Source organism: Salvelinus fontinalis, chromosome 7 (assembly GCF_029448725.1).
Source record: "Salvelinus fontinalis isolate EN_2023a chromosome 7, ASM2944872v1, whole genome shotgun sequence".
Classification (NCBI taxonomy): domain Eukaryota; kingdom Metazoa; phylum Chordata; class Actinopteri; order Salmoniformes; family Salmonidae; genus Salvelinus; species Salvelinus fontinalis.
In genome coordinates, this window is record NC_074671.1 from 9055889 (window position 1) to 9200067 (window position 144179).

General features: G+C 45.3%; 1 protein-coding gene across 1 annotated transcript; it reads right to left on the bottom strand.

The window, feature by feature from the left end:
• Nucleotides 1-7713: 7713 nt before the first annotated feature.
• On the bottom strand, nt 7714-113783 carry LOC129858890 (netrin-G1-like). Its single transcript, XM_055928127.1, has 5 exons — nt 113660-113783; nt 108234-108464; nt 59635-59661; nt 50460-50504; nt 7714-10928 (listed from the first exon to the last, which is right to left on the bottom strand). The coding sequence occupies exons 1-5, from the start codon at nt 113781-113783 to the stop codon at nt 10669-10671; spliced, it is 687 nt and encodes a 228-aa protein (XP_055784102.1). The 3' UTR covers nt 7714-10668.
• Nucleotides 113784-144179: the final 30396 nt, after the last annotated feature.

Consider the following 144179-nt stretch of genomic DNA (forward strand, 5'->3'; position numbering starts at 1 on the left):
TCTATACCCAGCCTAGTTACTCTATACCCTGTTACTCTATAACCAGCCCAGTTACTCTACACCATGTTACCATATACCCAGCCCAGTTACTCTATACCCAGCCCAGTTACTATATACCCAGCCCAGTTACTCTATACCCAGCCCATTTACTCTATACCCAGCCCATTTACTATATACCCAGCCTAGTTGCTCTATACCCAGCCCTGTTACTCTATACCCAGCCAAGTTACTCTACACCCTGTTACTCTATACCCAGCCCAGTTACTCTATACCCAGCCCAGTTACTCTATACCCAGCCCAGTTACTCTATACCCAGCCCAGTTACTCTATACCCAGCCCAGTTACTATATACCCAGCCCAGTTACTCTGTACCCAGCCCATTTACTCTATACCCAGCCCAGTTACTCTACTATATACCCAGCCCATTTACTCTATACCCAGCCCAGTTACTCTATACCCAGCACTGTTACTATATACCCAGCCCAGTTACTCTATACCCAGCCCAGTTACTCTACACCCAGCCCAGTTACTATATACCCAGCCCAGTTACTCTATACCCAGCCCGTTTTACTCTATACCCAGCCCATTTACTATATACCCAGCCTAGTTACTCTATACCCAGCCCTGTTACTCTATACCCATTCCATTTACTCTACACCCAGCCCAGTTAGTCTATACCCAGCCCATTTGCTCTATACCCAGCCCAGTTAGTCTATACCCAGCCCAGGTAGTCTATACCCAGCCCAGTTAGTCTATACCCAGCCCAGTTACTCTATACCAAGCCCAGTTACTCTATACCCAGCCCAGTTACTATATAGCCAGCCCAGTTACTCTATACCCAGCCCAGATACTCTATACCCAGCCCAGTTAGTCTATACCCAGCCCAATTACTCTATACCCAGCCGAGTTAGTCTATACCCAGCCCAGTTACTCTATACCCAGCCCAGTTACTCTACACCCAGCCCAGTTACTCTATACCCAGCCCAGTTACTCTATACCCAGCCTAGTTACTCTATACCCTGTTACTCTATACCCAGCCCAGTTACTCTATACCCATCCCAGTTAGTCTATACCCAGCCCAGTTACTCTATACCCAGCCCAGTTACTCTACACCCAGCCCAGTTACTCTTTACCCAGCCCAGTTACTCTATACCCAGCCTAGTTACTCTATACCCAGCCCATTTACTCTATACCCAGCCTAGTTACTCTATACCCTGTTACTCTATACCCAGCCCAGTTAGTCTATACCCAGCCCATTTACTCTATACCCAGCCTAGTTACTCTATACCCTGTTACTCTATACCTAGCCCAGTTACTCTATACCCAGCCCAGTTAGTCTATACCCAGCCCATTTACTATATACCCAGCCTAGTTACTCTATACCCAGCCCTGTTACTCTATACCCAGCCCATTTACTCTATACCCAGCCCAGTTAGTCTATACCCAGCCCATTTACTCTATACCCAGCCCAGTTAGTCTATACCCAGCCCAGTTAGTCTATACCCAGCCCAGTTACTCTATACCCAGCCCAGTTACTCTATACCCAGCCCAGTTACTCTATACCCAGCCCAGTTACTATATACCCAGCCCAGTTACTCTGTACCCAGCCCATTTACTCTATACCCAGCCCAGTTACTCTACTATATACCCAGCACATTTACTCTATACCCAGCCCAGTTACTCTATACCCAGCACTGTTACTATATACCCAGCCCAGTTACTCTATACCCAGCCCAGTTACTCTACACCCAGCCCAGTTACTATATACCCAGCCCAGTTACTCTATACCCAGCCCATTTACTCTATACCCAGCCCATTTACTATATACCCAGCCTAGTTACTCTATACCCAGCCCTGTTACTCTATACCCATTCCATTTACTCTACACCCAGCCCAGTTAGTCTATACCCAGCCCATTTGCTCTATACCCAGCCCAGTTAGTCTATACCCAGCCCAGGTAGTCTATACCCAGCCCAGTTAGTCTATACCCAGCCCAGTTACTCTATACCAAGCCCAGTTACTCTATACCCAGCCCAGTTACTATATAGCCAGCCCAGTTACTCTATACCCAGCCCAGATACTCTATACCCAGCCCAGTTAGTCTATACCCAGCCCAATTACTCTATACCCAGCCGAGTTAGTCTATACCCAGCCCAGTTACTCTATACCCAGCCCAGTTACTCTACACCCAGCCCAGTTACTCTATACCCAGCCCAGTTACTCTATACCCAGCCTAGTTACTCTATACCCTGTTACTCTATACCCAGCCCAGTTACTCTATACCCATCCCAGTTAGTCTATACCCAGCCCAGTTACTCTATACCCAGCCCAGTTACTCTACACCCAGCCCAGTTACTCTTTACCCAGCCCAGTTACTCTATACCCAGCCTAGTTACTCTATACCCTGTTACTCTATACCCAGCCCAGTTACTCTATACCCAGCCCATTTACTCTATACCCAGCCTAGTTACTCTATACCCTGTTACTCTATACCCAGCCCAGTTAGTCTATACCCAGCCCATTTACTCTATACCCAGCCTAGTTACTCTATACCCTGTTACTCTATACCTAGCCCAGTTACTCTATACCCAGCCCAGTTAGTCTATACCCAGCCCATTTACTATATACCCAGCCTAGTTACTCTATACCCAGCCCTGTTACTCTATACCCAGCCCATTTACTCTATACCCAGCCCAGTTAGTCTATACCCAGCCCATTTACTCTATACCCAGCCCAGTTAGTCTATACCCAGCCCAGTTAGTCTATACCCAGCCCAGTTACTCTATACCCAGCCCAGTTAGTCTATACCCAGCCCAGTTACTCTATACCCAGCCCAGTTACTCTACACCCAGCCCAGTTACTCTATACCCAGCCCAGTTACTCTATACCCAGCCCAGTTACTCTACACCCAGCCTAGTTACTCTATACCCAGCCCAGTTACTCTATACCCAGCCCAGTTAGTCTATACCCAGCCCAGTTACTCTATACCCAGCCCAGTTAGTCTATACCCAGCCTAGTTACTCTATACCCAGCCCAGTTAGTCTATACCCAGCCCAGTTACTCTATACCCAGCCCAGTTACTCTACACCCAGCCCAGTTACTCTATACCCAGCCCAGTTACTCTATACCCAGCATAGTTACTCTATACCCAGCCCAGTTACTCTACACCCAGCCTAGTTACTCTATACCCAGCCCAGTTACTCTATACCCAGCCCAGTTACTCTATACCCAGCCTAGTTACTATATACCCAGCCCAGTTACTCTATACCCAGCCCAGTTTCTCTACACCCAGCCCTGTTACTCTTTACCCAGCATAGTTACTCTATACCCAGCCCAGTTACTCTACACCCAGCCTAGTTACTCTATACCCAGCCCAGTTACTCTACACCCAGCCCAGTTACTCTATACCCAGCCCAGTTACTCTATACCCAGCCCAGTTACTCTATACCCAGCCCAGTTACTCTACACCAAGCCCAGTTACTCTACACCCAGCCCAGTTACTCTATACCCAGCCTAGTTACTCCATACCCAGCCTAGTTACTCTATACCCTGTTAGTCTATACCCAGCCCAGTTACTCTATACTCAGCCTAGTTACTCTATACCCAGACCAGTTACTCTATACCCAGCCCAGTTACTCTATACCCAGCCCAGTTACTCTACACCCAGCCCAGTTACTCTACACCCAGCCTAGTTACTCTATACCCAGCCCAGTTACTCTACACCCAGCCCAGTTACTCTATACCCAGCCCAGTTACTCTATACCCAGCCCAGTTACTCTATACCCAGCCCAGTTACTCTATACCCAGCCCAGTTACTCTACACCCAGCCCAGTTACTCTATACCCAGCCCAGTTACTCTATACCCAGCCCAGTTACTCTATACCCAGCCCAGTGACTCTATACCCAGCCCAGTTACTATATACCCAGCCCAGTTACTCTATACCCAGCCCAGTTAGTCTATACCCAGCCCAGTTACTATATACCCAGCCCAGTTACTATATACCCAGCCCAGTTACTCTATACCCAGCCCAGTTACTATATACCCAGCCCAGTTAGTCTACACCCAGCCCAGTTAGTCTATACCCAGCCCAGTTACTATATACCCAGCCCAGTTACTCTATACCCAGCCCAGTTACTCTATACCCAGCCCAGTTACTCTATACCCCGCCCAGTTACTATATACCCAGCCTAGTTACTCTACACCCCGTTACTCTACACCCAGCCCAGTTACTCAATACCCAGCCCAGTTACTCTATACCCAGCCCAGTTACTCTATACCCAGCCCAGTTACTCTATACCCAGCCCATTTACTCTATACCCCGCCCAGTTACTATATACCCAGCCCAGTTACTCTACACCCAGCCCAGTTACTATATACCCAGCCCATTTACTCTATACCCAGCCCAGTTACTCTACACCCAGCCCAGTTAGTCTACACCCAGCCCAGTAATTTTACACCCAGCCCAGTCCACGGTACTGCAGCTTAAACTCAGCCCAGCCTAGTTACTTTACCCTCAGCCCTGGAACCCAAAGGGTTCTACCTGGAACCATAAAGGGTTCTACCTGGAACCAAAAAGGGTTCTACCTGGAATCAAAAAGGGTTCTACCTGGAAACCTCAAAGTGTTCTTCAACGTGTCCCCCAATAGGAACAGCCGTAGAACCCTTTGAGTTCTAGATAGCACCTTTTTTTAAAGAGTATAGTGATGCGGAACCCAGCCAGTACAGCTCAGCATGGTTGGTCTCAGCTCAGCATGGTTGGTCTCCGCTCAGCTCAGCATGGTTGGTCACAGCTCAGCTCAGCATGGTTGGTCTCAGCTCAGCATGGTTGGTCTCAGTACAGCTCAGCATGGTTGGTCTCCGCTCAGCTCAGCATGGTTGGTCTCAGTTCAGCTCAGCATGGTTGGTCTCAGCTCAGCATGGTTGGTCTCAGCTCAGCTCAGCATGGTTGGTCACAGCTCAGCTCAGCTCAGCATGGTTGGTCTCAGCTCAGCATGATTGGTCTCAGTACAGCTCAGCATGGTTGGTCTCAGCTCAGCTCAGCATGGTTGGTCACAGCTCAGCTCAGCATGGTTGGTCTCAGCTCAGCATGGTTGGTCTCAGTTCAGCTCAGCTCAGCATGGTTGGTCACAGTTCAGCTCAGCATGGTTGGTCTCAGCTCAGCATGGTTGGTCTCAGTTCAGCATGGTTGGTCTCAGCTCAGCATGGTTGGTCTCAGCTCAGCATGGTTGGTCTCAGTTCAGCTCAGCATGGTTGGTCTCAGCTCAGCTCAGCATGGTTGGTCTCAGTTCAGCATAGTTGGTCTCAGCTCAGTTCAGCATGGTTGGTCTCAGTTCAGCTCAGCATGGTTGGTCACAGTTCAGCTCAGCATGGTTGGTCTCAGTTCAGCTCAGCATGGTTGGTCTCAGTTCAGCTCAGCATGGTTGGTCTCAGTTCAGCTCAACATGGTTGGTCTCAGCTCAACATGGTTGGTCTCAGTTCAGCTCAGCATGGTTGGTCTCAGCTCAGCATGGTTGGTCTCAGTTCAGCTCAGCATGGTTGGTCTCAGTTCAGCTCAGCATGGTTGGTCTCAGTTCAGCTCAACATGGTTGGTCTCAGCTCAACATGGTTGGTCTCAGTTCAGCTCAGCATGGTTGGTCTCAGCTCAGCATGGTTGGTCTCAGTTCAGCTCAGCATGGTTGGTCTCAGCTCAGTTCAGCATGGTTGGTCTCAGCTCAGCTCAGCATGGTTGGGGTCAGCTCAGCTCAGTAGTGTGAAAGGGTACCAGGCTACTGTAGCCCATAGGACAGGAACTCTCTTCAGGGTGTGTTTCCACTGCCTCCCATAACTTTCTGATGGCATCTCTTGACTCATTTGTCCTTCATGTATTTTTTGTTCAAGAGGCATCTCTTTATTCCTCATCCTTCCTTTAACCTTGGTATGGTCATTATTAAAGACATGTTGGTGAACTAACTACAACACGGTAGGGATGGTCATTATTAAAGACATGTTGGTGAACTAAACTACAACACAGTAGGGGTGGTCATTATTAAATACATGTTGGTGAACTAAACTACAACACGGTAGGGATGGTCATTATTAAAGACATGTTGGTGAACTAAACTACAACACGGTAGGGATGGTCATTATTAAAGACATGTTGGTGAACTAAACTACAACACGGTAGGGATGGTCATTATTAAATACATGTTGGTGAACTAAACTACAACACAGTAGGGGTGGTCATTATTAAAGACATGTTGGTGAACTAAACTACAACACAGTAGAGGTGGTCATCATTAAAGAAATGTTGGTGAACTAATCTACAACACAGTAGAGGTCTACATAACAAGTAAACAAGAAAATGGACAAGGATTATAGACAAGTATATGGTCAACTAACAGAAATACTCCTCTCCATCCATTCTGTGAGACAGTATGACTTTTAAAACGACTCTTTACAAAGTTTACGGCTAAGTGGACCAGGGACACAGCCCAGCCGCTAGCTAGGCACTAGCATTGTTTACTGACAGAGCCGGGTTGTGTTTAGTGATTGTGTGTGTTTAGGTCAGTGAGCAGATAGCAGAGAAATCTGTTGAAGGTGAGCTATCTAGGATGAAGTCTTCTCCCGGAACACATGTAGTCTATTTTCATTCTCTACACAGCATGCACACTGACACCTGGGCGGAACGGTACAATTAGTGCCCGTGTAGGGGGACCTTGACAAAACCATGACTTTCACTGGCTTCATCAGCACGTCTCTGGGGTGTGAATGTTGGGAGGCAGTGAGGCAGTGACACCCCGGAGCTACCTATATGATAGTGATAGCTACTGTAATGATACAACAACAAAAAACATAAGTGAAGAAATAGTGATTGATGTTAAATGTTTCCACAATTGTGTCTCTTTTTTAAGTGAACAAATCTTTGTTTAAATGCAGATACTGTCCAAATACCAAAAAAAAAATGGAAATTGGAATTACATCTATTTCTAGGCCCTCTCTTACAGTCCTCCATCAACAAAGTATATAGCATGGTTATGGATAAACTGTCTAGTATCTGACGATACCCACTACCCACTGTATAAACATTGAACACAGTCTCTCAGGGAGATGTCGATAGCTGTTCATGTTTTAATTCACCCTCCCTCCGCCACAATGCATTCCACTGAAACCAAACTTTTCCGGATTGAATTCAATATAAATAACACACACACACATATCACTGAGGCTCATAGTATTATCCACCCCCATTTTGTCATTATTAGGACCTCCCAAGATATTTAAAGGTCTTTGCATCAGCTTATCTTTGTGCTTAAAAAAACAATATACTTGTAACGTGTATGCTGGGAGTCGGGAAGCACGTACAGGGAGTGTAAATTTAATAACAAATATAACATAGTACAAAACGCAAGTAGCAAACAGACATGAAACAGAAACAGAGTCAATAACACCTGAGGAAAGAACCAAAGGGAGTGACAGATATAGGGGAGGTAATCAGGAAGATGATGGAGTCCAGGTGAGTGTCATGAGGCACAGGTGCGCGTAACGATGGTGGCAGGTGTGCGTAATGATGAGACAACTGGCAATTTCGAGTTCCGCAGAGGGGGAGAGCTAGTAAACATGGCAATACTACTGTTTGTGTATTAAAGTACATACACATTTTTCAATTATTGCATCTTATTTAGTGTTGAATTTTCAACTGAGGAACAAGCAATGATCAACACAGCTATCTCAACTTATTTCTTTAAACTTTTATTCACTTAAATTGTTCCAGTATTAAAGCAACAAGTAAAACATTTAGAATGTCCTTTGGTGGGATCTCATTACACTGTAGTATACTGTAGATATAAACCGATATAATTTGATGTCAACACGTTGCCAATACTGAGGAAACTCTGCCCCACCAAAAGGAAATAACAAAAATTGAAACATTTTACAGTAGTTTTCATCTGGAGTAGACACAGTAACAAGTTGCCTTTTTAACACTGCTTGGTCAATAGTACAAAATAAGTTATTACATGTTGTTTTTGCTCTGAAAATAACTGATGATTCCTTTAGCACTGTCAGCTCAAGTGAACACACACTTTGACCAAAGGTATCAGGTAAAATAAGTATACAGATGGTCAGATTTCTTTTGGAAGGTATTACACATGTGCGTCACTAACATTGGACAAAATATCTTTCAACTGACAAAATATCTTTCAACCGACAAAATATCTTTCAACCGACAAAATATCTTTCAACCGACAAGGGTTACAGAGTAACGTTCACAAAAGCACAGGTCAGTGGATGGAGGGGCTGGGTAGGACTGGAGGGAGGGGCTGGGTAGGACTGGAGGGAGGGGCTGGGTAGGACTGGAGGGAGGGGCTGGGTAGGACTGGAGGGAGGGGCTGGGTAGGACTGGAGGGAGGGGCTGGGTAGGACTGGAGGGAGGGGCTGGGTAGGACTGGAGGGAGGGGCTGGGTAGGACTGGATGGAGGGGCTGGGTAGGACTGGAGGGAGGGGCTGGGTAGGACTGGAGGGAGGGGCTGGGTAGGACTGGAGGGAGGGGCGGGGTAGGACTGGAGGGAGGGGCTGGGTAGGACTGGATGGAGGGGCCGGGTAGGACTGGAGGGAGGGGCTGGGTAGGACTGGAGGGAGGGGCTGGGTAGGACTGGAGGGAGGGGCTGGGTAGGACTGGAGGGAGGGGCTGGGTAGGACTGGAGGGAGGGGCTGGGTAGGACTGGAGGGAGGGGCTGGGTAGGACTGGGGGGAGGGGCTGGGTAGAGCTGGAGGGAGGTGAGGGGGACAGCTGAGGAATATAGGGAGAGAGATAGAGAAGTAGGAACAGGAAGACAGAAAGATAAATAGAGAGAGAGAGACAGAGAGACAGAGAGAGGGACAGAATAAGAAAAGGAGAGAGAGAGAGAGGGACAGAAAAAGAAAAGGAGAGAGAGAGAGACAGAGAGAGGGACCGAATAAGAAAAGGAGAGAGAGAGAGAGACAGAGAGAGGGACATAATAAGAAAAGGAGAGAGAGAGAGAGACAGAGAGAGGGACATAATAAGAAAAGGAGAGAGAGAGAGAGACAGAGAGAGGGACAGAATAAGAAAATGAAAGAGAGAGAGAGAGAGAGAGAGACAGAGAGAGGGACAGAATAAGAAAAGGAGAGAGAGAGAGAGGGACAGAATAAGAAAAGGAGAGAGAGAGAGAGGGACAGAATAAGAAAAGGAGAGAGAGAGAGAGACATAATAAGAAAAGGAGAGAGAGAGAGAGACATAATAAGAAAAGGAGAGAGAGAGAGACATAATAAGAAAAGGAGAGAGAGAGAGAGAGAGAGAGAGAGAGAGAGAGAGAGAGAGAGAGAGAGAGAGAGAGAGAGAGAGAGAGGGGGACAGAATAAGAAAAGGAGAGAGAGAGACAGAGAGAGGGACAGAATAAGAAAAGGAGAGAGAGAGACACAGAGATAAATAGAGAGAGAGAGGGACAGAATAAGAAAAGGAGAGAGAGAGAGAGAGAGAGAGAGAGAGAGAGAGAGAGAGAGAGAGAGAGAGAGAGAGAGAGAGAGAGAGAGAGAGACAGAATAAGAAAAGGAGAGAGAGAGACAGAGAGAGATAGACAGAGAGAGGGACAGAATAAGAAAGGCGAGAGAGAGAGAGACAGAATAAGAAAAGGAGAGAGAGAGAGAGAGGGACAGAATAAGAAAGGAGAGAGAGAGAGACAGAGATAAATAGAGAGAGAGGGACAGAATAAGAAAAGGAGATAGAGAGAGAGAGAGAGAGAGAGAGAGAGAGAAAGAGAGAGAGACAGAATAAGAAAAGGAGAGAGAGAGAGAGAGAGAGAGAGAGAGAGAGAGAGAGAGAGAGAGAGAGAGAGAGAGAGAGAGAGAGAGGGGGACAGAATAAGAAAATGAGAGAGAGAGAGAGACAGAGAGACAGACTTGGGTAAGATTTGTGGCAGTCTGGATGGATTACCTTATATCCACAATATACTGACAGCAAAGAATGCTTACATTTCCTTTTTTATTTTATTATTTTTCCTCCGGCTCGATTTCTCTTTTTTATTTATTTTTCAAATCAGCACGGATAGGGACAGTTTTATGTAGTCAGCCAGTCAGTCAGCCAGTCAGTTAGCCAGTCAGTTAGCCAGTCAGTTAGCCAGTCAGTTCAGCCCAGAAGCAGTTCAGTGCAGCCAGCATCAAACCCCTGGGAACAGGGGCAGCTAGCAGCTGCTGGCCTTGCTATCTAGAGCGTGCTGCCGCTGATTGGTTCACAGCTGCTGTTGCCGTGGCGATAAGAGAGGAAGTGAGTAAAGTGTCTGTCATCCCCAGTCCCACCTTTTGACAGTAAGGGGGAAAAGTCTCTGGTATGGCTTAGGTCACTGGTCTCCGTGGTCGGACTGGTTTGACTTTTTATGAAGCAAATGCTCAAGTTAAACTCTTTTTTTAAATATCTGGTATTTACTCTAATTTCTATATATACTTTTATTTTATTTCCTTAAATTAAAGTTTTCCGTTCTTTCTGGCACATTTCCTTACAGACAGTGTGTGTCCTTGCTGTGTCTGGTGGACAGCTCGTACAGTACATTACAGTACAGTAGAATAAACTCATGGGTGTTGTAGTTCTGGTTGTAGTTGTAGTTCTGGTTGTTGTTGTAGTTGATTATTGGGCAGTACGCTCCACCAGTTCATAATAGAGAGTAGGTCTATGGTTCTCAGAGCAGAGTAGGCCAGGGCCAGTAGGAGGCCCCTCTAAGCAGCATCCAGCCCAGCAGGAGCAGCAGCAGGGTGGGGAGCGATGTAGGCGAGAGGGCGGCTTGACCCGAGTTGGGCCCACCACAGCTCCCCAGCTCCGACTCACAGCGGGGCTTCTCACACAGCAGGCCCGTGTAGACCGGGGTACACTGGCACCGCAGGTTGTTCAGACAAACACCACCGTTCTGACAGCGCAGCAGCTCGTTGTCACACACTCGGGCTGGGAGTGAGAAGGAGAGAAATGTTTGACACACATTTATATATATATATATATATATATACACACAAACACACCTGGAGAAGCAGACGGTGCACTACTCACTAGTCTGACTGTTATGTTGATATACAAAAAGTCATGTGATCTGAGCTGATTTTCATCTCATGGTCTAGTCAGTGCAAAAACTCAAGCTAACAGCATTAAGTTAAATTAAGCATTTTCAGGACTTTGCAGATCAATCATCAATAACATGTATGTATTACATTCAGAATTTCCAGTGATACAATTCATAGATGTCAGTCATTTATACTGGTTAGTAAAAAATACTAAAAAACAACATCAACGTGTCATTTTAACTGTAGAAAGACTGAACTGAAATACAGCAAACTAAAAACGGAATTAGAGAATGTAAAATGTTTATTTTAACAAAATTTAAAACCATCTGATTCCCACAGTTCAGAGGACAGGCAGGATAAGGATGGGAGAAGACCACAGTTCAGAGGACAGGCGGGATAAGGATGGGCGAAGACCACAGTTCAGAGGACAGGCGGGATAAGGATGGGAGAAGACCACAGTTCAGAGGACAGGCGGGATAAGGATGGGAGAAGACCACAGTTCAGAGGACAGGCGGGATAAGGATGGGAGAAGACCACAGTTCAGAGGACAGGCAGGATAAGGATGGGAGAAGACCACAGTTCAGAGGACAGGCAGGATAAGGATGGGAGAAGACCAAAGTTCAGAGGACAGGCAGGATAAGGATGGGAGAAGACCACAGTTCAGAGGACAGGCAGGATAAGGATAGGAGAAGACCACAGTTCAGAGGACAGGCAGGATAAGGATAGGAGAAGACCACAGTTCAGAGGACAGGCAGGATAAGGATGGGAGAAGACCACAGTTCAGAGGACAGGCAGGATAAGGATAGGAGAAGACCACAGTTCAGAGGACAGGCAGGATAAGGATGGGAGAAGACCACAGTTCAGAGGACAGGCAGGATAAGAATAGGAGAAGACCACAGTTCAGAGGACAGGCAGGATAAGTATGGGAGAAGACCACAGTTCAGAGGACAGGCAGGATAAGGATAGGAGAAGACCACAGTTCAGAGGACAGGCAGGATAAGGATAGGAGAAGACCACAGTTCAGAGGACAGGCGGGATAAGGATGGGAGAAGACCACAGTTCAGAGGACAGGCGGGATAAGGATGGGAGAAGACCACAGTTCAGAGGACAGGCGGGATAAGGATGGGAGAAGACCACAGTTCAGAGGACAGGCAGGATAAGGATGGGAGAAGACCACAGTTCAGAGGACAGGCAGGATAAGGATGGGAGAAGACCACAGTTCAGAGGACAGGCAGGATAAGGATGGGAGAAGACAACAGTTCAGAGGACAGGCGGGATAAGGATGGGAGAAGACCACAGTTCAGAGGACAGGCAGGATAAGGATAGGAGAAGACCACAGTTCAGAGGACAGGCAGGGTAAGGATGGGAGAAGACCACAGTTCAGAGGACAGGCAGGATAAGGATAGGAGAAGACCACAGTTCAGAGGACAGGCAGGATAAAGATAGAAGAAGACCACAGTTCAGAGGACAGGCAGGATAAGGATGGGAGAAGACCACAGTTCAGAGGACAGGCAGGAGAAAGATGGGAGAAGACCACAGTTCAGAGGACAGGCAGGAGAAAGATGGGAGACGACCACAGTTCAGAGGACAGGCAGGAGAAAGATGGGAGAAGACCACAGTTCAGAGGACAGGCAGGATAAGGATAGGAGAAGACCACAGTTCAGAGGACAGGCAGGGTACGGATGGGAGAAGACCACAGTTCAGAGGACAGGCAGGATAAGGATAGGAGAAGACCACAGTTCAGAGGACAGGCAGGATAAGGATAGGAGAAGACCACAGTTCAGAGGACAGGCAGGATAAGGATGGGAGAAGACCACAGTTCAGAGGACAGGCAGGATAAGGATGGGAGAAGACCACAGTTCAGAGGACAGGCAGGAGAAAGATGGGAGAAGACCACAGTTCAGAGGACAGGCAGGAGAAAGATGGGAGAAGACCACAGTTCAGAGGACAGGCAGGAGAAAGATGGGAGAAGACCACAGTTCAGAGGACAGGCAGGAGAAAGATGGGAGAAGACCACAGTTCAGAGGACAGGCAGGAGAAAGATGGGAGAAGACCACAGTTCAGAGGACAGGCAGGAGAAAGATGGGAGAAGACCACAGTTCAGAGGACAGGCAGGAGAAAGATGGGAGAAGACCACAGTTCAGATGACAGGCAGGAGAAAGATGGGAGAAGACCACAGTTCAGAGGACAGGCAGGAGAAAGATGGGAGAAGACCACAGTTCAGAGGACAGGCAGGAGAAAGATGGGAGAAGACCACAGTTCAGAGGACAGGCAGGATAAGGATGGGAGAAGACCACAGTTCAGAGGACAGGCAGGATAAGGATGGGAGAAGACCACAGTTCAGAGGACAGGCAGGAGAAAGATGGGAGAAGACCACAGTTCAGAGGACAGGCAGGAGAAAGATGGGAGAAGACCACAGTTCAGAAGACAGGCAGGATAAGGATGGGAGAAGACCACAGTTCAGAGGAAAGGCAGGAGAAAGATGGGAGAAGACCACAGTTCAGAGGACAGGCAGGAGAAAGATGGGAGAAGACCACAGTTCAGAAGACAGGCAGGAGAAAGATGGGAGAAGACCACAGTTCAGAAGACAGGCAGGATAAGGATGGGAGAAGACCACAGTTCAGAGGACAGGTAGGATAAGGATGGGAGAAGACCAAAGTTCAGAGGACAGGCAGGATAAGGATGGGAGAAGACCACAGTTCAGAGGACAGGCAGGAGAAAGATGGGAGAAGACCATTCAGAGGACAGGCAGGAGAAAGATGGGAGAAGACCACAGTTCAGAGGACAGGCAGGAGAAAGATGGGAGAAGACCACAGTTAAGAGGACAGGCAGGAGAAAGATGGGAGAAGACCACAGTTCAGAGGACAGGCAGGAGAAAGATGGGAGAAGACCACAGTTCAGAGGACAGGCAGGATAAGGATAGGAGAAGACCACAGTTCAGAGGACAGGCAGGGTAAGGATGGGAGAAGACCACAGTTCAGAGGACAGGCAGGATAAGGATAGGAGAAGACCACAGTTCAGAGGACAGGCAGGATAAGGATAGGAGAAGACCACAGTTCAGAGGACAGGCAGGATAAGGATGGGAGAAGACCACAGTTCAGAGGACAGGCAGGAGAAAGATGGGAGAAGACCACAGTTCAGAGGACAGGCAGGAGAAAGATGGGAGAAGACCACAGTTCAGAGGACAGGCAGGAGAAAGATGGGAGAAGACCACAGTTCAGAGGACAGGCAGGAGAAAGATGGGAGAAGACCACAGTTCAGAGGACAGGCAGGAGAAAGATGGGAGAAGACCACAGTTCAGAGGACAGGCAGGAGAAAGATGGGAGAAGACCACAGTTCAGAGGACAGGCAGGAGAAAGATGGGAGAAGACCACAGTTCAGAGGACAGGCAGGATAAGGATGGGAGAAGACCACAGTTCAGAGGACAGGCAGGAGAAAGATGGGAGCAGACCACAGTTCAGAGGACAGGCAGGAGAAAGATGGGAGAAGGCCACAGTTCAGAGGACAGGCAGGATAAGGATGGGAGAAGGCCACAGTTCAGAGGACAGGCAGGATAAGGATGGGAGAAGACCACAGTTCAGAGGACAGGCAGGATAAGGATGGGAGAAGACCACAGTTCAGAGGACAGGCAGGATAAGGATGGGAGAAGACCACAGTTCAGAGGACAGGTAGGGTAAGGATGGGAGAAGACCACAGTTCAGAGGACAGGCAGGATAAGGATGGGAGAAGACCACAGTTCAGAGGACAGGCGGGATAAGGATGGGAGAAGACCACAGTTCAGAGGACAGGCAGGATAAGGATGGGAGAAGACCACAGTTCAGAGGACAGGCAGGATAAGGATGGGAGAAGACCACAGTTCAGAGGACAGGCAGGATAAGGATGGGAGAAGACCACAGTTCAGAGGACAGGCAGGATAAGGATGGGAGAAGACCACAGTTCAGAGGACAGGCGGGATAAGGATGGGAGAAGACCACAGTTCAGAGGACAGGCGGGATAAGGATGGGAGAAGACCACAGTTCAGAGGACAGGCGGGATAAGGATGGGAGAAGACCACAGTTCAGAGGACAGGCGGGATAAGGATGGGAGAAGACCACAGTTCAGAGGACAGGCGGGATAAGGATGGGAGAAGACCACAGTTCAGAGGACAGGCAGGATAAGGATGGGAGAAGACCACAGTTCAGAGGACAGGCAGGGTAAGGATGGGAGAAGACCACAGTTCAGAGGACAGACAGGATAAGGATGGGAGAAGACCACAGTTCAGAGGACAGGCAGGATAAGGATGGGAGAAGGCCACAGTTCAGAGGACAGGCAGGAAAAGGATGGGAGAAGACCACAGTTCAGAGGACAGGCAGGATAAGGATGGGAGAAGACCACAGTTCAGAGGACAGGCAGGATAAGGATGGGAGAAGACCACAGTTCAGAGGACAGGCAGGATAAGGATGGGAGAAGACCACAGTTCAGAGGACAGGCAGGATAAGGATGGGAGAAGACCACAGTTCAGAGGACAGGCGGGATAAGGATGGGAGAAGACCACAGTTCAGAGGACAGGCGGGGTAAGGATGGGAGAAGGACACAGTTCAGAGGACAGGCAGGATAAGGATGGGAGAAGACCATAATCTATAAAACCAGACATGTATTAAGAGCATGCTGTTTTCACAATTGTCACAATGCCAGACCATGATGCATTGCAGTATGTTAGCAGTTTTATTTCCAACATGATTTTGTCAAACATGTTCTCTTGCCCATTTCTCTTCCTGCTGTAGTGAATGAAACTTTTCTTGTTGTGCCGGTCAAAATGGACACCTGGTCTTTCAGCACTATCTGGAAGATATACAACTAGCAAGAATAATGTTCTTATTCCCATTCCAAAACAGTAATTCCATTCTGTAATAGATAGAGCATGGACTGGCAAATTTGATGGTGTGGGGGCCACAACATGAGGGGCCGCAGTGGCTCACAGGTCTGCATACCCACACATGCAGTCAACTGACTTCTGCAATCAATCCATTTGTGCAGTTAAACTACATAGATCTCTTAACTAAATACATTATACCAGTAGCCAGAGCCGGCCCTAGCATTTTGGGGCCCTAAGCGAGATTTGGTCGGGGGTCTCCCCACATTGCGGTCAAAACATTTTTTTGAACCCGTCTTGACTGCAGAGGAAAAAAATAAAAATAAATGTAAAGTTAATTTCCTACAATTTCCACACATTTTACTATGGGGCGTAGAGAACATTTTGGAATTTTATAAAACATTTCATACAATTATACTAACTTCTACTTCTACTAACTTTTATTTTCAGTTTTCCAGCATGGGGCAGAGAGAATATTTTCTGTTTTAAAGCTAATTTCCAGGATTTGTACACATTTTGCCATGATGATATGATATCGGTGTAAAGGTTGTCGTAGTCGTTCTCCTCCTCAGATGAGGAGGAGCATGGATCGGACCAAGATGCGGATTGGTAAGTATTCATGATTTAATGGCAAACCAACAAAACACTACAAATTAACAAAACAACAAACGTGACTAACCTGCAACAGTCCTGTGTGTCCCAAACGCTGACACAAGAACAAACACCCACAAAACACCAGTGAAACCCTGGCTGCCTTAGTATGACTCCCAATCAGAGACAAACGATACACACCTGTCTCTGATTGAGAATCATACCAGGCCGAACACAAAAAGCCAACATAGAAATAGAAACCTAGACCAACCCACCCAACTCACGCCCTGACCAACTAAAACAAATACATAACAAAGGAAAACAGGTCAGGAACGTGACAATCGGAGTGAGAGTGACCAACCAAATCAATTGTGGCCCCTAGAGGGTAGGGCTCCTTGGCACATGCACTGTTTTTCCGATCGGTATTCGGCCATGATCATTTAAAGCTTAGATTGCTGGCTAGACTTAACTTACCAATTGAAAAAATGGTTAACTGACATGGGCTGATTAAGTGACTGTCAGAGACTGACATAACAAGAGAAAAACTACTAATGTAACAACCATATTTGGAAATGCCACCTTGTGTATTCTACTATTCTAACTGTCAACAGGAAGTTGAGACCAGTAAGGCCACCTTGTGTATTCTACTATTCTAACTGTCAACAGGAAGTTGAGACCAGTAAGGCCACCTTGTGTATTCTACTATTCTAACTGTCAACAGCAAGTTGAGACCAGTAAGGCCACCTTGTGTATTCTACTATTCTAACTGTCAACAGGAAGTTGAGACCAGTAAGGCCACCTTGTGTATTCTACTATTCTAACTGTCAACAGGAAGTTGAGACCAGTAATGCCACCTTGTGTATTATACTATTCTAACTGTCAACAGGAAGTTGAGACCAGTAAGGTCACCTTGTGTATTCTACTATTCTAACTGTCAACAGGAAGTTGAGACCAGTAAGGTCACCTTGTGTATTCTACTATTCTAACTGTCAACAGGAAGTTGAGACCAGTAATGCCACCTTGTGTATTATACTATTCTAACTGTCAACAGGAAGTTGAGACCAGTAAGGTCACCTTGTGTATTCTACTATTCTAACTGTCAACAGGAAGTTTAGACCAGTAAGGTCACCTTGTGTATTCTACTATTCTAACTGTCAACAGGAAGTTGAGACCAGTAAGGTCACCTTGTGTATTATACTATTCTAACTGTCAACAGGAAGTTGAGACCAGTAAGGCCACCTTGTGTATTCTACTATTCTAACTGTCAACAGGAAGTTGAGACCAGTAAGGCCACCTTGTGTATTCTACTATTCTAACTGTCAACAGGAAGTTGAGACCAGTAAGGCCACCTTGTGTATTCTACTATTCTAACTGTCAACAGGAAGTTGAGACCAGTAATGCCATCTTGTGTATTATACTATTCTAACTGTCAACAGGAAGTTGAGACCAGTAAGGTCACCTTGTGTATTCTACTATTCTAACTGTCAACAGGAAGTTGAGACCAGTAAGGTCACCTTGTGTATTCTACTATTCTAACTGTCAACAGGAAGTTGACACCCCGACTGAGTTGTTTTGTGTTGTTCTGTAACTGGCCATTCCAATCGGAAACACGTTCCTTTTATCATTGCCACTACATTCATTAGCAAAATGGTGAAGGAGACATTCGCCGTGCGCCATTTTGCGGCGCTAGACTCGGAACCCACGGATGGGTGTACACCATGTAATGAATCGCAGCTCTGCATAAAGTTTCCCCACAGCCCGTGGCCGTTTCCAAAACACTGAAGTGGCTTTAGATGAGATGAGAGTTAGGTGGGAAGTAGTGTATTTAGAGCCGGGGACACCGAGGCTAGTCTATTCCCAACAGAGCCAAGCTGTCAAGCAAGCTGCAGGCAAACAAATCAACAAACTCAGCCCAGCACATAACAAAAACAACTGATGGAGTGAGACAAATAAACAGTGTTATACAAGCAGGGCCAAACCAGCTCACCGTCGCGCAACAAGAGATAGTCGGAGCTCATTCAGCTCTCCATGAAAGTGGAATACAAGAGATAGCCGGGGCTCATTCAGCTCTCCATGAAAGTGGAATACAAGAGATAGTCGGAGCTCATTCAGCTCTCCATGAAAGTGGAATACAATGTGAAAAAGTAAATATCACAAGAATGACTGACATCAACCAGTCCTCGCTCACATCATCTCCACAGCTGCAGGTAAGACCTTCTGATTTTATGACAACATCTTTAAAGGCTATATGTGATACAGTAATAACACTGTATGTAATAGTCTATGCAACTCAACAGAGTTTTTATGGACACCCTGTCAAAAGACTACAAGTTCCAGAATCCAACCATCAGTGTGCGTTCGTCATCCATTATGTCCGAGAATGGTTTCTCCTTTACAATGCAAAATGAGACTATTAATGCAACGTTACCAAGGAAATCATCATATGGAAGGCTTGCTATTAACAGCCAATATGACACGTGACAATGACGGCACAGATGAATGGATGCTTTATCATCTGCTCTGTCTGTATCAGAGAGCGCTATCAGGGAAATGTGCAGGAAGACCAACCTGGTAATGAGATGCGTGCGTTCCCTGTTGAGGGGTCAATCAAGTGAATTAATTAAAAATACATGTTTTACCCCTAGAGCCTCTGATGTTATCATGACATGAACACGACTCTATTAATTAAACATCAACCTTTTGTTTTATCCATACATTTTAATCTCCCATTGCCCTTTGCAAAAAAATTGGATTATTTAGCAAACGGGGGCCTTATTAGTTTTGCCGTGACAAGAGGATGGTGTGCGCATATTCATTCTCTATCTACAAGCAAAGCATTTTGGTGAGACCTAGGCCCTGGACAGATGCAATTCCTACCACATAGATGCTTCTTACTGATACTCGAATAATACAAGCAGGTTTGAACTAAGGACCAGAAACGCAGTGGAAACGGAGGGGAGACACTAACTACTTAAACCACTTAACATTGACAGATCGATTCAATACCAACGTGTTACCAGAGTTGGCAAAGAAGGGTGAGGAGAGCAGGAAAAGGTGCCACTTAAATGAAATGATGGTAAACTGAGACAGAGTCTCCCCCCCAAGCTGAAAAAAAAGTATATTTTAATATATGTCATGACTGTCCTGATCAGGTCAGGTTACAGGAGACCACAACCCTACAGATTATCTCTCAACCCCAACAGATGAGGAGAGATCTAGGGGTCTGAAGATGTGGGGGTTTTATGACCCCTCACACCCATGGTAATTCTGAGGCCACAGACAACATTCCTTTGTCCCTCTCACTATGGAGAACCAGCCTCAGAACTGTAAACATGCAATAAAGGGACTTTGGAACAATGGTTTCCGTCAACTACAATGGTGGTCATGACGATAGATGGAATATCAAAATGTATGTCATTTTTGTTTTGTTATTAAAGGTTAATAGATGACGTTATTATGAAAACATTGTAACGTTAAGAGTTTTCCTTGTATATGCTTGATGTTTATACATTGTACGTTGTGTGGAAAATGTCCAAATCAAAGAGAATGTTTCGGTAGAGATGAAATGTGAAGTTAGTTGTCTAAAATTGGATTTGAGTAAAATCTATACCTTGCCCCTCAAACTTGGTACGCCCAGAGAATTGTCCTGCGCCCACTTCTGACCCGAGGGTATAAAACCTGTGAGTGCAGAATTAACAGAGTAGACTAAGTGACACGAGCTGCAGCCAAAGGTCTAAAAGGTCAACGAACCCAAAACGCAACAAGTTTGAAGACAAAGAAATCTTTTTCTACCCAAGCTACAGATGAGTAGCGGGGTCTAAGCGGGTGAATTCAAGCCGAACCACCTAGCCTCCACTCCCCATCGAATCGTGGTATCTACACTCTTTCATCTTTACGATGTGAGCTCTGAGCTACCGAGCTACCTGTCCTCCGAAGACCCCTTCCAGAGCGAGGACAAAGGAACAGGCCAGTAAGCCAAAGGACACGGACATCACGAGGACACCTAGAGAGGTGCGCAGGAGAAGTGCGTCATTGAGCAGCTTGAACGGTCCTCGCGGGAAAATCCACGGAGACCTTCCACAAGTAATTACATCATTATATTCTGACTCATAACAGCAGCAGTTTGGGGCAAGGCTCAGGTTAGAATGAGCATAGCTGACAATTTCACCCAAATGTATATTCCTCTTGTGTACTTTCTCTCTTTCTCTCTCTTTTAAATCCCCATTTTGGGTAACACGCGCCCTAGTGTGTTGGCCCGTTATACTAAGTTCTAATCAATAGCCTAGAATGTGTTTTGTGTATGTGTATCTTTTATCATCATTTTAGCTTTTTAGTAAATAAACATTCAACTAAAATTGGTGTGGTACGAATTCATTAGTGAGACCCGGGTCCTTGCAGAATCCCGGGCTATACGAAGTTCAGAACGAGCTTGTTAGAGGCAATTAATTAGCGGCTGTGGTAAAATCGATATTCTGATATTCTTTGAGTTAATTTGGGAAATAGAAACTCAATAAAAACTAGTTTTCCCATGGTGCCCCAGGTTAATGAGTTAATAATTGCTTGATTCAGTTAATCACTTAATAAGAAACTTGTAATCATTCGATGAGCAACAGTCGTCACATTAACTAATACAACGTCACGACATATACTACAAGAATACTTAAGTATACTTAAATATACTATCGTCAACCTTCAATACACGTATTAAAAGTGTACTTTAAAATGAATTGTTTTTCAGTCTTTTAGTATACTATATGTTCACTGTCATTGAACTTAAACACTCATTAAATCTGTGCTTCAATTTGAAACGCTTTAATTGTAATTTAGTATATTCATTCAAAATACACTTGGAGATGTTTTTTGGAGTTGAAGCATTGATGTTTTTCATGAAACTCTGCTTGTATTCTTACCCCTTGGATTTCTTCAGATTTTATTGTGTTAAAAAGTGGTATTAAAATAGATTTATTTGTCATTTGTTATCAACAATTAACTCAAAATACACTAATTCCAAAGTGAAAATAAAATAAGATTAATACAATAAGTATTCAGCCCCTTTGTTCAGGCAAGCCTAAATTGGTTCAGGAGTAAAATTTGGCTTAACAAATCACAGAATATTTTACATGGATAATTTTGTATATATTTTTTCATGACTAACCCTTATTTTATCCCCCATACATACAACATCTGTAAGGTCCCTCAGTCAAGTAATGAATTTCAAGCACAGATTCAACTTCAAAGACCAGAATGCCTTTCGAAAGCCTCATAAAAGGGCAGTGATTGGTAGATCGGTAACAATATCAAAGGAGACATTGAATATCTCTTTAAGCATGGTCAAGTTAATAATTATGCTGTGGATGATGTATTAAACCACCCAGACACATGAAAGATACAGTCATCCTTCTGAACTGAGCTGCAGGAAAGGAAGGAAACTGCTCAGGGATGTCACCATGAGGCCATTGGGTGATTGTAAAACAGTTACAGAATTCAATGGCTGTGATGGAAGAAAACTGAGGATGGATCAACAACATTGTAGTGATTCCACAGTAATGATTTAAATGACATATGCAAAACATCCATATTGTACGCAACGATGCACTAAAGTAATACTGCAAAAAAACTACATTTTGTTCTAAATTCAAAGCTGTATGTTTGGGGTAAATCCAACACAACACCTCACTGAGTAACTACCACCTTATTTTCAAGCATGGTGGTGGCTGCATCATGGTATGGGTATGCATGACATCGGCAAATAATGGTGAGTTTTTCCGGATAAAAATAAACGGTATGGAGCTAAGCACAGACAAAATCCTAGAGTAAAACCTTCTTCAGTCTGATTTATAACAGACACTGGGAGAGGAATTCACTTTTCATCAGGACAATAACACAAAGTTCAGATATAACTGGAGTGTCTTACCAAGAAGACAGTGAATGTTCCTGAGTGGCCAAGTTACAGTTTTGACTTAAATCTGTTTGAAAATCTATGGAATGATTTTAAAACTGCTGTGTAGCCATCAGCACCAACATCTTTTCAGCGCTTGAAGAATTATGGGCTGAAAGGGCTAGATAAAATTACACAATCCAGGTGTGGAAAAGAGACTTACCCAAGAGGACTCACTGCTGTAATCTCTGCCAACGCTGTTTCTAGCATGTATTGATTCAAGGAGCTGAATACTTACGCAATGACTATATTTTAGTTATTTAATTTCTATCAAATCTTAAAATTAAAATAATAGTAATAAAATAAAATCTTTCACTTTGACATTAGAGTATTTTATGTAGATTGTTGAGGAATAAAACAACAACAATTAAATACATTTTAATTCCGCTTTGTAACAACAAAATGTGAATAAATGCAAGGGGTATGAAAACTTGTAAAAAATCCCCTTCTGTCTAAAGACTGCATTAGTCAGACCAAAAAAGGCTGGAATGATTCTCAGTCTTCACCGTCTTGTGTTGAGAGATTTAGAAAATCATTTATTCCACTTGTAGGAGAGTTACTGTTCCCTGATGCTCTAGCCATGTTGCAGAGCCCAGGATATGTGGCCTTCCACACACACACCACACACACACGACACACACCACCTCTCGCTGTGCCTGTGTTACCTTTAAATTTGGCCCGCTGCTCACAGCCTAACTTTAGCGGTTGGACCTGAGGTAGGCTGCTGTAAGTGAAGGGTATAGTTCTTACAATACCTCTACATTCGTCTAAGGCCTTTTTTTCCCCAGCATACTACAATCTAGGGCCCTTTTTCATCTTGAGGATTAGTATGACAAAATCATTCAAGCATATTGTGGCCAAGGACAAGGCATGGTTGAAAATAGTCCATGTCAGACTATATAAGGCGTTCTAAAGTGAAGATAGTAAACCGCTGGGGAACAGGGGAGGCAATCGACACGCCATGTTCCTCCCAATCTCTCACGTTCACCATCCCATATGTGTAAACAGACACTGTGCAGAGAATAAACTGTGAGATGTATTGGTTTTGTCTTCAATATGAGGGATAATATTTAGAGAAGGAAACCAATGAGTTAGGTGTGCCTCTGTGAGAACAGGCTCTATTTGACCAGAGATTGGAGTTTTAATTGCGTTCTCCAGTCTGCCAACAGACTGAGATGATCCTATTCATGTAGAATTGAGTGAAATCTGAGGGGAACCAGATATAGGTCTACTTTAGTTAATGTAGGTAAGGACTAATTTATAATGGGCCATATCGATTGGTGATGTAGGTTTATATATAGCTTTTACAGCTTTTTGAAATTGTATAGCTTCGTGACACATAGTCATCAACCAAAATGATAAGCCTCTCCATTGTTTGTTCATTGCCAATCTACATAATCACTGTACACAGCCCATCTGTAAATAGCCCATCCAAATACCTCATCCCCAAATATATGTATATATTTTTTCTGCTCTTTTGCACAACAGTATTTGTATTTGCACATCCTCATCTGCACATCTATCACTCCAGTGTTAATTGCTAAATTGTAATTACTTCGCCACTATGGCCTATTTATTGCCTTACCTCCTTACTCCATTTACACACACTGTATACAGATTTTCTATTGTGTTATTGACTGTACGTTTGTTTATCCCATGTGTAACTCTGTGTTGTTGTTTTTGTCGCACTGCTTTGCTTTATCTTGGCCAGGTCGCAGTTGTAAATGAGAACTTGTTCTCAACTGGCTTACCCGGTTAAATAAAGGTGAAATAAAATGTTTAAAAAAATGCATGATTGCACATGTACAGTGTCGAAGACCGTTTTTCTGAAAACCTTACTTCCCTCCAGCTATGTATATTTATTGTGCTTGAACCGTTGACGTGTGTCTAGCTAGTGTGGATAGACTGGTTTCACTGAGTAGTTACAAAGAGCATTCTCATTAAGACAGTCTCCTAGCTAGTGTGGATAGACTGGTTTCACTGAGCAGTTACAAAGAGCATTGTCATTAAGACAGTCTCCTAGCTAGTGTGGATAGACTGGTTTCACTGAGCAGATACAAATAACATTCTCATTAAGACAGTCTCCTAGCTAGTCTGGATAGACTGGTTTCACTGAGCAGTTACAAAGAGCATTCTCATTAAGACAGTCTCCTAGCTAGTGTGGATAGACTGGTTTCACTGAGCAGATACAAAGAGCATTCTCATTAAGTCAGTCTCCTAGCTAGTGTGGATAGACTGGTTTCACTGAGCAGATACAAAGAGCATTCTCATTAAGTCAGTCTCCTAGCTAGTGTGGATAGACTGGTTTCACTAAGTAGTTACAAAGAGCATTGTCATTAAGACAGTCTCGAATCAAATCAAATGTTGTTTGTCACGTGCACCGAATACAACAGGTGTAGACCTTACAGTGAAATGCTTATTTACAAGTCCTTAACCAATAATGCAGTTTTAAGAAAATACCCACCAAAAAAGTAAGAGATAAGAATAACAAATAATTGAAGAGCAGCAGTAAATAACAATAGCGGGGCTATATATAGGGGGTACCGGTACAGAGTTAATGTGCGGGGGAACCGGTGTCGAGGTAATCGAGGTAATATGTACATGTAGGTAGAGTTATTCAAGTGACTATGCATAGACACTAAACGAGAGTAGCAGCAGCGTAGAAGAGGAGGGGGGGGGGGCAATGCAAATAGTCTGTGTAGCCACTTGATTAGCTGTTCAGGAGTCTTATGGCTTGGGGGTAGAAGCTGTTTAGAAGCTTATTGGACCTAGACTTGGCGCTCCGGTACTGCTTGCCGTGCGGTAGCAGAGAGTAAAGTCTATGACTAGGGTGGCTGGAGTCTTTGACAGTTTTTAGGGCCTTCCTCTGACACCGCCTTGTATAGAGGTCCTGGATGGCAGGAAGCTTGGTCCCAGTAATGTACTGGGCCCTTCGCACTACCCCCTGTAGTGCCTTGCGGTCGGAGGCAGAGCATTTTCCATACCAGTCAGTGATGCAACCAGTCAGGATGCTCTCGATGGTGCAGCTGTAAAACTTTTTGAGGATCTGAGGACTCATGCCAAATCTTTTCAGTCTCCTGAGGTTTTGTCGTGCCCTCTTCACGACTGTCTTGGTGTGTTTGGACGATGTTAGTTTGTTGGTGATGTGGACGCCAAACAACTTGAAGCTCTCAACCTGCTCCAATACAGCCCCGTCGATGAGAATGGGGGTGTGCTCGGTCCTCCTTTTCCTGTAGTCCACAATCATCTTTGTCTTGATCACGTTGAGGGAGAGGTTGTCTTTGCAACAGAAGGTCAGGTCTCTGACCTGCTCCTTATAGGCTGTTTGGTCGTTATCGGTGATCAGGCCTACCACTGTTGTGTAATCAGCTAACTTAATGATGGTGTTGGAGTCATGCCTGGCCGTGCAGTCATGAGTGAACAGGGAGTACAGGAGGGGACTGAGAACACACGCCTGAGGGGCCCTTGTGTTGAGAATCAGCGTGGCGGATGTGCTGTTACCTACCCTCACCACCTGGGGGTGGCCCGACAGGAAGTCCAGGATCCAGTTGCAGAGGGAGGTGTTCAGCCCCAGCGTCCTTAGCTTAGTGATGAGCTTTGAGGGCACTATGGTGTTGAACGCTGAGCTGTAGTCAATGAATAGCATTCTCACATAGTTGTTCCTTTTGTCCAGGTGAGAAAGGGCAGTGTGGAGTGAAATAGAGATTGCATCATCAATGGATCTGTTGGTGTGGTATGGAAATTGGAGTGTGTCTAGGGTTTCTGGGATAATGGTGTTGATGTGAACCATGACCAGCCTTTCAAAGCATTTAATGGTTATTTAGGCAGGTTACCTTAGTGTTTCTTGGGCATAGGGACTATGGTGGTCTGCATGAAACATGTTGGTATTACAGACTCAGACAGGGAGAGGTTGAAATGTCAGTGAAGACACTTGTCAGTTGGTCAAAGCATGCTCAGAGTACACGTCCTGGTAACCCGTCTGGCCCTGCGACCTTGTGACTGTTGACCTGTTTAAAGGTCTTACTCACATCGACTGCAGCGTGATCACACAGTTGTCCGGAACAGCAGGCTCTTGCATGGTTCAGTGTTACTTGCCTCGAAGTGAGCAAGAAGTGATTTAGCTTGTCTGGTAGGCTCGTGCCACTGGGCAGCACTCGGCTGTGCTTCCTTTGTAGTCTGTAATAGTTTGCAAGCCCTGCCACATCCAACGAGCGTCAGAGCCGGTGTAGTATTATTCGATCTTAGTCCTGTATTGACTCTTTCCCTGTTTAATGGTTCATCGGAGGGCATAGCGGGATTTCTTATAAGCTTCCGAGGTTAGAGTCCCGCTCCTTGAAAGCACAGCTCTAGCCTTTAGCTCAGTGCGAATGTTGCCTGTAATCCATGGCTTCTGGTTAGGGTATGTACGTACGGTCACTGTGGAGACGACGTCCTTGATGCACTTATTGATAAAGCCAATGACTGATGTGGTTTACTCATCAATGCCATCGGAGGAATCCCGGAACATATTCCAGTCTGTGCTAGAAAAACAGTCCTGTAGCTTAGCATCTGCTTCATCTGACCACTTTTTTTATTGATTTAGTCACTGGTGCTTCCTGCTTTAATTTTGGCTTGTAAGCAGGAATCAGGAGGATATAATTATGGTCAGATTTGCCAAATGGAGGGTGAGGGAGAGCTTTGTACGCATCTCTATGTGTGGAGTAAAGGTAGTCTCTGTTTTCCTCTGGTTGCACATTTAACATGCTGATAGAAATTTGGTATAACTAAGTTTCTCTGCATTAGAATCCCCGGCCACTAGGAGCACTGCCTCTGGATGTGCGTTTTCCTGTTTGCTTATGGCGGTATACAGCTCATTGAGTGCGGTTTTAGTGCCAGATTCGGTCTGTGGTGGTATGTAGACAGCTAGGAAAAATACAGATGAAAACTCTCTAGGTAGATAGTGTGGTCTTCAGCTTATCAGGCGAGCAAAACCTCGAGACTTCCTTAGATATCGTGTACCAGCTGTTGTTTACATATATGCAGAGGCCCCCGCCCCGTGTCTTACCAGATGCTGCTGTTCTGTCCTGCCGATAGAGTGTATAACCCACCAGCTGTATGTTCCTGATGTCGTTGTTCAGTCACAACTCGGTGAAACATAAGATATTACAGTTTTTAATGTCCCGTCAGTAGGATATATGTGTTTTCAGTTTGTCCCATTTATTTTCCAACGATTGAACGGACGAAAGGCAGATTAGCCACTCGCCACCTGATCCTCACAAGGCACCCTGGTCTTTTTCCGCAAAATCTCAGTTTTCTTCTCCCGCGAATGCCGGGGATCTGGGCCTGGTCGGGTGTCTGTAGTATCTCCCTCCCATCCGACTCATTGTAGGAATAATCTTTGTCCAATTTGAGGTGAGTAACCACAGCTATGATGTCCAGAAGCTCTTTTCCGCCACTAGAGATGGTAGCAGTAACATTACATACAAAACAAAACTAACAAATTAGCATGGTTGGTTAAGAGCCGATAAGACGGCAGCCCATCCCTACAGCACCATCATTCTGCTACCCACAATGCATGTGTGATTGTGATGGTGCGAATGCTGCCAGTCACACGGATAAACTGTCTTAATTAACCCTGTAAGAGGGATAAACTGTCTTCATTAACCCTGTAAGAGTGATACAGGCTCTCCATTGTCAGTTTAGTGCCAAGCAAGCGCTGCTGAAAAGGTAGCCTGTTGGTTATGGTGAAAAAGTTAAAACATCCAGTGAGAGGTTGACCTGTTTGATGAAGCCTGTGGATCAGCAAACCCACATTGATTGTATCAGGCACTCTACATAAGTAGAATAATTCAGTGACCTATGCAATCCCTTCTCTACTTTGCCTGTAAATAGAAACTGCTGGGACACACACTGGCACTTAAGCAGTGGAGTAGCTAAATGTTGGCATTGGCAAGCATTATCTGGACATGAGGGTAAAGCAGACAGTGATGGTGGAGAGAGGGAGAGGGCTGCTCCTCAGCAGTCCCTGTCATGCTACAGCCAGTCAATTTTAGCTCATCTGTTGGGTTCTAGGTTTCAACTGAATAACTGAATTCAAAGCATCGAACAGTGGAAAGCGAGAGAAAATGTTTTAGGTCTAAATCTCTGCATTTAAAGAGGCACAACCTTGAGTCTTAAATTCAGGGTGAATAATTGAAAAGCAGCTAATTTCTGGTTAGTCAATGTTAGTCAGGGTTAAATCTATAGGTCTACTCCCCGCATTAGAGGGGACAGTTCAGGCTGAACATGCCTACAAGTCCAAGCGGTGGCAGCAAAAAGGAGAAAGTAGGTAATGATAGAGAAAGAGATAGTGATAGAGGTAGAGATACAGTAGAGAGACAGCGATAGAGGTAGAGATGCAGTAGAGAGATAGTGATAGAGGTAGAGATACAGAAAATAGATAGTGATAGAGGTAGAGATACAGAAAATAGATAGTGATAGAGGTAGAGATACAGTAGAGAGACAGCGATAGAGGATGAGATGCAGTAAAGAGATAGCGATAGAGGTAGAGATAGAGATAGAGTAGAGAGACAGCGGCAGAGGTAAAGATACAGTAAAGATAGAGTAGAGATAGCGATAGAGGAATACATACAGCGATAAAAGTAGAGATACAGTAGAGAGATAGCAATAGAGGTAGAGATACAGAAGAGAGACAGCGATAGAGGTAGAGATACAGTAGAGAGAGCGACAGAGGAAGACAGACAGCGATAAAGGTAGAGATACAGTAGAGAGATAGCAATAGAGGTAGAGATAAAGTAGCGAGACAGCAACAGAGGTAGAGATACAGTAGAGAGACAGCGATAGAGTTAGAGATACAGTAAAGAGACAGCAATAGAGGTAGAGATACAGTAGAGAGACGGCGATAGAGGTAGATACAGAGGTAGAGAGACGGCGATAGAGGTAGAGATACAGTAAAGAGACAGCAATAGAGGTAGAGATACGGCGATAGAGGTAGAGATACAGTAAAGAGACAGCAATAGAGGTAGAGATACAGTAGAGAGACGGCGATAGAGGTAGATACAGAGGTAGAGAGACGGCGATAGAGGTAGAGATACAGTAAAGAGACAGCAATAGAGGTAGAGATACGGCGATAGAGGTAGAGATACAGTAGAGAGACGGCGATAGAGGTAGATACAGAGGTAGAGAGACGGCGATAGAGGTAGAGATACAGTAAAGAGACAGCAATAGAGGTAGAGATACGGCGATAGAGGTATACATACAGTAGAGAGACAGCAATAGAGGTAAAGATACAGTAGAGATAGAGTAGAGAGATAGTGACAGAGGAAGACAGACAGCGATAAAGGTAGTGATACAGTAGAGAGACAGTGATAGATGACGAGATACAGTAGAGAGACGGCGATAGAGGTAGATACAGAGGTAGAGAGACGGCGATAGAGGTAGAGATACAGCAGAGAGACAGCGATAGAGGAAAAGGTAGAGTAGAGATAGTAATAGAGGTATAGATACAGTAGAGATAGGGATAGATGTGGAGATACAGTAGAGAGAAAGCGATAGAGGTAGAGGAAGAGAGATAGCGATAGAGGTAGAGACACAGTAGAGAGATAACTATACAGGTGGCGACACAGTAGAGCGATAGCGACAGAGGTAGAGATACAGTAGAAATACAGTAGAGAGACAACGATAGAAGTAGAGATAAGCTAGAGAGACAGCGATAGAAGTAAAGATACAGTAGAGATAACGATAGAGGTAGAGATACAGTAGAGAGATAGTGATAGAGGTAGAGGTACAGTAGAGTGATAGAGGTTGAAAGATAGCGATAGAGGTAGAGATACAGTAGATAGACAGAGATAGAGGTGGAGATACAGTAGAGATAGCGATAGAGGTAGGGATACAGTAGAGAGATAGAGGTAGAGATACAGTAGATAGACAGAGATAGAGGTAGAGATACAGTAGAGAGATAGCGAGAGGTACTGGTTGGGGTCCGAGCAGAGTTACAAGAGGGGTGTGGTTCTACTTACATTTGCAGCCATTGTCCCACAAATATCCCGGCAGACAATCTCGACATTTAGCCCCTGTAGTTCCCGACTTACATTTACAAAATCCTGTGCCATTACAGCGAACACTGTCTGAGCCAGAGGGATTACAACTACAGCCTGTAGAAACAAGGCACAAACATGCTGGAGAACAGGGTGGTGATTTGGCTTCTTACAGCAGAGGATCTTACCTTACACTATCACTGCGTAACAGACATCTCTTTCTAAGCAACATATCACTTAGAGAATGAATACTATCACTGCGTAACAGACATCTCTTTCTAAGCAAGATATCACTTAGAGAATAAATACTATCACTTACAGAAGAAATGTTACCATTTCAAAAGTAGTGAGGAGATATTAAGAAAAGGAGTGATTGAAGAACATGAGACATGTATGGATAATTTACACATTTTTGGCATTTTAACAAGTTACATTTACAATGATATAAGCAAAACCTTATTTTCTTAAATATGGTAGCCACATTTGAAAAAAGGACATGACATTAAGTCTACACATTTTCTCTCTGACAAGTTTTTTCTGATGTGAAAGTTAGAGGGAAACCATGACGACAGAGAAGGTGGGACAGAGATAGTAGATAGAGATGTCATAGGGATGAGGGATTACAAAGCCTGGACTTGTCAAGTATGATTCAGAGAAAGTTTGAAATGTGTCTAAAGCGGCACGGGAACATTGAAATGGGCATTGTTGTACTGTAATATGCAGTACCAGTCAAAAGTTTAGACACACCCACTCATTCAAGGGCTTTTCTTTATTTTTAGCCACCCTTTTCCTTGATGACAGCTTTGCACCCTCTTGGCATTCTCTCAACCAGCTTCATGAGGAATGCTTTTCCAACAGTCTTGAAGGAGTTCCCACATATGCTGAGCCCTTGTTGGCTGCTTTTCCTTCACTCTGCAGTCCAACTAATCTAAAACCATCTCAATTGGGTTGAGGTCGGGTGATTGCGGAGGCCAGGTCATCTGATGCAGCACTCCATCACTCTCCATATTGGTCAAATAGCCCTTACACAGCCTGGAGGTGTGTTGGGTCATTGTCCTGTTGAAAAACAAATTATAGTCCCACTAAGCACAAACCAGATGGGATGGTGCATCATTGCAGAATGCTGTGGTAGCCATGCTGGTTAAGTGTGCCTTGAATTCTAAATAAATCACTGACAGTGTCACCAGCAAAGCACCCCCACACCATCACGCCTCCTCCTCCATGTTTCACAGTGGGAACCACACATGCGGGATCATCCGTTCACCTACTCTGCGTCTCAAAAAGACACGGCAGTTGGAACCAAAAATCTCCAATTTGCACTCATCAAACCAAAAGACAGATTCCACCGGTCTAATGTCCATTGCTCGTGTTTCTTGGCACAAGCAAGTCTCTTCTTCTTATTGGTGTCCTTTAGTAGTGTTTGCAGCAATTCGACCATGAAGGCTTGATTCACGCAGTCTCCTCTGAACAGTTGATGTTGAGATGTGTCTGTTACTTGAACTATGTGAAGAAATTATTTGGGCTGCAATTTCTGAGGGTGGTAACTCTAATGAACTTATCCTCTGCAGCAGAGAGAACTCTGGGTCTTCCTTTCCTGTGGCCGTCCTCATGAGAGCCAGTTTCATCATAGTGCTTGATGGTTTTCGAAATTTCCGAATTGAGTGACCTTCATGTCTTAAAGTAATGACGGTGTCACGCCCTGACCATAGAGAGCCTTTGTATTCTCTTTGTTGGTTAGGTTGGGGTGTGACTAGGGTGGGTAATCTAGGTTGTTTCATTTCTACGTTGGCCTGGTATGGTTCCCAATCAGAGGCAGCTGTTTAGCGTTGTCTCTGATTGGGGATCATATTTAGGCAGCCATTTCCCCAATGGTTTTTGTGGGATCTTGTTTATGTGTAGTTGCCGGTGAGCACTCCATAGCTTCACGTGTCGTTTATTCTTTATTGTTTTGTTGTGCAGTTCACTTATAATAAAAATGTTGAACCGATTTCAAGCTGCGCTTTGGTCCGAATGTTCTTACGACGATCGTGACAGACGGACTATCATTTCTCTTCGCTTATTTGAGCTGTTCTTGCCATAATATGGCCTTGGTCTTTTACTGAAGAGGACTATCTTCTGTATACTACCACTACCTTGTCACAACACAACTGATTGGCTCAAACGCTTTAAGAAGGAAAGAAATTCCACAAATAAACTTTTAACAAGGCACACCTGTTAATTGAAATGCATTCCAGGTGACTACCACATGAAGCTGGTTGAGAGAATGCCAAGAGTTTGCAAAGCTGTCATCAAGGCAAAGGGTGGCTACTTTGAAGAATCTATTCTATTTTGATTTGTTTAACACTTTTTTGGTTACTACATGATTCCATATGTGTGGTGCCCCACTTATATTACATGGGAATATAACCCTGCTGAAAACCCATAGGTTGACTTGATAAAACTACAGGGCAAATGTGTTTTTTTGTATACTGCTTATTTGACTAATACCTCAACTGGACATTATCTGGGTAAAATAATGTGTTGACAAAATGAAGCAACCATCATCAGCCACACCTAAAATGGCCTTTAACATTTAAAGGTCTTTCCAAATCCTGTTTGTGAGCATATAAGCCTTACAAAACTCTTCTTTCCCTATCTGCATGTTTTCTGCATAGCTATTGAAGCTTTTTGTAAGATATATCTGGGTTCGAAATGTCACTCTATTGCCTATAGGGATGAGGTCAAAAGTAGTGCACTATATAGGGAATAAGATGTCATTTCAGATGGCGTCTATAAAGGTTTCTGATGGGATTTCACTGCTATTCCTGGACAGCATTGGGCCTAGCACGTGACATATGCACCAAGTGCCACCTTCGTCACCTCAGGGCTGACGTGTGGAGTGTGTGAGCTCATTAGACTCCCCTTTCGAGCAGGAAGAAACACCTGGATATGGGGTGGAAGGTCGGTTTACTATTTTCCATTTTCCAGAGGTGTATTCTAGGTTGTATTCAACATGATCGGGGTCAATTCCGGTAAATTTCATAAAGTAAACCAAATTCCAATTCTAAATTGTCCTATTTGAAAAGCATTGAAGAGAATTTGAATTTCAGTGTATTTCCTGAATGGACTGGAATTGAAATGGAATTGACACCAACTCTGGTAATACAAGGGTGTATTGTATCAACGTGTTTATTCTACAGTAGGGCGCTCTGGGCAGGGTGTTGCAGGGTCCCGAAACACTAACACAGATGGAAAGAAATGTTGGAAAGTATACGGTAAAGCCTACAGTATCGATACATAACGTTGAGGCAACTCTCATGCTGACATGTCTTATAGGACCCTGTGTTTTGCGCAGTCATGTAACATGCCTGGATATATTCACATGTTTTCATCAAACCGCCTCTTCTTTCCTTTTATGTCAGATGTCCTCAGACATTTTGAGACGTTGTTTTTTGGTGTAATTCTCATTTTGGGAAAAAGGCTTAAAATATAGGATAAAATGTTGCCATGTCACATGATGGTACACAACACAGGGGCCTACCATAGAATATGCATGGAGTTAAACATGTGAAGAACAGCTTCCTGTTTGAGGTTATAGGATATGCATGGAGTTAAACGTGAAGAACAGCTTCCTGTTTGTGGTTATAGAATATGCATGGAGATAAACGTGTGAAGAACAACTTCCTGTTTGAGGTTATAGAATATGCATGGAGTTAAACGTGTGAAGAACAACTTCCTGTTTGAGGATATAGAATATGCATGGAGTTAAACGTGTGAAGAACAACTTCCTGTTTGTGGTTATAGAATATGCATGGAGTTAAACGTGAAGAACAGCTTCCGGTTTGTGGTTATATAATATGCATGGAGTTAAACGTGTGAAGAACAACTTCCTGTTTGAGGTTATAGAATAGATATGGAGTTAAACGTGTGAAGAACAACTTCCTGTTTGAGGATATAGAATATGCATGGAGTTACACGTGTGAAGAACAACTATCTGTTTGTGGTTATAGAATATGCATGGAGTTAAACGTGTGAAGAACAACTTCCTGTTTGTAGTTATAGAATATGCACGGAGTTAAACATGTGAAGAACAGCTTCCTGTTTGAGGATATAGAATATGCATGGAGTTAAACGTGTGAAGAACAACTTCCTGTTTGAGGATATAGAATATGCATGGAGTTAAACGTGTGAAGAACAACTTCCTGTTTGAGGATATAGAATATGCATGGAGTTAAACGTGAAGAACAGCTTCCTGTTTGTGGTTATAGAATAGGCATGGAGTTAAACGTGAAGGACAGCTTCCTGCTTGTGGTTATAGAATATGCATTGAGTTAAACGTGAAGAACAGCTTCCGGTTTGTGGTTATATAATATGCATGGAGTTAAACGTGTGAAGAACAACTTCCTGTTTGAGGTTATAGAATATGCATGGAGTTAAACGTGTGAAGAACAACTTCCTGTTTGAGGATATAGAATATGCATGGAGATAAACGTGTGAAGAACAACTTCCTGTTTGAGGTTATGGAATATGCATGGAGTTAAACGTGTGAAGAACAACTTCCTGTTTGAGGATATAGAATATGCATGGAGTTAAACGTGTGAAGAACAACTTCCTGTTTGTGGTTATAGAATATGCATGGAGTTAAACGTGAAGAACAGCTTCCGGTTTGTGGTTATATAATATGCATGGAGTTAAACGTGTGAAGAACAACTTCCTGTTTGAGGTTATAGAATAGGTATGGAGTTAAACGTGTGAAGAACAACTTCCTGTTTGTAGTTATAGAATATGCACGGAGTTAAACATGTGAAGAACAGCTTCCTGTTTGAGGATATAGAATATGCATGGAGTTACACGTGTGAAGAACAACTTCCTGTTTGTGGTTATAGAATATGCATGGAGTTAAACGTGTGAAGAACAACTTCCTGTTTGTAGTTATAGAATATGCACGGAGTTAAACATGTGAAGAACAGCTTCCTGTTTGAGGATATAGAATATGCATGGAGTTAAACGTGTGAAGAACAACTTCCTGTTTGAGGATATAGAATATGCATGGAGTTAAACGTGTGAAGAACAACTTCCTGTTTGAGGATATAGAATATGCATGGAGTTAAACGTGAAGAACAGCTTCCTGTTTGTGGTTATAGAATATGCATGGAGTTAAACGTGAAGGACAGCTTCCTGTTTGTGGTTATAGAATATGCATTGAGTTAAACGTGAAGAACAGCTTCCGGTTTGTGGTTATATAATATGCATGGAGTTAAACGTGTGAAGAACAACTTCCTGTTTGAGGTTATAGAATATGCATGGAATTAAACGTGTGAAGAACAACTTCCTGTTTGAGGATATAGAATATGCATGGAGTTAAACGTGAAGAACAGCTTCCGGTTTGTGGTTATATAATATGCATGGAGTTAAACGTGTGAAGAACAACTTCCTGTTTGTGGTTATAGAATATGCATGGAGTTAAACGTGTGAAGAACAACTTCCTGTTTGTGGTTATAGAATATGCATGGAGTTAAACGTGTGAAGAAAAACTTCCTGTTTGTGGTTATAGAATATGCATGGAGTTAAACGTGTGAAGAACAACTTCCTGTTTGAGGATATAGAATATGCATGGAGTTAAACGTGTGAAGAACAACTTCCTGTTTGTGGTTATAGAATATGCATGGAGTTAAACGTGTGAAGAACAGCTTCCTGTTTGAGGTTATAAGATATGCATGGAGTTAAACGTGAAGAACAGCTTCCTGTTTGTGGTTATAGAATATGCATGGAGTTAAACGTGAAGAACAGCTTCCGGTTTGTGGTTATATAATATGCATGGAGTTAAACGTGTGAAGATCAACTTCCTGTTTGAGGATATAGAATATGCATGGAGTTAAACGTGTGAAGAACAACTTCCTGTTTGTGGTTATAGAATATGCATGGAGTTAAATGTGTGAAGAACAACTTCCTGTTTGTGGTTATAGAATATGCATGGAGTTAAACGTGTGAAGAACAGCTTCCTGTTTGAGGATATATAATATGCATGGAGTTAAACGTGTGAAGAACAGCTTCCTTTTTGCAGTTATTTATGAAAAATACATTATCAGTATGTGGAATGATCCATTGCATCTAAAAGAAGGGAAATAAAACGCCTGCCATTACATAGACAGCTTCAATACCATCCTGACGCCATAATATAATCTGTAAATAGTCAAGCCAGTTTGAAAAAAGAGGGTAACGGTACAGATTTCTGGGTAATACTCTTTAAAATGGTATAATGATTGTGATGACTAACAGCTGGTTTAAAACATAGGCCCTGTGGAGAAGGAAGTGAGTGATGTCACAATCACATGGACAGAAGAAAGTGAGGAAGACGAGTGAAGAACAGCTTCCTGTTTGATGTTACAGAATACGCATGGAGTTAAACATGTGAAGAACAGCTTCCTGTTTGTGTTTATAGAATATGCATGGAGTTAAACATGTGAAGAACAACTTCCTGTTTGAGGATATAGAATATGCATGGAGTTAAACGTGAAGAACAGCTTCCTGTTTGTGGTTATAGAATATGCATGGAGTTAAACGTGTGAAGAACAACTTCCTGTTTGAGGATATAGAATATTTATGTAGTTAAACGTGTGAAGAACAACTTCCTGTTTGAGGATATAGAATATATATGGAGTTAAACATGTGAAGAACAGCTTCCTGTTTGTGGTTATAGAATATGCATGGAGTTAAACATGTGAAGAACAACTTCCTGTTTGAGGATATAGAATATATATGGAGTTAAACGTGTGAAGAACAACTTCCTGTTTGTGGTTATAGAATATGCATGGAGTTAAACGTGTGAAGAACAGCTTCCTGTTTGAGGATATAGAATACATATGGAGTTAAACGTGTGAAGAACAGCTTCCTGTTTGTGGTTATAGAATATGCATGGAGTTAAAGGTGAAGAACAGCTTCCTGTTTGAGGATATATAATATGCATGGAGTTAAACGTGTGAAGAACAGCTTCCTGTTTGTGGTTATTTGTGAAAAATACATTATCAGCATGTGGAATGATCCGTTGCTTCTAAAAGAAGGGAAATAAAACGCCTGCCATTACATAGACAGCTTCAATACCATCCTGACGCCATAATATAATCTGTAAATAGTCAAGTCAGTTTGAAAAAAGAGGGTAACGGTACAGATTTCTGGGTAATACTCTTTAAAATGGTCAAGTATAATGATTGTGATGACTAACAGCTGATTTAAAACATAGGCCCTGTGGAGAAGGAAGTGAGTGATGTCACAATCACATGGACAGAAGAAAGTGAGGAAGACGGGACCAAGACAGCAACAAGAAAAGAGATGTTGAAAAACACGAGACATGAAGGTTTGAAGGTTTGAAGTTTTGAGGCACTATGGTAAACGTTTGAAAGGTGAACGGTGAGGGTCATAGGGTGGTGTAAACGTGGTGGGGTCATGTGGAAGATTAGCTGGTATGAGCAGTGCTGATGATGACAGTGGTGAGGGAACTGACCTAGACACACATTCTCATCTTCCAGCTCTGCAGAGTTATTTCGGTAGAAGCCCTGCTTGCAATCCTGGCAGTGCTGGCCCCTTGTGTTGTGTTTACAACTCACGCAAATGACAGAGTTTAGCAGCTCGATGTAGCTGCAGCGCTTGGAGTGGCCGAAGCATTCGCAGTCTTGCAAAGAAGGAAAGGTGGAGTGAGACAAAGGCGTCATTTTTGAGGTGGGGTTGGGTTAGGTTGTGTGCTACGACGAGTGGCGCTGGTGGTAGTAGCAAGGTAGAGCGAGGAGACACCGTCACATGCCAGGTTAGGATGGAGAGATGGGGGTTGAGGTTGAGGCGATTGTTAGGTGATGAGGAGTAGAGAGCATTAGACATCAGTCCACCCCGGGGCTATGGAAAAGCTTGTTGTTAAGAGGGAGAGAGTACGAGACGTTCGCTTCAAGCTTCAAGCACACCACAATGGAAGGATTCTGACTTAGAAACTGGGTTTCCACGGGGGAGGGGGGGGGGGGGGGGGCTGGAACACACAGTACGACACAGGACCAAAAAAAAACTGACGAGTCGAGCCGGGGGATGTAATTCTCAACATGGGCAAGGTGTAAGTGTGTATCTCCACACTCTGAAATGTACATCTAGACGAGTTGATTTGATCTACTGTGTGTTGTATCTACTGACTAGTCACACAACGTCAGGCAGGTATGCCAATCACAGAAGGACCCGTTCCAGATCAACCTTGTGTGTGACACCTAGTCTGCCCAGATTAGCCATAGAGTCAGACAGGTAGTTTAACAGACAGACAGTCCTCTCTGATCAACAGGCAGTTAGACAGACAGACAGTCCTCTCTGAACAACAGGCAGTTAGACAGACAGACAGTCCTCTCTGAACAACAGGCAGTTAGACAGACAGTCCTCTGTGAGCTACATGCAGTTTAACAGACAGACAGTCCTCTCTGATCAACAGGCAGTTAGACAGACAGACAGTCCTCTCTGAACAACAGGCAGTTAGACAGACAGACAGTCCTCTCTGAACAACAGGCAGTTAGACAGACAGACAGTCCTCTCTGAACAACAGGCAGTTAGACAGACAGACAGTCCTCTCTGAACAACAGGCAGTTAAACAGACAGACAGTCCTCTGTGAGCTACAGGCAGTTAGACAGACAGACAGTCCTCTCTGAACAACAGGTAGTTAGACAGACAGACAGTCCTCTCTGAACAACAGGCAGTTTGACAGACAGACAGTCCTCTCTGAGCTACAGGCAGTTTGACAGATAGACAGTCCTCTCTGAACAACAGGCAGTTTGACAGACAGACAGTCTCTCTGAGCTACAGGCAGTTAAACAGACAGACAGTCCTCTCTGATCAACAGGCAGTTAAACAGACAGACAGTCCTCTCTGAGCTACAGGCAGTTTGACAGACAGTCCGCTCTGAGCTACAGGCAGTTAGACAGACAGACAGTCTTCTCTGAGCTACAGGCAGTTTGACAGACAGTCCGCTCTGAGCTACAGGACGTTTGACAAACAGTCTTCTCTGAGCTACAGGCAGTTTGACAGACAGTCCGCTCTGAGCTACAGGCAGTTAGACAGACAGTCCGCTCTGAGCTACAGGCAGTTAGACAGACAGTCTTCTCTGAGCTACAGGCAGTTTGACAGACAGTCCGCTCTGAGCTACAGGCAGTTAGACAGACAGTCTTCTCTGAGCTACAGGCAGTTTGACAGACAGTCCGCTCTGAGCTACAGGCAGTTAGACAGACAGACAGTCTTCTCTGAGCTACAGGCAGTTTGACAGACAGTCCGCTCTGAGCTACAGGACGTTTGACAAACAGTCTCTCTGAGCTACAGGCAGTTAGACAGACAGAGGCAGTTTGACAGACAGACAGTCTTCTCTGAGCTACAGGCAGTTAGACAGACAGACAGATGACAGATGACCTCTCTGAGCTACAGGCAGTTAGACAGACATACAGTCCTCTCTGAACAACAGGCAGTTAGACAGACAGAGGCAGTTTGACAGACAGACAGTCTTCTCTGAGCTACAGGCAGTTAGACAGACAGACAGACAGATGACAGATGACCTCTCTGAGCTACAGGCAGTTAGACAGACAGACAGACCTCTCTGAGCTACAAGCAGTTAGACAGATAGAGGCAGTTTGACAGACAGATAGTTCTCTCTGAGCTACAGGGGCTTTTAGGAGGGATTGTGCTTATTAAGGTCTGGATTGAGGTAAGGTCTCTCAGTCGGTCACCACAAGAGGCATAGAGCTTTGAAAACGGAAGACAGTAGCCTAGCTAGCCTACTCAACTCTATCCACGGTAGAGAATCCTGTGCTGGTCTAGTTGTTGCCAAGTTGCATAGTTCATTTAAGTGTTCAGAATGTCTCTGCTATCTGCTTTAAAACCCTGCTCTTAGAACATCAAAACTCTTCCTGATTGAAAAATACGGTTACATGATTTATCATGACTAAAGTAACATTTATGAAACATATTCTAGAATATTTGTAACGTGAGCCATTACATATGTTACAGAGCTTCCCTATTATTTTGCACTGTGAATAAGTGTATTCAATATCACTTGTAACAATTAAACTAGCTCCAGATAGACATACGATTACACAACCTACACCTTTATGGAAAGTGTGTACCACATGTCCATACCGCAAAGCAAACTCCATTCTTTCTATATACAGGAGATTCTTTTCAGGGGGATAGTTGTGTATTAGTACTGTGAAGGTACTACAGGGTTGGGGCCAGGTACCTACAGTGTCCAATGTAGATTCATACAGTGGGGGTTTGGACAACAGCTGACACAGGGAGAACTGTATGAATCTGAGGACCTCATACCTCGCTTGCTGTTTGTAACTTGATCTGAAGGGACAGTTGACAAATCAACTTGATGAGCTACTAGACAAATAAAACAAAAAGAAGAAAAACAAATAAACACATAAATAAACAAAAGCATGATATTTTTTGTTAAACATTAAATAATATAAAGTTTTAAGGGCTTAAAGCACTAAGCATCATACACATTCCTATTGTACTAAAAAGGTTCAAACAAACAGCCAGAAAAATGGTCTGATATGAATTATTAAATAAAGAGTGAGATAGGTGATGCTATATATATAGATATATAAATATATCTATATATAGATTATATATTTCATGTTATATTCTGAGACTTCAAATATTAGAGGAATTAATACCCACAATGTTTTCACTTTCATTGCATTGTAGGAACATCTTACTAATGTGGCATACAGTGTGGTTACCCTGACTGTTACAGATGCAGTCTGTCATATCATGTTGCCTGGAATCTACTCAGGTTTACCATTTGGAAGAAAAAAGAGGTAAAACAAAATGATATTGTCTTCACAATGTAGATGACCAGTAGTGTTGTGTTGTTACATTCTCCTGATAGATGACCAGTAGTGTTGTGTTGTTACATTCTCCTGACAGATGACCAGTAGTGTTGTGTTGTTACATTCTCCTGACAGATGACCAGTAGTGTTGTGTTGTTACATTCTCCTGACAGATGACCAGTAGTGTTGTGTTGTTACATTCTCCTGATAGATGACCAGTAGTGTTGTGTTGTTACATTCTCCTGACAGATGACCAGTAGTGTTGTGTTGTTACATTCTCCTAACAGATGACCAGTAGTGTTGTGTTGTTACATTCTCCTGACAGATGACCAGTAGTGTTGTGTTGTTACATTCTCCTGACAGATGACCAGTAGTGTTGTGTTGTTACATTCTCCTGACAGATGACCAGTAGTGTTGTGTTGTTACATTCTCCTGACAGATGACCAGTAGTGTTGTGTTGTTACATTCTCCTGACAGATGACCAGTAGTGTTGTGTTGTTACATTCTCCTGACAGATGACCAGTAGTGTTGTGTTGTTACATTCTCCTGACAGATGACCAGTAGTGTTGTGTTGTTACATTCTCCTGACAGATGACCAGTAGTGTTGTGTTGTTACATTCTCCTGACAGATGACCAGTAGTGTTGTGTTGTGTTGTTACATTCTCCTGACAGATGACCAGTAGTGTTGTGTTGTTACATTCTCCTGGCAGATGACCAGTAGTGTTGTGTTGTGTTGTTATATTCTCCTGACAGATGACCAGTAGTGTTGTGTTGTTACATTCTCCTGGCAGATGACCAGTAGTGGTGTGTTGTGTTGTTACATTCTCCTGACAGATGACCAGTAGTGTTGTGTTGTTACATTCTTCTGACAGATGACCAGTAGTGTTGTGTTGTGTTGTTATATTCTCCTGACAGATGACCAGAAGTGTTGTGTTGTTACATTCTCCTGGCAGATGACCAGTAGTGTTGTGTTGTGTTGTTACATTCTCCTGACAGATGACCAGTAGTGTTGTGTTGTTACATTCTCCTGACAGATGACCAGTAGTGTTGTGTTGTTACATTCTCCTGACAGATGACCAGTAGTGTTGTGTTGTTACATTCTCCTGACAGATGACCAGTAGTGTTGTGTTCTTACATTCTCCTGGCAGATGACCAGTAGTGTTGTGTTGTGTTGTTACATTCTCCTGACAGATGACCAGTAGTGTTGTGTTGTTACATTCTCCTGGCAGATGACCAGTAGTGTTGTGTTGTTACATTCTCCTGACAGATGACCAGTAGTGTTGTGTTGTTACATTCTCCTGACAGATGACCAGTAGTGTTGTGTTGTTACATTCTCCTGACAGATGACCAGTAGTGTTGTGTTGTTACATTCTCCTGGCAGATGACCAGTAGTGTTGTGTTGTTACATTCTCCTGGCAGATGACCAGTAGTGTTGTGTTGTTACATTCTCCTGACAGATGACCAGTAGTGTTGTGTTGTTACATTCTCCTGACAGATGACCAGTAGTGTTGTGTTGTTACATTCTCCTGACAGATGACCAGTAGTGTTGTGTTGTTACATTCTCCTGACAGATGACCAGTAGTGTTGTGTTGTGTTGTTACATTCTCCTGACAGATGACCAGTAGTGTTGTGTTGTTACATTCTCCTGACAGATGACCAGTAGTGTTGTGTTGTTACATTCTCCTGACAGATAACCAGTAGTGTTGTGTTGTTACATTCTCCTGACAGATGACCAGTAGTGTTGTGTTGTTACATTCTCCTGACAGATGACCAGTAGTGTTGTGTTGTTACATTCTCCTGGCAGATGACCAGTAGTGTTGTGTTGTTACATTCTCCTGGCAGATGACCAGTAGTGTTGTGTTGTTACATTCTCCTGACAGATGACCAGTAGTGTTGTGTTGTTACATTCTCCTGACAGATGACCAGTAGTGTTGTGTTGTTACATTCTCCTGACAGATGACCAGTAGTGTTGTGTTGTGTTGTTATATTCTCCTGACAGATGGCCAGTAGTGTTGTGTTGTGTTGTTATATTCTCCTGACAGATGACCAGTAGTGTTGTGTTGTTACATTCTCCTGACAGATGACCAGTAGTGTTGTGTTGTGTTGTTATATTCTCCTGACAGATGACCAGTAGTGTTGTGTTATTACATTCTCCTGACAGATGACCAGTAGTGTTGTGTTGTTACATTCTCCTGACAGATGACCAGTAGTGTTGTGTTGTTACATTCTCCTGACAGATGACCAGTAGTGTTGTGTTGTGTTGTTACATTCTTCTGACAGATGACCAGTAGTGTTGTGTTGTTACATTCTCCTGACAGATGACCAGTAGTGTTGTGTTGCTACATTCTCCTGACAGATGACCAGTAGTGTTGTGTTGTTACATTCTCCTGACAGATGACCAGTAGTGTTGTGTTGTGTTGTTACATTCTCCTGACAGATGACCAGTAGTGTTGTGTTGTTACATTCTCCTGACAGATGACCAGTAGTGATGTGTTGTGTTGTTAGATTCTCCTGACAGATGACCAGTAGTGTTGTGTTGTGTTGTTACATTCTCCTGACAGATGACCAGTAGTGTTGTGTTGTTACATTCTCCTGACAGATGACCAGTAGTGTTGTGTTGTTACATTCTCCTGACAGATGACCAGTAGTGTTGTGTTGTGTTGTTACATTCTCCTGACAGATGACCAGTAGTGTTGTGTGGTTACATTCTCCTGACAGATGACCAGTAGTGTTGTGTTGTTACATTCTCCTGACAGATGACCAGTAGTGTTGTGTTGTTACATTCTCCTGACAGATGACCAGTAGTGTTGTGTTGTTACATTCTCCTGACAGATGACCAGTAGTGTTGTGTTGTTACATTCTCCTGGCAGATGACCAGTAGTGTTGTGTTGTTACATTCTCCTGACAGATGACCAGTAGTGTTGTGTTGTTACATTCTCCTGACAGATGACCAGTAGTGTTGTGTTGTTACATTCTCCTGACAGATGACCAGTAGTGTTGTGTTGTGTTGTTACATTCTCCTGACAGATGACCAGTAGTGTTGTGTTGTTATATTCTCCTGACAGATGACCAGTAGTGTTGTGTTGTTACATTCTCCTGACAGATGACCAGTAGTGTTGTGTTGTTACATTCTCCTGACAGATGACCAGTAGTGTTGTGTTGTTACATTCTCCTGACAGATGACCAGTAGTGTTGTGTTGTTACATTCTCCTGACAGATGACCAGTAGTGTTGTGTTGTTACATTCTCCTGACAGATGACCAGTAGTGTTGTGGTGTTACATTCTCCTGACAGATGACCAGTAGTGTTGTGTTGTGTTGTTACATTCTCCTGACAGATGACCAGTAGTGTTGTGTTGTGTTGTTACATTCTCCTGACAGGTGACCAGTAGTGTTGTGTTGTTACATTCTCCTGGCAGATGACCAGTAGTGTTGTGTTGTTACATTCTCCTGGCAGATGACCAGTAGTGTTGTGTTGTGTTGTTACATTCTCCTGACAGATGACCAGTAGTGTTGTGCTGTTACATTCTCCTGACAGATGACCAGTAGTGTTGTGTTGTTACATTCTCCTGACAGATGACCAGTAGTGTTGTGTTGTTACATTCTCCTGACAGATGACCAGTAGTGTTGTGTTGTGTTGTTACATTCTCCTGGCAGATGACCAGTAGTGTTGTGTTGTTACATTCTCCTGGCAGATGACCAGTAGTGTTGTGTTGTTACATTCTCCTGACAGATGACCAGTAGTGTTGTGTTGTTACATTCTCCTGACAGATGACCAGTAGTGTTGTGTTGTTACATTCTCCTGGCAGATGACCAGTAGTGTTGTGTTGTGTTGTTACATTCTCCTGGCAGATGACCAGTAGTGTTGTGGTGTTACATTCTCCTGGCAGATGACCAGTAGTGTTGTGTTGTTACATTCTCCTGACAGATGACCAGTAGTGTTGTGTTGTGTTGTTACATTCTCCTGGCAGATGACCAGTAGTGTTGTGTTGTTACATTCTCCTGACAGATGACCAGTAGTGTTGTGTTGTTACATTCTCCTGGCAGATGACCAGTAGTGTTGTGTTGTTACATTCTCCTGACAGATGACCAGTAGTGTTGTGTTGTTACATTCTCCTGACAGATGACCAGTAGTGTTGTGTTGTTACATTCTCCTGGCAGATGACCAGTAGTGTTGTGTTGTTACATTCTCCTGACAGATGACCAGTAGTGTTGTGTTGTTACATTCTCCTGACAGATGACCAGTAGTGTTGTGTTGTTACATTCTCCTGACAGATGACCAGTAGTGATGTGTTGTGTTGTTAGATTCTCCTGACAGATGACCAGTAGTGTTGTGTTGTGTTGTTACATTCTCCTGACAGATGACCAGTAGTGTTGTGTTGTTACATTCTCCTGACAGATGACCAGTAGTGTTGTGTTGTTACATTCTCCTGACAGATGACCAGTAGTGTTGTGTTGTTACATTCTCCTGACAGATGACCAGTAGTGTTGTGTTGTGTTGTTACATTCTCCTGACAGATGACCAGTAGTGTTGTGTTGTGTTGTTACATTCTCCTGACAGATGACCAGTAGTGTTGTGTTGTTACATTCTCCTGACAGATGACCAGTAGTGTTGTGTTGTTACATTCTCCTGACAGATGACCAGTAGTGTTGTGTTGTTACATTCTCCTGACAGATGACCAGTAGTGTTGTGTTGTTACATTCTCCTGACAGATGACCAGTAGTGTTGTGTTGTTACATTCTCCTGACAGATGACCAGTAGTGTTGTGTTGTTACATTCTCCTGACAGATGACCAGTAGTGTTGTGTTGTTACATTCTCCTGACAGATGACCAGTAGTGTTGTGTTGTTACATTCTCCTGACAGATGACCAGTAGTGTTGTGTTGTTACATTCTCCTGACAGATGACCAGTAGTGTTGTGTTGTGTTGTTACATTCTCCTGACAGATGACCAGTAGTGTTGTGTTGTTACATTCTCCTGACAGATGACCAGTAGTGTTGTGTTGTTACATTCTCCTGGCAGATGACCAGTAGTGTTGTGTTGTTACATTCTCCTGACAGATCACCAGTAGTGTTGTGTTGTTACATTCTCCTGACAGATGACCAGTAGTGTTGTGTTGTTACATTCTCCTGACAGATGACCAGTAGTGTTGTGTTGTGTTGTTACATTCTCCTGACAGATGACCAGTAGTGTTGTGTGGTTACATTCTCCTGACAGATGACCAGTAGTGTTGTGTTGTTACATTCTCCTGACAGATGACCAGTAGTGTTGTGTTGTTACATTCTCCTGACAGATGACCAGTAGTGTTGTGTTGTTACATTCTCCTGACAGATGACCAGTAGTGTTGTGTTGTTACATTCTCCTGGCAGATGACCAGTAGTGTTGTGTTGTTACATTCTCCTGACAGATGACCAGTAGTGTTGTGTTGTTACATTCTCCTGACAGATGACCAGTAGTGTTGTGTTGTTACATTCTCCTGACAGATGACCAGTAGTGTTGTGTTGTGTTGTTACATTCTCCTGACAGATGACCAGTAGTGTTGTGTTGTTATATTCTCCTGACAGATGACCAGTAGTGTTGTGTTGTTACATTCTCCTGACAGATGACCAGTAGTGTTGTGTTGTTACATTCTCCTGACAGATGACCAGTAGTGTTGTGTTGTTACATTCTCCTGACAGATGACCAGTAGTGTTGTGTTGTTACATTCTCCTGACAGATGACCAGTAGTGTTGTGTTGTTACATTCTCCTGACAGATGACCAGTAGTGTTGTGGTGTTACATTCTCCTGACAGATGACCAGTAGTGTTGTGTTGTGTTGTTACATTCTCCTGACAGATGACCAGTAGTGTTGTGTTGTGTTGTTACATTCTCCTGACAGGTGACCAGTAGTGTTGTGTTGTTACATTCTCCTGGCAGATGACCAGTAGTGTTGTGTTGTTACATTCTCCTGGCAGATGACCAGTAGTGTTGTGTTGTGTTGTTACATTCTCCTGACAGATGACCAGTAGTGTTGTGTTGTTACATTCTCCTGACAGATGACCAGTAGTGTTGTGTTGTTACATTCTCCTGACAGATGACCAGTAGTGTTGTGTTGTTACATTCTCCTGACAGATGACCAGTAGTGTTGTGTTGTGTTGTTACATTCTCCTGGCAGATGACCAGTAGTGTTGTGTTGTTACATTCTCCTGGCAGATGACCAGTAGTGTTGTGTTGTTACATTCTCCTGACAGATGACCAGTAGTGTTGTGTTGTTACATTCTCCTGACAGATGACCAGTAGTGTTGTGTTGTTACATTCTCCTGGCAGATGACTAGTAGTGTTGTGTTGTGTTGTTACATTCTCCTGGCAGATGACCAGTAGTGTTGTGGTGTTACATTCTCCTGGCAGATGACCAGTAGTGTTGTGTTGTTACATTCTCCTGACAGATGACCAGTAGTGTTGTGTTGTGTTGTTACATTCTCCTGGCAGATGACCAGTAGTGTTGTGTTGTTACATTCTCCTGACAGATGACCAGTAGTGTTGTGTTGTTACATTCTCCTGGCAGATGACCAGTAGTGTTGTGTTGTTACATTCTCCTGACAGATGACCAGTAGTGTTGTGTTGTTACATTCTCCTGACAGATGACCAGTAGTGTTGTGTTGTTACATTCTCCTGGCAGATGACCAGTAGTGTTGTGTTGTTACATTCTCCTGACAGATGACCAGTAGTGTTGTGTTGTTACATTCTCCTGACAGATGACCAGTAGTGTTGTGTTGTTACATTCTCCTGACAGATGACCAGTAGTGATGTGTTGTGTTGTTAGATTCTCCTGACAGATGACCAGTAGTGTTGTGTTGTGTTGTTACATTCTCCTGACAGATGACCAGTAGTGTTGTGTTGTTACATTCTCCTGACAGATGACCAGTAGTGTTGTGTTGTTACATTCTCCTGACAGATGACCAGTAGTGTTGTGTTGTTACATTCTCCTGACAGATGACCAGTAGTGTTGTGTTGTGTTGTTACATTCTCCTGACAGATGACCAGTAGTGTTGTGTTGTGTTGTTACATTCTCCTGACAGATGACCAGTAGTGTTGTGTTGTTACATTCTCCTGACAGATGACCAGTAGTGTTGTGTTGTTACATTCTCCTGACAGATGACCAGTAGTGTTGTGTTGTTACATTCTCCTGACAGATGACCAGTAGTGTTGTGTTGTTACATTCTCCTGACAGATGACCAGTAGTGTTGTGTTGTTACATTCTCCTGACAGATGACCAGTAGTGTTGTGTTGTTACATTCTCCTGACAGATGACCAGTAGTGTTGTGTTGTTACATTCTCCTGACAGATGACCAGTAGTGTTGTGTTGTTACATTCTCCTGACAGATGACCAGTAGTGTTGTGTTGTTACATTCTCCTGACAGATGACCAGTAGTGTTGTGTTGTGTTGTTACATTCTCCTGACAGATGACCAGTAGTGTTGTGTTGTTACATTCTCCTGACAGATGACCAGTAGTGTTGTGTTGTTACATTCTCCTGGCAGATGACCAGTAGTGTTGTGTTGTTACATTCTCCTGACAGATGACCAGTAGTGTTGTGTTGTTACATTCTCCTGACAGATGACCAGTAGTGTTGTGTTGTTACATTCTCCTGACAGATGACCAGTAGTGTTGTGTTGTTACATTCTCCTGACAGATGACCAGTAGTGTTGTGTTGTTACATTCTCCTGACAGATGACCAGTAGTGTTGTGTTGTTACATTCTCCTGACAGATGACCAGTAGTGTTGTGTTGTTACATTCTCCTGACAGATGACCAGTAGTGTTGTGTTGTTACATTCTCCTGACAGATGACCAGTAGTGTTGTGTTGTTACATTCTCCTGACAGATGACCAGTAGTGTTGTGTTGTTACATTCTCCTGACAGATGACCAGTAGTGTAGTGTTGTGTTGTTACATTCTCCTGACAGATGACCAGTAGTGTTGTGTTGTTACATTCTCCTGACAGATGACCAGTAGTGTTGTGTTGTTACATTCTCCTGACAGATGACCAGTAGTGTTGTGTTGTTACATTCTCCTGACAGATGACCAGTAGTGTAGTGTTGTGTTGTTACATTCTCCTGACAGATGACCAGTAGTGTTGTGTTGTTACATTCTCCTGACAGATGACCAGTAGTGTTGTGTTGTTATATTCTCCTGACAGATGACCAGTAGTGTTGTGGTGTTACATTCTCCTGACAGATGACCAGTAGTGTTGTGTTGTTACATTCTCCTGACAGATGACCAGTAGTGTTGTGTTGTGTTGTTACATTCTCCTGACAGATGACCAGTAGTGTTGTGGTGTTACATTCTCCTGACGTACCGGCACCACCAGTACCAGCACCACACAACCATACCACTGCTCCATGCATCTCTCCGCCATCCGATAACAAACAAAGAAACTGCCTTAGTCCCTCTCACAATGTTCTCGCCAGATATAAATCCAAGACACATACCGTATAGCACACTCTGGCTTCTATACCTCTACATCTGCTTGGCTAGAGCTCTCCATGGAAATACAGGGGCAGATTTTTTCCAAGACGGTCGCCACATCCACAGCACATCTGCACACTGGATTAACTTGAGTTTGCCAGAAATCAATCTACATAAACCGCTCCGTGAACCCTCCCTCTTTTCTTCCACCAAGCCCAGATAGAATTTTTGAATCCCTAGAAGCGCCACGCATAATTAAAATGGAGAGGATAAGCAAAGGTATATTGAAACGGGATAGAAGAAAGAGAGGGAGAGGGAGAGAAAGAGAGATAGAGCCTATCTTTATACTGCTCTCGTGGAGAGATTCAGCATCTGTGGGGCTCAAGTGGGGGGGGGGGGGGGGGGGAGAGGGGGATATTGTAATGGAGTCACAGAGTGTTGCAGCACATCCATGTCTGCCGACTACGCCAGAAAATCTAATTCCCTGTTTTGAAGGTGTCCTCTTTTCACTCTTTCACAAAAAAAAGAGAGAGTGAATAAAGAAAAAAAAATATATATACTGTATATATTTGTGTTTCTTTAAAAACAAATCTGTATCATTAAAGGTTTTAACACAGATGAACTGTAGGCAGGAAAAGCTCCATCCTGGTGGATCTGGCCTCAACTGTCACAGCTAGTCACTGTATGACTACTATATATTTGAGGAATATCTGTAAAGAGATATGTTTAATCTTAGTGGGAGGTATAGCCTACCTTGGTTTCGGTTAGCAACACCTAGGGATGAGACATTCGGCCGAACTGCATGCAATCGGGAGAAACCATACGTTATTAGGTGCAATGGCTATAGTGGACATCAGATTCATTAACAGTACTAGAAGTTAAAATACAGGTTGACTGGTGGGGCATATGTAGACAACTAGACACATCGGCTTTACTCAGAACAACTCAGAACAACAGAATGACTGACAAGCCTGTACAGGGACAAGCATTAGATGCATCCCAACACCAGTCCCAGACCATGTCACAGATGACGTCCCAGGGACATTGGATTTAATTGTGTAGTTTCATGGCTCACTTGAGTGTGTGCATCGATGGCAATGATGGATAAACATAAACAAAGAAACAAATATTTAACAAACAACAGTCTCTACTTGAGATTCTGTCTGATATGTAGTGGGATAATAACTGATGCAAACATGGCGGGTTGGTTTAAGTGTCACAGGCATTTTGTTGAGTTTATCAAATGAATGCAATCAATATCTAATTACAGGAATCACGAGGAATAAATCATGTGGTGTGTTAGGAATTGGAATGACTGAGAATTGTGATGTAACGTCATTACATACAATTCTGTATTTCTGTGATGGGGAAATGACTGGTGGTGTTTGTTGGTTGTGGTCGGTTGGGTGAAGGAGCAGGGTTGAGTCAAGCCGAGACAGAAGGAAGGTCTTGTTACTTGTTCTACTATTGTAATCGTTCGTTTAAAACAGCAATAAGTCTCCGTGTTGCAGTATCCATGATGTCAGTGTGGTCATGTGTAGTCATGTGATCATTAGTGTCCAGTGGTGTCACAGCAAGCAATTTAACTACCGTGTGATTGGATAGTGAGCCATACTGTGTGGCGTGACTAATCATTTGAAATACATTCAGGTTTGGTTAAAGATAAGGGTTATGCGTTTAGGATAAAGTTTTTGGGTATGCATGCACTCAGGCACATAGACTATCCATATGACTATACATATGACTATCCAAACCCTCTCCAAGACAATTCCACAACTGATCAACTACATAGAATGTCATGTCAGTTCTAAATAAGTTGCACATTAATAATGGCCACGTGTTTGAATTCAGTTAAGACGCTCTAAATGTGACATCTTATACTCAATGCTCTCATAATGAAATGAAATCTTGCAGAGCTCAGATAAAAACATATATATATATATATATATATATATATATGCATATATATGTATGTATATATATATGTATATATATATATATATGCGCATATTTTGCTTTAATGGCTGCATTAGGGCGATTCTGGCTGGCTTAATAAACCTGAAATAAAGTTGAAGAAAGGTCAATAAAGAATTCATGTACTTTCAAACAACAATATGAAACAGTGTTTTCTGTTCTGATGGTAGATCCGAGGGTAGATCCGAGGGTAGATCCGGGGGTAGATCCGAGGGTAGATCCGATGGTAGATCTGGGGGTAGATCTGGGGGTAGATCCGGGGGTAGATCCGAGGGTGGATCCGGGGGTAGGTCCGAGGGTAGATCCGGGGGTAGATCCGAGGGTAGATCCGGGGGTAGATCCGGGGGTAGAACCGGGGGTAGATCCGAGGGTAGATCCGAGGGTAGATCCGGGGGTAGAACCGAGGGTAGATCCGATGGTAGATCCGGGGGTAGATCCGTGGGTAGATCCGGGGGTAGATACGAGGGTAGATCCGAGGGTAGATCCGGGGGTAGAACCGGGGGTAGAACCGAGGGTAGATCCGAGGGTAGATCCGGGGGTAGATCTAAGGGTAGATCCGGGGGTAGATCCGGGGGTAGAACCGAGGGTAGATCCGATGGTAGGTCCGGGGGTAGGTCCGGGGGTAGATCCGGGGGTAGATCCGGGGGTAGAGCCGAGGGTAGATCCGGGGGTAGAACCGAGGGTAGATCCGAGGGTAGATCCGGGGGTAGATCTAAGGGTAGATCCGGGGGTAGATCCGGGGGTAGAACCGAGGGTAGATCCGATGGTAGGTCCGGGGGTAGGTCCGGGGGCAGATCCGGGGGTAGATCCGGGGGTAGATCCGGGGGTAGATCCGGGGGTAGAACCGGGGATAGCTCCGGGGGTAGATCCGGGGGTAGAACCGGGGATAGATCCGAGGGTAGCTCCGGGGGTAGATCCGAGGGTAGACCCGGGGGTAGATCCGGGGGTAAATCCGATGGTAGATCCGGGGGTAGAACCGGGGGTAGAACCGAGGGTAGATCCGGGGGTAGATCCGGGGGTAGGTCCGGGGGTAGATCCGATTGTAGATCCGGGGGTAGATCTAAGGGTAGATCCGGGGGTAGAGTAGATCCGGGGGTAGATCCGGGGGTAGAACCGGGGATAGATCCGAGGGTAGATTCGAGGGTAGATCCGAGGGTAGATACGAGGGTAGATCCGATGGTAGATCCGGGAGTAGGTCCGGGGGTAGATCCGGGGGTAGAACCGAGGGTAGGTCCGGGGGTAGGTCCGGGGGTAGGTCCGGGGGTAGAACCGGGGATAGATCCGAGGGTAGATCCGGGGGTTGAACCGAGGGTAGATCCGATGGTAGGTCCGGGGGTAGGTCCGGGGGTAGATCCGGGGGTAGCTCCGGGGGTAGATCCGAGGGTAGGTCCGGGGGTAGATCCGAGGGTAGCTCCGGGGGTAGATCCGAGGGTAGGTCCGGGGGTAGATCCGGGGGTAGATCCGGGGGTTGATCCGGGGGTAGCTCTATTCCAGGACATTTAGCCGTGTTCTGTTTGGTTCCTTCTTTTTTTTTAGAGAACGTAGCTACATATCCACGATTTCAGTTTGTTATCCCTCAACTTCATCCCTGGTGTGGCTACAGAACCAAAACTGGGTCGTGTTTTGTGTTGTGGCTACAGGACCAAAACTGGGCAGTGTTTCCCTGGTGTGGCTACAGAACCACAACATAGTAACGTTGTAGTTTTGTGGCTACAGAACCAAAACTGGGTAGTGTTTCCCTGGTCTGGCTACAGAACCAAAACTGGGTAGTGGTTCCCTGGTCTGGCTACAGAACCAAAACTGGGTAGTGTTTCCCTGGTCTGGCTACAGAACCAAAACTGGGTAGTGTTTCCCTGGTCTGGCTACAGAACCAAAACTGGGTAGTGTTTCCCTGGTGTGGCTACAGAACCACAACTGGGTAGTGTTTCCCTGGTCTGGCTACAGAACCAAAACTGGGTAGTGTTTCCCTGGTATGGATACAGAACCACAACTGGGTAGTGTTTCCCTGGTCTGGCTACAGAACCACAACTGGGTAGTGTTTCCCTGGTCTGGCTACAGAACAAAAACGTTGTAGTGTTTCCCTGGTCTGGCTACAAAACCAAAACTGGGTAGTGTTTCCCTGGTCTGGCTACAGAACCAAAACTGCGTAGTGTTTCCCTGGTCTGGCTACAGAACCACAACTGGGTAGTGTTTCCCTGGTCTGGCTACAGAACCAAAACTGGGTAGTGTTTCCCTGGTGTGGCTACAGAACCAAAACTGCGTAGTGTTTCCCTGGTCTGGCTACAGAACCACAACTGGGTAGTGTTTCCCTGGTGTGGCTACAGAACCAAAACTGGGTAGTGTTTCCCTGGTGTGGCTACAGAACCAAAACTGGGTAGTGTTTCCCTGGTGTGGCTACAGAACTAAAACTGGGTAGTGTTTCCCTGGTGTGGCTACAGAACCAAAACTGGGTAGTGTTTCCCTGGTGTGGCTACAGAACCAAAACTGCGTAGTGTTACCCTGGTCTGGCTACAGAACCAAAACTGGGTCTTGTTTTGTGTTGTGGCTACAGAACCACAACTGGGTAGTGTTTTGTGTTGTGGCTACAGAACCAAAACTGGGTAGTGTTTCCCTGGTCTGGCTACAGAACCAAAACTGGGTAGTGTTACCCTGGTCTGGCTACAGAACCAAAACTGGGTCTTGTTTTGTGTTGTGGCTACAGAACCACAACTGGGTAGTGTTTTGTGTTGTGGCTACAGAACCAAAACTGGGTAGTGTTTCCCTGGTGTGGCTACAGAACCAAAACGTTGTAGTGTTTCCCTGGTCTGGCTACAGAACCACAACTGGGTAGTGTTTCCCTGGTCTGGCTACAGAACCACAACTGGGTAGTGTTTCCCTGGTCTGGCTATAGAACCAAAACTGGGTAGTGTTTCCCTGGTCTGGCTACAGAACCAAAACGTTGTAGTGTTTCCCTGGTCTGGCTACAGAACCACAACTGGGTAGTGTTTCCCTGGTCTGGCTACAGAACCACAACTGGGTAGTGTTTCCCTGGTCTGGCTACAGAACCACAACTGGGTAGTGTTTCCCTGGTCTGGCTACAGAACCAAAACTGGGTAGTGTTTCCCTGGTGTGGCTATAGAACCAAAACTGCGTAGTATTTTGTGTTGTGGCTCCAGAACCCAACCTGGGTAGTGTTTTATGTTGTGGTGGTTAGGGAGGGGAGGATGCTTCTGCAGGTATAGAGACAGACAGTCAGCATCTCATGAGAGCTTCAATGCCCACAGGCCTGTGAATTAACCATACAGACATGGCCGTAAGTCAGTCAGTCAGTGTGCCCTTTATGTGAGTCCCACCCACAGACAGACAGACAGGATGTAATACAGACACTCCCCACTAGGGTTTTGAGAGAGCAGCCATGGTCTGGCTAGGTGTCGGGTTGGGGAAGATCTAGGGAGGGGGTGATGTGTGAGAAGTGTATGTATATACAGTATGTATATCTATGGAGAACATGCATGCAGCACAGGCAGGAGACAACACTGAAGGGAGGGAGGGTGTCCACTTGGTTCCATGCTAATTTCTGACGCCAAATATCTTTGAATTTTAATAATAAACTGTTTCTTATTGTTTGTATCAAATTACACTTTTATGTTAGCTTGAGCTCAGTTGTGGTAACTGTTGTGGTTCAGAGTTCAGTGACAACTAGCGAGTTCATTTTACCACCATATTGTCATTGTAAATATGCTGATACCATTGTAAATGTTAAACATGGCAACATCCCAATACTTATAAAGAGCTTCCTTTAGTCGTCTTTTTCACTTCCTGAATAATGACACATAAAAAGACTGGGTAGGTCTGATAGCAATACTGCTCTAATATATCTAGTTCCGAGTTATCTAGTCCAAGTTATCTAGTTCCTAGTTATCTAGTCCTAGTTATCTAGTCCTAGTTATCTAGTTCCTAGTTATCTAGTCCTAGTTATCTAGTCCTAGTTATCTAGTTCCTAGTTATCTAGTCCTAGTTATCTAGTCCTAGTTATCTAGTCCTAGTTATCTAGTTTCTAGATATCTAGTCCTAGTTATCTAGTCCTAGTTATCTTGTTCCTAGTTATCTAGTCCTAGTTATCTAGTCCTAGTTATCTAGTCCTAGTTATCTTGTTCCTAGTTATCTAGTTCCTAGTTATCTAGTCCTAGTTATCTAGTTCCTAGTTATCTAGTTCCTAGTTATCTAGTTCCTAGTTATCTAGTCCTAGTTATCTAGTTTCTAGATATCTAGTCCTAGTTATCTTGTTCCTAGTTATCTAGTCCAAGTTATCTAGTCCTAGTTATCTAGTTTCTAGATATCTAGTCCTAGTTATCTAGTTTCTAGATATCTAGTCCTAGTTATCTAGTCCTAGTTATCTAGTTCCTAGTTATCTAGACCTAGTTATCTAGTCCTAGTTATCTAGTTCCTAGTTATCTAGTTTCTAGATATCTAGTCCTAGTTATCTAGTCCTAGTTATCTAGTTCCTAGTTATCTAGACCTAGTTATCTAGTCCTAGTTATCTAGTTCCTAGTTATCTAGACCTAGTTATCTAGTCCTAGTTATCTAGTTCCTAGTTATCTAGACCTAGTTATCTAGTCCTAGTTATCTAGTCCTAGTTATCTAGACCTAGTTATCTAGTTTCTAGATATCTAGTCCTAGTTATCTAGTCCTAGTTATCTAGTTCCTAGTTATCTAGTTCCTAGTTATCTAGTTCCTAGTTATCTAGACCTAGTTATCTAGTTCCTAGTTATCTAGTTCCTAGTTATCTAGTTCCTAGTTATCTAGTCCTAGTTATCTAGTCCTAGTTATCTAGACCTAGTTATCTAGTTCCTAGTTATCTAGTTCCTAGTTATCTAGTTCCTAGTTATCTAGTCCTAGTTATCTAGTTCCTAGTTATCTAGTTCCTAGTTATCTAGACCTAGTTATCTAGTTCCTAGTTATCTAGTTCCTAGTTATCTAGTTCCTAGTTATCTAGTTCCTAGTTATATAGTTCCTAGTTATCTAGACCTAGTTATCTAGTTCCTAGTTATCTAGACCTAGTTATCTAGTTCCTAGTTATCTAGTTCCTAGTTATCTAGACCTAGTTATCTAGTCCTAGTTATCTAGTCCTAGTTATCTAGACCTAGTTATCTAGTCCTAGTTATCTAGACCTAGTTATCTAGTTCCTAGTTATCTAGTTCCTAGTTATCTAGTTCCTAGTTATCTAGTTCCTAGTTATCTAGTTCCTAGTTATCTAGTTTCTAGATATCTAGTCCTAGTTATCTAGTCCTAGTTATCTAGTTCCTAGTTATCTAGACCTAGTTATCTAGTCCTAGTTATCTAGTTCCTAGTTATCTAGACCTAGTTATCTATTCCTAGTTATCTAGTTCCTAGTTATCTAGACCTAGTTATCTAGTCCTAGTTATCTAGTCCTAGTTATCTAGACCTAGTTATCTAGTTTCTAGATATCTAGTCCTAGTTATCTAGTCCTAGTTATCTAGTTCCTAGTTATCTAGACCTAGTTATCTTGTTCCTAGATATCTAGTCCTAGTTATCTTGTTCCTAGTTATCTAGTCCAAGTTATCTAGTCCTAGTTATCTAGACCTAGTTATCTTGTTCCTAGTTATCTAGTTCCTAGTTATCTAGTCCTAGTTATCTAGTCCTAGTTATCTAGTACTAGCTATCTAGTTATCTAGTCCTAGTTATCTTGTTCCTAGTTATCTAGTTCCTAGTTATCTAGTCCAAGTTATCTAGTCCTAGTTATCTAGTTTCTAGATATCTAGTCCTAGTTATCTAGTTTCTAGATATCTAGTCCTAGTTATCTAGTCCTAGTTATCTAGTTCCTAGTTATCTAGACCTAGTTATCTAGTCCTAGTTATCTAGTTCCTAGTTATCTAGTTTCTAGATATCTAGTCCTAGTTATCTAGTCCTAGTTATCTAGTTCCTAGTTATCTAGACCTAGTTATCTAGTCCTAGTTATCTAGTTCCTAGTTATCTAGACCTAGTTATCTAGTCCTAGTTATCTAGTTCCTAGTTATCTAGACCTAGTTATCTAGTCCTAGTTATCTAGTCCTAGTTATCTAGACCTAGTTATCTAGTTTCTAGATATCTAGTCCTAGTTATCTAGTCCTAGTTATCTAGTTCCTAGTTATCTAGTTCCTAGTTATCTAGTTCCTAGTTATCTAGTTCCTAGTTATCTAGTTCCTAGTTATCTAGTCCTAGTTATCTAGTCCTAGTTATCTAGTTCCTAGTTATCTAGTTCCTAGTTATCTAGTTCCTAGTTATCTAGTTCCTAGTTATCTAGTTCCTAGTTATCTAGACCTAGTTATCTAGTTCCTAGTTATCTAGTTCCTAGTTATCTAGTTTCTAGTTATCTAGACCTAGTTATCTAGTTCCTAGTTATCTAGACCTAGTTATCTAGTTCCTAGTTATCTAGTTCCTAGTTATCTAGACCTAGTTATCTAGTCCTAGTTATCTAGTCCTAGTTATCTAGACCTAGTTATCTAGTCCTAGTTATCTAGACCTAGTTATCTAGTTCCTAGTTATCTAGACCTAGTTATCTTGTTCCTAGTTATCTAGTCCTAGTTATCTTGTTCCTAGTTATCTAGTCCAAGTTATCTAGTCCTAGTTATCTAGACCTAGTTATCTTGTTCCTAGTTATCTAGTTCCTAGTTATCTAGTCCTAGTTATCTAGTCCAAGTTATCTAGTCCTAGTTATCTAGACCTAGTTATCTTGTTCCTAGTTATCTAGTTCCTAGTTATCTAGTCCTAGTTATCTAGTCCAAGTTATCTAGTCCTAGTTATCTAGTACTAGCTATCTAGTTATCTAGTCCTAGTTATCTTGTTCCTAGTTATCTAGTTCCTAGTTATCTAGTCCAAGTTATCTAGTCCAAGTTATCTAGTCCTAGTTATCTAGTACTAGCTATCTAGTTATCTAGTCCTAGTTATCTTGTTCCTAGTTATCTAGTTCCTAGTTATCTAGTCCAAGTTATCTAGTCCTAGTTATCTAGTCCTGGTTGTCTAGTTATCTAATTCTAGTTATCTAGACCTAGTTATCTAGTTATCTAGTCCTAGTTATCTAGTCCTAGTTATCTAGTCCTTTGGATATCTGCAGTCATGGAGATAAAGACTGTAGTTTAGGAAAAGGAAACCATTCAAACAGTAATGGGATGCTGTCCATCTAAACTGCTTTTTGTCTATTGGTTTCCCCCAAGTAGAGAGGGTTCTAGCCAGATAGTAAGATTGATGGATAGACTGATGTGGAATGGGCAGGGGCACTTTTACTTGTTCAACACTTGGGTGCATCCGAAATGACATCCCCTATACCCTGCATAGTGCACTACTTTTGACCAGAGCCCTATGGACATTGGTCAAAAGCAGTGCACTATACAGAACATAGGGGGACGCATCCTTGGTGTGTGTGTGTGTGTGTGTGTATTGTTATTCTCCTGAGTCCCAGCCGGCTGCTGTAGTAACTCTAGACCATGTCTCTAGACGTCTCTCTCTCTGTGCTCCAGGGGCCATTGGCTGCAGCAGATAATACTCATATTGAAATGACCTCCCTGACATTATCCCACCACTGAGGTCGGGGCATTTTAATATAATATTATGTTTTATAATGCAAAAAGGGGGGGGGTTGTATGCATACTCAGGTGTCTGGCTGCTATCTAGGCTTAACTTGTTCAAGGTGAATTAGTCCACCTCCACACGCAGCCTTCCAGACAACATGGCAGAAAGCTATTGCCATTTCCTTCAGAGAGGGGGGAAAAAACAGGGAATTGAACTAAACCCTGGCATAATGAACACTTCCAAATCAATTATGACTGATCCTTCACTTAAATGAATAATGGGAGGACCTAAATCAGAAATGAACATGTAAAACCACGTGGACTTTGAGGATGGATATGATCAGGCATAGTAAAGCAGCAAGCAGTTTCTGGGGTGGGTGGGTGGGCTTTCTGCTTCATTTACTTACTAACTGGACCAATGTTACTGGGGATGCCTGCAAGAGAAAGACAAAACAGTTGGGAAATTAGTCTTTTACATTTCATTCTACATTAACAAATTGTATATTGCAGTTTAGGACATTGTTTGTATTCATTTCAACACATTGAATGTAATCTAGTAAATACGCACACACACACACCCACCCACCCACCCACCAGCGGCAGATAGACTAGCTGTTAAAGTATTGGGCCAGTAACCGAAAGGTCGCTGGTTTGAATACCCGAGCTGACAAGGTGAAGAATCTGTCAATGTGCCTTTGAGCAAGGCTCTTAACAGTAATTTGTCCCAGGGGCGCTGCACTACTATGGTTTAACTTTTTAGTTAAAACTATACTTAATATATTTATATGTCACCAAATAATTGATTAAAATACACTGTTTCGCAACTGAAGGTCCACAAGTAACTTCAACAGCACTGTCTGGGATAGCACAATGGTGTAGCCGGAGGACAGCTAGCTTCCGTCCTCCTCTGGCTACATTGACTTCAATACAAAACCTAGGAGGCTCGTAGGCTTCCATAGACATACATGTTAATTACGACCACTTCTGGAGGACGTCCTCCAACCAATCACAACTTTTGCGGTGTGAACGGACATGTTGCCCATTGAATCTTAGAATTAGGATCAGAAAATGAACTTGTGTGTTGTTTTGGGATTGTGCCACAGAGCATTATGGGGGTTCTATGTGTTGAGAAGCTTGGTGACATTGTTGGATAGAGATTAAGAGTGAAGAGTAATCGTTTAGTATTTTTTAAATTAATATTCAATTAAATTTCATTTTTTCAAATTACAGGAGACGGAAGAGGTATATTATAAATTGTTTTCTTGGTTTAAGCATTTTATTTGTGTGTCCAGTTACTGCTATTTATTTAACATTTGTAGAAGTTAGCCTTGCTAACGTCAGTAGCTAGCTAGCAGTTCTCTCCGCCAGAACGATAGAATGGCCAACACTGCTGAAAATGTTGTGAACTTTTTGTTTAAAAACAACCTTTCATTCTCTGGGGTACACGGAAAAGTGTGAGAATTAGAAGCGAGGGTCGACCTCTGCCCGAGATCAGTTTCGTGAAGAATGATGAAACGGTGAGGGCATTCAATACCAACTGGTATAAAAAAGTATAGCTGGTTAACAGGGAGATTTTCATCAAGCCGCCTGCATTTTGTAAAGTCTGAGCCTTGGTCGAAAGGTGGGTACATTGATCGTTCAGCTAAACGGCAAAACAAAAGCAGTGAGCATATGAATGCCCACATCAGATTCAAGCTGCATCGATAGACAGGACGAGAGGGAAAGTTCCACCAACAAGGGCAACTACAAGGAGCTTGCAGAGGTTGGAGCTCCCGAGTGGGTTATCATTCTAAGGCACTGTATTTCAGTGCTAGAGGCATCACTATAGACCCTGGTTCTATTACAGGTTGTATCACAACCGGCCGTGATTGGGAGTGATTGAACGAAAAGGCACTGGAGCAACGAACCACCCTTGCTGTCTCTGCCTGGCCAGTTATTATCTCTACACCGGGATTCTCTGCCTCCAGGGGGCTGAGTCACTGGCTTACTGGTGCTATTCCATCCCGTCCCTAGGAGGGTTGCGTCACTTGAGTGGGTTGAGTCACTGACGTGATCTTCCATTCTGGGTTTGTTGCCCCCCTCGGGTTTGTGCTGTGGGGGAGATCTTCATGGGCTATACTCAGCCTTGTCTCTGGGCAGTAAATTGGTGGATTGAAGATATTCCTCTATCCCTTAGGTATGCCCCCTCTAATTATCTCTCCCTCCCTCTCCCTCCCCTCCTGGAGGACCTGAGCCTGATGATACCTTGCTGTCCCCAGTCCACTTGGTCGTGCTGCTGCTCCAGTTTCAACTGTTCTGCCTGCGGCTATGGAACCCTGACCTGTTCACTGGACGTGCTACCTTGTCCCGGACCTGCTGTTTTCAACTCTCTCTCTCTCTGTACCGCACCTGCTGTCTTTAACTCTGAATGATCGGCTATGAAAACCCAACTGATATTTACTCCTGAGGTGCTGACCTGTTGTACCCTCTACAACCAATGTGATTATTATTATTATTTGACCATACTGGTCATCTATGAATGTTTGAACATCTTGGTCATGTACTGTTATAATCTTAACCCGGCACACCCCTCAGAGCCTGGTTCCTCTGTTGGCTTCTTCCTAGGTTCCAGCTTTTCTAGGGAGTTTGTCCAAGCCACCGTGCTTCTACGTACATCTGCATTGCTTGCTATTTCGGGTTTTAGATTTCCGTGTGCGCCTAAGTATTTATTTAGCAAAGATGATATTTATTTAGCAAAGATGATAAAACATAATCACTCCGGACAGACACAAGCAAAAACTCATGACATAAATATTGCAGCAGCCTAGGCTACACGTAAACATTAGAAATCTGACATGCTGTATGGGATGAAAACAAGACTATTTTTCAGTCTGATCAACTGTAGGCTAATGCCAGCAGCCTACCACCCTGCATACCACTGCAGGCTTGCTTCTGAAGCTAAGCAGGGTTGGTCCTGGTCAGTCCCTGGATGGGAGACCAGATGCTGCTGGAAGTGGTGTTGGAGGGCCAGTAGGAGGCACTCTTTCCTCTGGTCTAAAAAAAAAAAAATATCCCAATGCCCCAGGGCAGTGATTGGGGACACTGCCCTGTGTAGGGTGCTGTCTTTCGGATGGGACGTTAAAACGGGTGTCCTGACTCTGAGGTCATTAAAGATCCCATGGCACTTATCGTAAGAGTAGGGGTGTTAACCCCGGTGTCCTGGCTAAATTCCCAATCTGGCCCTCAAACCATCATGGTCACCTAATAATCCCCAGTTTACAATTGGCTCATTCATCCCCCTCCTCTCCCCTGTAACTATTCCCCAGGTCGTTGCTGAAAATGAGAACGTGTTCTCAGTCAACTTACCTGGTAAAATAACGGTAAAAAAAAAAAAAGAAAAAAAAAAAATTATAATAATAATAAGAAGAACTGGCAAGTGTCTTCACTGACATTTTCAACCTGAGTCTGCAATACCAACATGTTTCAAGCAGACCACCATAGTCCCTATGCCCAAGAACACTAAGGTAACCTGCCTAAATGACTACCGACACGTAACACTCACGTCTGTAGCCATGAAGTGCTTTTGAAAGGCTGGTCATGGTTCACATCAACACCATTATCCCAGAAACCCAAGACCCACTACAATTTGCATACCGCCCCAACAGATCAACAGATGATGCAATCTCTATTGCACTCCACACTGCCCTTTCCCACCTGGACAAAGGGAACACCTATGTGAGAATGCTATTCATTGCTACAGCTCAGCGTTCAACACCACAGTGCTCTCAAAGCTCATCACTAAGCTAAGGACCCTGAGACTAAACACCTCCCTCTGCAACTGGATCCTGGACTTCCTGACAGGCCGCCCCCAGGTGGTAAGGGAAGGTAACAACACATCCACCATGCTGATCTTCAACACGGGGGCCCCTCAGGGGTGCATTCTCAGTCCTCTCCTGTACTCCCTGTTCACCCACGACTGCATGGCCAGGCACGAGTCCAACACCATCATTAAGTTTGCCGATGACACAACAGTGGTAGGCCTGATCACAGACAACGATGAGACAGCCTATAGGGAGGAGGTCAGAGACCTGGCTGTGTGGTGCCAGAATAACAACCTATCCCTCAACGTAGCCAAGTCTAAGGAGATTATTGTGGACTACAGGAAAAGGAGAACCAAGCACGCCCCCATTCTCATCGACGGGGCTGTAGTGGAGCAGGTTGAGAGCTTCAAGTTCCTTGGTGTCCACATCACCAACAACTATCATGGTCCAAACACACCAAGACAGTCGTGGGCATGACAAAGCCTATTCCCCCTCAGGTAACTGAAAAGATTTGGCGTGGGTCCTCAAATCTTCAAAAAGTTCTACAGCTGCACCATCGAGAGCATCCTGACTGGTTGCATCACTGTCTGGTGTGGCAGTTTCTTGGCCTCCGACCGCAAGGCACTACAGAGGGTGGTGCGTACAGCCCAGTACATCACTGGGGCTAAGCTTCCTGCCATCCAGGACTTCTATACCAGGCGGTGTTAGAGGAAGGCCCTAAAAATTGTCAAAGACTCCAGCCACCCTAGTCATAGACTGTTCTCTCTGCTACTTCATGGCAAGCGGTACCGAAGTGCCAAGTCTAGTTCCAAGAGGCTTCTTAACAGCTTCTACCCCCAAGCCATAAGACTCCTGAACAGCTAATACAATGGCTAACCAGAATATTTGCATTGCCCCCGCCCCTTTTTATGCACCTAGTACTCTCTGTTTATCATCTATGCATAGTCACTTTAACTCTACCTATATGTATATATTACCTCAATTACCTTGACTAACTGGTGCCCCCGCACATTGACTCTTTACCGGTAACCACTGTATATAGCCTCCACATTGACTCTTTACCGGTACCCCCTGTATATAGCCTCCGCATTGACTCTTTACCGGTACCCCCTGTATATAGCCTCCACATTGACTCTTTACCGGTACCCCCTGTATATAGCCTCCGCATTGACTCTTTACCGGTACCCCCTGTATATAGCCTCCACATTGACTCTTTACCGGTACCCCCTGTATATAGCCTCCACATTGACTCTGTACCGTAACACCCTGTATATAGCCTCCACATTGACTCTTTACCGGTACCCCCTGTATATAGCCTCCACATTGACTCTTTACCGGTACCCCCTGTATATAGCCTCCACATTGACTCTTTACCGGTACCCCCTGTATATAGCCTCCACATTGACTCTTTACCGGTACCCCCTGTATATAGCCTCCACATTGACTCTGTACCGGTACCCCCCTGTATATAGCCTCCACATTGACTCTTTACCGGTACCCCCTGTATATAGCCTCCCTACTGTTATTTTACTGCTGCTCTTTAACTACATTTTTCTTAAAACTGCATTGTTGGTTAAGTGCTTGTAAGTAAGCATTTCACTGTTGTATTCGGAGTTTGTGACAAATACAATTTTATTTGATGGATGTTAAATCCTATGCGCCCTCTCCATCTGGTCAGTGTAAACTAATTGGTAATGTTATGTGTTTATAGTCCATTTGTGTGTCAGGAGAAAATGTGAATGTGATCTCATTAAGTTTATATTCAAAATGGGACTGGCTAGGTTGCCTTTTAATCCAAAATGATTAACTGTGATGAATCAGTCAACATAATAGTGATAACAGATGTGAGTTAATGTTTTATAAAGCCTACATGATGCAAACATTCATAAAGCTCAGCCCTGTGAGTTCTATTGTCCATCAGTTATTGTCTCTGTGTCTGGGTAGAGGAAATCCCCATTCCTAATATAGTATAAATATAATTCATATGAACACGTTTTTATTTTATTTTTTTATTTCACCTTTATTTAACCAGGTAGGCTAGTTGAGAACAAGTTCTCATTTGCAACTGCGACCTGGCCAAGATAAAGCATAGCAGTGTGAACAGACAACAACACAGAGTTACACATGAAGTAAACAATAGACAAGTCAATAACATGGTAGAAAAAAGAGAATCTATATACAATGTGTGCAAAAGGCATGAGGTAGGCAATAAATCGAATAATTACAATTTAGCAGATTAACACTGGAGTGATAAATCATCAGACGATCATGTGCAAGAAGAGATACTGGTGTGCAAAAGAGCAGAAAAGTAAATAAATAAAAGCAATATGGGGGTGAGGTAGGTAAATTGGGTGGGTAGTTTACAGATGGACTATGTACAGCTGCAGCGATCGGTTAGCTGCTCGGATAGCAGATTTTTAAAGTTGTTGAGGGAGATAAAAGTCTCCAACTTCAGAGATTTTTGCAATTCGTTCCAGTCGCAGGCAGCAGAGAACTGGAAGGAAAGGCGTCCAAATGAGGTTTTGGCTTTAGGGATGATCAGTGAGATACACCTGCTGGAGCGCGTGCTACGGGTGGGTGTAGCCATCGTGACCAGTGAACTGAGATAATGCGGCACTTTGCCTAGCATAGCCTTGTAGATGACCTGGAGCCAGTGGGTCTGACGACGAACATGTAGCGAGGGCCAGCCGACTAGGGCATACAGGTCGCAGTGGTGGGTCGTATAAGGTACTTTAGTAACAAAACGGATGGCACTGTGATAAACTGCATCCAGTTTGCTGAGTAGAGTATTGGAAGCTATTTTGTAGATGACATCTCCGAAGTCGACGATCGGTAGGATAGTCAGTTTTACTAGGGTAAGTTTGGCGGCGTGAGTGAAGGAGGCTTTGTTCCGGAATAGAAAGCCGACTCTAGATTTGATTTTGGATTGGAGATGTTTGATATGAGTCTGGAAGGAGAGTTTGCAGTCTAGCCAGACACCTAGGTACTTATAGATGTCCACATATTCTAGGTCGGAACCGTCCAGGGTGGTGATGCTAGTCGGGCGTGCGGGTGCAGGCAGCGAACGGTTGAAAAGCATGCATTTGGTTTTACTAGCGTTTAAGAGCAGTTGGAGGCCACGGAAGGAGTGTTGTATGGCATTGAAGCTCTTTTGGAGGTTAGAGAGCACAGTGTCCAGGGAAGGGCCGGAAGTATACAGAATGGTGTCGTCTGCGTAGAGGTGGATCAGGGAATCGCCTGCAGCAAGAGCAACATCATTGATGTATACAGAGAAAAGAGTCGGCCCGAGAATTGAACCCTGTGGTACCCCCATAGAGACTGCCAGAGGACCGGACAACATGCCCTCCGATTTGACACACTGAACTCTGTCTGCAAAGTAGTTGGTGAACCAGGCAAGGCAGTCATTAGAAAAACCGAGGCTATTGAGTCTGCCGATAAGAATATGGTGATTGACAGAGTCGAAAGCCTTGGCCAGGTCGATGAAGACGGCTGCACAGTAATGTCTTTTATCGATGGCGGTTATGATATCGTTTAGTACCTTGAGCGTGGCTGAGGTGCACCCGTGACCGGCTCGGAAACCGGTTTGCACAACGGAGAAGGTACGGTGGGATTCGAGATGGTCAGTGATCTGTTTGTTGACTTGGCTTTCGAAGACCTTAGCTAGGCAGGGCAGGATGGATATAGGTCTGTAACAGTTTGGGTCCAGGGTGTCTCCCCCTTTGAAGAGGGGGATGACAGCGGCAGCTTTCCAATCCTTGGGGATCTCAGATGATACGAAGGAGAGGTTGAACAGGCTGGTAATAGGGGGTGCGACAATGGCAGCGGACAGTTTCAGAAATAGGGGGCCCAGATTGTCAAGCCCAGCTGATTTGTATGGGTCCAGGTTTTCCAGCTCTTTCAGAACATCTGCTATCTGGATATGGGTAAAGGAGAAGCTGGGGAGGCTTGGGCGAGTAGCAGCGGGGGGGGGCGGGGCTGTTGGCCAAGGTTGGAGTCGCCAGGTGGAAGGCATGGCCAGCCATTGAGAAATGTTTGTTGAAGTTTTCGATTATCACGGACTTATCAGTGGTGACCGTGTTATCTAGCCTCAGTGCAGTGGGCAGCTGGGAGGAGGTGCTCTTGTTTTCCATGGACTTTACAGTATCCCAGAACTTTTTGGAGTTAGAGCTACAGGATGCAAATTTCTGCTTGAAAAAGCTGGCCTTTGCTTTCCTGACTGACTGCGTGTATTGGTTCCTGACTTCCCTGAACAGTTGCATATCACGGGGGCTCTTCGATGCTATTGCAGTTCGCCACAGGATGTTTTTGTGCTGGTCGAGGGCAGTCAGGTCTGGAGTGAACCAAGGGCTATATCTGTTCTTGGTTCTGCATTTTTTGAACGGAGCGTGCTTGTCTAATATGGTGAGGAAGTAACTTTTAAAGAATGACCAGGCATCCTCAACTGACGGGATGAGGTCAATATCCTTCCAGGGTACCCGGGCCAGGTCGATTAGAAAGGCCTGCTCGCAGAAGTGTTTCAGGGAGCGTTTGACAGTGATGAGGGGTGGTCGTTTGACCGTGGACCCGTGGCGGATACAGGCAATGAGGCAGTGATCGCTGAGATCTTGATTGAAGACAGCAGAGGTGTATTTGGAGGGCAAGTTGGTCAGGATAATGTCTATTAGGGTGCCCATGTTTACGGATTTAGGGTTGTACCTGGTGGGTTCCTTGATGATTTGTGTGAGATTGAGGGCATCAAGCTTAGATTGTAGGACTGCCGGGGTGTTAAGCATATCCCAGTTTAGGTCACCTAACAGAACAAACTCTGAAGCTAGATGGGGAGCGATCAATTCACAGATGGTGTCCAGGGCACAGCTGGGAGCTGAGGGGGGTCGGTAGCAGGCGGCAACAGTGAGAGACTTATTTCTGGAGAGATTAATTTTTAAAATTAGAAGTTCGAACTGTTTGGGCATAGACTTGGAAAGTATGACAGAACTTTGCAGGCTATCTCTGCAGTAGATTGCAACTCCTCCCCCTTTGGCAGTTCTATCTTGACGGAAAGTGTTATAGTTTGGTATGGAAATCTCAGAGTTTTTGGTGGCCTTCCTAAGCCAGGATTCAGACACGGCAAGGACATCAGGGTTGGCAGAGTGTGCTAAAGCGGTGAGTAAGGCAAACTTGGGGAGGAGGCTTCTGATGTTGACATGCATGAGGCCAAGGCTTTTTCGATCACAGAAGTCAACAAATGAGGGTGACTGGGGACATGCAGGGCCTGGGTTTACCTCCACATCACCCGAGGAACAGAGGAGTAGTAGGATGAGGGTGCGGCTAAAGGCTATCAAAACTGGTCGCCTAGAGCGTTGGGGACAAGGAATAAAAGGAGCAGATTTATGGGCGTGGTAGAATAGATTCTGGGCATAATGTGCAGACCAGGGTATGGTGGGGCACGGGTACAGCGGAGGCAAGCCCAGGCACTGGGTGATGATAAGAGAGGTTGTATCTCTGGACATGCTGGTCTCAATGGGTGAGGTCACCGCATGTGTGGGGGGTGGGACAAAGGAGGTATCAGAGGTACGGAGAGTGGAACTACGGGGTCCATTGCAAACCAAAACAATGATAACTAGCCTGAACAACAGTATGTAAGGCATATTGATATTAGAGAGAGACATACAATAAGGCATAAAGTGATTGCAGGTCATGATTGGGAGAGCTAGCTAAAATAGCAGGTGAAATAACAGCAGCTAGTCAGCTAACACAGCAACAGAAGGTAAAAATGGCGACGACTGGGCAGAGAGGGTCGGATTAACTACACACAGATCCTGAGTTAAGGCACAGAGCCGACAGATAAAACACAAATAAACAGAATGGAGTACCGTGAATTAATGGACAGTCAAGCAGGCATCAGCTATGTAGCCAAGTGATCATAGTGTCCAGGGGGCAGCCGTAGATGGAGTAGTGAGGCCTCCACTAAGCTAGCACGCGTTTAAAGTTAGTAGCCCGGGGGGGTGGTCTGCTCAGACGGAGGGGGTCTGCTCAGACGGAGGCCGGTTGAGGGCACGTCTGCAAACCAGACGTGGTCGTGTCGACAGAGAATCCAAGCCGGATAGCGATGGCGAAAGAGAGGTTGTGAATTGTAGAATTGTGTTTGCTAACTGGTGCTAGCTTCCTGGCTGCGCTAGCTGCAAGATAAGCTAGCAGTTAGCAGACCGGGGCAGGCAAGTTAGCCTTTGGGGGACGTCGCGATGGGGGGGAAGTCTGTTTTTGCCTCTTCGTGCGGTGACGTCGATAGACCAGTCGTGGAATTAGTAGGGTTCCAGGTAGCTCTAGGTAGCTAACAGGCCTAGTAGGTTAGCAGAATGGGCCTTCAGCGGGCGTCACGCCTGAGGGGCCTGTTGGAGTCCCCGGGCAGATTATGTCGGTATTCCAGTCGTAGAGGATAGGCGGGGTTCCGTGCTCCGTACCGGCAGTAAATGGGTCCGGGTCTTGTAGCCCAGGAGTGGGCTTCAGTGGTAGCACAGGAGCCCTAGCTTCAGGCTAATTAGCTTCAGGCTAATTGGTGCCTGCTCCGGTGCCTGCTCCGGGATGGAAACGCTAGCCAGGAGTGGTCACCCGGGATTGTGGTTAGCTAGTTGCGAAGATCCAGATGAAAATGTTCAGAGTTTGCGGTAGGAATCCGGGGATATGGAGAGAAATAGGTCCGTTATGCTCTGGTTTTAGTCACGTTGTTCGAACTAGCGAGAGCTTTCCGAGCTAAAGGTTAGCTGATGACCGCTAGCAATGGTTTGCTAACTGATAGCTGGTAGGCAGTTAGCTGGCTATCTTCAGTAGATGGATTCCAGATCAGAAGTAAATAGAAATACTTTAGAAAAAAGCAGATCCATGCCACATTGGGTGAGGCGGGTTGCAGTTGAGTATTTAGAAGTTGAGGTTTAAGAAAGTATTTTTAAAAGATATGCGAAGAAAAAGATGTAAAAAGATATATACAAGGGACACGGGACACGACAGGACAAAGACGTCTACACTGCTACGCCGTCTTGGAAGTGGGAGGGATTATGTGGCACCATAGTTGTATAAGGTATAAGGTAGCTGCAGTCTGACAGGGTTTTCATCCCCCCCAGGGAAATGAGTTTTTATCAGGATTTTTTTTTTAAACCATGTGACCTGATTATGAAAAACTGGTCCCATCCTAGCCCATTAAAACCTTTTTACAACTGATTAATCACTGTCATACCTTTTAGGGTCCAGAGTTTTCCTAGTTAGGTTAACATATAAGGAAAAACTACAGGCCCCAGGGGGTAAAAATTGCCCCAACGCTCTGGGACCTATGGTGGCACCAGTCTGACCACTCTGGGACCTATGGTGGCACCAGTCTGACCGCTCTGGGACCTATGGTGCCACCAGTCTGACCGCTCTGGGACCTATGGTGCCACCAGTCTGACCGCTCTGGGACCTATGGTGCCACCAGTCTGACCGCTCTGGGACCTATGGTGCCACCAGTCTGACCGCTCTGGGACCTATGGTGCCACCAGTCTGACCGCTCTGGGACCTATGGTGCCACCAGTCTGACCGCTCTGGGACCTACGGTGTCACCAGTCTGACCGCTCTGGGACCTATGGTGCCACCAGTCTGACCACTCAGGGACCTATGGTGCCACCATTCTGAACACTCTGGGACCTATGGTGCCACCAGTCTGCTTGCAGTTGTCAGTTATCATCAGGTATGTGGATGATCATGGCTTTATTCAGGAACGTTTCTTGGGAACCGTTGATGTGTCAAGTGGGCGAGATGCGCAGTCTGTGTTTGACTTTATAAATATTGAGATGTCTGAGTTTAACCTCATAGAGAAACTTGTTGTCCAAGCCTACGATGGCGCAGCTGTAATGGAATGTATCTTCTATTTGTATTTCCAGCTTAGACCCCTCCTGTTCCCTGATTAAGACGTGATGACTACTCCACTCCACTACCATTGTCAACTCTGCCCCACCTCTCAGGTGCCAACTCCTCTCCAAGCAATTTTTTCTCATTACTGTATGTAGAGTCGATCACATACACAATCACAATCACATTATTACACATCTATGATTTTACTCCTTGCTTGGACTACCTCATTCTTTGCTCTTTGGTCTAATTGTGTAGTTTCTTGTGTTATTGTTTTTGTCTTCCAATTAAAATCCTGTCCTGCACTGAAGTCAATCCTCTTAACACCTCAACTCATGCCTCTTACCCTCATTCAATCACTGCTGTGATCCCTTCCCAACACTGTGTATTTAGCCCTCCCATTCCCATTCCCCATAATATTGTACAATAAATGTCTTCATTATTTGTAATTCATTATTTGCCTTATCTTGGCCAGGTCGCAGTTGCAAATGAGAACTTTCAACTAGCCTACCTGGTTAAATAAAGGTGAAAAAAATAAAAAAATAAAATAAAAGCTTTAGGTTAAATGCTTTAGGTTTAGATTTTTTAAACATTTTGTCGTCTCCCTGTGTTCCGCGCCTATACCGTGAGTCACCACACCTCCTCCATTTTTCAAGTCACCAGCCTCCACTGATGTAAAAATAACAAAAACACTTGACTTGGACAAACTTTATCCCAACAGTGTCTTCTGGCTGTGCACAAACTGGTTGAACTATTTCGTCAATGTATTTTTACATGGAAAATACATTGGATGCCCACCCCCATAAAATGTAAGTACAGGATTATGTCAACATTGAAACCAATTTTCTACACAGATAAATGTATAAAATATGTTAAAATGTTACATTTGAAACAACGTCAGATCCACTATCAGAAGAAACAGTTGGTTGGACAGCACCTTCTACTGGAGAGTTGATCTCTCTACAGCACCTCCTACTGGAGAGTTGATCTCTCTACAGCACCTCCTACTGGAGAGTTGATCTCTCTACAGCACCTCCTACTGGAGAGTTGATCTCTCTACAGCACCTCCTACTGGAGAGTTGATCTCACTACAGCACCTTCTACTGGAGAGTTGATCTCTCTACAGCACCTTCTACTGGAGAGTTGATCTCTCTACAGCACCTCCTACTGGAGAGTTGATCTCACTACAGCACCTTCTACTGGAGAGTTGATCTCTCTACAGCACCTCCTACTGGAGAGTTGATCTCTCTACAGCACCTTCTACTGGAGAGTTGATCTCTCTACAGCACCTCCTACTGGAGAGTTGATCTCTCTACAGCACCTCCTACTGGAGAGTTGATCTCTCTACAGCACCTTCTACTGGAGAGTTGATCTCTCTACAGCACCTCCTACTGGAGAGTTGATCTCTCTACAGCACCTCCTACTGGAGAGTTGATCTCTCTATAGCACCTCCTACTGGAGAGTTGATCTCCCTACAGCACCTCCTACGGGAGAGTTGATCTCTCTACAGCACCTTCTACTGGAGAGTTGTTCTCTCTACAGCACCTCCTACTGGAGAGTTGATCTCACTACAGCACCTAATACTGGAGAGTTGATCTATTACAGCACCTTCTACTGGAGAGTTGTTCTCTCTACAGCACCTCCTACTGGAGAGTTGATCTCTCTACAGCACCTCCTACTGGAGAGTTGATCTCACTACAGCACCTCCTACTGGAGAGTTGATCTCTCTACAGCACCTCCTACTGGAGAGTTGATCTCTCTACAGCACCTCCTACTGGAGAGTTGATCTCTCTACAGCACCTCCTACTGGAGAGTTGATCTCTCTACAGCACCTCCTACTGGAGAGTTGATCTCTCTACAGCACCTCCTACTGGAGAGTTGATCTCACTACAGCACCTCCTACTGGAGAGTTGATCTCTCTACAGCACCTCCTACTGGAGAGTTGATCTCTCTACAGCACCTCCTACTGGAGAGTTGATCTCTCTACAGCACCTCCTACTGGAGAGTTGATCTCTCTACAGCACCTCCTACTGGAGAGTTGATCTCTCTACAGCACCTCCTACTGGAGCGTTGATCTCTCTACAGCACCTCCTACTGGAGAGTTGATTTTACTACAGCACCTCCTACTGGAGAGTTGTTCTCCCTACAGCACCTCCTACTGGAGCGTTGATCTCTCTACAGCACCTCCTACTGGAGAGTTGTTCTCTCTACAGCTATTCATTTGGTCTCCCAAATTAACCAAGCCCAGGCCTGCTTAGCTTTGATAGTTGTCACTGACTACTTCACATGTGCTATCATGAGCATAATTATTGAGAGATCTCTTAATAACTAAACATATTCACTGTTGCTAGCAAAATCCTTCCAATTGGAAGGTTTGACAGAGCAAATTAAATGTAACCATGCTTAAAAAGTTAGGTATCATCAATTATACTACACTGCTCAAAAAAATAAAGGGAATACTTAAACAACACAATGTAACTCCAAGTCAATCAAACTTCTGTGAAATCAAACTGTCCATGCTGACACATGCACATTTGTGGCCTGCTGGAGGTCATTTTGCAGGGCTCTGGCAGTGCTCCTCCTTGCACAAAGGCGGAGGTAGCGGTCCTGCTGCTGGGTTGTTGCCCTCCTACGGCCTCCTCCACGTCTCCTGATGTACTGGCCTGTCTCCTGGTAGTGCCTCCATGCTCTGGACACTACGCTGACAGACACAGCAAACCTTCTTGCCACAGCTCGCATTGATGTGCCATCCTGGATGAGCTGCACTACCTGAGCCACTTGTGTGGGTTGTAGACTCCGTCTCATGCTACCACTAGAGTGAAAGCACCGCCAGCATTCAAAAGTGACCAAAACATCAGCCAGGAAGCATAGGAACTGAGAAGTGGTCTGTGGTCACCACCTGCAGAACCACTCCTTTATTGGGGGTGTCTTGCTAATTGCCTATAATTTCCACCTTTTGTCTATTCCATTTGCACAACAGCATGTGAAATTTATTGTCAATCAGTGTTTCTTCCTAAGTGGACAGTTTGATTTCACAGAAGTGTGATTGACTTGGAGTTACATTGTGTTGTTTAAGTGTTCCCTTTATTTATTTTTTTGAGCAGTATATTTAGGTCTATATAGTATTTACAAAGTCATCAACAGCTATTGTTTCAATTCAACCCAGGATTCAACAACATAAAAACAACACATATAGGCCTAGGATATACAGCTTTTAGTTGATTTCCTATGTAATCGTTAACATGTAGGATTAATGTCTCCATTTCCAATCAAATCAAATGTTATTTGTCACATGCTCCGAATACAACCGTGAAATGCTTACTAACAAGCCCTTAACCAACAATGCAGTTCAAGAAAGAGTTAAGAAAATATTTACTAAATAAACTAAAGTAAAAATAGTAACATAAAAATAAAAAGTAACACAATACAAATGTCAATAACAAGGCTACAGGGTATACCGGTACTGAGTCAATGTGTGGAGGTACAGATTAGTCAAGAATGAATCAAATTCAACTTTATTTAGATTTAATCACATTCTTAACTTAGATTTTTGGTTGAGATAGACTTGTGAATCCAACATATCAATGATTAATTTGTAGACAAACTGAATATTGAATTGTGTTTTCATGTAGTACTTTAACGTGGACATTTCAGTCATTTATCAGAGGCTCTTATCCAAATGGATTTAATACATTACAGAATAGGGCTGTAATGTAACAAAATGTGGAAAAAGTCAAGGGGTCTGAATACTTTCCAAATGCACTGTATATTTATGAGTTCTTGTGTGTGTATATATATATATATATATATATATATATATACACGTGTGTGTGTGTGTGTGTGTGTCTCCATATCTCCATTAAGCTCTATAACAGGAAGAGCATTAGCTTGTGTTTATGGAGTACTCCATTGATTTTCATGATGTCCTCCCCAGTCTCTTAGAGGTCACTCCTCTGTTTGATGGGGAACATGATCTGTAAGGGGCGTGGTGAGTGGACACACATCCGGATGCAGACACACCCACACAACAGTAGAAAACATGAACACATGCCAAAGTCTCAAGCTGTCCTCTAGGACTACACCCCAGGGATTACTATCCTTATCGTATGATTGGCTAGACTAAAACTGTTCCAAGCGGCAAACTGGAGGGTCTATCTGCCATTTAGCCACCCACTGAGTACGTGTGAGAGATTTCAGGTTTGGGTTTATGGTGGCAAACTCTTTTTTAGCTCTTTGTTGTACTCTGACTGGCTTTTATTTGTGTCGTAGTAGAATGCTAGTAGAATGCCTGTTTGTGTCATTGCAGTAGAATGCTAGTAGAAGCCTGTTTGTGTCATAGTAGAATGCTAGTAGAATGACTGTTTGTGTCATTGCAGTAGAATGCTAGTAGAATGCCTGTTTGTGTCATTGCAGTAGAATGCTAGTAGAATGCTAGTAGAATGCCTGTTTGTGTCATTGCAGTAGAATGCTAGTAGAATTCCTGTTTGTGTCATTGCAGTAGAATGCTAGTAGAATGCTAGTAGAATGACTGTTTGTGTCATTGCAGTAGAATGTTAGTAGAATGCCTGTTTGTGTCATTGCAGTAGAATGCTAGAAGAATGCCTGTTTGTGTCATTGCAGTAGAATGCTAGTAGAATGCCTGTTTGTGTCATTGCAGTAGAATGCTAGTAGAATGCCTGTTTGTGTCATTGCAGTAGAATGCTAGTAGAATGACTGTTTGTGTCATTGCAGTAGAATGCTAGTAGAATGCCTGTTTGTGTCATTGCAGTAGAATGCTAGAAGAATGCCTGTTTGTGTCATTGCAGTAGAATGCTAGTAGAATGACTGTTTGTGTCATTGCAGTAGAATGCTAGTAGAATGACTGTTTGTGTCATTGCAGTAGAATGCTAGAAGAATGCCTGTTTGTGTCATTGCAGTAGAATGCTAGAAGAATGCCTGTTTGTGTCATTGCAGTAGAATGCTAGTAGAATGTTTATATTTTTGTGTAGAATGCCTGCGAGCCTCATTGTGTTCTTCCTTTCAACAGTTGTCTATCCTGACCTTCACCACGTCTCAACTGTTTGTTCCAGTGTCCACCTGGACCATCCACAACAGCTCATCTTCTACACTTACTCTGCAGTCAAAGTTGGTAATTACTTTCTCTGGCTGCCATCATTTCACAGCAATCCATCATCATCCCCCTCTCTGTCTCTCCCGCACTGGCGGTACGGTGGTGACAGGCACCGGGAAGGGAAGGAGGGAAGTTTGCCGATCCATGCCATGGAAAAAGCACTATATGTAATTTGATTGAATTCCTCTGGAGCCGAATTACAACCTGCCCCCAGCCTGAACACTTTCAACACTCAACCGCCTCCATCTAAATGTCTTGTGGGGGAAAATGAGGATAGATCTGTATTGAAGGTGGCATGTGTTAAAGTATCTGTGTGCCAAGTTCGGAGGCACAGTTTAGATTCTGGGAATGAGGCACACGGAGACGGAATCCTGAGACGGAAGAAACTAATATTTGAAAGTAAGATTACCGTCGCAGCTGTCGGAAAGGCAAAGTAAACAAGCCGGGTCTCAGGGGGGAAGAACCAGCATAAAAAAAAAACTAAAGACAAAGAGCAAGAATGGAGGGAATGAGAGAGGAAGGGAAAGAGAGAGTGTGAGGAGGCCACAGAGGAAGCAAGAGAAAAAGAGTGGTTGAGAGAATGCAGAGAGAAGAGAGCAGATAGAGAAGAGAGCAGATAGAGAAGAAAGCAGAGTGAGAGAGCAGAAAGAGAGAGAGAGCAGAAAGAGAGAGAGAGCAGAAAGAGAGAGATAGAGCAGAGAGAGAGAGAGAGAGGAGAAAGAGAGAGAGAGAGCAGAAAGAGAGAGAGAGAGCAGAAAGAGAGAGAGAGAGAGCAGAAAGAGAGAGAGAGAGAGAGCAGAAAGAGAGAGAGAGAGAGCAAAAAGAGAGAGAGAGAGCAGAAAGAGAGAGAGGTGAGAGTGAGTGAGTGAGAGAGACTGAGTCAGATAGAATGAGTGAGAAACTGAGTGAGAGAGACTGAGTGAGAGAGACTGAGTGAGAGAGACTGAGTGAGAGAGACTGAGTGAGAGAGACTGAGTGAGAGAGACTGAGTGAGCGAGACTGAGTGAGCGAGACTGAGTGAGCGAGACTGAGTGAGATAGACTGAGTGAGAGACTGAGTGAGAGAGACTGGGTGAGAGACTGGGTGAGAGAGACTGAGTGAGAGAGGCTGAGTGAGAAAGGCTGAGTGAGAGACTGAGTTAGAGAGGCTGAGTGAGAGAGAATGAGTGAGATACTGAGTGAATGAGAGAGAGTCAGGAGAGAGAGAGAGAGGGTGAGACAGAGAGACAGAGAGAGATTTAATATAATTATTTGTTATTCTTTATTACAATGTATATTGTATAGATTGTTGCTCTGCCAACATTTTCATGCCAATAAAGCGGCTTGAATTTGAATTTGAGAGAGACTGATTGAGAGAGAGAATTGAATAATACATGATCAGCAGAGTGAGAATAGAAGAGGAAATATAATAAGAGCATAAACAACATGTAAGAAAGAGAGGAAAAAGGAAGAAGAGGGGAATGAGGAGGAAGGGTTTTGTATATTTTGGAAGTGGGAGGAGGTAAGTAGTGGCAAAAGGAGGGAGGGAGGTATGGGAGAAGGAGGGAGGGAAGGAGGGAGGTATGTGAGGAGGGAGAGAATGAGGGAAGTATGGGAGAAGGAGGGAGGGAAGGATGGAGGTATGTGAGGAGGGAGAGAATGAGGGAGGTATGGGAGAAGGAGGGAGGGAAGGAGGGAGGTATGTGAGGAGGGAGAGAATGAGGGAGGTATGGGAGAAGGAGGGAGGGAAGGAGGGAGGTATGGGAGAAGGATGGAGGGAAGGAGGGAGGTATGGGAGAAGGAGGGAGGGAAGGAGGGAGGTATGGGAGAAGGAGGGAGGGAAGGAGAGAGGTATGTGAGAAGGAGGGAGGGAAGGAGGGAGGGAGGTATGGGAGAAGGAGGGAGGGAAGGAGGGAGGTATGTGAGGAGGGAGAGAATGAGGGAGGGAGGTATGTGAGGAGGGAGAGAATGAGGGAGGTATGTGAGGAGGGAGAGAATGAGGGAGGTATGGGAGAAGGAGGGAGGTATGGGAGAAGGAGGGAGGTATGGGAGAAGGAGGGAGGGAAGGAGGGAGGTATGGGAGAAGGAGGGAGGGAAGGAGAGAGGTATGGGAGAAGGAGGGAGGGAAGGAGGGAGGTATGGAGGTATGGAGAAGGAGGGAGGGAAGGAGAGAGGTATGGAGAAGGAGGGAGGGAAGGAGGGAGGTATGGGAGAAGGAGGGAGGGAAGGAGAGAGGTATGGGAGAAGGAGGGAGGGAAGGAGGGAGGGAGGTATGGGAGAAGGAGGGAGAGAAGGAGGGAGGAATGTGAGGAGGGAGAGAAGGAGGGAGGTATGGGAGAAGGAGGGAGGGAAGGAGAGAGGTATGGGAGAAGGAGGGAGGGAAGGAGAGAGGTATGGAGGTATGGAGAAGGAGGGAGGGAAAGAGGGAGGTATGGGAGAAGGAGGGAGGGAAGGAGAGAGGTATGGGAGAAGGAGGGAGGGAAGGAGGGAGGTATGGGAGAAGGAGGGAGGGAAGGAGGGAGGTATGGAGGTATGGAGAAGGAGGGAGGGAAGGAGGGAGGTATGGGAGAAGGAGGGAGGGAAGGAGGGAGGTATGGAGGTATGGAGAAGGAGGGAGGGAAGGAGGGAGGTATGGAGTTATGGAGAAGGAGGGAGGGAAGGAGGGAGGTAGGTATGGAGAAGGAGGGAGGGAAGGAGAGTGGAATGGAGGTATGGAGAAGGAGGGAGGGAAGGAGGGAGGTATGGGAGAAGGAGGGAGGGCAGGAGAGAGGTATGGGAGAAGGAGGGAGGGAAGGAGAGAGGGAGGTATGGGAGAAGGAGGGAGGGCAGGAGAGAGGTATGGGAGAAGGAGGGAGGGAAGGAGAGAGGTATGGGAGAAGGAGGGAGGGAAGGAGAGAGGTATGGGAGAAGGAGGGAGGGAAGGAGAGAGGTATGGGAGAAGGAGGGAGGGAAGGAGAGAGGTATGGGAGAAGGAGGGAGGGCAGGAGAGAGGTATGGGAGAAGGAGGGAGGGCAGGAGAGAGGTATGGGAGAAGGAGGGAGGGAAGGAGAGAGGTATGGGAGAAGGAGGGAGGGAAGGAGAGAGGTATGGGAGAAGGAGGGAGGGAAGGAGAGAGGTATGGAGAAGGAGGGAGGGAAGGAGAGAGGTATGGGAGAAGGAGGGAGGGCAGGAGAGAGGTATGGGAGAAGGAGGGAGGGAAGGAGGGAGGTATGGGAGAAGGAGGGAGGGAAGGAGAGAGGTATGGAGAAGGAGGGAGGGAAGGAGAGAGGTATGGAGAAGGAGGGAGGGAAGGAGAGAGGTATGGGAGAAGGAGGGAGGGCAGGAGAGAGTTATGGGAGAAGGAGGGAGGGAAGGAGAGAGGTATGGGAGAAGGAGGGAGGGAAGGAGAGAGGTATGGGAGAAGGAGGGAGGGCAGGAGAGAGGTATGGGAGAAGGAGGGAGGGAAGGAGAGAGGTATGGGAGAAGGAGGGAGGGAAGGAGAGAGGTATGGGAGAAGGAGGGAGGGCAGGAGAGAGGTATGGGAGAAGGAGGGAGGGAAGGAGAGAGGTATGGGAGAAGGAGGGAGGGCAGGAGAGAGGTATGGGAGAAGGAGGGAGGGAAGGAGAGAGGTATGGGAGAAGGAGGGAGGGAAGGAGAGAGGTATGGGAGAAGGAGGGAGGGCAGGAGAGAGGTATGGGAGAAGGAGGGAGGGAGGAGAGAGGTATGGGAGAAGGAGGGAGGGAAGGAGAGAGGTATGGGAGAAGGAGGGAGGGCAGGAGAGAGGTATGGGAGAAGGAGGGAGGGCAGGAGAGAGGTATGGGAGAAGGAGGGAGGGAAGGAGAGAGGTATGGGAGAAGGAGGGAGGGAAGGAGAGAGGTATGGGAGAAGGAGGGAGGGAAGGAGAGAGGTATGGGAGAGGAGGGAGGGAAGGAGAGAGGTATGGGAGAAGGAGAAAGGGCAGGAGAGAGGTATGGGAGAAGGAGGGAGGGAAGGAGAGAGGTATGGGAGAAGGAGGGAGGGAAGGAGAGAGGTATGGGAGAAGGAGGGAGGGAAGGAGAGAGGTATGGGAGAGGAGGGAGGGAAGGAGAGAGGTATGGGAGAAGGAGAAAGGGCAGGAGAGAGGTATGGGAGAAGGAGGGAGGGAAGGAGAGAGGTATGGGAGAAGGAGGGAGGGCAGGAGAGAGGTATGGGAGAAGGAGGGAGGGCAGGAGAGAGGTATGGGAGAAGGAGGGAGGGAAGGAGAGAGGTATGGAGAAGGAGGGAGGGAAGGAGAGAGGTATGGGAGAAGGAGAGAGGTATGGGAGAAGGAGGGAGGGAAGGAGAGAGGTATGGGAGAAGGAGGGAGGGCAGGAGAGAGGTATGGGAGAAGGAGGGAGGGCAGGAGAGAGGTATGGGAGAAGGAGGGAGGGCAGGAGAGAGGTATGGGAGAAGGAGGGAGGGCAGGAGAGAGGTATGGGAGAAGGAGGGAGGGCAGGAGAGAGGTATGGGAGAAGGAGGGAGGGAAGGAGAGAGGTATGGGAGAAGGAGAGAGGTATGGGAGAAGGAGGGAGGGCAGGAGAGAGGTATGGGAGAAGGAGGGAGGGCAGGAGAGAGGTATGGGAGAAGGAGGGAGGGAAGGAGAGAGGTATGGGAGAAGGAGAGAGGTATGGGAGAAGGAGGGAGGGAAGGAGAGAGGTATGGGAGAAGGAGGGAGGGAAGGAGAGAGGGAGGTATGGGAGAAGGAGGGAGGGAAGGAGAGAGGGAGGTATGGGAGAAGGAGGGAGGGAAGGAGAGAGGGAGGTATGGGAGAAGGAGGGAGGGAAGGAGAGAGGTATTGGAGAAGGAGGGAGGGAAGGAGAGAGGGAGGTATGGGAGAAGGAGGGAGGGAAGGAGGGAGGTATGGGAGAAGGAGGGAGGGAAGGAGGGAGGTATGGAGAAGGAGGGAGGGAAGGAGGGAGGTATGGGAGAAGGAGGGAGGGAAGGAGGGAGGTATGGGAGAAGGAGGGAGGGAAGGAGGGAGGTATGGAGGTATGGAGAAGGAGGGAGGGAAGGAGGGAGGTATGGAGAAGGAGGGAGGGATACATGGAACGGACAGTTCCTCTCTGCCTCTCTCTCTGCAGACACGATGGCCACCTAGGCCTTTAGATATGAGTAATTACAGTATCCATGGTACCACTCCAGAGACGCTGCTGCAGACACCCTTCATTATAGCAGCTAGTGCTCAGAACCAGGCTGGTCTGGCTGCTTAAACAGGGCCAGACTACGGCAGGATGTAGGAAATATATACTGTCAGGCATTAAGTGCTGTATTATGTTCGAGTCACTGTTGATCTGTTGAAGTGGGATATATCCGACTGTGTGAGAATATTCCTTCTCATTTCCTTCTCCGCTGTAGTTGACTTGTTTTGCCAGAGTTCTATATAAATATACACTCAAATGAGGGAGGTGTGTGTGTTTCTTACTCTCTTCTTGTCATGCTGAACAACACAATTGGATTCAAGGATGGAAAACAATGATGTGACACTTGGTTCTAATGTGCTATTTAGAAACAGAAAACATTTCAAGTTGTCAGAATCCAGCAAGCTTCTACCTATCTGGTCACCTGGTGCAGATACAGATAACAGCTGGTCTACGTGACTGGGTTCTGTGAGTGTCACCTGGTTCAGATACAGACAACAGCTGGTCTACGTGACTGGGTTCTGTGACTGTCACCTGGTTCAGATACAGACAACAGCTGGTCTACGTGACTGGGTTCTGTGACTGTCACCTGGTTCAAATACAGACAACAGCTGGTCTACGTGACTGGGTTCTGTGACTGTCACCTGGTTCAGATACAGACAACAGCTGGTCTACGTGACTGGGTTCTGTGACTGTCACCTGGTTCAGATACAGACAACAGCTGCTCTACATGACTGGGCTCTGTGACTGTCACCTGGTTCAAATACAGACAACAGCTGGTCTACATGGCTGGGTTCTGTGACTGTCACCTGGTTCAGATACAGACAACAGCTGGTCTACGTGACTGGGTGCTGTGACTGTCACCTGGTTCAGATACAGACAACAGCTGGTCTACGTGACTGGGTTCTGTGACTGTCACCTGGTCCAGATACAGACAACAGCTGGTCTACGTGACTGGGTTCTGTGACTGTCACCTGGTTCAGATACAGACAACAGCTGCTCTACATGACTGGGCTCTGTGACTGTCACCTGGTTCAAATACAGACAACAGCTGGTCTACATGGCTGGGTTCTGTGACTGTCACCTGGTTCAGATACAGACAACAGCTGGTCTACGTGACTGGGTGCTGTGACTGTCACCTGGTTCAGATACAGACAACAGCTGGTCTACGTGACTGGGTTCTGTGACTGTCACCTGGTCCAGATACAGACAACAGCTGGTCTACGTGACTGGGTTCTGTGACTGTCACCTGGTTCAGATACAGACAACAGCTGGTCTACGTGACTGGGTTCTGTGACTGTCACCTGGTTCAAATACAGATAACAGCTGGTCTACATGACTGGGTTCTGTGACTGTCACCTGGTCCAGATACAGATAACAGCTGGTCTACATGACTGGGTTCTGTGACTGTCACCTGGTTCAGATACAGACAACAGCTGGTCTACGTGACTGGGTTCTGTGACTGTCACCTGGTTCAGATACAGACAACAGCTGGTCTACGTGACTGGGTTCTGTGACTGTCACCTGGTTCAAATACAGACAACAGCTGGTCTACGTGACTGGGTTCTGTGACTGTCACCTGGTTCAAATACAGATAACAGCTGGTCTACGTGACTGGGCTCTGTGACTGTCACCTGGTTCAGATACAGACAACAGCTGTTCTACGTGACTGGGTTCTGTGACTGTCACCTGGTTCAAATACAGACAACAGCTGGTCTACGTGACTGGGTTCTGTGACTGTCACCTGGTTCAGATACAGACAACAGCTGGTCTACGTGACTGGGTTCTGTGACTGTCACCTGGTTCAGATACAGACAACAGCTGGTCTACGTGACTGGGTTCTGTGACTGTCACCTGGTGCAGATACCGATAACAGCTGGTCTACGTGACTGGGTTCTGTGACTGTCACCTGGTGCAGATACAGACAACAGCTGGTCTACGTGACTGGGTTCTGTGACTGTCACCTGGTTCGGATAACAGCTGGTCAGTTCTATTATGACACGTGCACCCGATCTGCTACACCTGCATGCCCACTGTTTCACCTCAACAGAGCCCATTGTATGGAATAGGGTAAAGTTGTCCCTAGACGCTGATATGGAATCAGTTTAGCATTTCCCCCAACCAATTGTTAAGGTTAGGATTGGGGGAGGGGAAGTTGATCCTAGATCTGCACTTAGAGAAACCAAATTGTACAGGACACTGCATGGTCTCCATGTTATGGATTTAGGCTCGTGACAAATGTTCGAAGATCCTGTTAAATCTTTAGTCTACGTTATTTTAGACGTTATTCTATTTTAGGCAGGGGAGCCTGCTGTATCAGAGGGTCATCAAATGTTAAAACAACTGTAAAATGAATAAGTCACATAAAAGCTGATATCATGTACGTGGGCTTCGGCTTGCCTTCCCCCATTGACCAGGGTCTATATTGGGCTTGCCCTCCCCCATTGACCAGGGTCTATATTGGGCTTTCCTTCCCCCATTGACCAGGGTCTATATTGGGCTTGCCTTCCCCCATTGACCAGGGTCTATATTGGGCTTGCCTTCTCCCATTGACCAGGGTCTATATTGGGCTTGCCTTCCCCCATTGACCAGGGTCTATATTGGGCTTGCCTTCTCCCATTGACCAGGGTCTATATTGGGCTTGCCTTCCCCCATTGACCAGGGTCTATATTGGGCTTGCCTTCCCCCATTGACCAGGGTCTACATTGGGCTTTCCTTCCCCCATTGACAAGGGTCTATATTGGGCTTGCCTTCCCCCATTGACCAGGGTCTATATTGGGCTTTCCTTCCCCCATTGACCAGGGTCTATATTGGGCTTTCCTTCCCCCATTGACCAGGGTCTATATTGGGCTTGCCCTCCCCCACTGACCAGGGTCTATATTGGGCTTGTCTTCCCCCATTGACCAGGGTCTATATTGGGCTTGCCTTCCCCCATTGACCAGGGTCTATATTGGGCTTGCCTTCCCCCATTGACCAGGGTCTATATTGGGCTTGCCTTCCCCCATTGACCAGGGTCTATATTGGGCTTGCCTTCCCCCATTGACCAGGGTCTATATTGGGCTTGCCTTCCCCCATTGACCAGGGTCTATATTGGGCTTGCCCTCCCCCATTGACCAGGGTCTATATTGGGCTTGCCCTCCCCCATTAACAAGGGTCTATATTGGGCTTGCCTTCTCCCATTGACCAGGGTATATATTGGGCTTGCCTTCCCCCATTGACCAGGGTCTATAATGGGCTTGCCTTCCCCCATTGACCAGGGTCTATATTGGGCTTGCCTTCTCCCATTGACCAGGGTCTATATTGGGCTTGCCTTCCCCCATTGACCAGGGTCTATATTGGGCTTGCCTTCTCTCATGGACCAGGGTCTATATTGGGCTTGCCTTCCCCCATTGACCAGGGTCTATATTGGGCTTGCCTTCTCCCATTGACCAGGGTCTATATTGGGCTTGCCTTCTCCCATGGACCAGGGTCTATATTGGGCTTGCCTTCTCCCATGGACCAGGGTCTATATTGGGCTTGCCTTCTCCCATTGACCAGGGTCTATATTGGGCTTGCCTTCTCTCATGGACCAGGGTCTATATTGGGCTTGCCTTCCCCCATTGACCAGGGTCTATATTGGGCTTGCCTTTTATCATGGACCAGGGTCTATATTGGGCTGTCCTTCCCCCATTGACCAGGGTCTATATTGGGCTTGCCTTCCCCCATTGACCAGGGTCTATATTGGGCTTGCCTTCCCCCATTGACCAGGGTCTATATTGGGCTTGCCTTCCCCCATTGACCAGGGTCTATATTGGGCTTGCCTTCCCCCATTGACCAGGGTCTATATTGGGCTTGCCTTCCCCCATTGACCAGGGTCTATATTGGGCTTGCCTTCCCCCATTGACCAGGGTCTATATTGGGCTTGCCTTCCCCCATTGACCAGGGTCTATATTGGGCTTGCCTTCCCGCATTGACAGAGAGGAGAAGAAGAATAACCACTACAAATCCATTAAGGGATGTGTGTGTTTGGGGGGGAAGTGTCTCTCTATCAAAGGGATGTGGTTCTCTCTCTCTCTCTGTGTGTGTGTGTGTGTGTGTGTGTGTGTGTGTGTGTGTGTGTGTGTGTGTGTGTGTGTGTGTGTGTGTGTGTGTGTGTGTGTGTGTGTGTGTGTGTGTGTGTGTGTGTGTGTGTGTGTGTTTGTGGCGGACACGTCTGACTCAAACAACTTTTATCAGAGCTAATTGGCAAACTCCTTCCTAGCTTGATGTGAAGGTTTACATGTGGAACAGATTATTACGGATCAGAGGTGAGTTGGATACCACAGAGGAGTGTCGGATACCACAGAGGAGTGACGGATACCACAGAGGAGTGTCGGATACCACAGAGGAGTGTCGGATACCACAGAGGAGTGTCGGATACCACAGGGGAGTGTCGGATACCACAGAGGCGTGTCGAATACCACAGAGGCGTGTCAGATACCACAGAAGGGTGTCGGATACCAAAGAGGCGTGTCGGATACCACAGAGGTGTGTCGGATACCACAGAAGCGTGTCGGATACCACAGAGGCGTGTCGGATACCACAGAGGCGTGTCGGATACCACAGAGGCGTGTCGGATACCACAGAGGTGTGTCGGATACCACAGAGGAGTGTCGGATACCACAGAGGAGTGTCGGATACCACAGAGGTGTGTCGGATACCACAGAGGAGTGTCGGATACCACAGAGGAGTGTCGGATACCACAGAGGTGAGTTGGATACCACAGAGGTGAGTTGGATACGACCGAGGCGTGTCAGATACCACAGAGGCGTGTCGGATACCACAGAGGCGTGTTGGATACCACAGAGGCGTGTCGGATACCACAGAGGCGTGTCGGATACCACAGAGGAGTGTCGGATACCACAGGGGAGTGTCGGATACCACAGGGGAGTGTCGGATACCACAGAGGAGTGTCGGATACCACAGAGGAGTGTCGGATACCACAGAGGAGTGTCGGATACCACAGAGGAGTGTCGGATACCACAGGGGAGTGTCGGATACCACAGAGGAGTGTCGGATACCACAGGGGAGTGTCGGATACCACAGAGGCGTGTCAGATACCACAGAGGCGTGTCAGATACCACAGAGGTAAACATCAATTCAATGTGAATGTCGCGGTAAGACTGACACACATTCATATCAAACACAATAACATGTCTGAGAAAGACTAAAACATTGGTAATGTGTACAGCAGTGGTCCCCAACTGGTCTCCAAGGCATTCCTAGTCGATCACCAAACGTTTTTGTAAAGAACCCAACGATAAAGCCTTTCGATCCTATTTTTATATTATATTTGTTTGATTTGTTCCGTGCTGTTCCGAGCCCTAGCACAGGGAAGGCAAAGTGTTTTCAACCATTTCATGTGTCTGAAGGTAGAACATACCCGGAAGGCACAGAGAACAAATCAAGTGCACCTACAGGCCAACCGCTGGCCAATCGGATACCTCACGTTCACCATGTCGGCACAGTTTCCACGAGCCATAGACTGTGAAAAGAAGCCTCAAGCGCACAGCAAAGTTGATACTGTGAGATTTAAAAACTTTTAAAAACATGACTAGAGAGTGACTAAATGAATAGAGCAGCTCTCTGCTGTTTTTCTGAGTAAGTTCACATTTCAGTTAATATTCAGCACTGTCAACATGTTGTTCAACACTTTTAAAAGCCATAAAATGTGCGTTCACCCTACTTCCACTCACGCTACAACAAGTACCGCAGCTGCAATGAATGAGTAAACCAAAGTATTTCCATAAGCCTGTGTTGTTATTATTAGAGGCTTGTGTCTTTTTTAATATTGAGGAATACAGAGTCTTCGGAAAGTATTCAGACCCCTTGACTTTTTCTAAATGTTGTTACGTCATAGCCTTATTCTAAAATGTATTAAATATTTGTTTTTTCTTAGATATCTACACCTAATACAACATAATGACAAAACGAAAGCAGTTTAGAAATGTTTGCAAATGTATTACAAATATAAAACAGATATACCTTATTTACATAAGTATTCAGACCCTTTGCTATGAGAATCGAAGTTTAGCTCAGGTACACCCTGTTTCCATTGATCATCATTGAGATGTTTCTACAAATTGATTGGAGTCCACCTGTGGTAAATTCAATTGATTGCAGTAGATGAAAAAACATGAGCTGGCGTACACACAGAAAAATGTGTTTGTGTGTAGGTGCTGACTAACGGCAAATAAACTATAAACTATAACAAATAAAGTAGCACACACCCATTCAATGGGTATTTACCAACGTATTGCCATCACTGTGCCTTCCTTAGGGTAAGACGTTCTTATGGTGCTATTGCACTGTGCGCATGAGCCACATTTGTAGTTCCCATTTGGAATGGGTGTCAAGTGTCTGAGTGAGCTCAGGGGGCAGGTCAGATGTCACCCAAGCTATCTCCAATATTGTGACCACGCTTATAGACCACCAGTGGGGGTTCCTTGAAGAGGTGTGCGATCTTTTTCTCTGATTGCAGAATATGCCAGTGGTTTTTCAGGATTGCTATCATTTTTTCCGAACCCTTGGTGTACTTAGTACAAAAGAAGGTTTTTCTTCTTTGTTTTTCTTCTTTGGTTGAGTTGTTAGTAATTCCTCTCTTGGTTTTTTTAGATATTTTCATCATTGCAGCATCAAGAGTTTTGTCCTGTAGCCTCTCATTTTGATTTTCTCTGTATTTCTTTTAGCATTGCTGTCAAAATCTGTCTGGTGGCCACAGATTCGTTTAACCCTGCATAACTGGCTATATGGTAGACCATTCTTGAGGGGAAGGGGATGCATACTATCCGCACATAGCAGGGCATTGTGGTCTGTGGGCTTTGTGTATAAGTCTGTGTGTAATGCATCATTCTATTTGATGATCCATAACCCCAGGTAGTTTATTTTTCTCTCATCAGTCTGCATGGCGAATTTGAGATATTCAGAGCTCTTGTTTAGTAAAGTTTGGAATTAATTTAGTTCCTGCTGACATCCTTCCCAGAGCACAAAGACATCGCCTATGTATCTCTTCCATGGGAGGATTTTAGAAAGAAGGAGTGCTACTTCAAATTGTCCCACATATAGGTTTGAAAAGTTGAGGTAAAAGGGGGAGCCCATGTCTTCACCCCGAATTTGAAGGAAAAAGTCTGACTCAAAGACAAAGTAGTTATTGGATAATACCAGTTCAGTAAGTTGTAAGATGCAATCATTGGATGGAGCAATGGTAGCAATGGTAGAGCCTCTCTGCTGGAGGGAGTGTTGCAGCGCCTGCAAGCCTCCAGTGTGTGGGACAATAGTGTACAAGCTCTCCACATCAAAAGTGGCCAGCAGAGTGCCCTCTGGTATCCTTCCTAAGCTGTCTATTAATGAGATCATGTGACTAGTGTCTTTGACATAAGATGGGAGATTCTCAACCATCGGTTTAATGTGGTAATCCACAAATGTAGAAATGTCGGATGTCACAGAGTTAATTGCTGCTACTATGGCTGCTACTTGGGACATTTCTCACATAGAAATTCAACTTATTTTTTGGGTGATTTGTCCTGATTCCAAACAGCTTTCAACAGTGGATGAGATATTATGCTGGAATTCTAGGGTAGGTGTCACGACTTCCGCCGAAGTCGGTCCCTCTCCTTGTTCGGGCGGCGTTCGGTGGTCAACGTCACCGGCCTTCTAGCCATCGCCGATCCACTTTTCATTTTCCATTTGTTTTGTCTTTGTCTTACACACCTGGTTTTAATTCCCCAATTACTTCTTCATTATTTAACCCTCTGTTCCCCCATGTTTGTTTGTGAGTGATTGTTTGTCTTGTATACGGTCCGTTATTGTGGGTCATTTTGTGTTGTATTTGTATATTCTTGAGTAAATACGTTGGTTACTCATATCTGCTGTCCTGCGCCTGACTCTCTACACCAGCTACACACAGACCCATTACAGTAGGGTCACAATTCAGTTTGCGATAGAAGTCACCTTCAGATAGTTGTCGGCGACGTTCATTCACATAGTCACATTTGTTTTGTATACAAATTCCTCCTCTTTTATGATAATCAAAGGATTTGACTTTAAGTCCTTAAGAGCCATTCTCTCGTCTCTAATCAGGTTATGATAGGATTTGTGTTTCTGTTCGTCTTTCAGTAAGTCACCTACATAATTTTCAACAATCCTACAAGTTTCTATGGACGCATTGCGTTTGGGGGGAGGTACAAGTGAACTTTTTGCTCTAAATGTTGTTCTCTCAGAGTTCTCAGGTACCTTAATCAATCAATCAATCAATTTTATTTTATATAGCCCTTCGTACATCAGCTAATATCTCGAAGTGCTGTACAGAAACTCAGCCTAAAACCCCAAACAGCTAGTAATGCAGGTGTAGAAGCACGGAATGGCTCCATCTCCTCCTTGACTCACGGTAGGATAGGTAAGTCTATTGATTTGCGTGGTCGACATATGCATACATCTCACTGAGGATGACATTTCACGTAGAGTTATGTAAATTTCAGTCTTATCAAAGAACTCACACAATCTCAGAATATGGAAACATTTTAAGAAATCTATCTGGACATCAAAGTCATTAATGTATGCACTGGGTACAAATGAAAACCTCTTATTGGGAACACTGAGGTGAGCTGATGTCAGGGTCTGTCTTGATAAGTTGACGATATTTAGCTCCTGTTGGACTGGGGGCCCATCCTAGGTCTCAATTGGTAGGTGTCGCGGGGTGGTAGTGGATTTCTTCTTCCCCCGACGTATGTGCCGAACCCTCTTACGTGCTGGGGTTGTTGGCCTCGACGTTGTCCCCAGTGTCCCCGCCCTCTGTTGTAGAAGAAACGCTCACCGTTGGTAGATGAGCCAGAGTTAGCGCTGTCTGTGGATAGTTGGTCTGACAGAGGAACTCTGCGTCTGTCATCGGCTTGTCTCTTCTGTCTTTTGGGGTTTCGCCAAGTGATATATTAGTCCGTTGTTCTTCCTTTCCAAATCGCATTTATACTTCTTGATTTTCCTTCAGTTCGGTCGTAATCTTAGTCTGAAGGTCAGCGTTACTCTTAATGAGATCATACAGTTAGATAGGTGTAACGGTCCTGACCTGTTTTATGTTGTTTTTGTATGTGTTTTAGGTCAGGGCATGTGTTTTGGGTGGGCAGTCTATGTTATCTGTTTCTATGTTGGTTTTGGTTGCCTGGTATGGCTCTTAATTAGAGGCAGGTGTTTTGCGTTCTCCTCTAATTAAGAGTCATATTTAGGTAGGGTGTTCTCACTGTTTGTTTGTGGGTGATTGTCTCCTGTTTCTGTGTCTATGTTACACCATACGGGATTGTTTCGGTTTGTTCGTGCGTTTATGTAGTCTGTTCCTGTGTCGGCGTGCTTCGTGTATTTGTAAGTTCGTTTGTTCAGGTCTGTCTACATCGTTTTGTTATTTTGTTAGTTATATCAAGTATAGTTCGTTTTCGTCTTAGTTTGGTCTGTTTTGTTTATTTAATAAATAATCATGTATTCACAACCCGCTGCGCCTTGGTTCCCTCAATACTCCTCCTTTTCCGAAGATGGAGAGGAGGAGGATCGCTGTTACAGAATCACCCACCATTCCAGAGCCAAGCAGCGTAATTTGGAGCAACGGGGAGGTATACAGGACTTATGGAGTTGGGAGCAAGTATTTAACGGAGAAGGACCATGGGCTAAAGTAAATCACCGTCCATGGGAACAGCTGGAGGCACTGAGGAGAGCAGAGGCTACCGGAGAGAGGAACCGGAGCTATGAGGGAACGCGTCTGGCACAGAAGCCCAAAAAGCCCGTAAGTAATTCCCAAAAATTTCTTGGGGGGAGGCTAGGAGGTAGTGGGCCTAGGGCAGGTAGGAGACCTGCGCCCACTTCCCAGGCTTACCGTGGAGAGCGGGAGTACGGGCAGGCGCCGTGTTACGCAGTAGAGCGCACGGTGTCTCCTGTACGAGTGCATAGCCCAGTGCGGGTTATTCCACCTCCCCGCACTGGTAGGGCTAGATTGGGTATTGAGCCAGGTGTCATGAGGCCGGCTCAACGCGTCTGGTCTCCAGTGCTTCTCCTCGGGCCGGCATACATGGCACCTGCCTTACGCATGGTTTCCCCGGTTCGCCTACATAGCCCGGTGCTGGTTATTCCACCTCCCCGCACTGGTCGGGTGACCGGGAGCATTCAACCAGGTAAGGTTGGGCAGGCTCATTGCTCAAGAGAGCCAGTACGCCTGCACGGTCCGGTATTTCCGGCGCCACCTCCCCGCCCCAGCCTAGTACCTACAGTGCCTACACTACGCACTAGGCTATCAGTGCGTCTCCTGAGCCCAGTTCCTCCTCCACGCACTCTCTCTGTAATGCGTGTATCCAGTTCGGTGCCTCCAGTTCCGGCACCACGCACAAAGCCTCCTGTGCGTCTCCAGAGCCCTGAACACACTGTATATTCTCCCCCTACTAATCCTGATGTGCTTGTCCTCAGCCCGGTGTCACCAGTGCCGGTACCTCGCATCAGGTATAGAGTGGGCTTTGAGAATACAGTGTGCCCTGTTCCTGCTCCCCGCACTAGTAGGAAGGTGCTTATCCTTAGCCCGGTGCCTCCAGTTCCGGCACCACGCACCAGGTCTACAGTGCGCCATATCCGGCCAGAGCCAACAACGTTTCAGAACATACTCACTTAGTGACGATGTGCAGGTGTGTTCTAGTTTTCTTGAAGTTTCAGTAATTCATTTTAATTAACTTAATCATTATGACACACCCCTCACTATTGTCATTGATTGCACTAATTGCACTGTTTGTCTACATAACCTGGTTCAAGTATTCATGAAATTACATCGAGGAAGGCACAGTGATGCCGAAACATTGGTAAATACCCATTAAATTGCTGGGAGTTTATACTTGGAATGTGTGGCTTTCTTTAGTTTGATAGTTTAAAATTCGAATGATTGGTCATTATTTGGAAAGGCACAAACCCGTCAATATAATGTCCCACAGTTGACACTGCATGTCAGAGCAAAAATCAAACCATGAAAGAATTGTCTGTAGAGCTCCGAGATAGGATTGTGTCGAGGCAAAGATCTGGGGAAGGATACCAAAAGCTGTCTGCATCGTTGAAGGTCCCCAAGAACACAGTGGCCTCCATCATTCTTAAATGGAAGAAGTTTGGAACCATCAAGACTCTTCATAGAGCTGGCCACCCGGCCAAACTGAGCAATCCAGGGAGAAGGACCTTGGTCAGGGAGGTGACCGAGAACCCAATGGTCACATTGACAGAGCTCGACTTCCTCTGTGGAGATGAGAGAACCTTCTGGAAAAACAGCCATCTCTGCAGCACTCCACCAATCAGGTCTTTATGGTAAAGTGGCCAGACGCAAGCCACTCCTAAGTAAAAGGCACATGACAGCCCTCCTGGAGTTTGCCAAAAGGAACCTAAAGACTCTCAGACCATGAGAAACAACATTCTCTGGTCTGATGTAACCAAGATTGAACTCTTTGGCCTGAATGCCAAGCGTCACATCTGGAGGACTCCTGGCACCATCCCTACGGTGAAGCATTGTGGTGGCAAACATTTTCCGCGGCAGGGACTGGGAGACTAGTCAGGATCGAGGCAAAGATGTACAGAGATATCCTTGATGAAAACCTGCTCCAGAGCGCTCAGGACCTCAGACCGGGGCGAAGGTCAACCTTCCAACAGGACAATGACACTAAGCACACAGCCAAGACAATGTAGGAGTGGCTTCTCTGGAGAGACCTGAAAATAGCTGTGCAGGAACACTCCCCATCCAACCGGACAGAGCTTGAGATGATCTGCAGAAAAGAACGGAAGAATCTCCCCAAATACAGGTGTGCCAAGCTTGTAGCATCAAACCCAAGAAGACTCAATGCTGTAATCGCTGCAAAATGTTTTTCAACAAAGTCCTGAGTAAAGGGTCTGAATACTTATGTAAATGTGACATTTACATTCGAGCGATAGATCTCGGCTTGCATTTTGACTCAGAAAAGGTTGGTGACCACAGGTGTACAGTAACACTATGACATTGATAGTATGTATACAGCAAGAGTAACATTGATAGTGTTCACAGTAAGAGTAGTGTATACACATTTTTACATTTACATTTTAGTAATTTAGCAGACACTCTTATCCAGAGCGACTTACAGTAGAGTGCATACATTTTATTACATTTTTACATACTGAGACAAGGATATCCCTACCGGCCAAACCCTCCCTAACCCGGACAACGCTATGCCAATTGTGCGTCGCCCCACGGACCTCCCGGTTGCGGCCGGCTGCAACAGAGCCTGGTCGCGAACCCAGCCCAGCCTGGGCGCGAACCCAGAGACTCTGGTGGCCCTGGTGCCCTAGACCACTGCGCCACCCGGGAGATATACACCCGTATATACACTAAGTGTATACACTAAGAATACAACATTGATAGCGTTTACAGTAAGAATACAACAGTGATAGCGTTTACAGTAAGAACATAACATTGAGTGTTTACAGTAAGAATACAGCATTGATAGTATATTTTAATTTTATTTAACTAGGCAAGTCAGTTAAAGAACAAATTCTTATTTTCAATGACGGCCTAGGAACAGTGGGTTACCTGCCTGTTCAGTGGCAGACCGACAGATTTTTACCTTGTCAGCTCGGGGATTTGAACTTGCAACCTTTCCGTTACTAGTCCAACGCTCTAACCACTAGGCTACCCTGCCACCCCATATATACAGTAACAATATAACATTGGTAGTGTTTACAGTAAGAACATGACATTGATAGTGTTTACAGTAAGAATATAACATTGATTGTGAATATACAGTAAAAACATAACATTAGTGTTTACAATTAGAATATAACATTGATAGTGTATACAGCAACATACCATAGTTAGTGTATATACAGTAAGAATATAACATTGAACGTTTATACAGTAAGAATGTGACATTGCTAGTGTTTACAGTAACAATATAACATTGATAGTGTTTACAGTAACAATATAACATTGATAGTGTTTACAGTAACAATATAACATTGATAGTGTTTACAGTAACAATATAACATTGATAGTGTTTACAGTAACAATATAACATTGCTTGTGTTTACAGTAAGAACATAACATTGATAGTGTATGGTGCAGCTATCAAGAGGCAGCCTACTTAAGACCTGAATTGTATCCATGACAACAGTGATCTCCTCATCGTTCTCTGCGGATGGATCTGCACACTTGAACACTTAGACGGATGTTTTACTGACATTGGTTCAACATAACATAATCCCATTTAAAAATGTTTAGAAGAGTGGAAAGTTGAACATATTTTACTGGCTATACTATTTCATGCCTCAGAAAGCTAGTTGTACACAAGTTAAGCTGCCTTCAGAACAGTGTTCACAGTTCACTGCGCTAGCCCTTTCACTTCTAGTATCTAGTTTCCTCCATTTGTGTAAGAAAGGCTTGAGATCCACTTCACCACTATGCTCAATTTTCTCCCTTCAACCCCTTGGCCTAGTAGAATGAACAGCCATGGATAATTCTCCAACTGATCCCTCTCCTTCTCTCTTCACTGACACACGGAAAGAGGGGTGAGAGGAAGAGAGAGAGAGAGGTAGAGAGGTAGAGAGAGAGAGAGACAGAGAGAGAGAGAGAGAGACAGAGAGAGAGCGAGAGAGAGACAGAGACAGAGAGAGAGCGAGACAGAGAGAGAGCGAGACAGAGAGAGAGAGACAGAGAGACAGAGACAGAGAGAGAGAGACAGAGAGAGAGCGAGAGAGAGACAGAGACAGAGAGAGAGCGAGACAGAGAGAGAGACAAAGAGAGCGAGAGAGCAAGAGAGCGAGAGGGTGAGATAGAGAGGGAACATTACGAGGCCCAGAAAGGCAGAGTTATCCGTAACAGAGAGTGATGCCGACTTCCATCCTTCCATCTCACCCGTCCCTTCCTTTCTCCATCACTTTCCCTCGTTCACTCCATCAGACAAAACAAAGCTTCTCTTCTCTTCCTCTTTGACTCAGTAGATTTGATACTGTATATAGAATCAAATCAAATTGTATTTGTCACATGTGCCGAATACAACAGGTGTAGTAGACCTTACAGTGAAAAACTTAACCAAAAATGCAGTTTTAAGAAAAATAAGTGTTAAGTAAAAAATATAAAATAAAGTAACAAATAATTAAAGGGGTAGACATTTGATTAGCTGTTCAGGAGTCTTATGGCTTGGGATTATAAGCTGTTCAGGAGTCTTATGGCTTGGGGGTAGAAGCTGTTCAGGACTCTTATGGTTTGGGATTAGAAGCTGTTCAGGAGTCGTATGGATTGGGGGTAGAAGCTGTTCAGGAGTTGTATGGATTGGGGGTAGAAGCTGTTCAGTAGTCTTCTGGCTTGGGGGTAGAAGCTGTTCAGGAGTCGTATGGATTGGGGGTAGAAGCTGTTCAGGACTCTTATGGTTTGGGATTAGAAGCTGTTCAGGAGTCGTATGGATTGGGGGTAGAAGCTGTTCAGGAGTCGTATGGATTGGGGGTAGAAGCTGTTCAGGAGTCGTATGGATTGGGGGTAGAAGCTGTTCAGGAGTTTTATGGATTGGGATTAGAAGCTGTTCAGGAGTTGTATGGATTGGGGGTAGAAGCTGTTCAGGAGTTGTATGGATTGGGGGTAGAAGCTGTTCAGGAGTCGTATGGATTGGGGGTAGAAGCTGTTCAGGAGTCGTATGGATTGGGGGTAGAAGCTGTTCAGGAGTCGTATGGATTGGGGGTAGAAGCTGTTCAGGAGTCGTATGGATTGGGGGTAGAAGCTGTTCAGGAGTCGTATGGATTGGGGGTAGAAGCTGTTCAGGAGTCTTCTGGCTTGGGGGTAGAAGCTGTTCAGGAGTCTTCTGGCTTGAGGGTGGAAGCAGTAAAGAGAGCCTTTTGGACCATCTACAGTTGAAGTTGGAAGTTTACATACATTTAGGTTGGAGTCATTATAACTCGTTTTTCAACCACTCCACAAATTTCTTGTTAACAAACTATAGTTTTGGTAAATCGGTTAGGACATCTACTTTGTGCATGACACAAGTCATTTATCCCACAATTGTTTACAGACAGGTTATTTCACTTATAATTCACTGTATCACAATTCCACAATTCTTACATACACTAAGTTGACAGTGCCTTTAAACAGCTTGGAAAATTCCAGAAAAGGATGTCATGGCTGATAGGCTAATTGACATAATTTGAGTCAATTGGAGATGTACCTGTGCATGTATTTCAAGGCCTACCTTCAAACTCAGTGCCTCTTTGTTTGCCATCACGGGAAAATCATAAGATATCAGCCAAGACCTCAGAATTTTTTTGTGAGACCTCCACAAGTTTGGTTCATCATTGGGAACCATTTCCAAACGCCTGACGGTACCACGTTCATCTGTACAAACAACAGTACGCAAGTATAAACACCATGGCCGTCATACCGCTCAGCAAGGAGACACGTTCTGTCTCCTAGAGATGAATGTACTTTGGTGCGAAAAGTGCAAATCAATCCCAGAACAACAGCAAAGGACTTTGTGAAGATGCTGGAGGAATATCTATATCCACAGTAAAACGAGTCCTATATCGACATAACCTGAAAGGCCGCACAGCAAGGAAGAAGCCACTGTTCCAAAACCGCCATAAAAAAGCCAGACTACGGTTTGCAACCGCACATGGGGACAAAGATCGTACTTTTTGGAGAAATGTCCTCTGGTCTGAGGAAACAAAAATATAGCTTTTTGGCCAAAATGACCATCGCTATGTTTGGAGGAAAAAGGGGGAGGCTTGCAAGCCGAAGAACACCATCCCAACCATGAAGCACGGGGGTGGCAACATCATGTTGTGGGGATGCTTTGCTGCAGGAGGGACTGGTGTACTTTACAAAATAGATGGCATCATGAGGATGGACATTTTGTGGATATATTATCTCAAGGCATCAGTCAGGAAGTTAAAGCAGTCAGGAAGCAAATGGGTCTTCCAAATGGCCAATGACCCCAAGCATACTTCCAAAGTTGTGGCAAAATGGCTTAAGGACAACAAAGTCAAGGTATTGGAGTGGCCATCCCAAAGCCCCGACCTCAAATCTATAGAAAGTTTGTGGGCAGAACTGAAAAAGCATGTGTGCGAGCAAGGAGGCCTACAAACCTGACTCAGTTACACCAGCTCTGTCAGGAGCAATTGGACAAAATTCACCCAACTTATTGTGGGAAGCTTGTGGAAGGCTACCCTAAACGTTTGACACAAGTTAAACAATTTAAAGGCAATGCTACCAAATACTAATTGAGTGTATGTAAACTTCTGTCCCACTGGGAATGTGATGAAAGAAATAAAAACTGAAATAAATCCTTCTCTCTACTATTATTCTGACATTTCACAATTTTTTTAAAATAATGTGGTGATCCTAACTCACCTAAAACAGGGAATTTTTACTAGGATTAAATGTCAGGAATTGTGAAAAACTGAGTTTAAATGTATTTGGCTAAGGTGTATGTAAACTTCCGACTTCGACTGTATTTCTATGTCTAGAATCACCTACCGTATAAACTGTCCTCTCTAAGATGATTCATCGATCTCATTACTGCCTTAGACACATTGATGTGCGTCATAAAAATAAATGTAATCTTAATAACATTATTGATTTTCACTAATTTGTCTCTGTAGGACAGCCATATGCCCAATGGGTGGAGGGAAAATGTAAAGAGAGTTGTGAAATTGGCAGTGACTACTTTTGAAATTAGTAACAGCAAAATGGAATGGCCATTTTTCTAACCCTGCTAAAACTCATAACTCTCGCCTTGTCTTCCTATTTGTTTTATTCATTTTGTGCTGTTGACGGTAGGTGCTCTTGATTCAGTAGCCCTAGCACCGGAAAGGCAAAGTGTTCCCATTTTGAACCATTTCATGTGTCTGAAGGCAGAACTCTGCTTACCCGGCAGGCCCAGAGATCAAATCCAGTGCACCTACAGGCCAACCACTGGCCAATCAGATACCTCAGATCACCATGTCGGATCAGTTTCCTTGAGCTATAGACATTTAAAAAGAAGCCTTGAGTCCACAGAAAAGTTGACACGGAGGTTTTCAAAACTTTTAAAACAATGACTGGAGAAAGACTCAACGAATTCTGCAGAGAGCTGCTGTATTTATGAGTAAGTTCATGTTCAGACTGACCATCAGACGAAGGCCATCATTCCAGTAAAATTAAACAAGCTAATTATTATGCTCACTCAGCTGAGAGGTAGATCTCAGCTTGCATTTTGATTCAGAAAGTGATCTTGATTCAGAAAAGGTTGGTGACCACTGCATTAAGGCAAATGTACTCTAACGTAGCAGTAAACGCCTGAAACTATACTGAACAAATATATAAAAGCAAGACTTTACTGAGTTACAGCTCATATAAGGAAATCAGTCAATTTAAATTCATCAGGCCCTGATCTATGGATTTCTATGGATTTCACATGACTGGGCAGGGGTGCAGCCTTGGGTGGGCCTTGGAGGGAATAGGCCCACCAACTCAGGCAATCCCACAGGTGAAGAAGCCGAATGTGAAGGTCCTGGGCTGGTGTGGTTACATGTGGTCTGCAGTTGTGAGGCCGGTTGGACGTACTGCCAAATTCTCTAAAATGGCGTTGGAGGTGGCTTATGGTAGAGAAACAAACATTCAATTCCCTGGCAACAGCTCTGGTGGGCCAATTGCACGCTCCCTCAAAACTTGCGACATCTATGGCATTGTGTTGTGTGACAAAACTACCTATTTTAGAGTGGCCTTTTATTGTCCCCAGCACAAGGTGCACCTATGTAATTACCATGCTGTTTAATCAGCTTCTTGATATGCCACACCTGTCAGGTGGATTAATTATATTGGCAAAGGACAAATGCTCACTAACAGAGACTTAAACACATTTTTGCACAACATTTTAGAGAAATAAGCGTTTTGTGCATATGGAACATTTCTAGGATTTTTTTATCTCAGCTCATGAGGCAAGGGACCAACACTTTACATGTAGCGTTTATATTTTTGCTTTGTGTAGATCCCCTACATACTGACGAGAAGAAACTGCACTGTTCATTCAACCCAGTAAACGTGGAGGAGGAGTTCAGATGGAGTTTTGCCTTGTTAATGTCCAAACGCGAAAGTCAAGTCACAGCCTTGACTCTTTAAATTTCCCCTGAATACCGGAAAATCCAGATGTCGGGGACTCGGCAGAGGCTAGGCCAAAAGGGGCATAGGGGGTGAATGACGTAGGGCTGTTGCGGTGACCGTATTACCGCCAAACTGGCAGTCATGAGTCATGACCGCAGTAACATTCCATGTGACTGTTGAGTCATGGTAATCTCCTGTTATGCACTCTGGACATGCGTTGGTAATACCCAACTCACTATTTACCATCGGGTCCTAATGGCCTGGTACTCAGGGCTCTATTGTCCCTCCATCGGGTCCTAATGGCCTGGCCCTCAGTGCTCTATTGTCCCTCCATCAGGTTCTAATGGCCTGGTCCTCAGTGCTCTATTGTCCCTCCATCGGGTCCTAATGGCCTGGTACTCAGGGCTCTATTGTCCCTCCATCGGGTCCTAATGGCCTGGTCCTCAGGGCTCTATTGTCCCTCCATCGGGTCCTAATGGCCTGGTCCTCAGGGCTCTATTGTCCCTCCATCGGGTCCTAATGGCCTGGTCCTCAGGGCTCTATTGTCCCTCCATCGGGTCCTAATGGCCTGGTCCTCAGGGCTCTATTGTCCCTCCATCGGGTCCTAATGGCCTGGTCCTCAGGGCTCTATTGTCCCTCCATCGGGTCCTAATGGCCTGGTCCTCAGTGCTCTATTGTCCCTCCATCAGGTCCTAATGGCCTGGTCCTCAGTGCTCTATTGTCCCTCCATCGGGTCCTAATGGCCTGGTCCTCAGTGCTCTATTGTCCCTCCATCAGGTCCTAATGGCCTGGTACTCAGGGCTCTACTGTCCCTCCATCAGGTCCTAATGGCCTGGTCCTCAGGGCTCTATTGTCCCTCGATCAGGTCCTAATGGCCTGGTCCTCAGTGCTCTATTGTCCCTCCATCAGGTCCTAATGGCCTGGTCCTCAGTGCTCTATTGTCCCTCCATCAGGTCCTAATGGCCTGGTACTCAGGGCTCTATTGTCCCTCCATCAGGTCCTAATGGCCTGGTACTCAGGGCTCTATTGTTCCTCCATCAGGTCCTAAGGGCCTGGTACTCAGGGTTCTATTGTCCCTCCATCAGGTTCTAATGGCCTGGTACTCAGGGCTCTATTGTTCCTCCATCAGGTCCTAAGGGCCTGGTACTCAGGGCTCTATTGTCCCTCCATCAGGTCCTAATGGCCTGGTACTCAGGGCTCTACTGTCCCTCCATCAGGTCCTAAGGGCCTGGTACTCAGGGCTCTATTGTCCCTCCATCAGGTCCTAATGGCCTGGTACTCAGGGCTCTATTGTCTCTCGATCAGGTCCTAATGGCCTGGTACTCAGGGCTCTATTGTTCCTCCATCAGGTCCTAATGGCCTGGTACTCAAGGCTCTATTGTCCCTCTAACCACTCTGACATCAATGCAATGGAAAAATCACATCAAACACTGATCATCAAAACAGTATAGTGCTTTTTAAAACTCACCTCACTGTAATGATCAATGTGAAGAGAGAAGTTCAACAACAGGTTCAAATTGAGTGTAAAATATGATCGTTGTGGATGTTGTTTCAAAGTCTACTCCAATGAAATGGACAGCGCTTTCTAAGGTGATGATTAATAGAAAAACCAACCATATGCATATTAGAGCTCATGCAAACCCATAAACTTATGATTGCGCCTTATACAATACATAGCCTACCGCATATTACCCATGGCAGAAAAACATAAAACGAAATTGATTTAACATGCCTTTGGTACATAATTGGTCTAGCTAGCCTATACTCCAAAATTAAACCAATTTGAGTAATTGCCTTTGAGTGTAGGCTGTATTATTATGCATACTGAATGGACTGGTTACCTTCTGCTACGCTCCAACATATCTATCCATTAGTGTTGGAAAGAACTTCTAGCCCTAGGCAATGCTGTTGGTTCATTGATTGTGCAGGACGGCTTACAGTTAGCCCACAATTATAGCGAATTTGAATTTGATTGTGAATAGTCTAGTAATAGGGAATTATTTATATTTTCATAATTAATTGGGTAACATATTACCTTTAGCTATACAGAATATATCTCCACCGTGTGTTTCTTTCTCCTCCTCTATCTCTCCTTTATTCCTTTCTGGAGCGTGTAGAGGGGCTGTCAACAGTTGAAAACATGTTACTATCGATGTTACTGAAAAGATATCACTTGGTTTCCAAAATTAAGCACTGAGTAGCTACAGGAACAGGGTCGGAGAGCCCATTGCATACAGAGTTTGTGTCACGCCCTGACCATAGAGAGCCTTTGTTTTTCTATGGTATAGTAGGTCAGGGCGTGACTGGGGGGTTTTCTAGTTTCTATGTGGGGTTCTAGTTGAGTTTTTCTATGTTGGTGTTTGGTATGATTCCCAATTAGAGGCATCTGGTTATCGTTGTCTCTAATTGGGGATCATATTTAAGTAGCATTTTTTCCACCAGTGTTTTATGGGATATTGTTTTGAGTTAGTGTATGTTACACCTCTTAGTTACGGTTCTTTGTTTGTTTCGTTCTATCTTTGTTGTTTTGTGCGTTTTCTAATAAATATTATGTGGAAACCATATCGCGCTGCAGCTTGGTCCGACAATTATTCCCACGACCATGACAGTTTGGGGGGAATGTAACCTTTCGAGCAGCGAAAGCTTGCTACTCAAACAGTGATTGATGCATGGAGTGAAATAAGTTTTATATTTATTTCTCAGCTGCACTCATTCCACTATAAAACCGAAGTATCATTGAAAAACGGACTGGCAGGAAAGCACGCAGCCTCCATTCACTATTAGAGTGCATAGGGATGATGTGTTTTTTTTCCCCTTCCCCTGGTTCCGGTTCCTGCCCATTTCATAATGGACCCTTCTCAATCTAAAGAAATGTTACATATTCAAAAATACAAGATTAAATTGAGAATAGTTCAATGGGTGAAAATATGATCACTTGATGAGAGAACAGCTGTGCAGCCTGAGGTGAGGAACAGAGCGCAAGCCTTTTATAGCCTTTAGTCACATCATGCAGCCCATATATGTTTAACACCATTAGCTATAGTCAATAACACCATTAGCTATAGTCAATAACACCATTATCTATAGTCAATAACACCATTAGCTATAGTCAATAAGAACATTAGCTATAGTCAATAACACCATTAGCTATAGTCAATCACACCATTAGCTATAGTCAATAACATCATTATCTATAGTCAATAACACCATTATATATAGTCAATAACATCATTATATATAGTAACATCATTAACTATAGTCAATAACACCATTAGCTATAGTCAATAACACCATTAACTATATTCAATAACACCATTATCTATAGTCAATAACACCATTATATATAGTCAATAACACCATTAGCTATTGTTGAATACACCATTAAATATAGTCAATCACACCATTAGCGCTAGTCATTAACACAATTAGCTATAGTCAATAACACCATTATATATAGTCAATAACACCATTAGCGCTAGTCATTAACACAATTAGCTATAGTCAATAACACCATTAGTTATAGTCAATAACACCATTATCTATACTCGATAAGACCATTATCTATAGTCAATAACACCATTATATATAGTCAATAACACCTTTATCTATAGTAACACCATTAACTATAGTCAATAACACCATTAGCTATAGTCAATAACACCATTAGCTATAGTCAATAACGCAAGTATCTATAGTCAATAACACCATTATCTATAGTCAATAACACCATTAGCTATATTCAATAACACCATTATCTATAGTCAATAACAGCATTAGCTATAGTCAATAACAGCATTTGCTATAGTCAATAACACCATTAGCTATAGTCAATAACACCATTATTTATAGCCAATAACACCATTATCTATAGCCAATAACACCATTATATATAGTCAATAACACCATTATATATAGTCAATAACACCATTATCTATAGTCAATAACGCAATTAGCTATAGTCAATAACACAATTAGCTATAGTCAATAACACCATTAGCTATAGTCAATAACACCATTATCTATACTCAATAACACCATTATATATAGTCAATAACACCTTTATCTATAGTAACACCATTAACTATAGTCAATAACACCATTAGCTATAGTCAATAACACCATTAGCTATAGTCAATAACACCATTATCTATAGTCAATAACAGCATTAGCTATAGTCAATAACAGCATTAGCTATAGTCAATAACACCATTAGCTATAGTCAATAACACCATTAGCTATAGTCAATAACACCATTATCTATAGTCAATAACAGCATTAGCTATAGTCAATAACAGCATTAGCTATAGTCAATAACACCATTAGCTATAGTCAATAACACCATTAGCTATAGTCAATAACACCATTATCTATAGTCAATAACACCATTATCTATACCCAATAACACCATTATCTATAGTCAATAACACCATTATATATAGTCAATAACACCATTATATATAGTCAATAACACCATTATCTATAGTAACACCATTAACTATAGTCAATAACACCATTTGCTATAGTCAATAACGCAATTAGCTATAGTCAATAACACCATTATCTATAGTCAATAACACCATTATCTATAGTCAATAACACCATTATCTATAGTCAATAACACTGTTATCTATAGTCAATAACAGCATTAGCTATAGTCAATAACACAATAAGCTATAGTCAATAACACCATTAGCTATAGTCAATAACACCATTATCTATAGCCAATAACACCATTATCTATAGTCAATAACACCATTATATATAGTCAATAACACCATTATATATAGTCAATAACACCATTATCTATAGTAACACCATTAGCTATAGTCAATAACACCATTTGCTATAGTCAATAACGCAATTAGCTATAGTCAATAACACCATTATCTATAGTCAATAACACCATTATCTATAGTCAATAACACCATTATCTATAGTCAATAACACTGTTATCTATAGTCAATAACAGCATTAGCTATAGTCAATAACACAATAAGCTATAGTCAATAACACCATTAGCTATAGTCAATAACACCATTAGCTATAGTCAATAACACCATTAGCTATAGTCAATAACACAATTAGCTATAGTCAATAACACCATTAGCTATAGTCAATAACACCATTAGCTATAGTCAATAACACCATTAGCTATAGTCAATAACACCATTAGCTATAGTCAATAACGCCATTAGCTATAGTCAATAACACCATTAGCTATAGTCAATAACACCATTAGCTATAGTCGCATCATGCAGCCCATATATCTATAGCAGCATACCACCCTGCCTACCACTGCTGGCTTGCTTCTGAAGCTAAGCAGGGTTGGTCCTGGTCAGTCCCTGGATGGGAGACCAGATGCTGCTGGAAGTGGTGTTGGAGGGCCAGTAGGAAGCACTCTTTCCTCTGGTCTAAAAAATATCCCAATACCCCAGGGCAGTGATTGGGGACACTGCCCTGTGTAGGGTGCCGTCTTTCGGATGGGACGTTAAACGGGTGTCCTGACTCTCTGAGGTCATTAAAGATCCCATGGCACTTATCGTAAGAGTAGGGGTGTTAACCCCGGTGTCCTGGCTAAATTCCCAATCTGACCCTCAAACCATCATGGTCACCTAATAATCCCCAGTTTACAATTGGCTCATTCATCCCCCTCCTCTCCCCTGTAACTATTCCCCAGGTCGTTGCTGCAAATGAGAACGTGTTCTCAGTCAACTTACCTGGTAAAATAAATAAATAAAATAAAAAATAAAATATGTTTTAAATTGTATCTAAAGTTGCCAAATAACGCTAATGTCCTGACTTCCACCGAAGGTGGCTCCTCTCCCCGTTCGGGCGGCGCTCTGCGGTTGTCGTCACCGGTCTACTAGCTGCCACCGATCCCTTTTTCCTTTCTGTTTGTTTTGTCTTGATTGTTTTCACCTGTTGCTCATTTTGGTTCATTATTTGGTCCATTTAAACTTCTAGTGCTCGCTTGCTGTTGTGCGGGCTTATCCCTACTGTCAGTGGTGCTGTTGATTGTTTCACCTGCGTATTGTGTTGTATGTTCTTGCCCTGTTTTGGTCGTTGCCTGTTTGTAAGGCTAGACCACGCGCAATAAACGCATTTCTTTGGAAGTTTGCTCTCTGCGCCTGACTCTACACCCACCACTCCTAGGAATACGTGACAGCTAAATGTAGCATACTCTATACCCACCACTCCTAGAAATACGTGACAGTTAAATCTAGCATACTCTACACCCACCACTCCTAGGAATACGTGACAGCTAAATGTAGCATACTCTATACCCACCACTCCTAGAAATACGTGACAGTTAAATCTAGCATACTCTACACCCACCACTCCTAGGAATACGTGACAGCTAAATCTAGCATACTCTACACCCACCACTCCTAGGAATACGTGACAGTTAAATCTAGCATACTCTACACCCACCACTCCTAGGAATACGTGACAGCTAAATCTAGCATACTCTACACCCACCACTCCTAGGAATACGTGACAGCTAAATGTAGCATACTCTACACCCACCACTCCTAGGAATACGTGACAGCTAAATCTAGCATACTCTATACCCACCACTCCTAGGAATACGTGACAGCTAAATGTAGCATACTCTACACCCACCACTCCTAGGAATACGTGACAGCTGAATCTAGCATACAGGACCTCTTTCAAATGTTCACTTTTACACTCAATATAGCCACTTCGTATGCACACTCGCTCCGGAATAGGAAACATATCCTTTCTATTTTATTTATAGCTAAGTTCATTTATATTATTATTAATATAAAATCATATACTTTTTAAAAAATGACACACGACTGATAACATATATTGTCAGATAAATGAACAAACCTACAGTCCTATGGTATGAAGCATAGCCAGATAACATACAGTATCTAGTCTGATAAATGAACAAGCCTACAGTCCTATGGTATGGAGCATAGCCAGATAACATACAGTATCTAGTCTGATAAATGAACAAGCCTACAGCCCTATAACATGGAGCATAGCCAAATAACATACAGTATCTAGTCTGATAAATGAACAAGCCTACAGCCCTATTGCATGGAGCATAGCCAGATAACATACAGTATCTAGTCTGATAAATGAACAAGCCTACAGCCTATGGTATGGAGCATAGCCAGATAACATACAGTAGACCAACTCATAATCTGTTCTTCTGAAATACATTTTCTTCATATCATAATGTTTCTTTAGACCTGAACAAAATAAATTGATTTATTATGATGGTGTATATTATGTAATGTTCCAAAGGCGTGCATCAGCAACTTGTATGGAGCTTGTATGCAGCTTGTGTGGAGCTTGTATGCAGCTTGTGTGGAGCTTGTATGCAGCTTGTATGGAGCTTGTGTGGAGCTTGTATGGAGCTTGTATGGAGCTTGTATGCAGCGTGTGTGGAGCTTGTATGCAGCTTGTATGGAGCTTGTATGCAGCTTGTGTGGAGCTTGTATGCAGCTTGTATGGAGCTTGTATGCAGGTGGTGTGCAGCTTGTATGCAGCTTGTATGCAGCTTGTATGCAGCTTGTATGCAGCTTGTATGCAGCTTGTATGGAGCTTGTATGCAGCTTGTATGCAGCTTGTATGCAGCTTGTATGCAGCTTGTATGCAGCTTGTATGCAGCTTGTATGCAGCTTGTATGCTTGAAGGACTGGAGATGCTAAACGTGTTCATGTTAATTGATGGTCGGTTACCGTTAGAACCGGCAGTCTTTTGCACGACAATAACCAGCTGACCAAATGTAATGACCGCCACAACCCCAAGAGGGCGCTACAGAAGTAAGCAGCTGCCACCATCTGGACTAGTCTCCTAAAAGAGCACACACACACACACAAACACACACACACACACACACACACACACACACACACACACACACACACACACACACACACACACACACACACACACACACACACACACACACACACACACACACACACACACACACACACACACACACACACAAATAACGATTGCAGCACGTCTGTAAAGGCTACCGACCCCTCTGGCCCTCAGCTCATATGTGACCTGTTAAGAACAATGGATAGACATTTGCTGTTGTCAAAAAGCAGTGTACAAATACAAATGTATGAAAGACTGACTGAACATACACTGTTACTGACTGGAAACCTGACTGCACAATTTCCCATTATTGGGGCCACGGTTGGAAATAACAGGATGAAGAGATGAGATGGAGACTAGGGTTAGAGGAGGACCAGCTGGTTAGGTGGGTTAGAGGAGGACCAGCTGGTTAAGAGACTAGGGTAAGAGGAGGACCAGCTGGTTAGGAGACTAGGGTTAGAGGAGGACGAGCTGGTTAGGAGACTAGGGTTAGAGGAGGACCAGCTGGTTAGGTGGGTTAGAGGAGGACCAGCTGGTTAAGAGACTAGGGTAAGCGGAGGACCAGCTGGTTAGGTGGGTTAGAGGAAGACCAGCTGGTTAGGAGACTAGGGTAAGAGGAGGAAAAACTGGTTAAGAGACTAGTGTTAGAGGAATACCAGCTGGTTAAGAGACTAGTGTTAGAGGAGAACCAGCTGATTAGAGAGAGATCCCGATGCATTGTATGTGTCAAACTGGTACAGTTCACCATGAGGTGTGTGAATTTGTGGGAAAGATATTGTGCATGTGTGTGTGTGTGCGTTTGCATTTACATTACATTTAAGTCATTTAGCAGACGCTCTTATCCAGAGCGACTTACAAGTACATACATTCATACCTTTTTGTACTGGCCCCCCGTGGGAAACGAACCCACAACCCTGGCGTTGCAAGCGCCATGCTCTACCAACTGAGCTACACGGGACTGTTTGCATGTGTGTGTTTACGTGTGTGTGTCTGTGTGTGTCTGTGTGTGTCTGTAGGTACTGTATGTGTTCACAAGATATCACATCTATCTGCATCTGCGCATGTGTTAATATATCTGTTCATGTTTGTGTATTGCTGTGTGTGTATGTGTGTGTATACACACGTGTGTGTATGTGTTGGTTACTCACAGGTATTTGCCGTGCCCTTGGGGATTGGAAGATAAGATCCTGCGCTCCACGTCCGTCCCTGGTAGTTCCTCTTACAGCGGCCACAGTCCGGTCCCGTGGTGTTGTGCTCACACTCACAATTTAGCTTCTCTTTGTCAAACACGCAACTGTTGGCGTGAAGGTTACACTTGCACCTGTCAAAGGAAGGAAAAAAAAGAACAGAGAAGAGAAGAGGGAGAAAAAAATTCAACGCTGGTGGAATTGTACGTTTTTCAATCTCAGATCTTACATGTGGGAGTGAAAGAAAGGAAGAGGGAGAAAGGGAAGACAAAAATAGTCAGATGAAGTGTTTTTGCAGTTGAAGGGCAGAGTGAACTTGTCACGCCCGTCGTAAGGAGGAGACCAAGACGCAGCGTGGTAAGCGTACATTCTTCTTTATTAAAAGAACGAACACTGAACAAACGAACAAAATAAACAAAACGAACCGTGAAGCTAATATGGCTAGTGCAGACAGACAACTAAACATAGAATAAGAATCCACAAAACCAAAAGGGAAAATGGCAACCTAAATATGATCCCCAATCAGAGACAACGATAAACAGCTGCCTCTGATTGGGAACTAATTCAGGCCACCATAAACATATACCTAGACTACCAAAACCCCTAGACATACAGAAAACCCTAGACAATACAAAAACAAGCATACCCACCCTCGTCACACCCTGACCTAACCAAAATAATAAAGAAAACAGAGATAACTAATGTCAGGGCGTGACAGACCTTGAGAGGAACACGGTCAACACAGAAACAGAGACGTAGGTATTCTCTGGAGAACAACTTTCCAACAGGATTTCCACAAAACTGTCTGCTTCATTATTGTCCCTCTGCTTTCTTCTGCCATACAAGATAACTTATTTATAATTGTCACACTAGAGGAAGTGTAATTGTAGTAAGGTTACATTTATCTAAACAAGAGAACGATAGAGAGAGAGAGAGAACCAGACTAAATGAAACACGCAGAGTGGAATAGTCGTCCCAGGGGGAGGGAAACGAGAGTTGCTGCCTCACGAAAGGCAGTAGGTGTCTCTCCATCTCTTTCTCGGAGTTTGTCTATAATGTCAGCTGTTTAGAAAGTGTGAAGGAGCAGGACAGCTGGTACATGTTTGTTAAAACATTTAAATAAAACACAGCCTTTAAAAGAGGAACGTGCTCTGAAAGTCAATCATTCCAATAAACACGTTGAACTTTCCTTTCCACACTTCTAAAATTGTTATATAACAGTACGATGACATACAGTAATAATAGTCAATAGTCAGTGATCACTGGGAATATAAAAACCTGTAACAAAAAAAAACGTATGCATCTTTAATCCTGACAACGGCACCAGACACCAAGAATGTCTAGCTCTCAAAAATCCCTTCCTGTCTAAATATAAAATCGATGTGCATTGATTTTGGTACAGAGAGTCAAGAGGGTTGCAATTGTGTTGCATACACACTGATCTCTATCTATCCGAGGAAACAGAGAAATGGAGGTGGTGGTGGGACGGGGAGCACTGGCGGTCTGAGGCAACCCTACTCCCCTGCTGGGACTGTGTGTGCAGTTTCATATCATGTATGTGTTGGTGTCAATGTAGCTTCTCTAGGCCTCCTTGTCCCTATTTATTTATTTAATTGTATTTATTTTTCCTTTTATTTAACTAGGCAATTCAGTTAAGAACAAATTCTTATTTACAATGACAGCCTACCAAAAGGCAAAAGGCCTCCTGCAGGGACGGGGCCTGGGATAAAAAAAAAAAAAATACAATATAAATATGGGACAAAACACACATCACGACAAGAGAGACAACACTACATAAAAAGAGAGCTAAGACAGCAACATAGCATGGCAGCAACACACGACAACATAGCATGGCAGCAACACATGACAACATAGCATGGCAGCAACACACGACAACATAGCATGGCAGCAACACATGACAACATAGCATGGCAGCAACACATGACAACATAGCATGGCAGCAACACATGACAACAACATGGTAGCAACACAACATGGCAGCAGCACAACATGGTAGCAGCACAAAACATGGTACAAACATCACTGAGCACAGACAACAGCACAAAGGGCAAGAAGGTAGAGACAACAATACATCACACAAAGCAGCCACAACTGTCAGTAAGAGTGTCCATGCTTGAGTCTTTGAAGGAAGAGATTGAGATAAAACTGTCCAGTTTGAGTGTTTGTTGCAGCTCGTTCCAGTCGCTAGCTGCAGCGAACTGAAAAGATGAGCGACTCAGGGATGTGTGTGCTTTGGGGACCTTTAACAGAATATGACTGGCAGAACGGGTGTTGTATGTGGAGGATGAGGGCTGCAGTTGATATCTCAGATAGGGGGCAGTGAGGCCTAAGAGAGTTTTATAAATAAGCATCAACCAGTGGGTCTTGTGACGGGTATACAGAGATGACCAGTTTACAGAGGAGTATAGAGTGCAGTGATGTGTCCTATAATAGGCTGACTACACCGCTCGTATCGCGTGCGCGAGCGTTGCAAAATAAATTTAGAAATCTATATTATTCAATTATTGCAGCCACACTGCTCGCGCGTGCCAACGATCGTCTGCGTTGCCAAGGGCTAAAATAGAAGTCAGTTCTATTTGTGACGCAGAACGCGCAGCAAGTCCTGCCTCTCCCATCTCCTTATTGGTTTATAGAAGCAGGTACCCACGAGCCATCTCCTCATTGGTTATACCCACGTGGGTGACTGAATGATGAACGACGTCGATGGCGGTAATGCACCTGATTTACGAAAGTTGCCAATCACAAAATAAAGTCCAGAGAAGAAAAAGCCTGGAAGGAGAGATGACTAGGAAGGATGAGAGATGACTAGAAACGATTCGGTTGACCGTTTTATGTGTGGATTAATTGGAAGAGTAGAGGACCTTGTGCATTTCAGGTAAAATAACAACTCAATGTTTATATCCCAGGACAAATTAGCTAGCAACAGCAAGCTAGCTAAATAGGACAAATTAGCTAGCAACAGCAAGCTAGCTAGTTAAATTGCCATAAATGTTTAATGATTTTCGACCTGTCCCCAAATTAATGTAATTGGTTCAGAGTTTGTTTTGATATTTTAACCTGCGTGTCGTGATTGCGTTTGGTGTGGGGGGACAAAATATATTTATGCACGATGGCGCATGTGCGCAGCCGGTTAGGGTTCCATGTTAGGAGCATTGGTGGCAAATCTAATGGCCGAATGGTAAAGAACGTCTAGCCGTTCGAGAGCACCCTTACCTGCCGATCTATAATCTATGTCTCCGTAATCTAGCATGGGTAGGATGGTCATCTGAATCAGGGTTAGTTTGGCCGCTGGGGTGAAAGAGGAGCGATTACTATAGAGGAAACCAAGTCTAGATTTTATTTTAGCCTGCAGCTTTGATATGTGCTGAGAGAAGGACAGTGTACCGTCTAGCCATAATCCCAAGTACTTGTATGATGTGACTACCTCAAACTCTAAACCCTCAGAGGTAGTAATAACACCCGTGGAGTGTGATTACTACATTGGAGATGAGAGTAGAGTCATAGTCACTCAGCTCTCACCACCCATGTCTCTTTGCAGCAATATTAGAATACATCATTCCCAAAATAATTGACAACATCTTGGCCATGTTCTGTTATAATCTCCACCCGGTACAGCCAGAAGAGGACTGGCCACCCCTCATAGCCTGGTTCCTCTCTAGGTTTCTTCCTAGGTTTTGGCCTTTCTAGGGAGTTTTTCCTAGCCACCGTGCTTCTACACCTGCATTGCTTGCTGTTTGGGGTTTTAGGCTGGGTTTCTGTACAGCACTTAGAGGTATCAGCTGATGTAAGAAGGGCTATATAAATACATTTGATTTGATTTGATTTGACTAGGAGCAGTAAGGAGGGTATTGTTGAGGAAAGGGCATGCCAGGGACAGCCCAGCCCACCATTACTGACACTAACAATGTGGTGAGAGACTCTAGTGACAGCTGCCACTGTTTATCTCTCCACCCTCGACAGTGGCTCACTGCGCCAGCTATAAGACTCTTAGCCTGATCCAACAGATAAATATGACGACTCGTAAGGAACAAAACTCCTAAACCAATCAGCCGACTTTTGATCTGAGCTGTCAGCTCACGGCTGAGTCTTCATCCTCTGATTCCAGGCCTTCAACCCACCGATTAGGGCCAAGAGGTTCTCTCTTGATGTTTGTCTCTCTCTCTCGCTCTCTTTCTCCCTCATTATTAAACCTATTATGGTGCGGCTTATCAGTGGGGGAACGTGCAGCACTGTAGCGTTGTGGCAGTGTCAGAGGAATTTATGTGCGCCATGCTCTAAAGTACTTCAGGGTGATGAACGACGCCGCGGTCATTCTTTTCCATAGGCTCCTCTGACTTGCTTCTCATTACCCAGAAGGCTGTTGGGTGGCTGCGACGGGGGACATTCTCAAGCTGAAGAATCAACTAGCTGCTGTTATGGATAATAGACACCTTTCCGTCTGTCTGATCCGACTCCCGTCTGGATGAGAGCGACTGCTACACTGAAATAAAATATAAACACAACATGTAAAGTGTTGGTCCCATGTCTCATGAGCTAAAATAAAAGATCCCAGAAATGTTCCCTCAAGTTTTGTGCACAGATTTGTTTACATCCCTGTTAGCGAGCATTTCTTCTTTGCCAAGATAATTCATTCACCTGACATGTGTGGAAAATCAAGAAGCTGATTAAATAGCATGACCATTACACAGCTGCACATTGTGTTGGGCACTAAAATGTGCATGTTTGTCACACGACACAATGACACAGATGTCTCTAGTTTTGAGGGACCGTGCATTTGGCATGCTGACTGCAGGAATATCCACCAGAGCTGTTGCCAGCTAATTGAATGCTAATTTCTCTACCATAAGCTGCCTCCAACGTCGTTTTAGAGAACTTGTCAGTACGTCCAACTGGCCTTGTACGTCCAACGTGTAACCACGGCAGCCCAGGACCTCCACATCCGGCTTCTTCACCTGTAGGATCGTCTGAGTGGGTGGGCCTATGCCCTCCAGGGCCCACCCAAGGATGCACCCCTATCCAGTCATGGTTGCAGAGGAGTATTTATGTCTGTAATAAAACATTTTTGTGGGGAAAAACTCGTTCTGATTGGCTAGGCCTGGCTCTCCAGTGGGTGGACCCCTGCCTAGTCATGTGAAATCCATAGACTAGGGCCAAATTAATTAATTTAAATTGACTGATTTCCTTATATGAACTGTAACTCAGTAAAATCTTTGAAATTATTGCTTGTATTTTTGTTCAGTATACATAACCAAAATGTTAAATGCAGGGAGGTTGTGAGCTGCTTAAACTGTATTACTTAACATTCTGATGAGGCAGCTATCTTTCTCTTCTCTGTCCACAGAGAGGAGAGCCTTTTGTGGTGTAACCTTCAGGTCTCCTCAACACCGGAGACGTTTTAATCATCAGGCAGAAATTATACCGCCTAATGAAGAGGCCGGCGGTGGGCCCGTGGGTCTCTAAGGCCGCGTATGTGTACGTGTGCGGAACCATGGCCCGTGGGTCTCTTGGCCGTCGGCGCTGTTGTGTGGAAATCAGACCCTGGCCCCAGCCCAGGTGCTGAGGGAGAGCCTAGGTAAAGTGTATTTCATCAAATTTGAATGTCAAAGCACCTCCCCTGGGCACTCTCACTAAAGCTCCTCCCCTGGGCACACTCACTAGAGCTCCTCCCCTGGGCACTCTCACTAAAGCTCCTCCCCTGGGCACTCTCACTAAAGCTCCTCCCCTGGGTACTCTCTCTAAAGCTCCTCCCCTGGGCACTCTAACTAAAGCTCCTCCCCTGGGCACTCTAACTAAAGCTCCTCCCCTGGGCACTCTCTCTAAAGCTCCTCCCCTGGGCACTCTAACTAAAGCTCCTCCCCTGGGCACAATCTCTAAAGCTCCTCCCCTGGGCACTCTCTCTAAAGCTCCTCCCCTGGGCACTCTCTCTAAAGCTCCTCCCCTGGGCACTCTCTCTAAAGCTCCTCCCCTGGGCACTCTCTCTAAAGCTCCTCCCCTGGGCACTCTAACTAAAGCTCCTCCCCTGGGCACTCTCTCTAAAACTCCTCCCCTGGGCACTCTCTCTAAAGCTCCTCCCCTGGGCACTCTCTCAAAGCTCCTCCCCTGGGCACTCTAACTAAAGCTCCTCCCCTGGGAACTCTCTCTAAAGCTCCTCCCCTGGGCACTCTCACTAAAGCTCCTCCCCTGGGCACTCTCTCTAGAGCTCCTCCCCTGGGCACTCTCACTAAAGCTCCTCCCCTGGGCACTCTAACTAAAGCTCCTCCCCTGGGAACTCTCACTAAAGCTCCTCCCCTGGGCACTCTGTCTAAAGCTCCTCCCCTGGGCAATCTCACTAAAGCTCCTCCCCTGGGTACTCTCTCTAAAGCTCCTCCCCTGGGCACTCTAACTAAAGCTCCTCCCCTGGGCACTCTCTCTAAAGCTCCTCCCCTGGGCACTCTCACTAAAGCTCCTCCCCTGGGCACTCTCTCTAAAGCTCCTCCCCTGGGCACTCTCACTAAAGCTCCTCCCCTGGGCACTCTCACTAAAGCTCCTCCCCTGGGCACTCTCTCTAAAGCTCCTCCACTGGGCACTCTCTCTAAAGCTCCTCCCCTGGGCACTCTCACTAAAGCTCCTCCCCTGGGCACTCTCTCTAAAGCTCCTCCCCTGGGCACTCTCTCTAGATCTCCTCCCCTGGGCACTCTCACTAAAGCTCCTCCCCTGGGCACTCTCACTAAAGCTCCTCCCCTGGGCACTCTCTCTAAAGCTCCTCCCCTGGGCACTCTCACTAAAGCTCCTCCCCTGGGCACTCTCTCTAAAGCTCCTCCCCTGGGCACTCTCACTAAAGCTCCTCCCCTGGGCACTCTCTCTAGAGCTCCTCCCCTGGGCACTCTAACTAAAGCTCCTCCCCTGGGCACTCTAACTAAAGTTCCTCCCCTGGGCACTCTAACTAAAGCTCCTCCCCTGGGCACTCTCACTAGAGCTCATCCCCTGGGCACTCTCTCTAGAGCTCCTCCCCTGGGCACTCTCACTAAAGCTCCTCCCCTGGGCACTCTAACTAAAGCTCATCCCCTGGGCACTCTAACTAAAGCTCCTCCCCTGGGCACTCTCTCTAAAGCTCCTCCCCTGGGCACTCTCACTAAAGCTCCTCCCCTGGGCACTCTCTCTAGAGCTCCTCCCCTGGGCACTCTAACTAAAGCTCCTCCCCTGGGCACTCTCACTAAAGCTCCTCCCCTGGGCACTCTCTCTAAAGCTCCTCCCCTGGGCACTCTCACTAAAGCTCCTCCCCTGGGCACTCTCACTAAAGCTCCTCCCCTGGGCACTCTCTCTAAAGCTCCTCCACTGGGCACTCTCTCTAAAGCTCCTCCCCTGGGCACTCTCACTAAAGCTCCTCCCCTGGGCACTCTCTCTAAAGCTCCTCCCCTGGGCACTCTCTCTAGATCTCCTCCCCTGGGCACTCTCACTAAAGCTCCTCCCCTGGGCACTCTCACTAAAGCTCCTCCCCTGGGCACTCTCTCTAAAGCTCCTCCCCTGGGCACTCTCACTAAAGCTCCTCCCCTGGGCACTCTCTCTAGAGCTCCTCCCCTGGGCACTCTAACTAAAGCTCCTCCCCTGGGCACTCTAACTAAAGCTCCTCCCCTGGGCACTCTAACTAAAGTTCCTCCACTGGGCACTCTAAATAAAGCTCCTCCCCTGGGCACTCTCACTAGAGCTCATCCCCTGGGCACTCTCTCTAGAGCTCCTCCCCTGGGCACTCTCACTAAAGCTCCTCCCCTGGGCACTCTCACTAAAGCTCATCCCCTGGGCACTCTAACTAAAGCTCCTCCCCTGGGCACTCTCTCTAAAGCTCCTCCCCTGGGCACTCTCTCTAAAGCTCCTCCCCTGGGCACTCTCTCTAAAGCTCCTCCCCTGGGCACTCTCACTAAAGCTCCTCCCCTGGGCACTCTCACTAAAGCTCCACCCTGGGCACTCTAACTAAAGCTCCTCCCCTGGGCACTATCTCTAGAGCTCCTCCCCTGGGCACTCTCTCTAGAGCTTCTCCCCTGGGCACTCTCTCTAGAGCTCCTCCCCTGGGCACTCTAACTAAAGCTCCTCCCCTGGGCACTCTAACTAAAGCTCCTCCCCTGGGCACTCTCACTAAAGCTCCACCCTGGGCACTCTCTCTAAAGCTCCTCCCCTGGGCACTCTCACTAAAGCTCCTCCCCTGGGCACTCTAACTAAAGCTCCTCCCCTGGGCACTCTCTCTAAAGCTCTTCCCCTGGGCACTCTCACTAAAGCTCCTCCCCTGGGCACTCTCACTAAAGCTCATCCCCTGGGTACTCTCTCTAGAGCTCCTCCCCTGGGCACTCTCTCTAAAGCTCTTCCCCTGGGCACTCTAACTAAAGCTCCTCCCCTGGGAACTCTCACTAAAGCTCCTCCCCTGGGCACTCTCTCTAAAGCTCCTCCCCTGGGCAATCTCACTAAAGCTCCTTCCCTGGGTACTCTCTCTAAAGCTCCTCCCCTGGGCACTCTAACTAAAGCTCCTCCCATGGGCACTCTCTCTAAAGCTCCTCCCCTGGGCACTCTCACTAAAGCTCCTCCCCTGGGCACTCTCTCTAAAGCTCCTCCCCTGGGCACTCTCACTAAAGCTCCTCCCCTGGGCACTCTCACTAAAGCTCCACCCTGGGCACTCTAACTAAAGCTCCTCCCCTGGGCACTATCTCTAGAGCTCCTCCCCTGGGCACTCTCTCTAGAGCTTCTCCCCTGGGCACTCTCTCTAGAGCTCCTCCCCTGGGCACTCTAACTAAAGCTCCTCCCCTGGGCACTCTAACTAAAGCTCCTCCCCTGGGCACTCTCACTAAAGCTCCACCCTGGGCACTCTAACTAAAGCTCCTCCCCTGGGTACTCTCTCTAGAGCTCCTCCCCTGGGCACTCTCTCTAAAGCTCCTCCCCTGGGCACTCTCACTAAAGCTCCTCCCCTGGGCACTCTAACTAAAGCTCCTCCCCTGGGCACTCTCTCTAAAGCTCTTCCCCTGGGCACTCTCACTAAAGCTCCTCCCCTGGGCACTCTCACTAAAGCTCATCCCCTGGGTACTCTCTCTAGAGCTCCTCCCCTGGGCACTCTCTCTAAAGCTCTTCCCCTGGGCACTCTAACTAAAGCTCCTCCCCTGGGAACTCTCACTAAAGCTCCTCCCCTGGGCACTCTCTCTAAAGCTCCTCCCCTGGGCAATCTCACTAAAGCTCCTTCCCTGGGTACTCTCTCTAAAGCTCCTCCCCTGGGCACTCTAACTAAAGCTCCTCCCATGGGCACTCTCTCTAAAGCTCCTCCCCTGGGCACTCTCACTAAAGCTCCTCCCCTGGGCACTCTCTCTAAAGCTCCTCCCCTGGGCACTCTCACTAAAGCTCCTCCCCTGGGCACTCTCACTAAAGCTCCTCCCCTGGGCACTCTCTCTAAAGCTCCTCCACTGGGCACTCTCTCTAAAGCTCCTCCCCTGGGCACTCTCACTAAAGCTCCTCCCCTGGGCACTCTCTCTAAAGCTCCTCCCCTGGGCACTCTCTCTAGATCTCCTCCCCTGGGCACTCTCACTAAAGCTCCTCCCCTGGGCACTCTCACTAAAGCTCCTCCCCTGGGCACTCTCTCTAAAGCTCCTCCCCTGGGCACTCTCACTAAAGCTCCTCCCCTGGGCACTCTCTCTAAAGCTCCTCCCCTGGGCACTCTCACTAAAGCTCCTCCCCTGGGCACTCTCTCTAGAGCTCCTCCCCTGGGCACTCTAACTAAAGCTCCTCCCCTGGGCACTCTCACTAAAGCTCCTCCCCTGGGCACTCTAACTAAAGTTCCTCCCCTGGGCACTCTAACTAAAGCTCCTCCCCTCGGCACTCTCACTAGAGCTCCTCCCCTGGGCACTCTCTCTAGAGCTCCTCCCCTGGGCACTCTCACTAAAGCTCCTCCCCTGGGCACTCTCTCTAAAGCTCCTCCCCTGGGCACTCTCTCTAAAGCTCCTCCCCTGGGCACTCTCTCTAGAGCTCCTCCCCTGGGCACTCTCTCTAGAGCTCCTCCCCTGGGCACTCTCTCTAGAGCTCCTCCCCTGGGCACTCTCACTAAAGCTCCTCCCCTGGGCACTCTCACTAAAGCTCCACCCTGGGCACTCTAACTAAAGCTCCTCCCCCGGGTACTCTCTCTAGAGCTCCTCCCCTGGGCACTCTCTCTAGAGCTTCTCCCCTGGGCACTCTCTCTAGAGCTCCTCCCCTGGGCACTCTCTCTAGAGCTCCTCCCCTGGGCACTCTCACTAAAGCTCCTCCCCTGGGCACTCTCACTAAAGCTCCACCCTGGGCACTCTAACTAAAGCTCCTCCCCCGGGTACTCTCTCTAGAGCTCCTCCCCTGGGCACTCTCTCTAAAGCTCCTCCCCTGGGCACTCTCACTAAAGCTCCTCCCCTGGGCACTCTAACTAAAGCTCCTCCCCTGGGCACTCTCTCTAAAGCTCTTCCCCTGGGCACTCTCACTAAAGCTCCTCCCCTGGGCACTCTCTCTAAAGCTCCTCCCCTGGGTACTCTCTCTAGAGCTCCTCCCCTGGGCACTCTCTCTAAAGCTCCTCCCCTGGGCACTCTCACTAAAGCTCCTCCCCTGGGCACTCTCTCTAAAGCTCCTCCCCTGGGCACTCTCTCTAAAGCTCCTCCCCTGGGCAATCTCACTAAAGCTCCTCCCCTGGGTACTCTCTCTAAAGCTCCTCCCCTGGGCACTCTAACTAAAGCTCCTCCCCTGGGTACTCTCTCTAAAGCTCCTCCCCTGGGCACTCTCACTAAAGCTCCTCCCCTGGGCACTCTAACTAAAGCTCCTCCCCTGGGCACTCTCTCTAAAGCTCTTCCCCTGGGCACTCTCACTAAAGCTCCTCCCCTGGGCACTCTCACTAAAGCTCATCCCCTGGGTACTCTCTCTAGAGCTCCTCCCCTGGGCACTCTCTCTAAAGCTCTTCCCCTGGGCACTCTAACTAAAGCTCCTCCCCTGGGAACTCTCACTAAAGCTCCTCCCCTGGGCACTCTCTCTAAAGCTCCTCCCCTGGGCAATCTCACTAAAGCTCCTTCCCTGGGTACTCTCTCTAAAGCTCCTCCCCTGGGCACTCTAACTAAAGCTCCTCCCATGGGCACTCTCTCTAAAGCTCCTCCCCTGGGCACTCTCACTAAAGCTCCTCCCCTGGGCACTCTCTCTAAAGCTCCTCCCCTGGGCACTCTCACTAAAGCTCCTCCCCTGGGCACTCTCACTAAAGCTCCTCCCCTGGGCACTCTCTCTAAAGCTCCTCCACTGGGCACTCTCTCTAAAGCTCCTCCCCTGGGCACTCTCACTAAAGCTCCTCCCCTGGGCACTCTCTCTAAAGCTCCTCCCCTGGGCACTCTCTCTAGATCTCCTCCCCTGGGCACTCTCACTAAAGCTCCTCCCCTGGGCACTCTCACTAAAGCTCCTCCCCTGGGCACTCTCTCTAAAGCTCCTCCCCTGGGCACTCTCACTAAAGCTCCTCCCCTGGGCACTCTCTCTAAAGCTCCTCCCCTGGGCACTCTCACTAAAGCTCCTCCCCTGGGCACTCTCTCTAGAGCTCCTCCCCTGGGCACTCTAACTAAAGCTCCTCCCCTGGGCACTCTCACTAAAGCTCCTCCCCTGGGCACTCTAACTAAAGTTCCTCCCCTGGGCACTCTAACTAAAGCTCCTCCCCTCGGCACTCTCACTAGAGCTCCTCCCCTGGGCACTCTCTCTAGAGCTCCTCCCCTGGGCACTCTCACTAAAGCTCCTCCCCTGGGCACTCTCTCTAAAGCTCCTCCCCTGGGCACTCTCTCTAAAGCTCCTCCCCTGGGCACTCTCTCTAGAGCTCCTCCCCTGGGCACTCTCTCTAGAGCTCCTCCCCTGGGCACTCTCTCTAGAGCTCCTCCCCTGGGCACTCTCACTAAAGCTCCTCCCCTGGGCACTCTCACTAAAGCTCCACCCTGGGCACTCTAACTAAAGCTCCTCCCCCGGGTACTCTCTCTAGAGCTCCTCCCCTGGGCACTCTCTCTAGAGCTTCTCCCCTGGGCACTCTCTCTAGAGCTCCTCCCCTGGGCACTCTCTCTAGAGCTCCTCCCCTGGGCACTCTCACTAAAGCTCCTCCCCTGGGCACTCTCACTAAAGCTCCACCCTGGGCACTCTAACTAAAGCTCCTCCCCCGGGTACTCTCTCTAGAGCTCCTCCCCTGGGCACTCTCTCTAAAGCTCCTCCCCTGGGCACTCTCACTAAAGCTCCTCCCCTGGGCACTCTAACTAAAGCTCCTCCCCTGGGCACTCTCTCTAAAGCTCTTCCCCTGGGCACTCTCACTAAAGCTCCTCCCCTGGGCACTCTCTCTAAAGCTCCTCCCCTGGGTACTCTCTCTAGAGCTCCTCCCCTGGGCACTCTCTCTAAAGCTCCTCCCCTGGGCACTCTCACTAAAGCTCCTCCCCTGGGCACTCTCTCTAAAGCTCCTCCCCTGGGCACTCTCTCTAAAGCTCCTCCCCTGGGCAATCTCACTAAAGCTCCTCCCCTGGGTACTCTCTCTAAAGCTCCTCCCCTGGGCACTCTAACTAAAGCTCCTCCCCTGGGCACTCTCTCTAAAGCTCCTCCCCTGGGCACTCTCACTAAAGCTCCTCCCCTGGGCACTCTCACTAAAGCTCCTCCCCTGGGCACTCTCTCTAATGCTCCTCCACTGGGCACTCTCTCTAAAGCTCTTCCCCTGGGCACTCTCACTAAAGCTCCTCCCCTGGGCACTCTCTCTAAAGCTCCTCCCCTGGGCACTCTCACTAAAGCTCCTCCCCTGGGCACTCTCTCTAAAGCTCCTCCCCTGGGCACTCTCACTAAAGCTCCTCCCCTGGGCACTCTCTCTAAAGCTCCTCCCCTGGGCACTCTCACTAAAGCTCCACCCTGGGCACTCTAACTAAAGCTCCTCCCCTGGGCACTCTCTCTAGAGCTCCTCCCCTGGGCACTCTCTCTAGAGCTCCTCCCCTGGGCACTCTCTCTAGAGCTCCTCCCCTGGGCACTCTCTCTAGAGCTCCTCCCCTTGGCACTCTAACTAAAGCTCCTCCCCTGGGCACTCTAACTAAAGCTCCTCCCCTGGGCACTCTCACTAAAGCTCCACCCTGGGCACTCTAACTAAAGCTCATCCCCTGGGTACTCTCTCTAGAGCTCCTCCCCTGGGCACTCTCTCTAAAGCTCCTCCCCTGGGCACTCTCACTAAAGCTCCTCCCCTGGGCACTCTCACTAAAGCTCCTCCCCTGGGCACTCTAACTAAAGCTCCTCCCCTGGGCACTCTCTCTAAAGCTCTTCCCCTGGGCACTCTCACTAAAGCTCTTCCCCTGGGCACTCTCACTAAAGCTCCTCCCCTGGGCACTCTAACTAAAGCTCCTCCCCTGGGCACTCTAACTAAAGCTCCTCCCCTGGGCACTCTCTCTAAAGCTCCTCCCCTGGGCACTCTCTCTAAAGGTCCTCCCCTGGGCACTTTTTTCTCTCTTTTTCCTTCTGTCACTCTCTCCAACTCTTTGTTCTCTGTCTCTTTCTGTTCCTATGCCTAAAAATAAATATTCATAGTGGTTAGGCAGTGTTTTGTATTCGTATGGTACTTTCAATGGGCTATTGCTTAAAGCAGGTTTTGAGAGTCAACCACTGTCTGCTGCTCTGCTAGAAGTCGTGAGGATATGTATTCATAAAATTACCCAGGGGGGCTGTGTGCTCAAATTGCTCAGACAGGTTAACGTGCTCAAAAAAAAGCAAAGAACAATCTATGCTCAGGTTTTTACCTTTTTTTGTCTGAGACTTAAAACTTCCACCCACACTTTCTTACTGTGGCTTGAGAACGTATTCACCTGGCATTTTTCCTATTTTGTTTTTTTACAACCTGGAATTAAAACAGATTTTTTGGGGGGTTTGTATCATTTGATTTACACAACATGCCTACCACTTTGAAGATGCAAAATATGTTGTATTGTGAAACAAACAAGAAATAATACAAAAAAACTGCCATATTCTTTAAATTTTTTAATAATGGATTTAATGGTCCCCCGTGGGATGTTCAAAGTTTCAGATATTTTTTTATAACCAAACCCTAATCTGTACTTCTCCACAACTTTGTCCCTGACCTGTTTGGAGAGCTCATTGGTCTTCATGGTGCTGCTTGCTTGGTGGTGCCCCTTGCTTTGGCGGTTTAATTATTTTTTTTTTTTATATTTTTTTTATATTTTTTTTTTCATTTCACCAATTTGGACTATTTTGTGTATGTCCATTACATGAAATACAAATACAAATCAATTTAAATTACAGGTTGTAATGCAATAAAATAGGAAAAACGCCAAGGGGGGTGAATATCTGACAAACAGTTGTATGTTCTCCTTGAGACTGAGGAGACATAATACATTGTACAGGTCTGAATATATGTATATTTGTCAAAATAGACAGGTGCAGGGTCGTGCGATGATGCGAGTGGAGTAGAGCTTACACCCAGCTTGCCTGAAGCACTGCAGTCTCTGACCACCAAAGTAATGGAATTCTGATCGACAATAAGGGACCGGACCGCAAACTAATGTTATTAGCAAAAACAAAAACAAGACAACAACAATGCCTAGTTTCCAAGGAAATTGTTGTTAATTGAAATAAATATTTTCCTCTATTATCTCTTATATCCTTTGTCTTTCTATCTCATTACTACTGAACAAGCCATTTACGTCTGTAAGGCCTGGGTGTCAGAGTGTGGAGTCAACACGCAGGAAACAGCAGGTGCCAAATCCAAAATGTTCTTTAAATGAACACGGACCATCTAGTCCACCCTATTAACACACTGGGTGTACACTATAACCAACCCCAGACACGGGGTAAAAGAACTCAGTCCAGAAACATTTAGCACACCACTACTTACACGCAAACAATCCCGCACAAAGAAACGTGAATGCCGGCTGATTAAATAAGCCCAACTAATTACCCCTCATACAAAACAGGTGCGCCCAATAAACACATAGGGAGGGGGAGAAAAGGATCAGTGGCAGCTAATAGGCCGGTGACGACGACCGCCGAACGCCACCCGAACGGGAAGGAGAGCCTGCCTCGGTCGAAGTCGTGACAACGTCCTCTGCCAACTGGTCTCCATGCCTTTGTAGCCAGACGTACCAGTAGCTAATGAATCATAATGAGCCACAAACAGATCCCACTGGGTGCAGATGTCAATTCAACGTTTATTCCACATTTGGTTCAATGTAATGTCATTGAAATGACATGGAAACAACGTTGTTACAGGCAGTGTGTGCCCAGTCGGACGGCCATGTCACTGGACTGATACTACTTCATTGAGCAGAGTGTATGAAACACAGTGAAGCATGCAGGTGTTATTGAATGCATGTTTGCTTGTGTCAGCATTGCGATGAATCTTGCAAGTGAACAACAACAACAATAATAATAATAATAATAATAATAATGGAAAAACGCTCACACTCAAGACTCGATTATGAAAAAGCGAAATGTTAATGAAATTACAGGAGAGGCCTGAATGTGTCCACATGTTTTGTGTATGGGAAGAGAACATAGTCCTACTGAGTGCCTGATCAGTGGCCTAACCACAAATATTTACAACATTGTGACTCGCAGCAGTAACATGACTGCCCCCCCCCCCTCCCTCCATCAACCCTTTCTCCCTGAAGCTGCCATGATGCTGTAGGTTGACGTTGAAAACACACGCTGTAGCGGAATTGTTAGACAGGGGTTAAGAAAAAGATTTTTGATGGGGCGCCAGGCAGGTATTAACCCTGTCGATAGGTAAAGAGTAGGAGAGAGAGTACCGTCACCAGATACACACATCAGCAGAAAAGACTGACTAGAGTGTAGCCTGTTTACCAGATAGCCAGTGGAGACTAGAGTGTAGCCTGTTTATCAGATAGCCAGTGGAGACTAGAGTGGAGCCTGTTTACCAGATAGCCAGTGGAGACTAGAGTGGAGCCTGTTTATCAGATAGCCAGTGGAGACTAGAGTGGAGCCTGTTTATCAGATAGCCAGTGGAGACTAGAGTGGAGCCTGTTTACCAGATAGCCAGTGGAGACTAGAGTGGAGCCTGTTTATCAGATAGCCAGTGGAGACTAGAGTGGAGCCTGTTTATCAGATAGCCAGTGGAGACTAGAGTGGAGCCTGTTTACCAGATAGCCAGTGGAGACTAGTGTAGCCTGTTTACCAGATAGCCAGTAGAGACTAAAGTGTAGCCTGTTGGCCAGATAGCCAGTAGAGACTAAAGTGTAGCCTGTTTACCAGATAGCCAGTGGAGACTAAAGTGTAGCCTGTTTACCAGATAGCCAGTGGAGACTAAAGTGTAGCCTGTTTACCAGATAGCCAGTGGAGACTAAAGTGTAGCCTGTTGGTCAGATAGCCAGTGGAGACTAAAGTGTAGCCTGTTTACCAGATAGCCAGTGGAGACTAAAGTGTAGCCTGTTGGCCAGATAGCCAGTGGAGACTAAAGTGTAGCCTGTTTACCAGATAGCCAGTGGAGACTAAAGTGTAGCCTGTTGGTCAGATAGCCAGTGGAGACTAAAGTGTAGCCTGTTTACCAGATAGCCAGTAGAGACTAAAGTGTAGCCTGTTTACCAGATAGCAAGTAGAGACTAAAGTGTATCCTGTTTGCCAGATAGCCACTGGAGACTAAAGTGTAGCCTGTTGGCCAGATAGCCAGTGGAGACTAAAGTGTAGCCTGTTGGTCAGATAGCCAGTGGAGACTAAAGTGTAGCCTGTTGGTCAGATAACCAGTGGAGACTAAAGTGTAGCCTGTTTACCAGATAGCCAGTGGAGACTAGAGTGGAGTCTGTTTACCAGATAGCCAGTGGAGACTAGAGTGTAGCCTGTTTACCAGATAGCCAGTGGAGACTAAAGTGTAGCCTGTTGGTCAGATAGCCAGTAGAGACTAAAGTGTAGCCTGTTTACCAGATAGCAAGTAGAGACTAAAGTGTATCCTGTTTACCAGATAGACAGTAGAGACTAAAGTGTAGCCTGTTTACCAGATAGCCAGTGGAGACTAGAGTGGAGCCTGTTTACCAGATAGCCAGTGGAGACTAGAGTGGAGTCTGTTTACCAGATAGCCAGTGGAGACTAGAGTGGAGTCTGTTTACCAGATAGCCAGTGGAGACTAGAATGTAGCCTGTTTACCAGATAGCAAGTAGAGACTAGAGTGGAGTCTGTTTATCAGATAGCCGGTGGAGACTAGAGTGGAGACTGTTTATCAGATAGCCAGTGGAGACTAGAGTGGAGCCTGTTTATCAGATAGCCAGTGGAGACTAGAGTGGAGTCTGTTTATCAGATAGCCAGTGGAGACTAGAGTGGAGTCTGTTTACCAGATAGCCAGTGGAGACTAGAATGTAGCCTGTTTACCAGATAGCCAGTAGAGACTAGAGTGGAGCCTGATTACCAGATAGCCAGTAGAGACTAAAGTGGAGCCTGATTACCAGATAGCCAGTAGAGACTAAAGTGGAGCCAAATTACCAGTTAGCCAGTAGAGACTAAAGTGTAGCCTGATTACCAGATAGCCAGTAGAGACTAAAGTGTTGGTCAGATAGCCAGTAGAGACTAAAGTGTTGGTCAGATAGCCAGTAGAGACTAAAGTGTTGGTCAGATAGCCAGTAGAGACTAAAGTGTTGGTCAGATAGCCAGTAGAGACTAAAGTGTTGGTCAGATAGCCAGTAGAGACTAAAGTGTTGGTCAGATAGCCAGTAGAGACTAAAGTGTAGCCTGTTGGCCAGATAGCCAGTGGAGAGTAAAGTGTAGCTTGTTGGTCAGATAGCCAGTAGAGACTAAAGTGTAGCCTGTTTACCAGATAGCAAGTAGAGACTAAAGTGTATCCTGTTTACCAGATAGACAGTAGAGACTAAAGTGTTGGTCAGATAGCCAGTAGAGACTAAAGTGTTGGTCAGATAGCCAGTAGAGACTAAAGTGTAGCCTGTTGGCCAGATAGCCAGTGGAGACTAAAGTGTAGCCTGTTGGTCAGATAGCCAGTAGAGACTAAAGTGTAGCCTGTTTACCAGATAGCAAGTAGAGACTAAAGTGTATCCTGTTTACCAGATAGACAGTAGAGACTAAAGTGTAGCCTGTTTACCAGATAGCCAGTGGAGACTAGAGTGGAGTCTGTTTATCAGATAGCCAGTGGAGACTAGAATTTAGCCTGTTTACCAGATAGCCAGTGGAGACTAGAGTGCAGCCTGTTTATCAGATAGCCAGTGGAGACTAGAGTGGAGTCTGTTTATCAGATAGCCAGTGGAGACTAGAGTGGAGGCTGTTTATCAGATAGCCAGTGGAGACTAGAGTGGAGTCTGTTTATCAGATAGCCAGTGGAGACTAGAGTGGAGTCTGTTTACCAGATAGCCAGTGGAGACTAGAATGTAGCCTGTTTACCAGATAGCCAGTAGAGACTAGAGTGGAGCCTGATTACCAGATAGCCAGTAGAGACTAAAGTGGAGCCTGATTACCAGATAGCCAGTAGAGATTAAAGTGGAGCCTGATTACCAGATAGCCAGTAGAGACTAAAGTGGAGCCTGATTACCAGATAGCCAGTAGAGACTAAAGTGTTGGTCAGATAGCCAGTAGAGACTAGAGTGGGGCCTGTTTACCAGATAGCCAGTAGAGACTAAAGTGTAGCCTGTTTACCAGATAGCCAGTAGAGACTAAAGTGTAGCCTGTTTACCAGATAGCCAGTGGAGACTAAAGTGTAGCCTGTTGGTCAGATAGCCAGTAGAGACTAGAGTGGAGCCTGTTGGCCAGATAGCCAGTGGAGACTAGAGTGGAGCCTGTTTACCAGATAGCCAGTGGAGACTAGAGTGTTGGTCAGATAGCCAGTAGAGACTAGAGTGGAGCCTGTTTACCAGATAGCCAGTAGAGACTAGAGTGGAGCCTGGTTACCAGATAGCCAGTAGAGACTAGAGTGGAGCCTGGTTACCAGATAGCCAGTAGAGACTAGAGTGGAGCCTGTTTACCAGATAGCCAGTAGAGACTAGAGTGGAGCCTGGTTACCAGATAGCCAGTAGAGACTAGAGTGGAGCCTGTTGGCCAGATAGCCAGTGGAGACTAGAGTGGAGCCTGTTTACCAGATAGCCAGTGGAGACTAGAGTGTTGGTCAGATAGCCAGTAGAGACTAAAGTGTTGGTCAGATAGCCAGTAGAGACTAAAGTGTTGGTCAGATAGCCAGTAGAGACTAAAGTGTTTGTCAGATAGCCAGTAGAGACTAAAGTGTTGGTCAGATAGCCAGTAGAGACTAAAGTGTTGGTCAGATAGCCAGTAGAGACTAAAGTGTTGGTCAGATAGCCAGTAGAGACTAAAGTGTTGGTCAGATAGCCAGTAGAGACTAACGTGTTGGTCAGATAGCCAGTAGAGACTAAAGTGTTGGTCAGATAGACAGTAGAGACTAAAGTGTTGGTCAGATAGCCAGTAGAGACTAAAGTGTTGGTCAGATAGCCAGTAGAGACTAAAGTGTTGGTCAGATAGCCAGTAGAGACTAAAGTGTTGGTCAGATAGCCAGTAGAGACTAGAGTGGGGCCTGTTTACCAGATAGCCAGTAGAGACTAAAGTGTAGCCTGTTTACCAGATAGCCAGTAGAGACTAAAGTGTAGCCCGTTTACCAGATAGCCAGTAGAGACTAAAGTGTAGCCTGTTTACCAGATAGCCAGTAGAGACTAACGTGTAGCCTGTTTACCAGATAGCCAGTGGAGACTAAAGTGTAGCCTGTTGGTCAGATAGCCAGTAGAGACTAAAGTGGGGCCTGTTTACCAGATAGCCAGTAGAGACTAAAGTGTAGCCTGTTTACCAGATAGCCAGTAGAGACTAAAGTGTAGCCCGTTTACCAGATAGCCAGTAGAGACTAAAGTGTAGCCTGTTTACCAGATATCCAGTAGAGACTAAAGTGTAGCCTGTTGGTCAGATAGCCAGTAGAGACTAAAGTGTAGCCTGTTGGTCAGATAGCCAGTAGAGACTAGAGTGGAGCCTGTTTACCAGATAGCCAGTAGAGACTAGAGTGGAGCCTGGTTACCAGATAGCCAGTAGAGACTAGAGTGGAGCCTGGTTACCAGATAGCCAGTAGAGACTAGAGTGGAGCCTGGTTACCAGATAGCCAGTAGAGACTAAAGTGTAGCCTGTTGGCCAGATAGCCAGTTTTTTTTAAAAGACAGGATAAGACACACAATAAAAACACAAGTCACAGCACAGCGGCAACCCAACCAACAATACCTTGTATAATAATCATGATTAGAGCGACTCATAGGAAACTGACAATAAAGAACCCAGTCATCAACAAATGATTTGCAATAATGTATTAATTCCCAGAGGGAGGAGTCAATGGGTGTAGACAAAACCCAAAAAAGCCCTTCAAAATGTCCCAAAGGCTCTAAGGCCAGAAAACCATATGAACCTAAATCAATCAATCTGGTTCAATCAATAATCCAAAAGTAATCAACAATCTGAAATGCACACTCTGTTGAACACCACTGTCAAAAATACACCCTGAGAGCAAAAGTTGTCCAGCAGCATTGAACATACCATGGTGTGCAGCACAACAAGAAATACATAAGGAAGTCAGCTCCAGTGCAAAGCACTGAAGTGAGAGAGGGAAACAGAGAGACAGAGAGAGAGAGGACTTTAGTTCTTTTTTTTTAATGGTTGATCAGCTTTCATATTGCAGATAAATTGTGGCTTCTATAATGTAATTGTCTGCATCATTTCAAATCCCCCACATCATTTTTGTGAAATATATTTTCCTTTATTATTTTCCCATAACACCTTCCCTAATTAGAGTAAACTAATGGACAACAACACTTAGGCTTCTACTTCCAGCTGATACATGCTATATACATTTTACTGACACAGTATATTTCACAATAGTTATCCTAGTTTGTTTTTAGTTCCATCCTTCAGCTACCCTCAACCTCTCCCATCTATCTCTGAACACCATCCAGTTTTGATTGGGTCTTAGCTGTCAACATCGTCTGTCCGTCAAAAACACCTGTTGGTTTGTTGTTTTGTTTGGAAATGCTTCGCAACAATGTTGCTACTATGGCGATCAATTGAAAGCCCGACCTGGAGCGGTAACACCGGAGATTGACTTGAAAACTTTACAAACTAAACACGCTGACAGTTGCAACCCCAGTCAAAACCGACGCGCCCGCCGAGAGTGTTCAGACAGAGAGCCGGAAGAGACATCCTATTTCCTAGACTAGCAGGGGAGTCCATTATAGACTACAATAACTATAGCAGGGGAGTCCATTAGACTACAGTAACTGTAGCAGGGGAGTCCATTATAGACTACAGTAACTGTAGCAGGAGAGTCCATTTTAGACTACAGTAACTGTAGCAGGGTCCATCATAGACTACAGTAACTGTAGCAGGGTCCATCACAGACTACAGTAACTGTAGCAGGGTCCATCACAGACTACAGTAACTGTAGCAGGGGAGTCCAATATAGACTACAGTAACTGTAACAGGGGAGTCCATCACAGACTAAAATAACTGTAGCAGGGGAGTCCATCACAGACTACAGTAACTGTAGCAGGGGAGTCCATCACAGACTACAGTAACTGTAGCAGGGGAGTCCATCACAGACTACAGTAACTGTAGCAGGGGAGTCAATCACAGACTACAGTAACTGTAGCAGGGGAGTCAATCACAGACTACAGTAACTGTAGCAGGGGAGTCCATCACAGACTACAGTAACTGTAGCAGGGGAGTCCATCACAGACTACAGTAACTGTAGCAGGGGAGTCCATCACAGACTACAGTAACTGTAGCAGGGGAGTCAATCACAGACTACAGTAACTGTAGCAGGGTCCATCACAGACTACAGTAACTGTAGCAGGGGAGTCCATCACAGACTACAGTAACTGTAGCAGGGGAGTCCATTATAGACTACAGTAACTGTAGCAGGGGAGTCCATCACAGACTACAGTAACTGTAGCAGGGGAGTCCATTATAGACTACAGTAACTGTAGCAGGGGAGTCCATCACAGACTACAGGAACTGTAGCAGGGGAGTCCATTATAGACTACAGTAACTGTAGCAGGGTCCATCACAGACTACAGTAACTGTAGCAGGGGAGTCCATCACAGACTACAGTAACTGTAGCAGGGTCCATCACAGACTACAGTAACTGTAGCAGGGTCCATCACAGACTACAGTAACTGTAGCAGGGTCCATCACAGACTACAGTAACTGTAGCAGGGTCCATCACAGACTACAGTAACTGTAGCAGGGGAGTCCATCATAGACTACAGTAACTGTAGCAGGGGAGTCCATTATAGACTACAGTAACTGTAGCAGGGTCCATCACAGACTACAGTAAATGTAGCAGGGTCCATCATAGATTACAGTAACTGTAGCAGGGGAGTCCATCATAGACTACAGTAACTGTAGCAGGGGAGTCCATTATAGACTACAGTAACTGTAGCAGGGTCCATCGCAGACTACAGTAACTGTAGCAGGGTCCATCACAGACTACAGTAACTGTAGCAGGGGAGTCCATCATAGACTACAGTAACTGTAGCAGGGGAGTCCATTATAGACTACAGTAACTGTAGCAGGGTCCATCACAGACTACAGTAAATGTAGCAGGGTCCATCATAGATTACAGTAACTGTAGCAGGGGAGTCCATCATAGACTACAGTAACTGTAGCAGGGGAGTCCATTATAGACTACAGTAACTGTAGCAGGGTCCATCACAGACTACAGTAACTGTAGCAGGGTCCATTATAGACTACAGTAACTGTAGCAGGGGAGTCCATCACAGACTACAGTAACTGTAGCAGGGGAGTCTATCACAGACTACAGTAACTGTAGCAGGGGAGTCCATTATAGACTACAGTAACTGTAGCAGGGGAGTCCATCATAGACTACAGTAACTGTAGCAGGGGAGTCCATTGTAGACTACAGTAACTGTAGCAGGGGAGTCCATCACAGACTACAGTAACTGTAGCAGGGTCCATCACAGACTACAGTAACTGTAGCAGGGGAGTCCATCACAGACTACAGTAACTGTAGCAGGGGAGTCCATTATAGACTACAGTAACTGTAGCAGGGTCTATCACAGACTACAGTAACTGTAGCAGGGGAGTCCATCACAGACTACAGTAACTGTAGCAGGGGAGTCCATCATAGACTACAGTAACTGTAGCAGGGGAGTCCATTATAGACTACAGTAACTGTAGCAGGGTCTATCACAGACTACAGTAACTGTAGCAGGGGAGTCCATCACAGACTACAGTAACTGTAGCAGGGGAGTCCATCATAGACTACAGTAACTGTAGCAGGGTCCATCACAGACTACAGTAACTGTAGCAGGGGAGTCCATCACAGACTACAGTAACTGTAGCAGGGGAGTCCATTATAGACTACAGTAACTGTAGCAGGGGAGTCCATCACAGACTACAGTAACTGTAGCAGGGGAGTCCATCATAGACTACAGTAACTGTAGCAGGGGAGTCCATCACAGACTACAGTAACTGTAGCAGGGTCCATCATAGACTACAGTAACTGTAGCAGGGGAGTCCATCACAGACTACAGTAACTGTAGCAGGGGAGTCCATCACAGACTAAAATAACTGTAGCAGGGGAGTCCATTATAGACTACAGTAACTGTAGCAGGGGAGTACATTATAGACTACAGTAACTGTAGCAGGGGAGTCCATTATAGACTACAGTAACTGTAGCAGGGGAGTCCATCACAGACTACAGTAACTGTAGCAGGTTGAGTCCATCACAGACTACAGTAACTGTAGCAGGGTCCATCACAGACTACAGTAACTGTAGCAGGGTCCATCACAGACTACAGTAACTGTAGCAGGGGAGTCCATCACAGACTACAGTAACTGTAGCAGGGTCCATCACAGACTACAGTAACTGTAGCAGGGGAGTCCATCACAGACTACAGTAACTGTAGCAGGGGAGTCCATTATAGACTACAGTAACTGTAGCAGGGGAGTCCATTATAGACTACAGTAACTGTAGCAGGGTCCATCACAGACTACAGTAACTGTAGCAGGGGAGTCCATTATAGACTACAGTAACTGTAGCAGGGGAGTCCATCATAGACTACAGTAACTGTAGCAGGGGAGTCCATTGTAGACTACAGTAACTGTAGCAGGGGAGTCCATCACAGACTACAGTAACTGTAGCAGGGGAGTCCATCACAGACTACAGTAACTGTAGCAGGGTCCATCACAGACTACAGTAACTGTAGCAGGGGAGTCCATTATAGACTACAGTAACTGTAGCAGGGGAGTCCATTGTAGACTACAGTAACTGTAGCAGGGGAGTCCATCACAGACTACAGTAACTGTAGCAGGGTCCATCATAGACTACAGTAACTGTAGCAGGGTCCATCACAGACTACAGTAACTGTAGCAGGGGAGTCCATCACAGACTACAGTAACTGTAGCAGGGGAGTCCATTATAGACTACAGTAACTGTAGCAGGGGAGTCCATCACAGACTACAGTAACTGTAGCAGGGTCCATCATAGACTACAGTAACTGTAGCAGGGGAGTCCATCACAGACTACAGTAACTGTAGCAGGGGAGTCCATCACAGACTAAAATAACTGTAGCAGGGGAGTCCATTATAGACTACAGTAACTGTAGCAGGGGAGTACATTATAGACTACAGTAACTGTAGCAGGGGAGTCCATTATAGACTACAGTAACTGTAGCAGGGGAGTCCATCACAGACTACAGTAACTGTAGCAGGGGAGTCCATCACAGACTACAGTAACTGTAGCAGGGTCCATCACAGACTACAGTAACTGTAGCAGGGGAGTCCATCACAGACTACAGTAACTGTAGCAGGGGAGTCCATTATAGACTACAGTAACTGTAGCAGGGGAGTCCATCACAGACTACAGTAACTGTAGCAGGGTCCATCACATACTACAGTAACTGTAGCAGGGTCCATCACAGACTACAGTAACTGTAGCGGTGGAGTCCATTATAGACTACAGTAACTGTAGCAGGGTCCATCACAGACTACAGTAACTGTAGCAGGGGAGTCCATCACAGACTACAGTAACTGTAGCAGGGTCCATCACAGACTACAGTAACTGTAGCAGGGGAGTCCATCACAGACTACAGTAACTGTAGCAGGGGAGTCCATTATAGACTACAGTAACTGTAGCAGGGGAGTCCATTATAGACTACAGTAACTGTAGCAGGGTCCATCACAGACTACAGTAACTGTAGCAGGGGAGTCCATTATAGACTACAGTAACTGTAGCAGGGGAGTCCATCATAGACTACAGTAACTGTAGCAGGGGAGTCCATTGTAGACTACAGTAACTGTAGCAGGGGAGTCCATCACAGACTACAGTAACTGTAGCAGGGTCCATCACAGACTACAGTAACTGTAGCAGGGGAGTTCATCACAGACTACAGTAACTGTAGCAGGGGAGTCCATCATAGACTACAGTAACTGTAGCAGGGGAGTCCATTATAGACTACAGTAACTGTAGCAGGGTCTATCACAGACTACAGTAACTGTAGCAGGGGAGTCCATTATAGACTACAGTAACTGTAGCAGGGGAGTCCATCACAGACTACAGTAACTGTAGCAGGGTCCATCATAGACTACAGTAACTGTAGCAGGGTCCATCACAGACTACAGTAACTGTAGCAGGGGAGTCCATTATAGACTACAGTAACTGTAGCAGGGGAGTCCATCACAGACTACAGTAACTGTAGCAGGGTCCATCATAGACTATAGTAACTGTAGCAGGGGAGTCCATCACAGACTACAGTAACTGTAGCAGGGGAGTCCATCACAGACTAAAATAACTGTAGCAGGGGAGTCCATTATAGACTACAGTAACTGTAGCAGGGGAGTCCATTATAGACTACAGTAACTGTAGCAGGGGAGTCCATTATAGACTACAGTAACTGTAGCAGGGGAGTCCATCACAGACTACAGTAACTGTAGCAGGGGAGTCCATCACAGACTACAGTAACTGTAGCAGGGTCCATCACAGACTACAGTAACTGTAGCAGGGGAGTCCATCACAGACTACAGTAACTGTAGCAGGGGAGTCCATTATAGACTACAATAACTGTAGCAGGGGAGTCCATTATAGACTACAGTAACTGTAGCAGGGGAGTCCATTATAGACTACAATAACTGTAGCAGGGGAGTCCATCACAGACTACAGTAACTGTAGCAGGGGAGTCCATTATAGACTACAATAACTGTAGCAGGGGAGTCCATCACAGACTACAATAACTGTAGCAGGGTCCATCACAGACTACAGTAACTGTAGCAGGGGAGTCCATCACAGACTACAGTAACTGTAGCAGGGGAGTCCATCACAGACTACAGTAACTGTAGCAGGGGAGTCCATCACAGACTACAGTAACTGTAGCAGGGGAGTCCATTATAGACTACAGTAACTGTAGCAGGGGAGTCCATCACAGACTACAGTAACTGTAGCGGGGGAGTCCATCACAGACTACAGTAACTGTAGCAGGGTCCATCACATACTACAGTAACTGTAGCAGGGTCCATCACAGACTACAGTAACTGTAGCAGGGGGGTCCATTATAGACTACAATAACTGTAGCAGGGGAGTCCATCAGACTACAGTAACTGTAGCAGGGTCCATCACAGACTACAGTAACTGTAGCAGGGGAGTCCATCAGACTACAGTAACTGTAGCAGGGGAGTCCATCACAGACTACAGTAACTGTAGCAGGGTCCATCACAGACTACAGTAACTGTAGCAGGGGAGTCCATCACAGACTACAGTAACTGTAGCAGGGTCCATCACAGACTACAGTAACTGTAGCAGGGGAGTCCATCACAGACTACAGTAACTGGAGCAGGGGAGTCCATTATAGACTACAGTAACTCTAGCAGGGGAGTCCATTATAGACTACAGTAACTGTAGCAGGGTCCATCACAGACTACAGTAACTGTAGCAGGGGAGTCCATTATAGACTACAGTAACTGTAGCAGGGTCCATCACAGACTACAGTAACTGTAGCAGGGTCCATCACAGACTACAGTAACTGTAGCAGGGTCCATCACAGACTACAGTAACTGTAGCAGGGTCCATCACAGACTACAGTAACTGTAGCAGGGGAGTCCATTATAGACTACAGTAACTGTAGCAGGGTATATCACAGACTACAGTAACTGTAGCAGGGTCCATCACAGACTACAGTAACTGTAGCAGGGTCCATCACAGACTACAGTAACTGTAGCAGGGTCCATCATAGACTACAGTAACTGTAGCAGGGGAGTCCATCACAGACTACAGTAACTGTAGCAGGGGAGTCCATCACAGACTACAGTAACTGTAGCAGGGGAGTCCATCATAGACTACAGTAACTGTAGCAGGGGAGTCCATTATAGACTACAGTAACTGTAGCAGGGTCTATCACAGACTACAGTAACTGTAGCAGGGGAGTCTATTATAGACTACAGTAACTGTAGCAGGGTCCATAACAGACTACAGTAACTGTAGCAGGGGAGTCCATCACAGACTACAGTAACTGTAGCAGGGGAGTCCATAACAGACTACAGTAACTGTAGCAGGGGAGTCCATTATAGACTACAGTAACTGTAGCAGGGTCCATAACAGACTACAGTAACTGTAGCAGGGGAGTCCATCACAGACTACAGTAACTGTAGCAGGGGAGTCCATCACAGACTACAGTAACTGTAGCAGGGGAGTCCATTGTAGACTACAGTAACTGTAGCAGGGGAGTCCATCACAGACTACAGTAACTGTAGCAGGGTCCATCACAGACTACAGTAACTGTAGCAGGGGAGTTCATCACAGACTACAGTAACTGTAGCAGGGGAGTCCATCATAGACTACAGTAACTGTAGCAGGGGAGTCCATTATAGACTACAGTAACTGTAGCAGGGTCTATCACAGACTACAGTAACTGTAGCAGGGGAGTCTATTATAGACTACAGTAACTGTAGCAGGGGAGTCCATCACAGACTACAGTAACTGTAGCAGGGTCCATCATAGACTACAGTAACTGTAGCAGGGTCCATCACAGACTACAGTAACTGTAGCAGGGGAGTCCATCACAGACTACAGTAACTGTAGCAGGGGAGTCCATTATAGACTACAGTAACTGTAGCAGGGGAGTCCATCACAGACTACAGTAACTGTAGCAGGGGAGTCCATCATAGACTACAGTAACTGTAGCAGGGGAGTCCATCACAGACTACAGTAACTGTAGCAGGGTCCATCACAGACTACAGTAACTGTAGCAGGGGAGTCCATCACAGACTACAGTAACTGTAGCAGGGGAGTCCATCACAGACTACAATAACTGTAGCTGGGGAGTCCATTATAGACTACAGTAACTGTAGCAGGGGAGTCCATTATAGACTACAGTAACTGTAGCAGGGGAGTCCATTATAGACTACAGTAACTGTAGCAGGGGAGTCCATCACAGACTACAGTAACTGTAGCAGGGGAGTCCATCACAGACTACAGTAACTGTAGCAGGGTCCATCACAGACTACAGTAACTGTAGCAGGGGAGTCCATCACAGACTACAGTAAGTGTAGCAGGGGAGTCCATTATAGACTACAATAACTGTAGCAGGGGAGTCCATCAGACTACAGTAACTGTAGCAGGGGAGTCCATTATAGACTACAGTAACTGTAGCAGGGGAGTCCATTATAGACTACAGTAACTGTAGCAGGGGAGTCCATCAGACTACAGTAACTGTAGCAGGGGAGTCCATTATAGACTACAGTAACTGTAGCAGAAGATTCCATTATAGACTACAGTAACTGTAGCAGGGGAGTCCATCACAGACTACAGTAACTGTAGCAGGGGAGTCCATCACAGACTACAGTAACTGTAGTAGGGTCCATCACATACTACAGTAACTGTAGCAGGGTCCATCACAGACTACAGTAACTGTAGCGGTGGAGTCCATTATAGACTACAGTAACTGTAGCAGGGTCCATCACAGACTACAGTAACTGTAGCAGGGGGGTCCATTATAGACTACAATAACTGTAGCAGGGGAGTCCATCAGACTACAGTAACTGTAGCAGGGTCCATCACAGACTACAGTAACTGTAGCAGGGGAGTCCATCAGACTACAGTAACTGTAGCAGGGGAGTCAATCACAGACTACAGTAACTGTAGCAGGGTCCATCACAGACTACAGTAACTGTAGCAGGGGAGTCCATCACAGACTACAGTAACTGTAGCAGGGTCCATCACAGACTACAGTAACTGTAGCAGGGGAGTCCATCACAGACTACATTAACTGTAGCAGGGGAGTCCATTATAGACTACAGTAACTGTAGCAGGGGAGTCCATTATAGACTACAGTAACTGTAGCAGGGTCCATCACAGACTACAGTAACTGTAGCAGGGGAGTCCATTATAGACTACAGTAACTGTAGCAGGGTCCATCACAGACTACAGTAACTGTAGCAGGGTCCATCACAGACTACAGTAACTGTAGCAGGGTCCATAACAGACTACAGTAACTGTAGCAGGGGAGTCCATTATAGACTACAGTAACTGTAGCAGGGGAGTCCATCATAGACTACAGTAACTGTAGCAGGGGAGTCCATTATAGACTACAGTAACTGTAGCAGGGGAGTCCATTATAGACTACATTAACTGTAGCAGGGGAGTCCATCATAGACTACAGTAACTGTAGCAGGGGAGTCCATTATAGACTACAGTAACTGTAGCAGGGTATATCACAGACTACAGTAACTGTAGCAGGGTCCATCACAGACTACAGTAACTGTAGCAGGGTCCATCACAGACTACAGTAACTGTAGCAGGGTCCATCATAGACTACAGTAACTGTAGCAGGGTCCATCACAGACTACAGTAACTGTAGCAGGGGAGTCCATCACAGACTACAGTAACTGTAGCAGGGGAGTCCATCACAGACTACAGTAACTGTAGCGATGGAGTCCAACACAGACTACAGTAACTGTAGCAGGGTCCATCACAGACTACAGTAACTGTAGCAGGGGAGTCCATTATAGACTACAATAACTGTAGCAGGGGAGTCCATCACAGACTACAGTAACTGTAGCAGGGGAGTCCATCACAGACTACAGTAACTGTAGCAGGGGAGTCCATCAGACTACAGTAACTGTAGCAGGGGAGTCCATTATAGACTACAGTAACTGTAGCAGGGGAGTCCATTATAGACTACAGTAACTGTAGCAGGGGAGTCCATCATAGACTACAGTAACTGTAGCAGGGGAGTCCATTATAGTCTACAGTAACTGTAGCAGGGTCTATCACAGACTACAGTAACTGTAGCAGGGTCCATCACAGACTACAGTAACTGTAGCAGGGTCCATCACAGACTACAGTAACTGTAGCAGGGGAGTCCATCATAGACTACAGTAACTGTAGCAGGGTCCATCACAGACTACAGTAACTGTAGCAGGGTAGTCCATCACAGACTACAGTAACTGTAGCAGGGGAGTCCATCACAGACTACAGTAACTGTAGCAGGGGAGTCCATCACAGACTACAGTAACTGTAGCAGGGGAGTCCATCACAGACTACAGTAACTGTAGCAGGGGAGTCCATCACAGACTACAGTAACTGTAGCAGGGTCCATCACAGACTACAGGAACTGTAGCAGGGTCCATCACAGACTACAGGAACTGTAGCAGGGTCCATCACAGACTACAGTAACTGTAGCAGGGGAGTCCATTATAGACTACAGTAACTGTAGCAGGGGAGTCCATCACAGACTACAGTAACTGTAGCAGGGTCTATCACAGACTACAGTAACTGTAGCAGGGGAGTCCATCACAGACTACAGTAACTGTAGCAGGGTCCATCACAGACTACAGTAACTGTAGCAGGGGAGTCCATCACAGACTACAGTAACTGTAGCAGGGGAGTCCATTATAGACTACAGTAACTGTAGCAGGGGAGTCCATTATAGACTACAGTAACTGTAGCAGGGTCCATCACAGACTACAGTAACTGTAGCAGGGGAGTCCATTATAGACTACAGTAACTGTAGCAGGGGAGTCCATTATAGACTACAGTAACTGTAGCAGGGGAGTCCATCATAGACTACAGTAACTGTAGCAGGGGAGTCCATTATAGACTACAGTAACTGTAGCAGGGGAGTCCATTATAGACTACAGTAACTGTAGCAGGGGAGTCCATCACAGACTACAGTAACTGTAGCAGGGGAGTCCATCATAGACTACAGTAACTGTAGCAGGGGAGTCCATCATAGACTACAGTAACTGTAGCAGGGGAGTCCATTATAGACTACAGTAACTGTAGCAGGGGAGTCCATTATAGACTACAGTAACTGTAGCAGGGGAGTCCATCACAGACTACAGTAACTGTAGCAGGGGAGTCCATCATAGACTACAGTAACTGTAGCAGGGGAGTCCATTATAGACTACAGTAACTGTAGCAGGGGAGTCCATTATAGACTACAGTAACTGTAGCAGGGGAGTCCATTATAGACTACAGTAACTGTAGCAGGGGAGTCCATCACAGACTACAGTAACTGTAGCAGGGGAGTCCATTATAGACTACAGTAACTGTAGCAGGGTCTATCACAGACTACAGTAACTGTAGCAGGGTCCATCACAGACTACAGTAACTGTAGCAGGGTCCATCACAGACTACAGTAACTGTAGCAGGGGAGTCCATCATAGACTACAGTAACTGTAGCAGGGTCCATCACAGACTACAGTAACTGTAGCAGGGGAGTCCATCACAGACTACAGTAACTGTAGCAGGGGAGTCCATCACAGACTACAGTAACTGTAGCAGGGGAGTCCATCACAGACTACAGTAACTGTAGCAGGGTCCATCACAGACCACAGGAACTGTAGCAGGGTCCATCACAGACTACAGGAACTGTAGCAGGGGAGTCCATCAGACTACAGTAACTGTAGCAGGGGAGTCCATCACAGACTACAGTAACTGTAGCAGGGGAGTCCATCACAGACTACAGTAACTGTAGCAGGGGAGTCCATCACAGACTACAGTAACTGTAGCAGGGTCCATCACAGACTACAGTAACTGTAGCAGGGGAGTCCATCACAGACTACAGTAACTGTAGCAGGGGAGTCCATCACAGACTACAGTAACTGTAGCAGGGTCCATCACAGACTACAGTAACTGTAGCAGGGTCCATCACAGACTACAGTAACTGTAGCAGGGGAGTCCATCACAGACTACAGTAACTGTAGCAGGGGAGTCCATTATAGACTACAGTAACTGTAGCAGGGGAGTCCATTATAGACTACAGTAACTGTAGCAGGGGAGTCCATCACAGACTACAGTAACTGTAGCAGGGGAGTCCATTATAGACTACAGTAACTGTAACAGGGGAGTCCATCACAGACTACAGTAACTGTAGCAGGGGAGTCCATCACAGACTACAGTAACTGTAGCAGGGTCCATCATAGGAGTTAAGGTTTGTACAGTAACCGTAGTCTATCTGCCACTGCCAAGTCCAACAACAACTAACTTTATCAAAGCTGCTTCACTAACAACACCCATTCCAATCATGTTGCCAACTCTAAATGGAACTATGTATTACGCACAGTACGTCAGGGAGTTGAGAATGTACGGAGTTGGAATGGCTCAAATTAGAATATTCCTAATATGGTTTGAGGAAGTTAGACTTACCCCAAAGCATGGCCTGTCCTAACTCATATTAGATACAATTACCCAATGGACTAACTCATATTAGGAATATTACATTTGAAACGTTCGTTATGCGATACGCTTAAGTAGCCAATTAAGTTGTGAAGTGAAATACAAGCAAATGACCCCGTGGCTGAAGTACTGGGTGTTATTCAGCTTAATAAGATGTGGCCATTCAAATGATCCTACTGAATGGTTAAAGTCAGAGGGGGACAGACAAGTGGCACATTGTCTCCGCTTGATGGTGAACCCTTTAAAATGTATGAAAGCTGAAACAATGAAATGCACATAATTCAATATCTGATAAGTATTCCTTAAATCTATGTTATCCACTGTGAATGAGGTCTGTGACGTTACTAATGAATGCTATTTGACATGGTATCCAACCAGGAGTCAACCAAGAGGTCTGTACTGTGGCTGACATGTTATCCAAGCAGGGGGTCAACCAAGAGGTCTGTACTGTGGCTGACATGTTATCCAAGCAGGAGTCAATCAAGAGGTCTGTACTGTGGCTGACATGTTATCCAAGCAGGAGTCAAGAGGTCTGTACTGTGGCTGACATGTTATCCAAGCAGGAGTCAATCAAGAGGTCTGTCCTGTGGCTGACATGTTATCCAACCAGGAGTCAACCAAGAGGTCTGTACTGTGGCTGACATGTTATCCAAGCAGGAGTCAACCAAGAGGTCTGTACTGTGGCTGACATGCCAACCCAGGCCAATAGAGTTGTGTGGTTGGTGACTCTGATACTACATTCCTCTCTCTACTAAAAGTCTATTCGATTTGCTGGGGACAGAGGAGAGGACACACCAAGGGAGTAAGGAAAGATGAAGGATTTTAAGGCTGGAAGTCAATGCTGCTTTAGTAACCAATATAAGTGAGCTTGACATTACCATAAGCAACATCAATGAACTCTGTCTTCTAGAGATGGACATTACCATAAGCAACATCAATGATCTCCGTCTTCTAGAGATGGACATTACCATAAGCAACATCAATGACCTCTGTCTTCTACAGATGGACATTACCATAGGCAACATCAATTATCTCTGTCTTTCACACTTCCGGTTTTGGTGGGAAATGCCAGGTTACCAGGGAGAAAAGCGATTAATTCTCGGTAGGGAACATTTGAAAATACTGGGAAAAATATTCAACATTAGTCTGTGTGTGTCCATGTCGGGTTGAATGTGTGTCAGTGTGTGTGTGTTTCCAATCTACAGACCCAGCAGATCTCCACTGTTGTTACTGTTACAGATCTCCACTGTTGTTACGGTTACAGATCTCCACTGTTGTTACTGTTACAGATCTCCACTGTTGTTACGGTTACAGATCTCCATTGTTGTTACTGCTACAGATCTCCACTGTTGTTACGGTTACAGATCTCCATTGTTGTTACTGTTACAGATCTCCACTGTTGTTACTGTTACAGATCTCCATTGTTGTTACTGTTACAGATCTCCACTGTTGTTACGGTTACAGATCTCCACTGTTGTTACTGCTACAGATCTCCACTGTTGTTACTGTTACAGATCTCCATTGTTGTTACGGTTACAGATCTCCACTGTTGTTACTGTTACAGATCTCCACTGTTGTTACTGTTACAGATCTCCATTTTTGTTACTGTTACAGATCTCCACTGTTGTTACTGTTACAGATCTCCACTGTTGTTACGGTTACAGATCTCCATTGTTGTTACTGCTACAGATCTCCATTGTTGTTACTGCTACAGATCTCCATTGTTGTTACGGTTACAGATGTCCATTGTTGTTACTGTTACAGATCTCCATTGTTGTTACTGTTACAGATCTCCACTGTTGTTACTGTTACAGATCTCCACTGTTGCTACGGTTACAGATCTCCACTGTTGTTACTGTTACAGATCTCCACTGTTGTTACTGTTACAGATCTCCATTGTTGTTACTGTTACAGATCTCTACTGTTGTTACTGTTACAGATCTCCACTGTTGTTACTGTTACAGATCTCCACTGTTGTTACTGCTACAGATCTCCACTGTTGTTACGGTTACAGATCTCCATTGTTGTTACTGCTACAGATCTCCACTGTTGTTACGGTTACAGATCTCCATTGTTGTTACTGCTACAGATCTCCACTGTTGTTACTGTTACAGATCTCCACTGTTGTTACTGTTACAGATCTCCACTGTTGTTACGGTTACAGATCTCCACTGTTGTTACTGTTACAGATCTCCATTGTTGTTACTGTTACAGATCTCCACTGTTGTTACTGCTACAGATCTCCATTGTTGTTACTGTTACAGATCTCCACTGTTGTTACTGTTACAGATCTCCACTGTTGTTACTGCTACAGATCTCCACTGTTGTTACGGTTACAGATCTCCACTGTTGTTACTGTTACAGATCTCCATTGTTGTTACTGTTACAGATCTCCACTGTTGTTACTGCTACAGATCTCCATTGTTGTTACTGTTACAGATCTCCACTGTTGTTACTGTTACAGATCTCCACTGTTGTTACTGCTACAGATCTCCACTGTTGTTACTGTTACAGATCTCCACTGTTGTTACTGCTACAGATCTCCACTGTTGTTACGGTTACAGATCTCCATTGTTGTTACTGCTACAGATCTCCACTGTTGTTACGGTTACAGATCTCCATTGTTGTTACTGCTACAGATCTCCACTGTTGTTACTGTTACAGATCTCCACTGTTGTTACTGTTACAGATCTCCACTGTTGTTACGGTTACAGATCTCCATTGTTGTTACTGCTACAGATCTCCACTGTTGTTACGGTTACAGATCTCCATTGTTGTTACTGCTACAGATCTCCACTGTTGTTACTGTTACAGATCTCCACTGTTGTTACTGTTACAGATCTCCACTGTTGTTACTGTTACAGATCTCCACTGTTGTTACTGTTACAGATCTCCACTGTTTCACGGTGTTCTATTATCGCCACCTTTACTCCAGCCAGGGTTCAGCTGCCAGACTGTCAGTAACCTTTACTCCAACCAGGGTTCAGCTGCCAGACTGTCAGTAACCTTTACTCCAGCCAGGGTTCAGCTGACAGAGACTGTCAGTAACCTTTACTCTAGACTGTCATTAACCTTTACTCCAGCCAGGGTTCAGTAACCTTGTACCAGGAAAGATCTCAGAATTCTATGCCATCTTATCTTTGTTCACTGCTCTATTCTTCTTTCTGTTGTCAGTCGCAGCCCTATTGTGACTCTGTTCTGCATGAATGAATGACCATGGATGGTCCTACATAATAACTGTGTGTGTGTGT

Coding starts and splice junctions, on each gene's coding strand:
- LOC129858890 (XM_055928127.1), bottom strand. CDS start 113,783: ATGGTTCCGCACACGTACACATACGCGGCCTTAGAGACCCACGGGCCC. Junction 59,662..108,233: donor CAAGGGCACGGCAAATACCT/GTGAGTAACCAA, acceptor TTTCTCTTGCAG/GCATCCCCAGTAACATTGGT. Junction 50,505..59,634: donor CAGTAACATTGGTCCAGTTA/GTAAGTAAATGA, acceptor GATTGCATGCAG/TTCGGCCGAATGTCTCATCC.